At 45.0% G+C, this 140,097-nt stretch overlaps 5 protein-coding genes and 2 long non-coding RNA genes across 13 annotated transcripts; 3 read left to right on the forward strand and 4 right to left on the reverse strand.

Annotated features, from left to right (window-relative positions):
- The first annotated feature begins 7,516 nt into the window (after positions 1-7,516).
- Positions 7,517-19,790, forward strand: SH2D2A (SH2 domain containing 2A). Of its 4 annotated transcripts, none has more exons than XM_072114083.1 (8): positions 7,517-7,628; positions 13,064-13,191; positions 13,285-13,421; positions 15,059-15,148; positions 16,225-16,390; positions 17,156-17,332; positions 17,425-17,916; positions 19,381-19,790. In XM_072114083.1, the coding sequence occupies exons 1-8, from the start codon at positions 7,607-7,609 to the stop codon at positions 19,534-19,536; spliced, it is 1,368 nt and encodes a 455-aa protein (XP_071970184.1). In that variant the 5' UTR covers positions 7,517-7,606; the 3' UTR covers positions 19,537-19,790. The 4 variants fall into 4 exon arrangements, with proteins under 4 accessions (XP_071970184.1, XP_071970185.1, XP_071970187.1 ...); XM_072114084.1 differs by lacking the exon at positions 7,517-7,628 and adding an exon at positions 12,580-12,752 and having other exon boundaries at positions 19,381-19,787; XM_072114086.1 differs by lacking the exons at positions 7,517-7,628; positions 13,064-13,191 and adding an exon at positions 13,670-13,754 and having other exon boundaries at positions 13,301-13,421; positions 19,381-19,788.
- A 3,609-nt stretch (positions 19,791-23,399) lies between these two features.
- PRCC (proline rich mitotic checkpoint control factor) lies at positions 23,400-30,169 on the reverse strand. Of its 2 annotated transcripts, none has more exons than XM_072115060.1 (7): positions 29,001-30,169; positions 28,441-28,488; positions 26,589-27,167; positions 26,420-26,515; positions 25,716-25,859; positions 25,496-25,561; positions 23,400-24,297 (listed from the first exon to the last, which is right to left on the reverse strand). In XM_072115060.1, exons 1-7 carry the CDS (start codon positions 29,994-29,996, stop codon positions 24,211-24,213), a joined length of 2,016 nt encoding a protein of 671 aa, XP_071971161.1. In that variant the 5' UTR covers positions 29,997-30,169; the 3' UTR covers positions 23,400-24,210. The 2 variants fall into 2 exon arrangements, with proteins under 2 accessions (XP_071971161.1, XP_071971160.1); XM_072115059.1 differs by having other exon boundaries at positions 26,420-26,518; positions 29,001-30,167.
- A 9,949-nt stretch (positions 30,170-40,118) lies between these two features.
- Positions 40,119-51,356, forward strand: HDGF (heparin binding growth factor). The gene is made up of 7 exons (XM_072115061.1): positions 40,119-40,576; positions 47,201-47,277; positions 47,371-47,509; positions 47,620-47,679; positions 47,788-47,994; positions 48,575-48,777; positions 48,960-51,356. The coding sequence occupies exons 1-7, from the start codon at positions 40,490-40,492 to the stop codon at positions 48,961-48,963; spliced, it is 777 nt and encodes a 258-aa protein (XP_071971162.1). The 5' UTR covers positions 40,119-40,489; the 3' UTR covers positions 48,964-51,356.
- A 399-nt stretch (positions 51,357-51,755) lies between these two features.
- Positions 51,756-57,146, reverse strand: LOC140068694 (uncharacterized). The gene is made up of 2 exons (XR_011848523.1): positions 56,877-57,146; positions 51,756-51,897 (listed from the first exon to the last, which is right to left on the reverse strand). It is a non-coding gene; the product is annotated as an uncharacterized lncRNA (long non-coding RNA).
- Positions 57,147-61,914: 4,768 nt separating this feature from the next.
- LOC140069395 (uncharacterized) lies at positions 61,915-63,975 on the reverse strand. Its single transcript, XR_011848785.1, has 2 exons — positions 63,624-63,975; positions 61,915-62,136 (listed from the first exon to the last, which is right to left on the reverse strand). It is a non-coding gene; the product is annotated as an uncharacterized lncRNA (long non-coding RNA).
- Positions 63,976-66,083: 2,108 nt separating this feature from the next.
- Positions 66,084-74,036, forward strand: MRPL24 (mitochondrial ribosomal protein L24). 3 transcript variants are annotated; one of them, XM_072115063.1, is made up of 6 exons: positions 66,084-66,161; positions 67,340-67,527; positions 68,115-68,210; positions 70,437-70,540; positions 71,218-71,348; positions 73,659-74,036. In XM_072115063.1, the coding sequence occupies exons 2-6, from the start codon at positions 67,342-67,344 to the stop codon at positions 73,793-73,795; spliced, it is 654 nt and encodes a 217-aa protein (XP_071971164.1). In that variant the 5' UTR covers positions 66,084-66,161; positions 67,340-67,341; the 3' UTR covers positions 73,796-74,036. The 3 variants fall into 3 exon arrangements, with proteins under 3 accessions (XP_071971164.1, XP_071971165.1, XP_071971163.1); XM_072115064.1 differs by lacking the exon at positions 66,084-66,161 and adding an exon at positions 66,187-66,210; XM_072115062.1 differs by lacking the exon at positions 66,084-66,161 and adding an exon at positions 66,217-66,360.
- A 25,751-nt stretch (positions 74,037-99,787) lies between these two features.
- On the reverse strand, positions 99,788-108,002 carry LOC140069396 (uncharacterized). Its single transcript, XM_072115065.1, has 6 exons — positions 107,887-108,002; positions 107,387-107,713; positions 104,994-105,236; positions 104,317-104,463; positions 103,743-103,837; positions 99,788-100,268 (listed from the first exon to the last, which is right to left on the reverse strand). The coding sequence occupies exons 1-6, from the start codon at positions 107,906-107,908 to the stop codon at positions 100,077-100,079; spliced, it is 1,026 nt and encodes a 341-aa protein (XP_071971166.1). The 5' UTR covers positions 107,909-108,002; the 3' UTR covers positions 99,788-100,076.
- Between the last annotated feature and the right edge of the window lie 32,095 nt (positions 108,003-140,097).

Genomic DNA, 140,097 nt, shown 5'->3' on the forward strand with positions numbered 1-140,097 from the left:
TGTCATGGGCCCAGGCCTGTATGAATATTATGGCCCCTAAAAGTCTGGAATCACTTACTACATATGGTACTAGAATCAGCTTCTTGGAGAATGGAGGATGTGTCCCTTCTCCCTGCTTTCCATCTGTGGTGGAGCTTCAAAGGTCCTGAAATGGCTCTTGTGGACATGTATATTGGGAGCAGCAACAGAAGTATGAGGATTTCATGGGTGAAGGTGCTTGGTGGTTTGGATGGCCATGGGCCCCCTAGAAGGCTTGGGCCCCGGACTATGACTGCTGGCTGGATACAGTTTCCCACTGCATGTTACACCTCTGCTCATAACTATGCACTAAGTTTCAGGCTAATCACAAGCCAATTGTGATAGGAACGAGCCATATTCATTAAAGGGGTTGTCTTACAGCCACCCAAACACTCCACAATGGCTGTAGGAATAGATGGAAAGAGAAGCCAAGTTAGGGACCTCATGGTCTCGTCAGGAGGACATCTCACAGGGGCACCCATTTTAAGAACACAATGCCAACAGTCCTTGGTGCTCATCTGATCCTTCTTATAACAGGACATCAGATATGTCTTACTGACTACAAGATAAGATCGGATCTTGAGAACGGGGCTCAGCTGACCCTTGTCTCATGGTTTTCTACGACATCTGACTACAATTTCTTTATAGAGAACACTTGGCATGGCTTTATATAGAAGTCTATGGAGAAGGGAGGGGGAGATACATGTACAGATAGAGGCTTCTGGAGCTAAATGGAAGTTTCTATCTCACCCAAAAGTGCTTTATTCTCAATAATGGTCAGGATTTTCTATAGTTTCCTTTATGGCCCCATTCATGTGATAGAGATGAGACAAAGACGAGGCCACTGGAGCTAATAGTATGTTCACACTAGTACAGGCCAGCACATCACTCTAATTAGTGAGAGAGGAGAGACACAGGCACATACAGAAGCTGCTGGAGCTAATATTAAGTTTCTATCTCATCCCAAGTGCTTTAGGTCAGTACATCTCTATAATATCCTGTATGACACTACTGATGCTTTTGAGTACGAGAGGACAGACACAGACAGAGTGTGCTGGAGCTAGTATTTAGGTTCTTTCTCACCGCAAGAGCTTTATTCACATCAGTACAAGTCAGTAACTACTAAGGTCCTATCTGACCTTGCTAGAGGAGAAAAGTAGAGGTCGCTGCAAAAATAATAAGTTTCTTTCTCACCCCAAGTGCTTTATTCACATCACTGCAGGTCAGTACTTCCCTATAATGTGCTATATGACCCTACTGATGTTTCTGATTAAGAGGGTTAAGACACATACAGAGACCGCTGGAGCTAATATTTAGTTTCTTTCTCACCCCAATTGCTTTATTCACACCAGTACAGGTCAGTACTTCTCTATAATGTGTGATATGATGATGTTGATGCTTATGAGTGAGAGAGCACAGACACGGGTAATAATAATAATAATTCTTTATTTATATAGCGCACACAGATTACGCAGCGCTGCACAAGCATGTCAAATTGGTCCCTGTCCCCAAGGGGCTCACAATCTAAACAACCTAACAGTATATTTTGAAGTGTGGGAGGAAACCGGAGTACCCAGAGGAAACCCACGCAAACACGGAGAGAACATACAAACTCTTTGCAGATGTTGACCTGAGTGGGATTCGAACCCAGGACCCCAGTGCTGCAAGGCAGATGTGCTACTCACTCAGCCACCGTGCCGCCCGGTGCAGACAGAGGTTGCTGGAGCTAATATTAAGCTTCTGAAGTTATTTATAATGCCATATATGATACTGCTAATGCTTCTGAGTGATAAGAGAGATAATGAGGCCACTGCAGTAATAGTAAGTTTCTACTTCACCCCAAGTGCTTTATTCACATCAGTGCAGGTGTCAGGCTTCAGGGGTAGTGGACCGCCTGGACCACCACGGACGATGACACAAGCCGACACCTGGGACCAGAATCTAAGTGGTTTTCACCAGAGACCTGGTACCACCAGGCCGTTCCACAGGTGTGACGGCAGCAGCCAGGGCGAGGTACAGAGTCAGAAGGCTAGTTTGTGGTCGGGGACAAGCAGGAGGTTGAGGCAGACGGCAAAGGTTCAGGGTCAGAGCAGAGCAGAGCAGAGAAGAAGGTCAGGGCTGGCAGCGGAGGAGCGTAAACGGGAACAGATCCGGGTCAGAACAGGAGGTCAAAACACAGGAATATCGCAAAGGACAAAGCTTTCTCGATGGCATAGAGCATGAAGATCTGGCAGGGGATGCTGGGTAAAGCCGGCTTTTATCAAATTCCGGGAAGTGGCCAGCGCCAATCAGTGCTGCCCTTTAAATTTATGAGCTCTGGCGTGACGAGGACACGTGTGCTGGGAAGCCGTGGCGGGAGCAGAAGCGTGGAGAGGTGAGTGATGCCGGGGAGAGCGGGCACCAGGGAGAGGGGCAAGGGTGCGCCTGCGACCCGGGATGTAGGTCACAGGAGCACCCGTGACAGCAGGTCAGTATTTATTTATAATGTCATGTATGACCCTACTGATACCTCTGAGTAAGTAAGTTAATGAGTCAGGAAGCAGTTTCTCCTCTACATTCTGTGTGCATTGTATTGGAGACATCATAGCAGCTAGTCTCCGGTCACCAGCTCCAAGGCAACTAAGTATCAGAGCTATAGCCTGCAGTGTAAAGTATGGCGAGACAATGCAGGATACAATATGATGGCCACATATAGTGTTACTTGTCATATATTCATGGTAAGGTTTCTTGAAAGGTTGGATGTATATATGTCACGGTGACATTTGCCTCATGGTATCAGTTACTTGGATGTACTTTCGGAGGGGGTTATTATTTTGTCTGCTGGATTTGTTCTGCCTCCAGGTCCGGCCCTTGACCTCTTGTTCCTGGCTGCTTGTGTTTTGTAAGTTGTGTTTCTCTTGTTTTATTGAATTCCCTCCCTGTAACATGATCTGAGGTTATTTATGCTGCGCCTACACCGCTCAGTCCTGCAAACACAATCAAACTTCTGAAGCCGATAAGCCCGCAGCCATCGCGTCTAATCACAGCACATTATCCGGCCAGCGAGAAGTTTGATTCAATTTCGTCTTATTGACAGGAAGTGAATTTTCGACAACTGGTGTCATGTGTTACCGTGCAAAATCACAGCCAATGTTAGGCATTGTCCTTGGTTATCATACCGTTGTGTATGTTGTTAGTAGCAGCAGGACTGTGAAAATAGATCTCCACTGTAAACATGTCCTCACACTGCTGTGCTCTTAGCCCTCTTGCAAAGAACTGCTCCACAGTAACTGCTGTCCCTTTTAATGTTTATGCCTGCTATACTCACTCTATACTAACTGTGTAAATCTAAATCTAGCCACAGCTTCCACCTAGTAATGTCCACATGTAGATATGCATTCTTAGTTTCTTATGGAGCCTTTTAGTACCTCCCCCTTGTGGTGGCTACTTATAGAAAATCATTTTTAGTTTTGCTATAGGGGCTTTAATATCCTCCTCTTAGTGGTAGCTACATGTAGGAAAGTGTTTTAGCATTAATAGCTCCCCCTGGTGGTGGCTACATGCATTAAAGAATTCTTAGTTTCGCTATGGAACTCTTTAGGAGTGGCTATGTGTGAAGAGATATTCTTAGTTTTTTATTGGACCCTATAGTAGCTCCAGCCAGTGGCTACTACTAGAAAAGCATTTTAGTTTGGTTATCCCTAGTGGTGGATTCATGTAGAAAAGGATTTAGCATTTTCCAATGTGGCCCTATAATAGCTCCCCATAGTAGAAGCTACATACTTAGTTTCCCTATGTGCCCGATAGTATCTCCTCCTAGTATGGCTACATGTAGGAAAGCATTCTTAGTTTCTCCATGGGCCCTAAAAAAGTTCCCCTATTAGTGTTTTTTAGAAATAGACTTTTGGTTTTAGTTTTCAACAATAGCTCCAATAGTTGTAACTAGATGTAGAAAAAGTATTCTTAGTGTGGCCCTATAATAGCTCCCCCTTGTGTTGGACTCTTTGTTGGTCTTTATAGTAGCTCCCCCTAGTGGTGGCTATTTAAAGAAAATAATTGTTCATTTTGCTATAGGACTTTTAGTATCCTCCTCTTAGTGGTAGCTACATGTAGGAAAGCATTCTTTATTTTCCAATGGAAACCATTAAATAGCTCCACCTAGTGATGGGGAAAAAAGTAAAAAAAAAATCTTAGTATTGCTATTCTTTATATGACTCTATAGTAGCTCCCCTAGTGGTGACTACATGTAGAGCAGAATTTTAATTTTGCTGTGTTACACTATAGCAGTGATGGCGAACCTATGGCACTGGTGCCAGAGGTGGCACTCAGAGCCCTCTCTGTGGGCACTCAGGCCATCACCAGAGATGACTCCAGGTATCTTCTTGCAGTCCCAGACAGCGCAGGACTTGCTGTGCACAGAGCTATTTTAATGTGACAGCTGTACCTGGGACTATTTTCTGCTTTATTGGTGTCCTCAGGTGCTGGTATCAATGAAAACTGTGACAGAGAAGGGAGTATAAATCACAAATTACATTTTTGTGTTGGCACTTTGCGAAAAATAAGCTGATCTTTGTTGTAGTTTGGGCACTCGGTCTCTAAAAGGTTCGCCATCACTGCACTATAGTATCTCCTCGTAGTGGTGGCTACATCTAGTAAAACATTTTTTGTTTCTCTATTTAACCCTATAGTATCTCCCCCTAGTTATGACTACACGTATCAAAGCATTCTTTGTATCTCTAAGGGGCCCTATAATAACCCCAACCTCCTTTTGGTGGATTTATGTAGGAAATGATTTTTAGTTTGGCTATGCATTGCTATCAAAGTCCCTAGTAGTGGTAGATATATTTATATCTAAATATATCTAGAAAAGTATTAATAGTTTTGCTATGAGGCCCTTCAATAGCTCCCCCTAGTGATGGATTAACATAGAAAGAAATTCCCAGTTTTGTTATGGGTTCCCTAAGATTTCTTATATACATATAACTTTCAGGTCTAACTCATGGTAACTTATTTTTAGGAATTATAGGGGTGTACCTTAGGGTCCATATACCTACTTGGGACATCACCCTATGGGTGCTAAATACAGGGAAATTAAATTCTATTCTGTGGAGTGTTACAACAAATAGAACTTTTCTAGGAACAGAGCTACAATATTCAGGAGTCATGAGAACTTGTATGACTCAAGGCAACCATTAGAAAATGCTCCCCCTCGCCCATTATTACATTGCTATGTGCCCCCAGGCAGCGGTGATAGCTATGTCACCTGTCACTACCTGTCATTACCATCACCTGTACTGGCCGGATACAATACAGCTCCAGTATACACAGCACAGATGACCTACATCATATACAAAGCAACAGGAGGTGGATGAGGGCAATGCACACAGCAACGTACAAAACACACAGGGGACATAGACTTTCATAGGTGTATTGCAGGTGTATATCAGATGACCGGTGCAAGGTCCTGGGACCTGGGATCTATAATTATTGACCTAACCTTGTGATATGCCTTAAATTCATCTTGGAGAATCCTTGGAAAAGGGTCATCCTTTTAGCATTCACTGGATGGATATCCTGGGGGTGTTTCCCGCCACATTCATAAATTGGGACTTTTGTAGCAATAAATTGTTGAGTAAAAAATCAAGTATTTTTTTCTCTTTGAGCGCCATCTAGTGTCCAAATAGTAGACAGCATCCACCATCATTTGTTCTTATGTGTGCACCACTGGTTCTGGTCCAAATGCTGCATAGGGTTTGTCATAAAACATAGAAGATATTTCAGTCTTGGGCTATTTTAAGTTTCTTGGGTTCTACCAGGACATAGTCATCCATGATTGGCGCCTGAGAAGGAGATGATCCCTAACAGCGCCCAAATCTTGCTTAAAATTTGCTGTGGGGCATCTTGTATCAGTCCACTAGGGGGTTTTCATATTCCTAGGAAACCGCTTTTAAGCCAAACCCCTAGAACTTCCCCAAAGCTACAGAGAATTCCCTTTGAGCGGGGTTCACAAACCTCACTGTTCTCAGCCCAAAGCAGACTAAATTACCTAGAATTTTTCAAAAATCCTATCAAATGTATTTCTATTGACTACACTAATCTTTGTTTTGCACCTGATTATACACAGATTTTTAAGGCAGCAGTAAGTCATACGAGTAAGAGTGACATACGCTGGGACCGGGAAATATCCTCACAACAAGAAACCCGATAACAAGGAACAGCGCTGCAGAAAGGAGGAAACAGAATACAGGATTGCAGAGAACAATGTTTCCTGTAGAGGGAGCTCTTGTATTTCAGTCACCAAGATTGACTTTAAAGGGAACCTGTCAGCACTGAAGTCAAGTTCTCCCACCCCCTCTTCTTTTACCAGAACACCTCCGTCCTGTAGCTTCACAGGCTGTTACACTTTGCAGGAGCATTTTCCCCTCCAGTTGATTTTAGAAGGAAGGAGGCCATGGATAACAGATATAAGATGATTCCCATAGCCCTGGTGCCTGGATCTATGAGTAATGTCCCTGGTTTATCAGGATGGATTTTTATCGTAAATTTCCCTTAAAGTTTTAGTACTGATCTCGGACAACTCTTTTAACTGTAAATCTTGTTAACATGCTAAAGAGACACAAGAGTATTTCGGGTTTTCTAGACTTCATAAGAAGACGCCCAATGATGATAGATGTTACAATATGACCTTCCACCAGCAGGGGGCCTTATTTAAAGAGGAATTGTTACTGCTATTAACATGTCTATATTTCCCTGAATAATAATAATAATAATAACAATAATAATAATCTTTATTTATATGGCGCCATCAAATTCCGTAGCGGTTTACAAATAATAATGGTGTAATCTGCCTCCCTAATGTGCTATGGGAAGTGTGGATAAAGGCGCAGGTCAGTAATAAATTAACTAACACGCCCCTTTAAGTGCACATTTTAGTAAAGTGACAAAGTGCAACCACAACACACAAGTGGCACAAACACATAATAAATTAAGTATAAGCTCATAAAACGTTCTTTTTTAGTGCAAACTTAGACAAAAAACTGGCAAAGGCACCTTAATATATCAGGGCCAATATCTTCATATAAACCTGTGACGTTCCGCTCCTCTGTTATTCCTTCTAGAAATCAGCGAAATTTCTAATTGACCAATGGGAATTACCAGTAGGGGGGAGTAGCACTACACACCTCAGTGCTGTTGGGAGACACACCCCTTTGACTAAATAGAATGGAAACACTAATTTGGCAATGAAGTCATAGATTTCCAGGAGGAATAACTGAGGGACGATACAACACAAGGTCATAAAGAGACAACAGAATCGCCGCGTTGCTTCCATTTAGGGTAACATTACTTCTGTCTATGTAAAGACAGACGAATACGCTGCAAAAAACAGGAAGAATGGGGAGGGTTACACAATGTATGTGTTAAAAAAAATGTAGAAAAATACCAAAAAAATGAAGAAACTCAGAGATCGTATCATCCGTCAAATCTGCAAACCTCAGCGCAGTTTCCGTGACGTGAGAGATCGCCTTGTGTTGTGGCTTAGACGATATTTCCTGGCCCTAAGAGCAGCGCACCCTCTGCACACACACACACTGACTGTACAGGCACAGGGATGGCCTACGACTACCAGGAAGGTAAGTGCACACCTCAAATCCTAGCATCACACCCCACACTAATCCCAGGGTTTACCCCAAAATCCTCAAGTCATTTTTTCCCAAATGATGAAAATTGTAGTGGGACTTTCTGTCACGTAGAGATCTCCCATCACACAAGATGATCCCTACCCTGATGATCCCTACATTTCAGACCACTGGACGTTACAGAGGATTGTGCACAGTCATGCGATTGTAAAAAGAGGTGAAGTATTTGGGGTACTGAGAGAAGTAATTGCCCCCCATTCCGCTTCTTCCTCCAGCTCCAGGGACTACAGCCCCTGCACATAGGGGTCCACATATTATCCCTGTACTGTGACATCACTGTGTGTATTATCCATGTACTGTGACATCACTGTGTGTATTATCTCTGTACTGTGACATCACTGTGTGTATGATCCCAGTACTGTGACATCACTGTGTGTATTATCCCTGTACTGTGATATCACTGTGTGTATTATCCCTGTACTGTGACATCGCTGTATGTATTATCACTGTACTGTGACATCACTGTGTGTATTATCCCTGTACTGTGACATCACTGTGTATTATCCCTGTACTGTGACATCACTGTGTGTATTATCCCTGTACTGTGACATCACTGTGTGTATTATCTCTGTACTGTGACATCACTATGTGTATTATCCTGTACTGTGACATCACTGTGTGTATTATCCCTGTACTGTGACATCCCTGTGTATTATCCCTGTACTGTGACATCACTGTGTGTATTATCCCTGTACTGTGACATCACTGAGTGTATTATCCTGTACTGTGACATCACTGTGTGTATTATCCCTGTACTGTGACATCACTGTGTGTATTATCTCTGTACTGTGACATCACTGTGTTTAATATCCCTGTACTGTGACATCACTGTGTGTATTATCCCTGTACTGTGACATCACTGTGTGTATTATCCCTGTACTGTGACATCACTGTATGTATTATCTCTGTACTGTGACATCACTGTGTGTATTATCCCTGTACTGTGACATCACTGTGTGTATTATCCTTGTGCTGTGACATCACTGTGTGTATTATCTCTGTACTGTGACATCACTGTGTATTATCCCTGTACTGTGACATCACTGTGTGTAATATCCCTGTATTGTGACATCATTGTGTGTATTATTCCTGTACTGTGACATCACTGTGTGTATTATCCCTGTACTGTGACATCACTGTGTGTATTATCCCTGTACTGTGACATCACTGTGTGTATTATACCTGTACTGTGACATCACTGTGTATTATCCCTGTACTGTGACATCACTGTGTGTATTATCCCTGTACTGTGACATCACTGTGTGTATTATCCCTGTACTGTGACATCACTGTATGTATTATCTCTGTACTGTGACATCACTGTGTGTATTATCCCTGTACTGTGACATCACTGTGTGTATTATCTCTGTACTGTGACATCACTGTGTGTATTATACCTGTACTGTGACATCACTGTGTATTATCCCTGTACTGTGACATCACTGTGTGTATTATCCCTGTACTGTGACATCACTGTTTGTATTATCTCTGTACTGTGACATCACTGTGTGTATTATCTCTGTACTGTGACATCACTGTGTGTATTATACATGTACTGTGATATCACTGTGTGTATTATCCCTGTACTGTGACATCACTGTGTGTATTATCCCTGTACTGTGACATCACTGTGTGTATTATCCCTGTACTGTGACATCACTGTATGTATTATCTCTGTACTGTGACATCACTGTGTGTATTATCCCTGTACTGTGACATCACTGTGTGTATTATCTCTGTACTGTGACATCACTGTGTGTATTATACCTGTACTGTGACATCACTGTGTATTATCCCTGTACTGTGACATCACTGTGTGTATTATCCCTGTACTGTGACATCACTGTTTGTATTATCTCTGTACTGTGACATCACTGTGTGTATTATCTCTGTACTGTGACATCACTGTGTGTATTATACATGTACTGTGATATCACTGTGTGTATTATCCCTGTACTGTGACATCACTGTTTGTATTATCTCTGTACTGTGACATCACTGTGTGTATTATCCCTGTACTGTGACATCACTGTGTGTATTATCTCTGTACTGTGACATCACTGTGTGTATTATCCCTGTACTGTGACATCACTGTGTGTATTATCCCTGTACTGTGACATCACTGTGTGTATTATTCCTGTACTGTGACATCACTGTTTGTATTGAATAGTGTGCAGAAAGTATACAGTGTGCAGTGGGGGCCCATGGTTACATATTCGGTAGCTGCCCATGACACAAAGCTATGTAGAATCTCTGTTAATTAATCTCTGTCGTTAACCCCTTAAGAACGCACAATTTTCTCATATTTTGGGGGCTTTGTACAATAACAAAAACCATAGAAACTTTTTTTCATTCATATGCATATATATATATATATTTTCAACAGAAAACAAACAATGTATGTATGGATTCTTAGAAATAACTTATATAATAATAAAGGGTTTTTTTGGGCAAAAAAGTCTGTAAAATGCAAAAAAAAAATACCTCTATTACCTCTACCTGTTTTTGAAAACACATCCATTTTTTACCGGTTGTGTCAGTTTTTGCCAATCATCTTAATTAAGATAATTGGGAAAAACCGACAAAAACACATGACTAAAAAAGGGATAAAAACGGGTGCAAAATGCCACGTGTGACATCACCCTTAGGCTGCAACCACACATGGCATCTACATTGCGTTTTGAAACGGAATATAACAGCTGAGGAGTTAACGTAACGTTAACACAGTTGATAACCATGTGTTGCAAATACATGCATTAACGAGATGTTAATGCATATGTTAACCTTGTGTTTACACTCCATTTTGTAAACCCTAATGTTAACAGCAGTTTAATTAGGCAAATCTCCTCTTCTCAGCTGTTGCATTGTGTTTCAAAACGCAATGTAAACGCCACATGTGGTTGCGGACTAAGTGTTCACGCAGCCAGAGGACTTGTTTTATGCAGGATGGACATGTATTATTATTGTTAGGAAGATTTTTTTATTATTATTTATTTTTCATCTGAAGTTATAATCTGAAGGATTGCAGCAAGGCAATGTATGATAATATGGACAGGTGACAGGTTTGATGCAAGGACCCAGGTTTTTTAGAAGAATCTTTTATAGTCAGAGGTTTTATAATCTTCATATTAGATTTAGACTGGTTGTGGTTTGGTTTAGTGTAGGAGACAACACGCGTGACTGCAGCGACCCTGAAAAGTCGGGGGAAATTCAGTTTTTATTTCAATGCAAATTAGCTTCACGGTGCACTGGGGGCGGAGTCTCATCTGTTGGTGCACTCATTTTCTTCTCTATACTTCCTATTAGGGTGCGGTCACACGGTGCATTATTGGTGCTGCGTTGTTGTTTTTTTGGGGTTTTTTGCATTGGGCTGGCTTTAATCAATTTTTCTTCCTTTGTGGAAGAAAAACACAGCTGCTTACATTTCCAGCAATGAAGAAAACCAGGTTTAAAACAGCCAAACGCACGGTAAATGTGCAAAAGCGCACAAAGAACGGTCCAAGAATGTACCGTGTGACTGCACCCTAACTATAAGGGTCGTCAGTCATTGTATAATAGTGTGGTGCAAGAAGAAGAGGGTGCACCGGTAGGTGAGGCTCCGCCCCTGGAGCACTGGGTATAAGTAGAATTATCTCTAAAATGAAACATCAATGAAAAACAGGAAAGTGATATCTGAAAAGCTCTTAAAGCGGCCGAGCTGATGATGTTGAGTGAATTGGAAGCTGGTAGACTCCCTGTAAGAGTAATAATGATGTAATATTAGAAGCAAAGTCTTGGTGGCGGCAGTAGCTTCCGCAAAGAATCTCGGCCTAAAAATAAACCATTTTGGCCCCAAAAAACACAGTTTTGCAACCTAAATAGGACATCCTGTGCACTTCTATAGAGAGTGGAGATGACATATATATGATATGATCTGTTCCTATGATAATATTCTAATGAGCGAGGCTGGAGGAAGCTCAGACTGTTACCCCATGTATGTTCCATAACCAGGATGTATATTATTAACCAGTTTTCCACTGAACTACATGAACAACTGGGCCCGGGCCGCCCCGGTACCTCCAGATTTCCAGTGACACATACGTCAGATCTGACTTTACAGTCGTACAAGACTCTTCTATGCGGTCTCCCAGCTAACTCTCTAACTCCTCTCTGCTGTCCGGCTAATGCATCTGTCTCCTGGCTTCTCCTCTCACTCTCCTCTCTGCCAGTCTCTCCACTTTGTTAGACATTGTACAAAAAATTCAGTTTATAATACTAACCATGACCTACAAAACCCCCCACACTTAATCTTTGCTCCTCACAGGACCTTCAGCTTCACTCTATTACCATCCCCTTTTCTCACAACCGCATCCAGGACTTCTCCCGTGCTTCCCCCATACTCTGGAACTCTCTACCCAAATGTGTCAGACTGTCCCCCACTTTCCAAACCTTCAAACATAACCTAAAAACCCACCTGTTCAGGATCTACAACACACAATAACTGCTCTGCTCCCTCACCCCGTGTCTCCATCTTCCCTCCCATATAGATTGTGAGCCCTCACGGAAAGAGTTCTCCTTCAACTTGTCTCCTGGTCATTGTAGTCTTGTATTTGTACTTGTACTTGTTCTTGTCTTAAAGGAAATCTACCATTTTATTTTATGCATTATGAGCCAAACATACCATGTGAATACTGTAGCTACACTGATGCAGGCACATATCTTGTTCAATCCCTTAGCTGAGTAAACAATTATAACATTCAGGATTTTAGGAAAGCTGTATTACCTTCAGCCTGCACATTACAAACTGAGCTTCTTGAGGACTAATCAACCTGAGCTGGATGACTAATAAAACACAGAATCGGGGGGTTGGTGCAGTGATTGATTACTTCTGCCTGTCAGGGACAACACAGTGATTACTTCAGTCTCTTGAACGGTGCATACTTAATGTTAGAGAAGTGCAGAGAGCCAGCACAGAAGTGACAGAGCTTCATTATCATAATAGTTTTTTCCGCAAAACCACTCAGCACAGGAATTAAACAAAATATGTCTCTGCATCAGTGTAGCTATAGCATTCTCAAGGTATGTTTGATTCATAATGCATAAAAGCAAATGGTAGATTTCCTTTAATGTAATGTATGTGAACCCCTTACTGATTGTACAGCACCATAGAATTAATGGTGCTCCGCAATTATTAATAATAGTGTAGTGCAGGGGTGGATTACTATGGCCATAAACCTAAATGTCAGCTACATTTTTGTTCTGCAAATCACTATTATTCCCAACTTTTGCAGATGACAGACCACCACTGGTCCTGTGGAGGGGGTATACATTGTATTAGTGGGTAAACCCCTTTAAATCCTATAACATCTTTCATATTTCCTTTTTGATAGACTTCCCACAGATCCTTTTCAGTACTTTTAAACCGACTCCTCCAAACAACGATGAAGCCAGCAGCCACATGGCCCACCACCAAGAGGCCTTCCTGCCCACAGAGACAACTACAGAGCCCAAATACAAGGTTACAATCAAGTCTCTAAAATTCATGTGTTTTCCAAACTTGTCTGGTTACCCTAATATCATCCCACATATCTCTAAACATTCCTGTTTTTAGAATACTGAAGCTTCACCTAGAAACCCAGGCGTCAGCCTGAAAAACCAAACCTATGAATGGTTTGAAAGGACTCAGCGGAAGAAGATGCTGAAAAATGGCCACTTTGCAGACTGGTTCCACGGATTTGTGACACGCAAGTGAGTGTTATGTGCTGCCTTTATGATGGTTTTTAATGTATTTTTGTAGTAGTTTAGTATTTTGGGCCTACTTCACATCAAGAAGCCTTCTGCCCATAGCAACCAATCCCTGCGCAGCTTTCATTTGGTTTTTTGCTCTTAGAAAATAAAAGCTGTGGTGTGATTGGTTGCTATGGTCAATAAAAGAACATGGGGGCTAGGTCACATAATAGTATTTCACTCTTATTTTTTATGTCAAACTTTGTCAGGCTTCTGGACACGGACCTTGACCAAAATACTCTACATTCCCACCAGAACATAGAAAATGTCACTTCTCTTTTTGAAAAATTGGTGGTAAAATACAGTGTTATTTTTCCCTTAGATTTTCATAAAAACTATAATTTTAACCCTCTTTATTATGGTGTTTTCCTACAAATTTCCCGTCTATCCCAGAATCAGGAAAAAGCTAATATCTAGTGTTTCCTGCTACGTAACAGCCCACATCTGGGGTTCTCACAGTTATAGCTTGAGGCAGGAAAGGGTTAAAGTTGACCATGTTGAATACGTGTTAATTTCAGTCTTGCGTATTTGCGCAGGGGTGAGAGGGTGTAGCGCCGCTTTGTACACAGAATAGATATATTACACGCTCTTTAAAACTTTAACAGGATGTTGGGTTTTTTAGTAGCATCACCAGGGTTGTGATAAAATTGTAAAAAATACTTTTTCTGTGGCTTGTTGCACTGGTCCTTATACAATAGGATTAGCCTACTTACTGCTATAGATAAGTATCTGATCACTAGAGGTACAATCAGTGTCAGATTGGGGATCCTGGAGTCTATCACATAAGATGATTATGGGGGTCTGTGCTCTATCCAGTTTTGGGTTGTCTTTGGCAGGACATCTTGGGCCCATTATTGTGTTGTGTGACGGGGCAGTCCAGTCCTGGGAATGATTGCTGGAACCCCCAGATGACCAGGAGAACGGGGGTCTGTAATGTAATTGGAGCAGTGGTGCTCATGCTTGGCCCTTGATGAGACTAATGGAGCACCCAGGGATCTTTGTGGACCCCCTTCCTGATAATTCAATGGCAGTGGTGGCGAACCTATGGCACGGGTGCCAGAGGTGGCACTCAGAGCCCTTTCTGTGGGCATCAAGGCATTCACCCCAGCATAGAATTTGCTAGACATGACTCAAGCTTCATCCTATGGTCCAAGACAGCCCAGGACGTGCAATGATCAGCGCTATTTTAAAGCGACAACTCCTTGGCTGCCAAGACTATACGAGAAGCGAGAAAGTGTGGACAGAGATGGATTATCATTGGAGCTCCTGCTCTGGGTCTCCTGATTCTTCCTCTTCAGGGGACCCTGGAAGGAAGCTACAATCCAAATTTCTGCATCTTCTTTCTATTGTATTGGTGTCCTCAGGACAGCAATAAGATTGAAACCTGTGATACAGCAGGGATCAATAAGTTACTGCTTAAATTGTCATGTTGGCACTTTGCGACATAAAAGTAGGTTTTGGTTGTAGGTTGAGCACTCCGTCGCTAAAAGGTTCGCCATCACTGCCCTATAGCTTTATTAAGTCGCTTCATATAATTTTATTGTGAATGACATATGATACGACAGATTGTCACCCGTTATCCCTCCTGTCACACACAGCCGAGCTGAAGAAATACTGCACGATAAACCTGTGGGATGTTTTCTCATCCGTTTCTGTGAAAGTCGAGTCGGATTTGTCCTGTCCTACAGGTAAGATATTTGGCACAATAAGTCACTGTATACAGGTGTATGATCAGAATGCCAATGACTAAGGGTGCACCATCCATGAGGTGCGTTGAGCCTCTTGCCACAGACAGCACCCCCTGCAGAAAGATAGGAAGTTGTATTGGGGGCGCAATCCCCTGCTAATAGGAGGACCTGGGTGTGACCTCATGGGTGTGAGACAATGCCCTGATATATTACTTCTGGATAGGGCTGACGTGTTGCCATTTCATGGTTCGCCTCAGGCAGTAGAAAGTTTGTATACATCCCTGCCAATGACAAGTCCAGCTCTGCTATATCTTATACCAAATTTGATTTTTATCCCATGACAAAGCCCATACAATATCATGCAGCAACATGCACCACTGATATGCTCCCTCATTGGCTGCATCCCTTAAAGGGGAAATCTGCAATAAAAGCTGATTATTTACCAGTGAAATCTGCAAGGGATCCAATCTGTAAAACGGGTTGCTGCATTATGTTTTGATAAACTTTGCATCCATTAACCACTAGGTCTCTTTGCAGCTCAGTCACCCTACTGGGCTCTCTTTCATAGAGAGAGCTCTCTAGGTAACAACTCAGCTTTCCCAGGTTCAGATACACTAAAACTCTTGTTATCCAGGCTTCATTGTATAATATTATGCAACAGTACCACCCAGTGCTACAAATAGTTTTATTGTATGCACTATATTTATATGTATTCTGTTTTACTACCAAAGTGTTAATGTATTTCTTTATTTTAATGAGTCTTCCCCTGATGTAATGCAGTCTATTCATTGGCTAGCTCCCGAGAACCTTCCAGGAGCTGAGAGCTGGAGTTTATAAATATGGGCTCAGCTCTGTGGTTGTGGGTCTAGCTACTGAAATCAAAGACTACAGACATATTTCTGACAAATTGTTCTGCAAATGCAGCAGAGCTGACCAGGCTCCCAGGACACTGGGAGTTTGCTGACATGATATCCGCGTCTAGGCCACAACCAAGCCAGCCATCATTATACCCTATTAATTATTAATTAATAATTAATTTATTAACATGTTCCATATACTGTAATGTCTTATACCAGGGCCCCCGAGCGATGCCGCCACTTCATGCTCAACCAGCAAGAAGATGGACAGTATGTGATAGAAGGGGAGAATAGCGCCCACCCCAGTCTAAAAGATCTGGTCAGGCACTACTGTAGGTTTCCTGTGGAGCCCTATAAAGAGGTGCTGACAACAGCCTGCCCCACGGTATGTACTAGATGCTTTATTATTTATTTTTACTGATTCATACAAGGGACAGTTTGTATCTGTCTACATGGGAACTTCCTGTGGGCTACATTTCTGGCTGCAAGAGGGAGAAGGAGACTGACTGGGGGTTATACATATGATCCTAGATTTGTAGGAGACTGACTGGGGGTTATACAGAAGATGTTGGAGTTGTAGGTGACCGACCGGGGGTTATACAAAAGATGCTAGAGTTGTAGGAGAATGAGAATTTACTAGGACCTAAATTTACAACTACCAGAGGGCAAAGGACACTGACTAGATGTTATACTTACAGGAAAAGTAAACTTACGAGATGTTACTAGTCACTATATTTACCACTACCGGGGGGGAGGAGACTGACTAGAAAAACCCTACGGACTATTTTTACAGCTACCACTAAAGAGAAGGAGACTGACTAGATGTTATTTTTAGAGACTCCACAGAGAGAAGGAGTAAGACTAAGATTCTACTAAGGACTATATTTATAGCTCCAGGGGGAAGGAGACCAACCTGTGTTAATATTTAAAAATATAGGGGAAGACCAACTGTGGGTTATTTATATAAAGATACCAGGATGGAAGGGGCATGGGGTCTATAAATATATAGAGCAGCCAGATCGGGAAGTAGAATATAGTGAGGACTTTATTTACTAGAAGGGTAAGACTATTGACTGGGAAGTACCCAAAAGAACTATCCTCCCAGCTAGCTATACCAATGTATATATACAATGTTATTTATTATCTATAGAACCCTTTCAAACATAACGCCTCCAGCCTGGCACACCACAACCCATACCCTGCCACCACTGATGACCAGGTATATGCCAGTGTCAGTAAACAGCAACAAGCACCTCCAGATGGCACGCTTCTACTAGCCACCTCCCCTAAAGAAAGGAACCAGCATCTGTGTGAGGGGAAAGTACCGGTAAGATAATACTACTACATAGACATCCAGTACCTATAAGCTCCCTTATAGATATAGGGCCCCTTATAACCCTTAATGATCTCATTGCACAGGTGGAATATGCTTCACCATCATTCACCACAAAGAAGGTCCCAGCATGTCCTAGGAAAGTATCTATACCAGGTCCACCACACCTCGCAGAGGTGAAGAAGCCTTCATTAGATGATGAGAGCGATGTAGAAGATGTGTCTCCATCAGTATCACCTACTTACAGTCCTGTGGAGGAGATCCATACGTACTCAGAGCCAAGCCTATGGGAGCGACCAAGACTGGGGACCGCCAGTAACGTTAGTGAGCCCATAGCCTTCTACGCCGTAGGGCGGGGATCTTCTAAGGACACTATGGAGAACGTTTACAGCGAGGTGGACCTCAACTCCGTGACATCATGTCACCCCAGAGCCGCCATGAGCCGTCACGATGGACTCTCTACTCTGCCCACACCCAAAGCTGCGAAACACAAGGCCACGGCTTTCCATTCATCATTCCGCTCTCACAAGGCGCCGCCACAGGACGACCTCTGGAGGGGGCAGTTCTCACGGGTTAATGTAGGTATTTTGTAGGACAAGCTTCCCCTCTTTATTGAGAACTGGACCCCCATGATAAGGATTGCTGGGAGTCCCAGCTATCAGACCCTCAGTGATTATCTGCAGACTCAAGTTTTGTCACAAGGATTCTTGAAGGTCGGGTATTGATTTATAGGGAGTATATATTCAGTACAAGATATCCTTTAACGAAAGCTACCATCATACTCATAGAGTCAGGCACCGTTACTGTGGTAATCTTATATTTCTTATCCATGATCTCCTTCCTTCTCCTTCTAAAATCAACTCACATTATGCTAATGACCCTGAAGGGCTCTGGGGGTGTTAACAAAGCCCCTCCCATGCTGTAGCTTCATTGGCTGTAAAACTGTGCAGGAGCTCTTCCCCCTCCCACTGTGGCTGAGGGAGGAGGGAGTGCTGAGTGGGAAGGAGTGACAGTGTAGAGAGCCCTTCTGGATCGTTCAGATAATTTTAAAAATTGATTTTAAAAGGAAGAAAGCCATGAATAACAAATATAAGAAGATTACCACAGTCCCGGTGCCTGGATCTATGAGTAGTGTCCCTGGTTTATCATGATATATATTTTAGTAGATTTCCTTATATGGTAATATGTTGGGGTCCGGCAGCCGCACATCTGAGTGATTTTTAGCAGCTGATAAACAGAGAATGGAACAGGAAGCAGACAGCGCCATTCTCTGTGTAGTGGCTGAAGCGACTCACTGCAAGGCAGCTCCTAATTAAAAGATTTGGGATTTATCTGCAGTTACCAAGTCGAACCACTACACAGGGAATGGTGCTCTCTGCATCCTGTCCCACTCTCAGGTTTCTGTCTTTAGGACAGATACTCCTGCCACGCCAACCATTAGTGAGAACAGAACCCCCTGTTCTCCGTATTGTTGGGGGTCCCACAATCAAAGTTGACACATCCTCTTTAAAGACTCTATGGCCCCTCAACTAACTATACTGTCCCATAGTCTAAGGATAGGTTCATATTTTTGGCCTGGAAAACTTCTTTAGGCCACAACACGACCACACGGACAGTCAAAACATGGGAATCGCCAATGCAGCATTGCCGAAGGAGGGCAAGTCACATTATAGAAATACAGTCCCCTACTTAAGGACACCTGACTTACAGACGACCCCTAGTTAAAGACAGACCCCTTTGCCCCCTGTGATCTCTGGTGAAGCTCTCTGGATGTTACTATAGTCCCAGACTGCAATGATCAGCTGTAAGGTGTCTAATGAAGTTTTATTGATAATCCTTGGTCTAATTGCAGCTCTAATTGTCACTGGAGCAAAAAAAAAAAAAAATCTAAAAATCTTCAATTATAAAATATACAGTTTCGACTTGCATACAAATTCAACTTAAGAACAATCTTTCGGAACCTATCTTGTACGTATGGATACATACCACCTTGGTAGTACATATACAGTATATGACGGTAGCTATATTATATATATTTACAGGCGAAGCATCACGCTACCGTACAGCTAGACGAACCGATGTACGCAAAGGGCCACCCGAGTCCACCAGGTCTGGAAGAAGAGAACATCTACGAGAAAATTCCAGAAAACTGTGCACCCACACAGAAGAGCAAGCACCCAGGAAGAAGAGCCAGATGACACATTTACAATAGCAATAGGAAATGGGAGAAAAATCCACTTTTTGCTATTTTTGTATTATATTAATATTGTAGAGGAGGATTTTTTTTTTGTATCTTTTAGATTAAAAATACCCTATGGACTTTTATCTGCTATTCTTATGTGCCCAAAACAAACTACTTAAATCCTAAACTGTGACTTGCCGAAAAATGGGATCAACTTATAAAGATGATTAGACCCAATAAAATCTATGTTACATAAAATATCAGGCTTATAAAAAATATTCCTGTGCTTGATCCATTGTACAATAATAGCAGTTTATGGTGCCATTTACTTGCATATTATGGCGCCTCCCGGTGTTCAAAATGTAGAACGGTGTGCTCGTCCACCTAATATGAGCTGAGTGTTGGACGCACATGCTCAGTCACTCTCTCACAGGGAAGGGGCAGAACAAGTGGAGTATGGCTGAGAAGAGGGGGAGGAGACTGATTGTGGCCAAAGACACAGAAGTTGCCAGAAGGAGGAGTGGAAAGATTCTTGCATCTCAAACCAATTTGGTCCCCTCCCCCCACCACCATGGAAACCAAAAGTGACAATTTTTTATTTCATGGTAGAAACATTGTAAATTAGTTCAAAACTATCTTTTGGTACAAATATAAATAATTGTATAACCCCTCAAAGAGCAAGAAGCAGCAACTTTCTTGCATGCTGATAGTTGCCATGTATATACTGTATATATCATTTACATGTTTTTGCAGGTTAAAAGGAACGCTCCAATCAAAGATGATTCATTGGATAATACAAGGTGCAGGGCCTGAAGGGAGGAGCAGGACTCATTGTCACTGTATTCCTAGAACCCGGAGTCCTGCTCCTCCCTTCAGACCCCGCACAAGGTAGAATTCGACGAAGCAGTGACTGGAAGATTCCTTTAATCAGTTGTCAGATGATTTAACATGTCACCACCACTTGGGGTACACATGAATGACAGTGATTTAAACCCCTTTAAAATCAGCAACCCTATCGTCCACGGTACTTCTAAAGGAAAGTTTTTGCACGTAAGTTCCGTGACCCTCTGAAAATTCCAGTTGGGTGCAAAGCCCAATATTACCAGAATGTACCAGAGCAACACTGGGAGCAATATGTGCACACATGGCCAAAATTGTTGGTGCCCCTCGTTTAACAAGGGATTGGGTGGGGAGGGGGGGGGGGGTCGGGGGGGCCACAATGGTCACAGAAATAACTTGAATTTCACAAAAGTAAAAAATAAATTTCTATAAAATGTAGCTTAAAAATGGCTACATGAAGTTAGCTGAAACGTTGCTCTTTGTCCACATGTGAATAAAAGTGCTGCTTCTCTACTTGGATCTTCTGACTTTCTATAAAGATGAGCAAATGACAGGCAGACATTGCTTTCCTGCCAGGCTTCAGCAGAAGGTTTTACAAAAAATAAAATAATCCTCGACAGAAGTGATGGTTCCCCCGAAAAGAATATAAGGGACATGTTAAACCGCAGTGTGTCTACTAATTACTATCATGGGAGTCTACAGTCTTGTAATCGGTCAGTAGCCTGTATATAGCTCCTCCCCGCACTGTATACGGGGCTACTGCTCCTCCCCGCGCTGTATACGGGGCTACAGCTCCTCCCCGCGCTGTATACAGGGGCTACAGCTCCTCCCCGCGCTGTATACAGGGGCTACAGCTCCTCCCCGCGCTGTATACAGGGGCTACAGCTCCTCCCCGCGCTGTATACAGGGGCTACAGCTCCTCCCCGCGCTGTATACAGGGGCTACAGCTCCTCCCCGCGCTGTATACAGGGGCTACAGCTCCTCCCCGCGCTGTATACAGGGGCTACAGCTCCTCCCCGCGCTGTATACAGGGGCTACAGCTCCTCCCCGCGCTGTATACAGGGGCTACAGCTCCTCCCCGCGCTGTATACAGGGGCTACAGCTCCTCCCCGCGCTGTATACAGGGGCTACAGCTCCTCCCCGCGCTGTATACAGGGGCTACAGCTCCTCCCCGCGCTGTATACAGGGGCTACAGCTCCTCCCCGCGCTGTATACAGGGGCTACAGCTCCTCCCCGCGCTGTATACAGGGGCTACAGCTCCTCCCCGCGCTGTATACAGGGGCTACAGCTCCTCCCCGCGCTGTATACAGGGGCTACAGCTCCTCCCCGCGCTGTATACAGGGGCTACAGCTCCTCCCCGCGCTGTATACAGGGGCTACAGCTCCTCCCCGCGCTGTATACAGGGGCTACAGCTCCTCCCCGCGCTGTATACAGGGGCTACAGCTCCTCCCCGCGCTGTATACAGGGGCTACAGCTCCTCCCCGCGCTGTATACAGGGGCTACAGCTCCTCCCCGCGCTGTATACAGGGGCTACAGCTCCTCCCCGCGCTGTATACAGGGGCTACAGCTCCTCCCCGCGCTGTATACAGGGGCTACAGCTCCTCCCCGCGCTGTATACAGGGGCTACAGCTCCTCCCCGCGCTGTATACAGGGGCTACAGCTCCTCCCCGCGCTGTATACAGGGGCTACAGCTCCTCCCCGCGCTGTATACAGGGGCTACAGCTCCTCCCCGCGCTGTATACAGGGGCTACAGCTCCTCCCCGCGCTGTATACAGGGGCTACAGCTCCTCCCCGCGCTGTTTGGTGACACGGTATGTAGCACACTCGACATGGACCAGATGAAGAAAAGTAAACAGTAGTCTCAGGAGCTTAGAAGAAAAAAAAAAACCAAGCATGTCAAAGGTCAAGGTTTTAAGACTATCGCCAAGCAGCCCGATGTTCCTGTAACTACAGACTTTTTATTCAGAAATGTAAGTTGTATGGGACTGTAAGTGACGAATGGTGACTCAAAAAACAAAAAAAACAAACATTTGAGAGAGTTTAAAGATGAACTTCAAGCTCAAGGAACATCAGTGTCAGATTGCACCATCCGTTGTTGTTTGTGGACTTAATGGGAGACGACCAAGGAGGACACCATTGCTGAAAACAAATCATAAAAAAGCAAGACTGGAATTTGCAAAGCGACATGTTAACAAGACACAAAGGTTCTAAGAGAATGTCTAATGGACAGATGAGACTTAACTTTTTGGCAATGCACATCTGGCACAGGGGGTTTTGAATCTGTGTAGAGCACAATGAAATCTCAAGACTATGAAGCTATTCTAGAAAGACAATGTTCTGCCCAGTGTCAGAAATCTTGGGCTAAGGTCATGGGGTCTTGCAACAGGATAGTGATCCTAAACGCAACCGAAAACCCTCAAGAGGAAAACTTTGGACTATTCCGAAGTGTCTTCTATTAGTCCTGACCTATATCCTATTGGGATGTAATGAAACCCTTCACACCCCGGACAATACCTGCTGAAAGGGGCAGAAGTCTCACTGAGAGTTACAGAAATCAGGCGATTGCCTCAAAAGCTTCAGCAACAAAATAATATGTTAAGGGAAACCATCATTTTCTGTTTCATGAGGTTTTTTTTTTGGTTTTGTTTAATTCTCTTGAAGCATGGTTGAAAAAAAAATATCTGACTTTCAATTGATCATTTTCATAGAAATTTATTTTTTCTTTTGTCAGATTCAAGTCATTTGTGACCATTGTGGGTTCTTCTTTCATGAAACGAGGGGGAACAACAATTTTGTCCACTTTGTTTTTTACTAACCCAGTATTATGAAAAAACTCTTTTCCTAAATAATTTCCGCCTTTGATATTGCAGTCAGGACTCAATACAACACTGCCACCAGGTGGTGGGCCTCAGGTACTGCAAATGTATCACATTTCCCCAGCAAATTACTCTTTGCTCCTCACCTTTACCTATTGTTCTCGTCTGTGTGAGAATCTTTAAGTTGTGCTGTAAAGAACTTATTAATTAAATCAGGGACCACTTTGCAGTTTAGCACCTTTAAATTAACACTTTATTAGCAGAGTAATTATCCTAAGTAGATGTTGAAAACCACAAACTTTTTTTCCAGGCATTAAACCCTCTAAAATAGACAAAAGCTAAAGGGGGGAGGGATAAGGTATTAACTTGAAAATATATATATGTACAGTTTAGATTATTTACAAAAGTTCACATCACAAAATAGCATTGAGCTCTGTCGGCTGGTTCATGCCTGTCCAGGGGGGGTCTGTCGGTGGTCTCACCAGGGCAGGCAGGTCCGCAGCATCAGTCCATCAGGTGGTGTTACTTATAGCTAGAGAAGCACATTCAGAAAGGCAGAGGCGGCGCTATTATACGCCCCCCTTCCTCGCAGAACGTAATCCTTCACGATAGACATTGTAATCCGCACTGCATACATAATGTGGTGATACGAAAGGGCACGGCCAACAAGATTATCGAAAATTTAGGGGGGGTCCTCACTTTAAAGCCCCTCCCCCACCTAGCGCTCAAACCACATCTGTCCACAATAGAACTGAATGGGATATTTGTGGATGAAATTAAGACCGATTGTAAGAAATAATCTGGCTGGGGCCGTGTCCCCTCATTCCCTTGTATATAGGGAGACCCTTTCAGTGCCAGGCAGCTGCACAGCGGTCTGGCATTGCAGGAGTTAATCACATTACTACGGGTGGGATACTTGTCCATAGTCTTTAGTTTAAGCTCTAAGTCCGTCCACTTGGCAATGACTGGATTCTTATTTCTGGGAAGTTGAAAAAAATGGAATTTATTCTCCTGTAACGAGGGACGAGGAGGCATCAAAACCCGTATTTGGCTTGTGTCTGCCGCCGGCTCATCTTGTTCTCTGACCAGGTGTTCTTCAGCTCCAGCTCCCGCTCTTTAGCCTGCAAGAAACCCATTATTATATATATTGCAAGTTACAGGGGTTGTCAGAAGTTTTTCAACTTTACCCCTAACTAAAAGGTTAAACTGCTGGGCCCAGCGCTGACCATAAAGGAGGCCTGAATGTAGAAGCAGTCACTAACACGCTCTATATCCATGTACATAACTACTGGAGAGACCTGTGCTGTCCCATAGACATGAATATAGCACCCACTTCTACATTCATAAAGGGGACCCCTGCAACATTTCTATACACGCGACTATAACGGGAGATCCCATCATTCGTTTGAATGTCCGTGAGACTGGCGGCCGTACAGCAAATGATATGACAAGCCCTATCTATGGATCGACTGTTTCTTATGGACAGCGGAAGGGTGAAGAGCGATCAACCCCCTCCCTAAATGGAACTTACAGACACCTATGCGGTTAGAGGTTGGCGTCTGAGCAATCATAATCTCAACCCTTTAATAGTGTGGTACATCCAGGTCATCCAACCAGCAGATGGCACAGAATTTCCAGACATAATACCTTCACCTTAAAGGGCACCTACCACCCCGATTCTACCTATAAAGGTAGAAGGGGTGGTAGGTGGATGAATGGGATGTGAGGATAGCCCTTTTTTGGGCTAATCCTCACGTCCCGGGTGTCTTTTAGAAAACTTTATTGGAAGCATATGTAAATTTTTTTATGCAGCTACTGGGGCGTGGAGTAGCCGGACATGAGGCTACTAGTCGCAGCTACTCCACGCCCCAGTAGTTACTCCGCCTACCAGGTATTCTTCGGCGCGCAGGTACGCGCCCTCGTCCTAGTCCCCGGCGTTCTGTGCATGTGCAGAACGCAGGCTTTCAGCTGCGCGGCCGCGGCTCCGAGGCCAGAGCTGCGCACCGAAGATTAAATGGTAGGCGGAGTAACGTGGCTACTGGGGCGTGGAGTAGCCGCGACTAGTAGCCTCATGTCCGGCTACTCCACGCCCCAGTAGCCACATAAAAAAATTTACATATGCCTGCATTAAAGTTTTCTAAAAGACACCCGGGACGTGAGGATTAGCCCAAAAAAGGGCTATCCTCACGTCCCATTCATCCACCTACCACCCGTTCTACCTTTATAGGTAGAATCAGGGTGGTAGGTGCCCTTTAAGGAGACCTTATACATAGAGGTGTTATTCCTTATACACCATCACTATGCTCTGACAGGACTTACCTGGTGGATCAGGTAGGTGATCTGATGCTTCCGCCTCTGCTGTCCTGTCGGCTGTTCTCCTTTTTTCTAAAAAGTATAAGAAACACAAAATTCTTCGCTTAATAACCATCCAATTCTCAGATGAGTTCCCCTTTTTCTACCCGATCGGTGCCCCTTTAACACTGCAGCAGGCTCAGGGACCCCATCAACCTCTATAGAGGGTCTGCGCCCACATTGTTACCTTGCTGAAGGACTTCATGTTCTTCTCCTCTGTCAGGGCTTTGGTCAGCCATTGCTGGTTACCGCTCAGCTGGTCATCACCTTTGATTTCGACAAAATTAATTTCTTCCCGTCCCCGATTTCTCTTACCCTGGAGACGCTTAAACTGCAAGAAGATAATACAGTTAAGAAGAAATGTAGCAAATACAAATCATAGTCATAAACTACAAAGAAACTTAGTTACAAGAGAACCCGACACCTTATTTTACCTCATAAAACAACCAGCCTCCTCAGGTAGGGGATGAAATGTCCTTTCTAGAATAAACTTCTATTATGTGAAATATCATCTATTTATCTATAAACAAAAAATCTCCTCCAAAATCATGTGACAATGATCAGAGAAGAGTCATATTTTACATGAGATGAGTCAAGTTTCAAGGTTTCTTCAGATGTCTCGATTTCCTGTTCTATAGCACCAAATATGCTGTTGGTGTCTTATTAAAGATAAGAATCTTATCTTTGTCTAAGGCAAAATAAGACTCTGGTCTGCTCATCGACACATGACTTTGGAGAACTGTTGGTAAACGGGTGAGATTTCACATAAAAGAGGTGACTTTTGAAAGGACATTTCATCCTCCCGGGATGAGGGGGCTCCTAGTTCAATAGGGTAAAATTTGCTGACAGGTTCCCTTTAAAGGTTTGCCCACAGATAAATTAAGATCTTACAGCTTCATCATCCATGAAGGAGTCGCTGGGCGCACTGTCTCGCTGTGTAGAGGATGGCGGCTCCTGCTCCTGGTAATACCCGCTGCCGTAGTACCCCTGCTGTGGAGAGTAAGAATGAGTACCTACCATCACACTGCAGACCCCACAGTCCTCACATACCAACACCTACCGGATAGTAAGCGTCTCCCGAGGAGTCGGAATATTCTGGATACTGGTTGTACTGCTGGTCATTGTAGTCCTCCTCGGACATGGCTGACCACTGCTGACCGGATGCCTGACCAGCTGCAGTTTTGAACTCTAGCGGTGCATTTGCTGCGTCGTTCTCCAGCTCTATGGGGTCCACCGCAGGCGCCGGGGCCTCGTCAATGACAGTAGGCAGCGGGTAGGTGAAGGTTTCAGCCGCTGCAGGAGGTTCCTCGTTGCTTTCTGACAAGGAGAAGAAGTTGCCCTGCCGGAACTCCTCATCGCTGTCATCGTCCTCCTCCTGGGTGATCTGCTTGGTGACCTGCAGGGCGGCGTTCTTGGCTGCGGCTTTGATGGCAGATGGGGAAGGAGTGTGGGAGACCTCGGGCGCGACGGTGAGCTTGGGTTTAGACAATGGAGCGGTTTTCGGAGGCTTTGTGTCGATGGGAGCCTCAGACTTCTTCTTTGTGAAGCTGTAGGGGAGGAGCTGGCGCTTGGCTTCACCTCCGGGGGCATTTTTTGGTTGAGGGAGTAAAGATGATAAACCGAAGCCTTCCTTGGGGTTCTAGAAACCAGGCAGAAAAGCAGAGTATGAGCTGCACTCACATAAATGCATATAAGACTATGCATCCCAACCTGCACACACTACAGGCTGAGTATGCATGTGTTTATAATGGAGTAAAGTCATTATCAGAGACCGCCACCCCACCCCCCCCCGTCTCCCCTCCCGACCTTTTTGTTAATACTCTGACACTTCTTCGCATCCCTCTACCCACCCGCCTAGTCTCTTCTCCGCGCCCCTATACCCACCCGCCTATTCTCTTCTCCGCACCCCTCTACCCACCCGCCTAGTCTCTTCTCCACAGCCCTCTACCCACCCGCCTAGTCTCTTCTCCGCACCCCTCTACCCATCCGCCTAGTCTCTTCTCCGCGCCCCTCTACCCACCCGCCTAGTCTCTTCTCCACAGCCCTCTACCCATCCGCCTAGTCTCTTCTCCACAGCCCTCTACCCATCCGCCTAGTCTCTTCTCCACAGCCCTCTACCCACCCGCCTAGTCTCTTCTCCACAGCCCTCTACCCACCCGCCTAGTCTCTTCTCCGCACCCCTCTACCCACCCGCCTAGTCTCTTCTCCACAGCCCTCTACCCATCCGCCTAGTCTCTTCTCCACAGCCCTCTACCCACCGCCTAGTCTCTTCTCCACAGCCCTCTACCCACCCGCCTAGTCTCTTCTCCGCACCCCTCCACCCACCCGCCTAGTCTCTTCTCCGCGCCCCTCTATCCATCCGCCTAGTCTCTTCTCCGCGCCCCTCTACCCACCCGCCTAGTCTCTTCTCCGCGCCCCTCTACCCATCCGCCTAGTCTCTTCTCCGCGCCCCTCTACCCATCCGCCTAGTCTCTTCTCCACACCCCTCTACCCATCCGCCTAGTCTCTTCTCCACACCCCTCTACCCACCCGCCTAGTCTCTTCTCCACACCCCTCTACCCATCCGCCTAGTCTCTTCTCCACACTCCTGTAGCCTTTCTCTGCATCCCTCTATAATAACCCCCCTTGCCACTCAGTCTTCTCCACACACCTCTACCCCACCCTGCTTAAGTCTCTTCTCCGCACCACTCTAGCCCCCCACAGTATTTTCTCTGCACCCCTTCACCCAACCCCTGCTTAAGTCTCTTCTACGCTACCCCCTCCCCCCCTGCTTACTCTCTTCTCCTCACCCCTCTATCCTCCTCCGCCCCCTTGTCAGACTGTGACCTGTGCAGGAGACTTGCCGGGTGTCATATGATCCTGCATAACCTGATACACCCCCATCAGTTACTGGAGACGAATTACCAACTTACCGCAGCAGAAACCTTCTTCCTTCTTGGTTCATCTTCATCAGAATCTGACTGCAGGGGGAAACCAGAAATCAGTCAATAGATCTTCTCCTCACAGCACATGGGGTCTAACCTCTAGGACAGTGATGGCTAACCTATGGCACTGGTGCCAGAGGTGGCACCCAGAGCCCTTTCTGTGGGCACTCAGGCCATCACCAGACATGACTCCAGGTATCTTCCTGCAGTCCCAGACAGCCCAGGACTTGCTGTGCACAGAGGTATATTAAAGTGACAGCTGTACCTGGGACTGTTTTCTGCTTTATTGGTGCCCTCAGGGGCTGGTATCAATGAAAGCTGTGACAGAGAAGGGAGTATAAATCATGAATTACATTTCTGTGCTGGCACTTTGCGAAATATAAGTGGGTCTTTGTTGTAGTTTGGGCACTCGGTCTCTAAAAGGTTCGCCATCACTGCTCTAGGACCTCCGCCAAGAAGAGGGGCCCATGAGCACCCCACCATTTCTCCCTATGGGGCTCTCCTGTCAGTCCCATAGAGATAATGGTGCTGCTATAGTAGTTACTTACGTCTCCTTTGTGCAGCTCGGGGACGCTGATCTTCACAGGCTCTGACCTCTTCTTCGGCTTTGCATTCTCGTTTTCGGGCGGCGGGAGGTTGATCCCTTGGCCTTTGGGTGGAGGTAACGTCATGGAGGTGCTCTGCTGGGGCGGGGGAAGGTTCAGTCCTTGACCACTGATTGGTGGCGGCAGGTTGAGGCCTCCACCTACCTGCGGCGGGGGCAGGTTCATGGTGTGACCACCCATAGGTGGCGGAAGGTTGAGTCCATTACCAGACGGTGGCGGGAGGGTCATACCAAGTCTGCCAGAAGGGGGAGGCAAGTTTAAGCCAGAATTGTTCTGCGGGGGAGGTAGGTTCAAACCATGTGTGTTCTGGGGAGGGGGCAGGTGTAATCCAGACCCTCCTTGAGGAGGGGGCAAATTCAGTCTAGAGCTACTAGGGGGAGGAAGGTTCATAGCACCTGGGGGAGGGGGGACATTCATATTCGGACCAGCTTGAGGAGGCGGAAGGTTCATATTCAAACCCCCCTGGGGAGGGGGAAGGTTCATTCCATGACCCCCAAGAGGAGGAGGATGGTTCATTCCTGCTCCTCCATGAGGTGGGGGGAGGGCCATACCATGTCCACCTTGTGGGGGTGGCAGGTTCATACCTGGGGGAGGATAGTTGGTGTGACTGGGCCCCTGAGGGTTATATCCCAGGTTATACCCAGCATACCCCGGGCTGGCAGGATAACCGGGAGATCCAAACGGGGGCGGAGGCCCAAACCCGGGCGGGAAGCCGAGTCCGTACACCCCCGGGGGGCCGTAGTATCCCGGAGTGTGCTGCTCCTGCTCCCCCGCTGACTGGCGGCCATACGCGGCAGGATAGCCCGAGGCTTCGGCCTGTGTAGGGGGACCGTCCTTCCTAGGTAGGGGCAGGCTGGAGAGGACTCCCCCGGAAGACTCCGGCGCCATCTCCGACTCGGAGTCGCTGTCGTCACTGCTCGCATAGGCCACTAGAGACATGGCTGCTCTCCAGAGCCCTGCTCTCCTCCGGTGCTAGCTCCCCGCTCCTCAGCAGCAAGTTCCCCGCCGCCAGATTCACGCTAGACAGCTCACAGGCCGCCGAGCATGATGGCGGCCGCTACGACTACAACTCCCAAGAGCCATCGCGGCAAAACAAGCGGCGCATTCAGTGAGAAGGCGCCGCAATGCATCATGGGGGTTGTGGTACCTGGCAGGAGATTCTAGTAGGCGTAAGGAATCGGGAACTACAACTCCCAGAAGTCATTGCCCGCTTAGTCAATAACTAAGCTTTATAAATCGTCACCTCCATAATAATTTACTAATAAATAATAATAATAACATCAGGACAAATTACTCCCCTTACCTCCACATCTGTTTTCCATCATGATCAGGCCTTGTTTCATTTTTTTTTTTTAGTCAATGTCTTCTACAAGCTAAAACTTTTTTTCTTTTACCAAAGCCGTGTGGGGTTTTGTATTTTTAAGGACGAAATGTAGTTTTTAATAGCACAATCTTGGGTTTTATATATCCTACCGATGAACTTATATTAATCCTTTCTGTGCTGTATATTTAAAAAAAAAAAGTTTGCAAAGATATCATTGTTTTTTTCTAATAAAAATGTTCTGCTTCTATCGTCAGACCTAAATAACATAAAAACTTTGTTGTCTGGGTCAATTCACATTCTCTTTTTTAAATGACCTTTGAATAATGAAAGAAAAATAACTTTTAGAAACACTAGCTTACAAAGACCTGTAGATTTTATTTTTACACACTAGGGTTTCATAAAGTTTGGTGATTGATGATTAAAACTAATCTCAATTTGGGCTCTGTTTTTACTTAAAATTTTTTTTTTTTTTTTTACTTTTTTTGTTAAACAGGCGGTCCCTTACTGTAACCCATAGTTACAGACGACCCCTCTGACCTCTGACCTCTGGTGAAGCTCTCTGGATGCTTTACTATAGTCCCAGACTGCAATAATCAGCTGTAAAGTGTCTGTAATGAAGCTTTATTGATAATCCTTGGTCCCATTACAGCAAAAAATGTTTAAACCCCAATTGTCACTGGGGCCAAAAATTTTTTTGTCTGGATCTACAATTATAAAATATGCAGTTTCGACTTACATACAAATTCAACTTAAGAACAAACCTCCGGACCCTATCTTGTACGTAGACCGGGGACTGCCTGTATTGTTATAGTTTTGTAGCCTGGGTTGGTGTAGAGGAACAAAATGTGTGTGATTTTACTTCACTTCTGTGTGGGCCTAAATTAATGGGAGGGGGGTGTATTTTTTTTTATTTTTAAAGTTTTAAATTTCACAGCTTACTTTTATTTAGCGTTTTCCTACAATCGTGGCGATACCAACTTTGTACAGTTTTGTATGCTTTATAACTTTTGTAAAATAAAAAAAGGAAACACCCAAATCCTCTACTTTTGTGTTTTCTGAGGAAAAAAGTTTGAGTGAGGCGTCTTTTTTTTTCAGCAAAATGCTCAACTATATATTGGTACACTTTGGGGATACAAATGACCCTTGTGGTAAGTGTTTTACGGATCTCTCTGAATACTGTGACCTCTGGTGAAGCTCTCTGGATGTTACTATAGTCCCAGACTGTAATGATCAGCTGTAAGGTGTCTGTAATGAAGCTTTATAGATAATCCTTCTATTAAGAGCTTATACACCACCCCCTCAGCAACCATCAAACTACCCCACTCGATATCACCCCGCTTTCAGATTTATAATGGGACGAGGCAGGGATGCCCGCTGTTGTTCGTGTTATGCATAGAACCCCTGGCAGCGGCCATCCGAAGATCCACAGACATAAAGGGAATCATGGTGAGGGATAAGGAATTTAAATTATCACTTTTTGCGGATGATATCCTTCTTACCATCATGCAGCCGCATATCTCATTACCCGCCCTCCAGAGACTACTGAGAGAGTTTGGTAATTTATCGGGTTATAAAATTAACGTCAGCAAAACAGAGGCCCTCCCCATAAACATCCCGCAAGACCAGCTGAACACACTCCAGTCTAACTTTGACTTCCAGTGGCAGACCCGATCACTGAGATATTTAGGGGTACAGATTACCCCCCTCATATGGATCTCTGTACTCCCGAAACTTTCCTGCACTGTTTGACTCCTTAAAGCACCTAATGACACGATGGCATAAATTACCTATATCTTTCTTTGGTAGAGTAAATGCGGTCAAAATGACCATCCTCCCAAAACGTATATACTATTTCGAAACACTACCGGTCCCTGTCCCAGTGGGTGTGTTGAGGGCGCTCCAGGCCTCTGTGGTTCAGTTCATTTGGGCCCACAAAAGGCATAGACTGTCCCAAAAGATTTTAATGCAACCCAGAAAAAAGGTGGGCCTGGCGGTCCCAGACCTGCTCAAATATTACTGGGCAACGCAACTACGTCAAATTCTGGCGTGGTCAACACTCCTAGCTTACTCCAGATGGATGGAGATTGAGAAACTCTGGAGTGCCCCAATACACCCCAACGCCTTCCTCTGGGCAACACCGGGCAAACCACCTCCCTCCCCCTTACTGGGCCCCATGTCCCATACAAGGGTGGTCTGGTCAAGATGTACCCAAAAATTCCCGCTGTGCACTGCCCTCCAGTCTCACAGGAGCCATGACGAGACCCTGGCACACAGCAGGCCTGTTCCGCTTTGCGGATATAGCAGATTATAGCAATCGGGAACTATTGAGTTTTTCTTATCTGAGAAATAAATTCTCACTCCCCCTAACCGCCCACTACAGCTACCTACAGATCAAATCATACCTACTCTCCCTATACAACTCTCCCGCGGTATCACAGCCTACTCCATTTGAAATACTTTGCAAAGAAGGACCAGATACGAAGGGTCTTATTTCAGCTATATATGCTATATTGAGTGACCCTCATCCTGACACTCACCCCAGACATGACTATATGAGAAAGTGGGAGAGTTTTTTGAACAAGGATGTGCCGCCCTCGGTGTGGATGGTGATCTGGGAGAAAGCAGCCAAGTCATCGCAATGCACGCAGTTTAAGGAGAACCAATACAAAATATTAATGTGGTGGTATCACACCCCAGCTTTACTACACAGAATTTACCCTGCCGCCAGTGATGCATGCTGGAGATGTGGATCCCGAGGGGCAGATATTCCCCAAATTTTTTGGACATGCCCTAGGATTCAGAATTACTGGCAATCTGTAAGCTCCATCATAGGACGAGTATTAGGTGATGAGGTTCCCCTAGATCCTGGTACCTATCTCTTAAATATTACCCCCCCCGACTTTGGGCAAACACCGCTCAAAATTACTCTTACACCTCCGCACAGCGGCAAAATGTCTCATATCCTCGAAATGGAAACAAGCGACCTCCCCCTCCCGTACTGATTTTAGTGCCTGGGTCCTAGAGGTGCGTACCATGGAGCGCTTAACAGCCGTCCTAAATAACAAATTAGAGCATTTCGACTTAATATGGGCCCTATGGGATGACTTCTGGAGGAATAAGGATAACTAAGGGCACGTAACGTGTCATACACCCATTCATGCTGAGTATATGAGAACAACTAATGGTGCCTGCCATTCCCCCCCCCATCCCCCTCCTTTCCTTATGTGTCTCTCCCTTGTCTTGTCATTAGTACTGTTTTCAAGGGGAACCTTTGTACCCCCGAATTTATGTTGAATTATATGATGTTTAGGTTATAAAAAAAAGTTAATGGAAGACCACACCTTGAGCTTGTAACTGTGAATTAGAGAAATAATTGCTATCTCTACCGGTATATGCATTACTTGTTTTGATGATTGGTGTATTGTTAAGACTTAAAATCAATAAAAAGACAATTATAAATATAGATAATCCTTGGTCCCAAGACCGCACATAATTTTGAAAATCCAATTGTCACTGGGGCAAAAAAAATTGTCCGGAGTTACAATTATGAAATATACCTGTTCCGACTTGCATACAAATATCTTGTACGTAACCGGGGACTGCCTGTACATATGTGGCCTTGTTGAGGTGAAGGCCATAGATTGGTCATCCCACAGCTACCCCATAGAAATTTTAAATGACTACTTTCTGATCCTTTATCTCCAGGACATCTGTGTCTGGAGAAAGTTGGGAGGATTCCTCACAGACTACTTGTTCAGCTCCACCAAAATTGACGTCTGGAAGTTGGCGCATATCTGAATTGTATTCGCCAAATCCACTGCTTTCAACAGATTGGTCTGATAAGCTGATGTATATTGGGGGCTCCCAACCTCCCCATTGATGTGCTGATCCTTTTATCATCCGGGACATCAGACACAAGAAGAGGCCTCTTCCGGTTTATATAAAGGGTCAACTCTGCCAAGGAAATTGGGGGGGAGAGAGTTGATGGCCAAACTGGACGGCCGGCTTTAGTTGGGTTAATCTGTGGATTTGATTCGGAGACGGCTTCACCGCAGGAGATCCTTAGCAGTAATCTTGTAGGACAAAAGATAAGATAATCAGGGGATGTCACACCTTATCTACATGTCATCATTCTGCTTACTGGCAAATGCTCTGCTAAATCAGCAAATTGATAAACCCTTCATTTTGGAACCACTGGTAATTCAATAACCGAGTTAGTACACAAATTAGGGTCATGTCCAAGTCTAGATGCCAACTGGGACCAGAAGGGTCACCGATTCACCAATTCATGCAGCAGATTTACAGAAGTGGCTCCCCATTGGTTATACCCTGGACTAGAGCACTGTATTTCTACCCACTGGTTCTTTTGGACCGGTGTGGTGGACTACTGCTCAGGTATTCTACGCAATTGTGTAGGGTCTGGAGATCAGTGTGATGGCTGTGGGTTATGGCAAGACAACCTACACCAGTGATGGTGAACCTTTAGAGACCAAGTGCCCAAACTACGACCAAAATCCACTTATTTACTGTGAAGTGCCAAGGTGGCATTTTAATCAGAAACTTATTGCTACCTGTTCTTCCATATCTTTCAATCGTATCAGCCCCTGAGGCCACCAATACAGTTGAAAGAAAGAGGGTCTCTATGTAGAGGAAGATTGGTGGGTCCAGCAGGATGACCTCCAAAGATGACGCAGTTCTGTCAAAACCACCTCACTTTTCCTGCCGTTCCAAACAGCCAATGAAGTGTCGCTTTAAAATAGCGCTGAGAACATCATCTCATAAGTTGCCTGGGACTGCAAGAAGATTTGGTCCTGTTTGGTGAACTCTGTCCTGTGCTGATGGCCTGAGTGCCCACAGAAAGGGCTCTGAGTGCCACCTCTGGCACTCGTGCGATAGGTTTGCCACCACTGACCTACACATACTATTTTATGGAAATATTGTTAGAATCATGGAAAAACATAATTAAAGGGGTTGTCCACTTTCTGCAAATGATTGTTATGGTTTCTGTAAAGAAAAGTTATCCAATTTGCCAATATACTTTCTTTATCAATTCCTCATGGTTTCGGTTTTCTAGATCTCTGCTTGCTGTTCTTTTGTAGAATGTTTCCATGCTAACTTTCAGTGAATAGAAATCCGTCCATGGTGATGTGATGGACATACAGGTGCATGGGCCGTTATTATCACAGAGAGAAAAATGAGTTGTATGATACTAATGGCTCGTGCACCTGCTTCTCCATCACATCACTATGGACAGATGTCTATTCACTGGAGTAAACAGAGAAGCATTCTATAGAATTACAGCAAACAGAGATCTAGAAAACCGTGATGAACTGATACAGACAGTATATTGGAAAACTGTGTAACTTTTCATTACACAATTAGTATCGAATATTTGCTGAAAGTGGGCAGCCCCTTTAAGTCTGTGCTCAAATGTGAATACATAAGGAATAATAATTTAATAATAATTCATTATTTATATAGCGCACACAGATTACACAGCGCTACACAGAACTTGCTAAATCAGTCCCCAATGGGGCTCACAATCTGATCAACCTACCAGTATGTTTTGGAGTGTGGGAGGAAACCGGAGGATCCAGAGGAAACCCATGTTAAAACACTGGTTGTTGGCTAAGTCATCTTTAAAAGTCATCCATTATCATATCATATAACACCCCCATAATGATAATGGTAACAGTAATCTATTTGTTGTGAAATTCGAGAAAAATTTTAACAATTTGGGACAGCCCATATGATGGAAGCTTTTGAGAGGTTCATTGGCAATATCTGTGTTAATTAAATATGTATTTGAATGCACACCTGAAGCACACTGCCTCTTTGTGTAACATCATGGGAAAGCCTAAAGAAATCAGCCTAGGTGTAAGGAAGAGAATTGTGTACTTGTACAAGTCTGGTTTATCCTTGGGTGCAATTTACAGAAACCAGAAGGTGACTCGTTCACCTTTACAAACAATTATACGCAAGTACAAACTAAATGGGAATTATAAGCCATCATACTTAGGAAGGATACTGCTTCTGTGTTCCAGAGATGAATGTGCTTTGGTCCCAAAATGTGCAGATCAACCCCAGAACAAAAGCCAAAGACCTTGTGAAGATGCTGAAGGTGGTAAGTCATTATCCACAGTGACACAAGTCCTATATCGACATGAGCTGAAAGGCCATTCTGACAGGAAGAAGCCATTACTCCAAAATAAACAGAAAAGACAGATTAATGTTTGCAAATGTAACAGGAACAAAGCCCAAGTCCTGTGGTTCGCTGAAACTAAAATTTATCAGTTTGGCCATGATGACCGTTGTTACGTTTGGTGTAAAAAGGGAGAATCCTGAGAACATTATCCCATCTGTAAAACACAGGGGGTAGCATCATATTGTAGAGCAGTGGTTCTCAACCTATGGGTCGTGACCCCAGCGGGGGTCTAACGACCAAAACCGGGGGTCGCCTAAAGCCATCGGAGCCGCAATTTTATTGCGTTTTTACTGCAAATCGCATGGTTTGGGGTCACCTCAACATGAGGAACTGTAATGCAGGGTCACAGCATTAGAAAGGTTGAGAACCATTGTTGTAGAGGGACACGAGGGACAAAAAGAGATGCATCATGGGTAAAGAACATCTGAAGACATCAGCCAGGAAGGTTAAGCTTGGGCGCAAGTGCGTCTTCAAATGACCAGAAGCTACTGCCAAACTGGTTACAAAGTGGCTTGAGGATAATAAAGTCAATGTTTTGGAGTGGCCATTGTAAAACCCTCATCTCAATCCAACTGAAAATTTATGGCCTAAGCTGAAAAGGCTCAGTTACACCAGTTCTGGTGGGACCAAATTCCTACCAACTATTGTGAGAATCTCGTGGAAGCATTTCCAAAACGTTTGACCCAAGTCACACAGTTAAAGGGCAATGGTACCAAATACTAATTAAATTTATGGAAACTTTTGACTTTGCAGAGAGTAACAAAAATGCTTTTCTCATTATTCTGATATTTGGCAAATATAAATAATTATGGTAATCATAATTCACCTAAATTGGGAAAGGTGTACTCTGATTTCATGTCAGATAGGGAGAAAAGCAGATATTACTGACCAATGAAGCTTGTGACACTCGGAGTTTGCCATCGCCTTTGAGGCCAGTACCTGGTCATATCAATGATTTGCATGATAGTATAGAATGTTCTTTAAAGGACATCTACCCCCAGGATTGTAAAGATTGTGGGCGGAATTAGGGGCGGTGACTGTCGCATGACGCGCGGCAGTCACCTCCAAGCTATGGAGCGAGCAGGGCGGGGCACTGCTTTGAGAGCGGTCCGGTGTTTCTATTGTACTCCGCAGCGGTGTTTGTTAGCGTTATCGGAGGTTTTTCCGAAAACACTGTAATTGTAACACTGCTGCGTTTGTTTTAGCAGTAGGAGCTGCTTACTTTAGTAAGCTTCTCCCAGTGCCAAATTTCTGGGGGACAGGTCCTCTTTAAAGAAAAGTAGATCATGCAAAACTGGACACACACCAGCATGTAATTGTGCTTGGTTTACATTCCTTGTTCCTGATGGTAGATTTAATTCAACAAGAGAGTTTGTTTTACTTTACTGTAACCCACAACTGCTAAAGAGTATTTTGTAAAAAGTGTCATATTTTCGAGCAATAACACAGGACAGTTAATGTTCACTGGGAGTAGGAACACCCAGATGACGCCATTGACTACAATAGGGGTCTACCACCTTGAGGCCCCATTGCATTGGACGTTGAATGAAACTGAATGCGCTCCCATGGACATTATCGGTATATTCAATGTTAATGAAGATAATGTACAGCGCCATTTCTGGTTCTATATGTCGGATAAAACCTCCACCGCTGTTGTAATTAGAAGCCATTAGACATGATGCTCATACAGTATGTACATATAACCCAAAGTTTCTCTGTAAATTCCTCAGTAAAATCTACATCTATTTACATATATATAGGCGCACATCAGTGAACACAAGAAATCCTGTGCTGCACATTTGTATGTGAACATTGTAAATGAGATCTATTGTCCAAGCCCAGTGCGCCCCATTCACAAGGGCTGATGACAAAACACATGGCCAATATCATGCAGATTGTAGAGGAGTATATACACACAAACCCTATATACAGGTGTGCCATATTGTAACACTCAATTGTATCACATTCCCTGCTAGCAAGATCTATGTGGCCATTTTGAGGACTTGTATACCTGGCAGAGTTAATAGCTTCTATGTGAACAAAGATTATTTGCTCTATTTTTTCTCTGTACATATGACATTTATTGTAGTACTCTATGATGATTTCTGAAAAAGATGCCTCTGTATGTCCTAGAAGAAAAGTATGGTATATTAAGGTAGATTAGAGGTCCCAAGAATCTCTATGGCGCATGGAAACATAATATGGCAGTGTGCTCCAGGTTTTAATAGGCCCCTTGGCCACAGAGCCTCAGTAGGGCCCTTTACAATAAACTCAGGTGGCGGAATTGAAAATTCAGAAAATTAAACAGTCTCCTGTTCCCTACAAAGAGCCTCCCCATTAATTATTTTATATAAAGCCCCCACATAGGCTGCTGGGGACCGAGATTGGGCCATGTGGGCACCTCCAGCAGCTCTGGGCCCTGGCACTTGCCCAGGTATGCCGGGTGCAGTTGCCGGCGCTGGCTATGTGCATGTTCACACATCGCAGTTGTGCTGAGGTTATTGCATACTAGTTTACATCATGGAGTGCATCATGGAGTTTAAAGGAAACCTGTAATGCGTATTTGGGACACTAAACCACCCACAGATCCATATGGACTCGTGGTTTAGCGATCCTAATCACACTGTATGATTTTTTTAAGCGGACATTAACCCTCATCAATTTGGGACCCTAAACCACAGATTCATAAAAACCATAAGGACCTGTAGTTGGTTTATGTCCCGAATCTGTAATGCAACGTTCATATGTTGCACATGAGGCCGGGTTCACTTGTGGTAGTTATGTTGATTTTTGAAACGCGACGCAAAGACTGCGGTAGAAGGGATCACTCTGATCAGAGATCTTTTCCACCTAAATGCTTGTGATTGGGAAAGAGCGCACGTTTCCCGTTCCAAATCGCAAGTGTGCTCAACGAAACGCAACTGCGATCTGGACAAGGCCTTCCTCTGCAGCTTGTGTTTATTTTAACTGAACCCACGCAATAAGGTCTCGATGAATGTATCTTCAAGGATTTAAAAATGTGTTTCAAACGCAATTCCTGCGCATCATGTGAACGCAGCCTTATTTGACACAAATTTTCGCAGCTTTCTGACAGATTTTGACGTATATTCGGAGCAGTAACAGGAATACGTCTCAAGTTGCTTTTTTTCCCCATCAGCGTTCAATGCCACGGCTTATTTTTATTGATTTCGATAGAAAATTGTAATTTTGGTCTATACTTTCTTGTAGATAAAACCCTGTGTCCAATCCTAAATGCCAGTCATGTCATAGAAGTGCAATTATTTTTTTATTATTATTATTGATAATAGAAGAACCCTATTATAGGTTTTCTATGTTATATTATTATAATATATTATATATTTATATGTTATATTCTCTCATTATTTAATATTTTTTTTCTTCCTGTGACTACTTCATCTACTGCGCATGCTCGCTCTTTCAGCGCTGTACATGTTCTTTCGCGCCTTTCGGTCTCCGAGGCAACAATCCATCCCATCTGCGCTCTGACTGGCCGCCGGCGTTGTACGTCATGGAGAGGCGGGGACTGGCGCTTCCAATTCCTCCGGATTTTTTCAAAAGGGGCCAGGCGTGAGTAGTGGATTACCACACGGCAGAAGCAGGAGGAGGAGAGTGAGAGGGGAGGAGAGCGGAGGAGGGAGCAAATCAACGCCAGAGAGGAGAGATTCAAACACAAACAAGTGGATGGGCACCGGACACCGACTCGTCACCCGCCCCGCACTAGACTAGGCCGCAGCCTCCGCCGCGCTCTCCAGTGACTCGCCGCAGCCGCCCTTAGCGCTCCCTCCTCGGGCCTGCCCTGCGCTCTGGTCCGCCTCTTCTCTGGGTGTCTCCTGCGTTTCCCGCTCTTTCCCCTGACTCTACACCGAGGCCTGCGCTCTCGCCATGTCCCGCTCCAACCGACAGAAGGAGTACAAGTGCGGGGACCTGGTGTTCGCCAAGATGAAGGGCTACCCCCACTGGCCTGCCCGGGTGAGTGCCCCCTGTGCTGTTAGCTCCTCCCTGCTGGGACTTGTAGTGCAACTGCTGATATCTACACGGCCTGCAGCCCGTTCACACTACATAGTTGCGTTTTCTGCTGGAATTGCTGGTCTTATGCGTTTCTCCTGCTCCGTGTGTACAGGGACTTATGGTGGTCAGAACGAAATTGTACAATGCACGCTGATGGAGGATCACAACTCCCATCCTGTGCTGGCACTTTGGCTGTAGTTCTGTTCAATGCGTTTTTGCTTGTGTGTGTACAGGGCCGTATTGGATTGTCTAATACATGGTGCTGGAGGATCACTACTCCCATTCTGAGCTGTGGATTGTAGTTCCTTTTTTAGCTACAGAACTGTTCCATGCTTTCTAATGGCTGTGTGTGTACAGGGCCCTATGATTAGAATAGGATTGTATGATGCTGGGGTGATCACAACTCCCAGTGTAGTGTGTTGGTTATGCTAGGAGTTGTAGTTACTTTAGATTTGTTACATGCTTTTTCTTTTTTACATATACATGGCTGTATGATTAGGGTAAGATGTGTGTAATGCTGGAGGATCACAACTCCCAGGCTATGCTGGGAGTTGTAGTTTTCTACAGCTTTTCAATGTATTTTCTCCTGCTGTGTGTGTGTGTGTGTGTGTGTACAGGCCCTCTGATTAGTATTAGAATATTTAAAAGTGATGCTGGAGGATCACAACTCCCAGTCTGCAGACGGTTGTGCTATATATATCTGTTCCTTATAGTTTTTCCTGCTGTGTGCACAGGGTCCTACTATTAGTGTTTTCTCCTGAAATATAGATCTATCCCCATGGGGTTGTTTTAATGCATGATGGTATGGGGTCACAGCTCCCCAGTCTGCTGGGAGTAGTAGTTTGCAGCTAGTTGGTTGTGTAGACCTCATGTGTTGGAGGCTGCTGAGGAGCACATGTCTGGAGTACTGATAAGAGCTGGGACTGCAGGAGTCATGTTACACTCCTGTAAAGATGGATTCACTTTGTAGAACTTATTCACATGTGCAGGGAGTGATCAGGGTTTTTTTTTTTTTTTTTGTTACCCAAAACTTAGATTTGATTTTAAGTAAACCCCCTTGTATCACAATCCTGCAGATGTGACTGGACCCTTAGACTGAGGGTTGTAGTCCATCAGTGTGACCAATTAAATCCCTGCCTTCGTTTTACAAAGTTTTGAGAAACCCGGAGGCCTCTCAATATCCCTCTTACATTTCTGGTGTGATCAGAGTCGGCCTCGTTAACCTTTGTTGCAGAACTTGCACAGCCTTTCTCTTGGTTGTTCCATCCAGTAGTCTTAGCTGTGGCTGATACCTGAGAACAATAGTGTAGTGAGCGGCACAGGAAGTTTGGTGGGCCTGGTGTACACATGGTAATTGCAGTGTGACAATGGCGACTATTATGTAAGGACACCACACATGTGACTCCCCTGCAGCCACATGCAGGTAGTGGGGGGTCGGGGCTCTGTGCCTCTAGCTGAATACCCAGCATCTTCCTAGTATTGTGACTGGGATGAGCTCCGCTCCCTGGGATATCTGTACAGGATAAAATCCCCCTATGCTTAGAATATGGGGTAATGTGGTGTCTGACCTACACTACTCAAAAAAAATGGGGGGGAGGGGGGGGGGGGCTTTTTTCCTTAGACAGCAATAGATGCAGTAGTGAAGCTCTATTCATTCAATGGGATTGCTGGGGTAAACATTTGGCATGTTGAGTGCCTCCATAGCAAATGAATCGCGAATCCTTTTAGTGTTCAATGTGGCCCCATTTGTTATAGAAAATCTAAAATCAAAATCCATTATGATAAACCAGGGACACTTACTCATAGATCCATGCACCGCGACTGTGGTAATCAACTTTGTTCATAATTTCCTTCCTTAAAAAAACATCTAATTATGCTAATGAGCCTTTAGGGCTCCTGGGAGCCCCAGGGACCCTCTGTACTGCATCCTCACCGGCTGTTACAATGCAGTCATATGAAAAACTTTGGGCACCTCTATTTATCTTACACTTTTTTTAGTTATAGACTTTTGGGTTTTTGTAACCGCTATTTCCGTTTGATATTTCTAATGACTGATGGACACAGTAATATTTTAGCATTAAAATGCGTTTTTATTGTACTAACAAATCTTACAGCCAAACTTATGACTGTATCTGCCCTCCTCCACTGCTCCCTCTGCCTGAACGTCCTCTGAGGGCGCGTTCACACGTTGCGTTTTGACCTGCGTTTTCATTGCGTTTGAAACGCATATACAACAGCTGAGGAGAGGTGATTTGCCTAATTTCATCACTGTTAACGCATGCGTTAACAAAACGCATCGTAAACGCGATGTTAACGCATGCGTTAACAAAGCGTTAATGCATGCGTTTTGTTAACACATGCGTTAACATTGCGTTTACAAACGTAAACGGTAATGTAATTAGGCAAATTACCTCACATCAGCTGTTGTATATGCGTTCCAAACGCAATGAAAACGCAACGTGTGAACGCGCCCTGAAGGTGAAGCACTGAAGGGCTCTGGTAACGCCCCCAGAGCCTCTTGGCTTATTAGCATAATTTAAAAAGTTGATTTTAGAAGGAAGGAGGCCATGGATAACAACAAATATTAGATGACCACAGTCATGGTGCCTGGATCCATGAGTAAGTGCTCCTGGTTTGCCATGATGGATTTTGATAGATCTCATACATCTCCTCTATATGCAGGTGTAGCCCCAATGTGGCACCATCCCATAGGTCCTCCTGTGTTCTTGAGAATGGGGTCACTGAGTGGGGTGATAGAAAAATGGGATTTGGAGACCCTTACAAATACCGCTGATAAATCCAGTGCCATTACTTTTGGCTTTGCTATATGGATGAGTGCGGGCATCTAGTGTCCCGTCTTGTGATGTCTGGATGATTTACTTCTGTTTGCTCTCTTGTGTTTGCCCGTGACGCTGTTTTGCATACCCTCATGACGATTGGGCACAGGATTGGATTTCTGTATGGATTTATTTTGGGCAGCAGTGCATGCTGGGTAATCCATACTACTACTTTTGTACTCTGATAAGCAACTGGTAACAGTGTGGGCTGTTTACCCGCTCTCCTGCCAGATGTACTCTGCCCTAAATATCTCCGCAGCTTCATACTGGACTGTGGTTCTTATCTGCCGGCATAAACGCCTATCCCAGCATGCCCCAACACAGGGGAGGAAGATGTGCGCTGTAACACTGGGGTTAATTATCAGGACACACCCATACGACACAAGGCCACACCTCCTTGGCAGATGCATCCTAGGTCTATTATATGCAGCTTTGGAAAAGAAATTCCAAAACTATTTTCTTCCTCCTTATTGGTGCAGTGCAAGGTCTGTCCTGGGTGACTTTTTGGATTATTTTGAGCGTAGTAAAATGGGGCACTGCTTAGATTTGTAGCTGCACTTACAGGTTATGTGTTATATCCTTGTGGGCAGTGTAATATCTCACCCCAGTCTTCTACTCCACGCGTGGGTTGCGTATAATGGGATCCATATTGACATACAGCCCTTTTCACGTCATACAAATCCTCTAGCTCCAAGCTTGGACATATTGGGTCCACAATGATGGCGTCTGCTCCTCTGAGCTCATGCCAGGTAGTTGTACACCTGACTAAAAAGGGTTCTCCCTCCTATCGTATGATGATTATAGGTTATTATGATACACCCTGGCACAATAGTTAGGGCTTGTTTGCGTCTGACCACACACTAGGGGTATGTATCATGTACATTATGCTAGCAATGAGAGTCCTCCGTATAGAGGTGAAATGTGTCAGTCGTTTGATAGCTTGTCCAGCATTGCTATAGGGTGCAGTGCAGTCGTTCTCCACATTTGTCCTTGGCCCGGTGATGACAAAGTATCGCGCTTAGAGGGAGCAGGACCACCAGTCCAAGGTCTGAGCTCTTCTTCTTCACTTGCTCCTTCTCTTACCCTTTCTTCTCCTCTTCTCTCCGTCTTGACTTTCTCATCTTTCTCTTCGGCTCAGGCTCCGTCTGGTTGGGTCTTCCCAGTGATCGCAAGATTATGAGATCTGAGGGCCCCAGTCCTGTCTGTATATTTTGTGTGAAGCTGCTCTGTATTCCTATAGGATGTGTAATTTCCTTCACCTCACGGTCTCCTCCTGCTGCTGTAATCTTGTTACTGGTGGAGGATAAGCTAGACTGTAATGGTCGGGGGACACGTTCCTGGTCTGGCGGGGTTATGTTTTGTGTATGTAAAGACATTACAGGATTCCTAGGAATTTACAATGCGGCTTTGAGCCCCTGATGTATGTGCAGCCAGGCTGACAGCTCACTATGGTGCGTGTGCACTGTGTCAGAATAACATGTATTGAGCACAGTCATCCCGGATTATCTGCTCCTGGCTGCTCTTATATTGGCCGAGGTCCCAGCTCTGGGAGAGCAGACATGTCCTTATCCACTTGTAATAATAAGTATGAGCTCAGGGCTACAGGACGCATCCAGTCACTACTTCTACTGTACCTCGAGAGGACTATTTGCAGCGCTGGGCTATCGTTTTGGGACCCCCATGTTCTTGTGATTTGCGGCTGTCTTAGTTGCAGACTAAGCCATCACAAGACTGGTTATTCCAATGGGCTAGATGTATGGTGCAGCACTGCTACGTGTGAACCCTTTCAAACAGGAAGATTCTTCATGATTAGAGTTGAGTGGACCTGATGGTCAGGTTCTGCTACCTGGCCCGGACAAATTGCCAGATGTTCAGCCGTGGCTTCAATTTGCAGGATTGGGTGTTCATTGGGCAATATTTCCCTGTCATTCGGCCAAACCCGACTATCATGTCCGCTCGTCTCTAGTCATGACCAGCCGTAAACTCTGACCGCTCCCTGTAACGTCGTGCACTTATTGTCTGGTGCCTTGTAGGATTTTTTTTGTTTGACAGCAGCTACCAAGGAAACCCCATGGAGGCCTTTTTGACATCTTTGACCTAGTTTGTTTAGACACTTGAAATAAAAGGGATCTGCGTAGGGAGGAGGCCTCGTGTGAGCGGCTGCGGTGTCATGTTTGTCTTATACAGGAGCTGGAATCCCGAGCCCGTCTAATAACCCGCCATAAGACAGGGGAGGCTTCTTGAAACTGTATTCTCTTAGTACTGATCAGAGGTCATATCCTAGGGATGTACCTGGTCCCTCCGGGCTGAACCTGCCCTGTAGATTTGTAGTCTCTTGGCTCCGTAGAATAGAACAAGCCTCGGCAAGAGGATCATTTACCTTCCCGCCCGGGTGTACGTCGCCCTAGTTCCTCCATGCTCACTTTTTTTTTTTTTTTTTTTGCGCCCTTGAAAAGGTTAAATGTGCGATTGTGTATCTGGTTTAACCCTTTTGTGAAGAGGGACAGCAGCATCAAGGCCATAAAACCAGTCTGGGGTGTAACACGGAGTCTTCACGGCCAATTATCAGAGTTTGGTTTACACCCAGGTCTACCTGTATGTAGTACATGCGGTGATAATAACAGCTTTGCTTTTAATACTGCATTCACTCCCTGTTATAATAACTGCGATGCTTATGTTGCTCACCTCTGACCTCGTCCCTGACCCTAGGTCTGTATACAGGGGGCGAAGACAAGGGTGATGTGACATAGCATCTGCACCCAGCATCGCTGGGGCCTCCCTTGTGGCCGCTTGCAGTCTGGTTGCATAAGCGAGTGTGTGTGTGTATCCCTGGAGCTGATGTGTGGGAGGTCAGTGACTAGGTCAGGTGATATAATAATCTGTGCAGGCTTTCTTGCCCTTGCAGGGCCTGTGGGTTATGGCAGTGCACAGACCTGTATTTATATCCCAGGTGTATGTATATCTGCACGCTCACAGCCCTCAGCAGAGCAGGATTACAGCCAAGCAGCTTATTAACACCCTGCAACATGTCAACACTGGAGCCGCAGCCAGCGTGACTGTGCACTCCGGCCTGTGTGCAGCGTCTACACAGAAGGAAGCCGCAGCTTGTGTAACAGCACCGCCACCTCTACTTTCTGTCACAATGTGTCAGCGCCGGTCAGCAGCAGTGGCAGCGCCTGCTTTTTCTTTGTCCATTAACTAGATGAGGGCATATATTTGCTTTGTGGCCTATTAATATGTAGCCGTGGGTGTAGAGCGGCAAATGTGCCCTTGTACCCACGTGCGGCCGCGTCCTTGCACAATAAGGATTGTGTTCTGCTCTCCCCTCATGTCATTTACCATGTAGAGATTTAAAGGGATTTTTAACCTTCTCTATATTGGTGGCCTTTCCACTGTAACTGGAAGCACAGCGCCGTGTCTGGGTAGTAGTACAACTGTGGCACAACTATTGTCAGATTTAACCCATTATGTTCTGCAAACTGCTAGAAACCACCAGTTTTTAAAGGGGTTGTTGACATCCAGAAAATAATGGATATTGTTTTGTGTGATGAAAAGTTGTACAATTATCATTCTATAGGAAGCCTCATTGTTTACTTCCTGTGGATAAACAGCCGTGTGGTGTCACACAGGTGCACAACCTCGTTATATTGATATTATTACCTTAGTGGTCATTTAAAGTACTTGTAATACTGAATATACTTATTTTTCTCTTCGTGTCCTAACACTTTTGTGTCTCCATCCCCTCCAGATTGATGAAGTCCCAGAACCTGCTGCAAAATCCACTGCCAATAGGTACCAAGTCTTCTTCTTCGGGACCCATGAAACGTGAGTAGCGTGGGAGCAGGAACGTGGATGGCGTGTTAGAGTGGAGTTGTATAAAGCTTATATGTAACAATGTCCCTTTCCTCCATAATGTAGAGCTTACCTGGGTCCTAAAGACATCTTCCCCTATGAGGAGACCAAGGAGAAGTTTGGAAAAGCAAACAAGAGGAAAGGCTTTACTGAGGGATTGTGGGAAATTGAGAATAATCCCACAGTAAAAGCTTCGGGATATCAGGTACAGATGCAGTCCTGTTTCTGCCACTGCTATCGCATTGTTCACCATTCATTAAATTGTTTCATTAATACACATCCAACTTTTGTTATTCCCCCCCCCCTCCCCCTCAGCCCTCTCGGAAAAGAGGTTCAAAAGGCGCTGGACGAGGTGCTAATAAAGATGGAGAGAAGGTAGGGGCTCGTGTGTGATTTGTCTCATCTGGAGACGATAATAAAATTATCCCCCCACTAGACGTCAGTTCTTGTTCTCACATCATCCTGTCCTGTTTTTTTTATCAGGCGACACCAAAGAAAAGATCAGAAGCCGCTGCCGATGATGATGAAGAGGAGGAAGATGAGGATGAGGAAGCAAAGCCTGAGGGTGATGGAGATAAGAAAGGCAATGATGGCAGCAGTGATGAGGAGGGCAAGTTAGTAATCGATGAGCAATCTAAAGAGAAGGGAGAAAAGGCTGCAACCAAGCGGAAAGCAGAGGATGCTCCAGAGGTGGGTAACATCGGAGGCACCTGTGTGCGCTGTATATTTCAATGATTTGTGACCTGGGTGAGGGATTCTGGAACTGAAGAGCGTGATGACTATCTTAAAAATACATAATGTGCCACTCCTGCCCATAGGTTGTGTGTGGTATCGCAGCCCCACACAGTTGTACACCTTGGCCATTACCCAGAGAATGGAGCCATCTGCTCCGTGTCTTATCCCCGTTGGACTTCTATTAAAGGTTCTCTCCAGTGAGAGCTAATTCATTGTATAATACATGGTGCAGGGCCTGAGGACCATGACTCATTCATTCTATTGCTAGAACCTGAAGTCCTACTCCCTTCAGGCCCTGCACAAGGTATATGAATAATCTGTGACTGGAGTGTTCCTTTAAATAACCCATCAACATTAACTCCTACTACCTACCCTGCTTCTGCTCCAGTGGAGGCTTAGACTGATCCGCTCCACGTTTCCAATGTCCGATGTGTTCTTTCCTCGATTCTCAAAAGCTCCCCATGAAATATACACAATTGGCCTCAAAAAAGCATTGGCTGATTCCTTCCCTCTCCGTGTGTTCTTTTCTCCGCAGAGCTCTCCCAAAAGAGTCAAGTCAGATGAAGAGCAGGAAGATGACAAGTCCGAGAACAAGGAACCAGAAAAAGAAGAGGCCAAGCAGACGCCGGAGGCTAAAAAAGACGACAACAGCGAACCCGCCGCCACGGAGGAATCAAAAGCGGAGGAAAAGGCAGAAGAGAAATCGGTCGTAGAAGAAACCAGTAACAAGGAGGCAAGGTAAGAAATGTCGCTCATACTGAACCCCACAGGGGACTATGAAATAATCGTGCTGGACGCCTCCTATTACCACATTAGGTGAAGCCTGTACAGACTATGCCTGCTGGGAGGACAGTGTTATTGTGTGTTTGTTTATATAATGTGTGATAGAAAATTAATTTTATTTTTTTTTTTATTTCCAGCTAAAATGACTTTCCCTTTCCTGACTGGGCAGAATCCTGACGACCTTTTCCTAATGCGGGGCTTTAAAAAAAATACTTTTGGAAAGAGAGAGAAAAAAATTGGGGGAATGAACACTTTCATCTTCATTTATTTGGCTCAATCTGCAACCCAGAAATTGTCATTTTATATCAATCCATACGTTCAATACCAGATCAGAGGCGAAGTCCTTCCCTCATTCGGCGATGGCGGTCGTGCCTGGCACGCTGAGCCCCAGAGCGAGCGACATCCACAAGGCTCCTACTCTGTTGCCTCTGTTGAGCCTCCTGGTCTAAGGTTTTATTTTTTGTATTTGTTTTTTAACCCTTGCAATATTGTAAAGTTAACCTTTCTGTGTAGGGGCAGACGTGTCTTATTCTGCCCCCCCTGCTTACACTTGGTGTAAGCGCCCTATGTGTTGTGGGGTCTTCTGTGTTGTATCTTGCCCCCTGCAGTGGCCTCCGTCAGATGTCATTTTTATTTTTTCTGTTTTAATGGCTGCACCAAAGATGTTTTGCCCCCCTGCAGCTGTAGCTTGCTTCTGACAATTCATCTAGAGTTATAAATATTATATATACACAGGGTGGACCATACCACTATTTTATGCCCCCCCTCCCCATATTGTATAGAACATCGATCTGCAACCTATGGCTGTCCTGCTGTTGTTAAACTACAACTCCCAGCATGCCCTGACAGCCACAGGATGCAGATATAGTCTAGTAGAGGCTTTTATCCACCTTTGCTATGTTTTGTGTAGATCCCGCAGTGTATAAAGGTGAAGTTTTTACCTGTTATGTGCTTTTTTTAATTTCAATCTTTTAATCATGTGATCCTTTAAAACTGGATATGTTAATGTCGTGTATCAGCTTTTTATGTTTTTATTTCCGCCTCCATCCCATCTTGTAGTTTTTTGTTTTTTTTTTCTTTATCTTTGCTGCTGCAGAACATCGCAGACTAAAAGAGTAAAATCTGGACTTGTTTAGAATGTGTATACTGTGTGTGTCTGTGTATATATAAAGGAATGGTCCGCTGTAATATAATAAACACTAAATGGATAACGTGCCCCCACCTTAGGTTGTGTATAACGCCTGTTACTGTATAGGTACAGTAGCCTCCAGGCCCATTTATGAATGTTCTGGGTCGGTCATAGAGAAGGTGGGTCCCATATTTTTCCCCAACCTTCCTCACCAGAATGGGAGCAAGATTACTCAACAAAGTGAGTATAAAAGAGAGCAACTTCCTCATCTCAATACGAGTGCCAGGTATTACATCAGCCATCGCTGCTTTAACCTCTTCAGCAGAGCATTGCCTTTATTCTGTCCTGCAGATTATTACCCTCATGTTCAGCTCGTCACATCAATAATGGTTCTGAGTTGGGGTCTATATCTGGGGTGTAGAGTAGAAGTAAATAGGGCAGTGGTGTCCATATGGAAATCTCATGCAGTCTGCAAAGGTTGGAAAGTGTTTTCGGTGCAGTCCCACAGAAGGGGGACTATTAGTAGGTCGGGCACTGTCCATGCATAATATTAATGCAGCTTCTGTCCCCCTTGGTGACATGCACCATCCTGTGATAGTGTGATGCGTACACAAGACTTAAATTTGGAACCCGAGTGATGTGCAAGAAGTGGATAATGAGGTATCGGGTCGTCATGATGAGTAACTATGGCTCGGAAACTTGCTTTTTCAGCCTCCTGCTATAGTCAGATGTATGTGCAGGTTTATTGGGCGCCAAATCCTGCGCTCAATGGGACCTGTAGGTGCAGTTATATGACCACTGCAAGGCAGGACTCTGAAGGGCTGTATTCACAAAAACATGGCTTCATTTCTCCTCCCACATCTACATCAGTTCTTACCATCACCCTCCCCATCTGCACAATTTCTTCTCCTGCATCATCATCTCTCGCCCTTCTACGCATACAAACGGTTGCAGACCAAAATCGTACACATCACACGGCTTCTCGCATCATTAAATGGGAAAAGTAATTTTGTAGCGAATGTTTGTAATAAAAAAAAAAATTAAAAATTCAGCAGCCCAAAAAAAAAAAAAAAACTATAATATTTACCCGGAAGAGTCATTTCTAGTCATTTTCTAGGTAGTTTTCTATTGCCTCCCCCCCATTCTGGCCCACGTCACTTCCCTCCTTCCCCCTCTTCATCTTTGTTATGTGATGTAATCATTCAATTTGTAACATATGCAGAGAATTACTTTCCCTCAACTTTTTTTATTTTATTTTTTTTTTCCTCCTGATTTTCGCGGTTGTGATGAAAGAAATTGTTTAAAAAGAGAAAAAAAAGCTTTTCGTATAGTTCAACAAAACAAAAAAACCTGTAGACTGCAGATCTTTTGGAAAAACAGATTATTAAAAAATGAATAATAAAAAGTTTGTGTCATTGTCTTTTTAGTGTGTGTGTTTATTGTGTGAGCAGCGGGAGGTCACATGACTTGGCTCCCATGACTTTAATCCCATTAAAGGGGTTGTCTCACAACTTCCACCAGCGTGTCTCTAGTAATCTTATGTTTGTGATGCATAACTTTTACCCTCCTAAAATCAATATTTATAATTGGGCTAATAAGCCTGAAGGGCTCCTGGGGTGTTACCGGAGATCCTCCTTGCTGTAATAAGAATTATTTTTATTTATATAGCGCACACAGATTACGCAGCGCTGCACAGAGCTTTCCAAATTAGTTTCTGTCCCCAATGGGGCTCACAATCTAATCAACCTACCAGTAATTTTTTGGGGTGTGGGAGGAAACCGGAGGCAAACACAGAACATACATGTTTGTGTCATATGTCACTGTTTATTGTCCGGTATAACCTCGGATCCTGGATAGATGAAGGCCCCTCCGGATCCTGGTGAAGTTCGGATGACTAGATGATGCCTATCTGTGTCTCTGACAGTGGTAATAACAGAGGCGTCCACCTGCAATGGAGAAGATTGAGAACGTCACAAACACGTCCTGTATAGAAGAGATCAGCAGATACAGCCGACATCGGCTCAGACTCCTTCTCTGGTCTCCAATCCATTGCTTGATAAAGATTCATTGTGAATCGAAACGTCGCGCCTGGATAACTTGTGAATAAAGCCTTTTGGGATTTTACCCTGCGGTGCTGTGGCTTCCTCCATGAATAGTGACTGTTTTGGGTTTAAGCATCAGAACCTTCAGCTGCGAGCACCACCACTTAAAAAGTTGTAGGACACTACTTTGTTTTTCCAATTCATTGCAACACTACAATGTCCTGACCCAAACACATTTTGGTGCAGTTTAAGCTCCTAGATCCCATATGCAACATTACAAATATACTATAAATAAACTACGACCTGCAGCGATCAGCTACAATTGCTATGGAAACCTGTCCAAAAATTAGAATCCCTGCAGCTCCACCACAGGAGAAGTGAAGTATTACAGTATGTCCATTCATCTCAATGGATTGTCTGTATAAGGCCGCGGTCACACGTTTCGCTAGCTGTCCCTTCATAACACGACGCTACCGTACAGGGTGCCAGTCCTCAGCCCGAATGCACATGCGTTTCCCCCCGTGTGCTAGCGTCGCGTTATGAACGGACGGCTAGCGGAACGTGTGACCTCGGCCTAACACAAACTGGCGGAACGCTATTTAGGTACTTAATGCTCCAAACATTTTTTTCTATCCATAATAGAATCAACAATAGATAACACAAAGGCTGCTTGTTGGATGCTGGGTAAAAACAGGTCCCAACTTTAATTAACAATTCGTATTCTCAGAAAATTAAGGTACTGGTATCACTGTATCTCTCATCAAAGTGTCACAACTTCTACTTAAGATCTCTTGGATACACCCATTTACACTAATTGACTGTAATTTTCCCTGTTTCTCTCATTTTGACATCTCGTTTACATTTATTATCGCTCACCCAGCACCCATTCACTGGCGTCCCTGACGTTGCCTGGAGACGGGAGGCGCGCGTGCGCGGTCGGTCAGCCGCGTCAGCGGAAGTGACGCTGTGCCGCGGTAGGCTCCTCCCCGTTTCCGGTGACACGGATTCCGGCGCGGTCACGACACACACCGGCCGCCCATTTACTGCATCAGGCACAGGTATATAGGTTTGGGTACTTTGTCAGCAAGGCACCCCTGAGGAAGCCGTGATACGCAGCGGAACGCGTGGGGCGATCTATCCCGGGTCCACATCTCCACCTCACATCCCCCGGTAAATATTGCAGCCAAGACCGGCGTCTAGTGAGTTTGTTTCTGCATTTCAGCCATTCCAGCACAGAGGATTCACATGCACTTTTGTGCTCTTATCATCATACACCCTCGGGCTGGACTGTCTGACAGCCATTTTGCGCACATCTTTTCTGCCCACAGACGCATGCTCGGCTTATACTTTCATTGCTTTGGTGGGATGGTTTTGTGAGGCCCAGGTCTGGTTAAACCCGACATTATCAGGTGTCGGGCACCAGTGGATTTTGTATATATGGGTGCACTAGGGTGCATTCCCTTTTAAATGATTTTATGATAGTCTTGTCTTGTTGATGTTTGTCCTTTGTCCAAATATTTTCAATAAAGTCATTCTGTGTTCATTTGCTACTCTACACATGTTTTTTGCGCTTATTCTATGTTGTCCACTTTAGCATGTGTGTAGCCCATTGATTGGGTGTTATTTCACAGCACGGATCCCAATTCTGCATTTACACAACTTCTACTTAGACCACTGAATGCCCAGCTGGACTCCAAGCTGGCAAGTCAGGCAGCCGAGCACTCATCGTTTTATTCTCATCTGCCCCCAGTAGCTCATGAGCGTAAGCAGTTCTGAAACCCTCAGAAACAAGTAGTTTCCCCCGGTATGAATGACTAATACCACTGGTCCAGACGTGGACTTAATAATCTCCACCGCTTTAGGCAAGACCTGGAACCATTTGACCTGCAGAACATGTCTTCTTGTTGGAATCCCAAGTGAACCCGGCCAACAGGACGTCCCCTGCCCTGCCCAGAAAACATAAGCGACCAGACCGTAGGGTGAGGACGGAAGTCCCCCGACGCGCCTGAAAAACAAACACTTTACAAAAGCTCCAGTTGCATAAACCTGGTAAAACATGAAGAGCGCCAGCGACCGATACCCATAATACCTGAAATTGAAAACAGTTGAGGGGGGGACCGTCACCAAGGACCAAAAACTGACAACCTAGGAGAGAAAGAGTTAAGTAAGCCTGGGATAATGCCTCCCTCAGGACCTCCAATAACCTAACCCAAGTACCCCTCCCAAACACATCTGTCTTGGACCTGCGGGCCCTGATACGAACACACCCAGGGGCCTAACAAATGTCCCCACAAAGCAAATTCCCAGGCCTATTATAAGATGGGGGTGACTAACTCAGGGACTCGAAAAGCTCCAAAGAAAAGAGTAACCCCTCTGTAGGAGAGGAACAAACTGGGGAAGTCATGTGTAAACTGGAAGTCACAGGTCTACAAACCTCCCACGCCTTACCATATTGCTGCCAAGTGAAAGGAGCGAGAGACGACCTAACAATGGCCATCAGCCGTGGATCAGATCCCACAGGAACTGTGGGCAGGATTAGCCCTCCCTGGATGCTGTCGGGGGGTGCTGTTGGAACACCTAAAAATCAAAGCGAGAAAGAGGGTCGGCCAACAACACTAGACACCCCAGGAACACGGTGAGCACGAAAGGAAATGTTATACTCCAATCACCGGAGAACCAGGTGCAGTAATATAGACAACACTGGGAGGGAAGAAGACGTCAATTTATTGATACAAAAAACAACCCCCATGTTATCCGACCAGAAACAGATCTTCCGGTTAGAAAAAAGCACACCCCAATACTCAACTGCAGCCACAATCTGAAACAGCTCCAATAGTGTCAGGTTCCGCGTAAAGCTGGAGTCAGACCACACAGCGGGCCACGCTTCCGAACACCACCCAACCCCCAAAAAAACACCCAAACCTGCATTACCCACTGCACCAGTAAAAAGGAAGCGGGTGCACTCTGCCAACAAGTTCTCCCATTATAGGAGATCAGAAACTGACGCTAAACCTGCAAGTCCGCAAGGCATGAGGCCTATGGGCCCCTTTCATAGCGAGGGAAAAACAGCAAGTAAAAACCCGACCCATCAGCATCAACCAGCAGGCAAAAACCAACAAGCCCAGGAGAGACTGCATTTACCGAAGAGCTCTTGGGGAAGGACAAATGGTGAATGAGCCAAGACTTCTCCAGCTCTTTTTTCGGCACTACACCCAAGGGGGACACCTGCAAATTGGCATGGGGAAGGTGCTCAAAAGAAACCTCCTTGTCATGCAAGACCAGATGTTCCTGGGCGGATTGTAAGAAACGTACCCTACCTCCTAAAATGAAATGCCAGCCACCAGGCGCTGCCACTAGGCGCTGCCCCCATGCGACTTGTATGAAGAATATATCCCAAAAACATCCCGCATCAGCAAGTCACCCTGGGTTTTCTATACTGTAGGCGCGCTGTTGAGACAATGGGGCTTATTTACTAAGGGTCCCGCAGATTGCACTTTCGTCGGCTTTTAGAAATTTTGGAGATTTGCGCCGCTGGACCAGGTATTTAGAAGGGGATTGTGTTGCACGCGATCAGATTTTGGCGCAACAGAAATCAGGGAGGTGGGCCATCGAACGTTCCGACGGATTCGGACTGAGCGCGGGATTTAAGTTTCCAATTGTGTCGCAAGACAATGCACTTACATGCACCAGGAAGAAGAAGGTGAACTCGACAGATGCAGGAAATCGGGTGCACAATCTTCGTGGATCGCGGCAGGGTGCATTATCGTTGGACAATGCAAAAGACCGGGTAAGTAAAAGTGCCCCAATGTGTTCCCTATCCACAGTGTGTTGATCGACAGATAATAAAGACCAAATGTCAATGTATTTCTTAGCCCAAATCTACTCCCTGGTTTCGTTATCTAAGTGAGCACCAAGGGGGCTAACTCCGCAGTAGACAGAGTCCTTATGTATACCATACTGCGGAAGGAACTAGGCCAGATGCCCTGGATGACCTGCTGTGGTCCTGCTTTTTACGTGCCTGGCCTCGCCGAGGTGCCCGATGACCCACCAGAAGATGAGGACCGCCACCTAGACACCCTGGATCTCCTTGATCTCCTGGATGATCTGGATCGACCACTACACCTCGAATAAAACCTACGGGCCTCCCAGGAGGAGGAAGAGGAAGGCCCATGGACCAATGGTAAGGCTGGCTCTGAGGAAGGAGAAAAAACCCAGCTAATCCCGCACCTCCAGGGACAACCGGGGATAGACCGTGAGCAGTAGGCAGGGGTGGCACCACAGTATCAGGAAGCAAATCCTGCCCGATGGAATCCATGAGAGGAGCCTCAAGGGATTCAACGTGGAGGGAGGCTGGGAATGGGTAGAACCCACAGATTCCTGAGAAGGAGCTTGGTCCTCATCCGACAACATGGTCAAGCTAGCCGCTGCATCCGTTGGGCAGCTCGCACTAACAGTGTCAGACCAAGGAAAACAGAAGGAATTACAGCAGGTGTGTGCGACCTCACACTGTGCACACGCACCTACTCCCGGGGCCCTCGCTGGTGCATTGGTGAAGCTGGAGCAGGCTGGGCGGGACTTAAGCCTGCCGGCAGTCGGGACGGACGAGACGTCCGCTGGCTTGCCAAATATATTCTTAACCCTTTTTGTGATCCATTTACCCAAAACTGCCTCCGCCAGTTCAGGTGCACCTTCCCTAATCGTACAGTAGTACACCACAGGATATGATAAGTTCTTTAGAGCGGAGACGCTTTTCATAATAGCTCTCTGACTAAAAGATGGACATCGAACCCCTCTGCTACCATGGTGGTGGTGGATCAGAAGATCTTGTATTGGTGTGAACACATCCGTACAGCCTAATCCCATATTACAGTCACCTATAATACCTTTCTGGTTGGCTCCACATGCTCGGTGAGCGTGGACCCTCCGTCTAGGGTGAAGCTGCCTTCTTGGAGGACGAGTTCTTTCTGGGGCCATACTCTGGATGTCTTTGGTCTCTTGCAGTTGGGTTGGTGACTTCTCCACAATGTGGCTGTTGTGTGTCTCATATTCCGACATCCTCCTGAGCACCAACCCTCTGATGGTAACGTCTATGACGCTGCAGACTCCTCGCTTCTCCTGGAGTGTTCAGCCTCATTGTGACATCATTGTGACATCACTGCTAAAGATACAGTGGGCAAAGACATCAGCAGTGGGTTTCTTGGCCAATTTATAGGGTTTTTAATTTTATAATAACTTCCTCTGCATGATGATATAATTTTGGAGGGAAAAAAAATTGTATTGTCACCTTCCAGGCTCCGTAATTTTTTTTTGTCAATCTGTCTTATAATTTTTCTTTTTTTTCTTTGGGGGGGGGGGGGGGGGTTGAAAAGACCTGTAGTATTATTTTGTACACACTTGGGGATTTAGAAAGTTTTTTGTTCACAATTAATAACATTTTTTGTGTGATGGTTGATTAAAAATGTCTATTTGGGTATTGTTTTTCCTTTATTTTTTAAACATTTTTCGTTGCACAATATAATACTATTATAGTTTTGTAGCCTTGGTTGGTACGGATGTAAAGATATAACATGTCTGTGATTTTCCTTTTTTGTTTTAAAGGAGCAGAAGACATTTTTGGGGGCTTGTCCCCTTTCATAGCGAGGGACAAATGGCAAGTAAAAACCCGACCCATCAGCATCGACCAGCAGGCAAACACCAACAAGCCCAGGAGGGACTGCATTTGGAAAAGTGTGACACGATTCACGGAACACAAACTGTCCACCAGATCAACCAGGTGATTTAACTTGTCCTGTGGCAAATGTAAAACCATTGCCCCAGAATTAAGTTCAATGCCCAAAAAAGATATTACCGTAGATGGGCCTTTTCCACTGAAAGGGGGACACCAAAGCACCCTATGAAAACTCAAACGTAGACAAGAGGTGCGCCCACACAGAGCTACCCACAGGGCCAACAAACCAAAAAATGTCTAAGTAATGGGTAACGGAACGAAAACCAATTTCATAGAGCACTAGCCATTCAAGGCAGCAGCTGAAAAGTTCAAAATGCCTACAAGAAATGGAACAACCCATGGGCAGGCACTTATCATAGTAATAAAACCCAGCAACGCAGCAGCCCAAAAGGTGGTAACATTCCGAGTGGAAAGGGAGCAGTCGAAATGTGGACTCAATGTCAGATTTTGCCATTAATGCACCTTTTACTGAATAGCGCAAAAGAAAAACAGCCCAATACAACAAACATAGGATACCGACACCTCCTCGGAGGGAATGGCATCATTCACCGAAGAGCACTTGGGGAAGGACAAATGGTGAATGAGCCGGGACTTCTCCAGCTCTTTTTTCGGCACTACACCCAAGGAGGACACCCGCAAATTGGCATGGGGAAGGTGCTCAAAAGAAACCTTGTCATGCAAGACCAGATGTTCCTGGGCGGACCGTAAGTTATCCACAAAAGTACCCTACCTCCTAAAATGAAAAGGGATAAAAAAACCAGCACCAAAATCAGCATGCAACTGACCAGCTGCCTCCTGATTCTATCAGTAACGTGACGGAAAAACGCGATTCGGGCCCTTAGTAAATGACCCCCACTGTGTTTTAGGCGCAAAACCACCAGAATTGTGGCACAAGTGCGTTAATAAATACCCCCAAATGAGTTCCCTATACACAGTGTGTTGGTCGACAGACAATAAAGACCAAATGTCAATGTATTTCTTAGCCAAATCTCCCTGGTTTCATCATCTAAGTGAGCACCAAGTAGACGGAATCCTTATGTATACCATGCTGCGGAAGGAACTAAGCCTCGACACCCTGCATCTCCTTGATCTCCTGGATGATCTGGAACGACCACTACACCTTGAGTAAAAATCCACCTACGGGCCTCCTGGGAGGACGCAGAGGAAGGCCCATGGACCAATGGTAAGGCTGGCTCTGAGGAAGGAGAAAAAATCCAGCTAAACCCGCACCTCCAGGGATGACTGGGGATGGACCGTGAGCAAGAAGCAAATCCTGCCCTGATGGATTCCCTGAGGGGAATGTCATCACCAACGTGGAGGGAGGCTGGGAATGGGTAGAACAGATTCCTGAGAAGGAGCTTGGCCATCATCTGACGACATGGTTGAGCTAGCCGCTGCACCCATCATGGAGCTCACACTAACAGTGTCAGAGCAGGGAAAACAGCAGGAATTACAGCAGGTGTGTGCGACCTTGTACTGTGGAAACGCACCTACTGCCGGGGCCCTCGCCGGCACATCCATGGAGATGAGGCAGGATGGGCTCGGAAGAAGCCACGCAGGGCAAAACCCAGGGTTGGACGAGAACGTGTGCTGGTGTTTTTAATCCAAATAAATTTTGAGTGTTAAACTGTACTGGTTAAATTCTTCCAGAGATCCACCGCGACATACGGTGCAAACGGAAGAAGTCACAGGAGAAACGCAGGAGTGTTGGTCTGAATAGCGGTATATTCCTATCGGAGGATTCAGGAACTTGTGCTGGAGGAGTGTGAATCACTCTACTTGTGGAGTGACATATTGGAGAAATAAGGACACACAGAAGCGAGTCGGAACTCCGGTCAGAATTGATTTTCTAAATTAATAAAAATGTTTGTGTGATGGTTGATTAAAAAATGTCCATTTGGGTATTGTTTTTCCTTTATTTTTTGAGCGTTTTTCGTTGTACAATATAAAACTTTTATAGTTTTGTAACCTTGGTTGGTACGGATGTAAAGGTACAAAATGGAAGAAATTTGCTTACCGAAATTTCCATTTCCTTTAGTCCGTGAGGCAGCACGGGATTCTTCCCCTAGGTACAACTCAGAAGAGAACAGGTAACAAGCAGTAGTAGACAATTAAACAATTAGTGTCTTGGCTGACTCCCCCTATATAAGGCCGGAGCACACACACAACCCTTGTATGGTATATAGCAATAACGTTTCATCATTTATGGGCGGGGAAGTTGTGCTGCCTCACGGACTAAAAGAAATGGAAATTTCGGTAAGCAAATTTCCTCCTTCTTTTTCGTCCGTTCGGCAGCACACATATGGGACTCAGCAAGCAGTACTTATGGGGAGGGATCTTAGTCGCCTGCTGAAGCACCGCCTTGTGTAAGGCTGAAGCCTTCGGAGGCAGAGAAGTCCATCCTGCAGAGATTTATAGACGAGGATGGAGAGGACCACGTGTTACCTGCTCTCTTCTGAGTTGTACCTAGGGGAAGAATCCCATATGTGTGCTGTCGAACGGACGAAAAGAAAGTCTGTGATTTTACTTTTTTTTAAAAGAGCAGGAGACATTTTGTTTTTTTTAGACTTTATTTTTTAAATGTAAATTTTATTTTTGGTACATTTTTTTTGTTATATCACTTTGTCCCCTAAGAGGATACTGAAATGAGATTGTTTGAATTTTTATATAATGCACTGCATTACTTATGGCCTGCGATAAAGTAGGATGCGATGTCCTCGAAACCTCTTGTGACACTGCGCTGTAGAAAAGTGTTGCATCAGAAGAAGTACCTTTAATCACTGAAGTAGAATCACGACAGAGAGGTCATTAAGGGGTTAAAGGAAATCTTTCATCACCAGGAACATTACTCATAGATCCAGGCACCATGACTGTGGTAATCTTCTTATATGTGTTATCTATGGCCTCCTTCCTTCTAAAATCAACATGTACAATTATGCTAATGAGCCTAAAGAGTTCTGGGGATTGTTACTTTTATGCTCTGGGTTCACTTTGCATCCCCCTGTTCCATCAGTGCTTCCCACTCCCTCACACAGTGGGAGGGGGAAGTGCTCCTGCACCGTGTAACTTCTTGTGAAGCTGCAACACGGAGGGGCTCTGGTAACACCGCCCCACAGCCCTTTTGGCTCTTTAGCACACTTATAATGTTGATGTTAGAAGGAAGGAGGCCATGGATAACACATATAAATAGATTCCCACAGTCACAGTGTCTGGATCTATGAGTAATGTCCCTGGTTTATCAGGATGGATTTTGATGGTAGATCTCCTTAACAGATAGAAGGTGTGACCATATAAAGCTGCAGGCTGTTAGAATCTGTAAGGCTCCATTCACACAGCCGTATATATGGCCAATATACGTCCCCCATAGACGGCACACGTGCGGCACCGTACCGCTCCACACCCCGTTAAAAGATAAGACATGTCCTATCTTTTCTCGCCATACGTGCGCCATATATCCCTATGGAGAGGGGCGGGGGTGAGCAGCGCTCACCTCCTCCTCCTCTCCCCGTCGCGCCGTGTGCCCGTCGTGCTATGGTATGGTGGGCAACAGCTGTGTGAATGTAGCCTTAGGCTGTGAATTATGGATTTATATTCCAGGATTGTAGCTCTACTAGTGCACCAGGGGCATGTCCTTACACTGCTGTGCTCCAACTAATTGCTGTAGCAGGCATCAGTTTGAAAGCTATGGTAGCTATTCGGAGGGGCGGAGCTGTGGAGCAGTGCAATGCAGAGAGCTAAGAGCACAGCAGTGTTAGGACATTCCCCCAATGCAGTTGAAGAAGCTACATTCCTGGAATCCATTATTTTTACAGAAATGGGGGGTTTTTTAATCACTTTTATCATGATGAGGGTGGGGCCGTCCACCTCTGCAGGATTAGTCGTCTTTGCAGTAAAACAACTAGTGCAATCAATGACTGAAATATACGCCCTTTGACACCGTCATACAAAAACATTGGTCTGGATTCATGTTCCCCAATAAGTTCCGTCCTGCAATTAATAAGATGAAAGAAAATGGCTTCCACTAGGAAACACTTAATTGGCCCCATTAGTCAATCAGTGACAGAGACAGTTTTGGGAAAAATTCAGTGTTTTGAGTATAGTGATGGGGGGCAGGGTAGTAATAGTTAGTGGGCACCTTCTCACTCCTGTTTGGTTAATGTAAAGAATAATTAAAAAAATAAAGACACCGCAAATCACTGAGCGATTTTATTGATCTTATTCAATGCTGCATTGGTCCTAATGGAGGAAATTGCTGGCCACGAGGCTCTTCTTCAGTATTAGTGATCCTTACTAGGTCTAGGGGTGAGGGTGATGGGGGGATCTCCGCAGCAGCATGGTGATGGGGGGATCTCCGCAGCAGCATGTTTCCACCTATCCCTTCGTTTTATAGTGATAGTAGTAGCGCATTCGCCCACCTGAAAAGAGGAAAGAAGATTCATGAAGTTATTACACGTCTAGTGTGGGCACCATAACATATTGCTCTGTCACGCTATTCTGTCATGTTTGTCTCCAGCCCAAAGATGGAGACTCAAATGAATTACCTCATAACACCTCCCACACAACTTTGTGGGGCCCCTTTAGTCCCATACAGTAGTGGGATACAGGTAAACCGGACCACCTGTTAATATAGCAGTCGTGAAACCAGGGAGAAGCAGGATGAAGACCCACATCCTAAATATCCACCCCTTAGTGTTACTTGGTGCTGCCATCCACAACACACAAGAAGAGCCACAGTTTAGAATTAGGGGGTCCTCAAGACATAACTTTGGGTCCCCAAAATACCAAATCCACCCCTGCTCACATGTGGATAGTTATCATACGCAAGCTCTCATGTAGATTGTGGAGGTCCTGTCCCTCTGGGTCCTGTCTGGTGTAGATTTGACCTATTATCCAGAGACCATTTACTGTAGCAAATGCGCTGTAAAATCCCCTGCGTCAGTCCACTCCACCGCAGCTTGTGTCCCCCCTTCATGTCCTCTTGGAGGTAGCGTAAAGGGGATCATAATCGGCATTGCGATTATTTCAGGGCTTGTATGTCAGAAAACGGATGTGCTGTCCTGATAAATCTCCCACACAACTTTTATAGTTTTAATCACTTTTTTTGAACCAGATTTTATTATTATTTATTTTTTTTATTGTGCCTAAAAGCCAGGAGTGCATTTTGAAGGAAGGAGAAGTAAAGTTCTTCCTTTATATTCTTTTAAATTGACTCCTGCCTTCATTTTTCTAATGAAATGAGTTGTCTGCAAACATCCACGTAAGATTATGGGGGAGATGTATCATCAAGTTTCAACCAATCAGAGCTCAGCTTTAATTTTATAAACATCTGTGTTAAAATGAAAGCTGAGCTCTAATTGGTTGCCATGGGCAACTAGAACAGTTTGGCTCTAAGAGGCCTATGATAAATCTGCCCCTATGTGTGTATTGTTTTCTTATGTCATGTGATTATTATAGGTATGTTCACACTGAGTTTTTGAAAAGTAGATTAAAACCCACATAAAAGATGGATGATGGCACTGAGCATGTGCACAGTGTCATGTTTATACATAGAGATCAATGGGGTGATTAGAGATTAATGGGGTGATTTTTCACTCAGAAACATAAAAAACTTAAGGTGAACGACATAGCAACCAATCAGAGATCAGCTTTCTGTTTACCAGAGCTGATTTAAAAATAAAAACTGACCTCTGATTGGTTACTATGGACAACAAACACTGTTCTAATATTGTTTGAGGCCTAGTTTACCTCATCAATGGGCAGCCATGATTTATATTAGAGAACATGACCAGTAGGTGGACAGAGCGATGTGACCTACTCTCCTGCCTGGTCAGACATTATAACACCTATAGCAAAGGATCATGGGAGGCCTTTATAACATGATATAATGTATATTTGACATTACCGATGCGGCCGGCCTTGGTTCTCTTGTATGCAATGCGCCTTCTGTTACTACGGGGTGGGCGCTGTCTTACGTTACGGGATTGGCGTCTCCTCTGGGCCATGTTGGTAGTTGAAATTTCTTCTGTCTCAGGAATGACTGATATAGAAATATCAGGAGCTCAGCCACTTCTGGTTCTATGGTGATGTCATAATCCATAACATGGTGATGACATCACAGTCTTAAGATAAACAAGCCATTTGCGTCATTCAGGCCTCGGACAACTTTTTCAAGTCATTACATTTCTATAGAAAGTGCCTGATGGATGAGGATCCGGCCTTTGTGGCAATCCTATCTAAATTAGGCGGCGGTTGTGTATGAGTGCTACCAATTTTTTTGATTCTGTGAGAAACTGCTATACTTTAAGATGGGATCACAAGATACCTCACTATTGATTGATTGATGGTGGTCCCAAAACAATACATTTTCTTCTTCCTCATCACATCATGAGAGCCAGAACTCAAATTTTCTGTGGATGCAGCCATATGTGGGCTTGTCTTTTGCAGGACTATTTGTATTTCTGAACAGTCTGATTCTTGCAGTACATATAATTTAAAAAAAGAGGGAAACTTCTACCATTTTTATTTGGTTTGCATATTTTCCCCATTTGTCATGACAGGGGAGTCCTCCATCATTGACCCTGTATTATATGCGTAATTGTATCAGTAATCAGGAGCTAATAAATAATCAACGCTTCTAGGGTTTGAAAATCTTGGAGGCCCGAAAAATTGTAAAAAATTTAATAAATATGTACAAAAAAACCTTTGTCCTACGGCACACATAAATAAAAAAAAATCTGAAACACAGGAATTTATTATTACAGTTACAGCAATTTTCTGTCTTAAAAATGTATCACAAATGTCGCATCTGCCGAATTAGGCCAAATTTACGACTTTTTTTTGGCGACTTTTTTAAAAATCCACTTGGACAACTTACTTCAGATTTAGTCACAAATCCATTCCAGTCCCTTTCTAGCTTAGGATAAACTTAGGAACCATTTGCACCACATTTTTATATGACATTTTAGCAAAAAATTTGCACATTCGCTGCAAACAGAAGCAACTCATGTGCCTCAGTTATCAAGCTGCCTAAGACGCTATGATAAACTTGACGTGAAAAAGACATCCATTGAGCTTTTAAGGCTTCATTCACACAGCCATGTGCTTGCATTTATATAAACCCGAGCATTAGGGTCGGCTCTAGGTAGGCCCCTGGGTGACAGAGCCTCAGTAGGCCCCTTTGCAATGAACTCTTGTGATGGCATTAAAAATTCAGAAACTAAAACTGTCTCCTGTTCCCTAAAATATTTGTTAGTTTATCATATCAAACAGCCCCCACATTGTTATTAATATAAGCGACACCCTATGGATTCCAGCTTCCCTCACCCCCATTAACTCCTTATGTACAGCCTTATGTGGGCCCCTGGCACTTGCCCGGGTATGCCCACTGCTGGTGCTGGCCCTACCGGGCATACCATACGGTCGGGTTGGGAATGGAGAGGGAGTGAGCACTCCTCACCCCTCCACTCTCCATAGAAAGTTGAGCAGCTGCACCGAAAATAAGGCAAAATATAGCACATGTCCTATATTCTATATCAGGTCACGGTGCAGAGAGGTGTGCACACCGCAAATTGCCTGGCCAGATCACAGGCCCCCATACAGTCATGTGAATGGGGCCTTAGAAGGTCTAAAAAACTGGAGTAAGACCCTGCCTTATGATAAATTTGCCCCATTAAGTGAACTACAGATCCTTTATAAACATCCCATAAGGTGGCTGATGAAAAATGTCCAAATTGACCCTTATTCCCCATTTTGCTCCCATAGAAATTGTTCTATCCAAAATGATTTCAACGAAAACATCAGCTCATCCCTCAAAAAAGGAGACCGCACACAGCACCGTACAGCAAAGTATGAAAAAGTAATGTCCGTCAGAATAAGGTTTTTATTTCAAGTTTTTAAGGCTTTAAAACATAACAAACACTAAACATCTATTTTCATGAGCTTACTGACCCAAAGCATTAAAGGGCGATGTCATTTGGATCGCACAGTCCGATAAAAACAAAAAATACAAGCCCTCATACAGCTATGCAAAAATAGAAAGTTATTGATTTGGGAAAGGAGGGGAGAAGAAAAATGAAACGTATGGGGAAAAGCCTGCATTCAGGAGTGAATAGTAAAGCTTTGTTTTCCATTCAGAAAAAAATTCTCTGAATGGATGTGGTGTGAACATGACTAAACCCAGTTTCTCAGGTGTCAGTATGACATTGTGTAAATGAAACCATAAACCGCTGGTAATCATTACTCTTTGTTACTCAGATGTAATATACATAATATAATATATTAAACATTTTTTTCTCGCGCTATAAGAATCTCGTACATTGTATAGATGCTTTCAATAAAGTTTGCTCAAAGAGAAAAAAAAAACACATCGCCGGCGCTTTGTAAAACTACAACTCCCATGACGCTTTGCGGCACCGACGGGAATTGAAACACACAGTTAACGGTAATAAAACAGTAGGGGTTGCCGTATATGAGACGGTATTAGCAGAAAGGTGACAGATGAGTGGGATATTTGTAGATTTCTGTGCGGGGTGAAGCGGTCGGTGTCAGGGGTTAGAGGTCACGGGGACATGTGCCGGGGACGCTTCCTGCTGCCTGTGGAGGAGCTGCCTGATACTGTCTATGAGAAGGGAGCAGAGGAGGTGAGAGCCGGGGTTATGTTATCTGGGGATAGAGACCCTTATTGTCAAGGTCACTGCTCCATGGCGGCTGCAGTACAGAGGACATACAGTATATATAGAGCAGCCATGTATCCATATAATATCCATAGGAGATGCCACTAATGGGACATCTAGGACACCCTCTGATCAAAGGCGTATCCAAGGCCATGTCCCTGCACAGTGGCGCCCCCTCTGTCAGCTCTGCAGGGACTGGAATTGTAGCTTCATGCAAATGGATGTTGAGGGTTGTAGTTATAAAAATGTGCAGCTCCAAAACTATATTATAAAAATTGTACACAAAAAGCTGTGAATTGGTGTAAAGTATCAGGTCGTATTGGGTGTCATGGTGTGTGAATTAGGGGTGACGCAGCAGGAAGAACCCCTGCCTGGTGCATCTGCAAAACCTATAAAATATCTGACGTGTTTCTATCTAGGTCAGGATTTGGGAGCTGGTAGAAGCCCACTATAAGATTTACACTTAAAGGGGGCGTGTGTATTAGACATATGTATCTTAATTTTTTTTTACACTTATTCTTTGGCCACGGCCGGGGGACCCCTTTTATTCATTGGCCACGGCCGGGGGACCCCTTTTATTCATTGGCCACGGTCGGGGGACCCCTTTTATTCGTTGGCCACGGCCGGGGGACCCCTTTTATTCGTTGGCCACGGCCGGGGGACCCCTTTTATTCGTTGGCCACGGCCGGGGGACCCCTTTTATTCGTTGGCCACGGCCGGGGGGCCCCTTTTATTCGTTGGCCACGGCCGAGGGACCCCTTTTATTCGTTGGCCACGGCCGGGGGACCCCTTTTATTCGTTGGCCACGGCCGGGGGACCCCTTTTATTCGTTGGCCACGGCCGGGGGACCCCTTTTATTCGTTGGCCACCCCTTTTATTCGTTGGACCCCCTTTGTTCGTTGGCCGGGGTTTCGATCGCTTTAAATCTCAGTTTGTTGTTTTCCAGAAATGCGTCTCACCGCGCTCCTCGCTCTGCCTAATAAGGTGATCAAGTTACCCCGGGATTACCGGTTTGGCACCAGCCGACCCTCTACCGTGGCCGCACAGAAGAAGAACCCACCCGGGAAGAGGAGATCCAAAATCTTTGTGGAGCCCATCAGTAAGGATGAGTGGGCGTATTTCCGTGGTGATACAGTAAGTACAGGCAGGGGGTTTTCATGTTGGGAGGGCGGCTTATATCTGCTGCAGATCCTTCTATAAATCCATGCTGTTCCAGAAGTTGCTGCAGCTTTGTATGATCACCATGGGGCAATATCTGCAGCTCTAATGGTCTGCGTGGCAATATTTTATCTCGTAAACCTCTAAGGGAGCAGCTTTGGAAATGGTGGGGAGGGGGTCTCCAGTAAGGATCCCGAATTATAACAGCAGATTTCTGGTACTATAGAAAAGGAAGTGATGACGTCATGTACAACGTTACAGGGACCACTGAACTTTACATAATATCATCACCTCCAGTATAATGCGACCAAGGGGCGGCCACTGAACCAGAGGGGCCTCCAAAGAGGTAAGTTTTTTTTCTTCCTTTAAATGCCTCAAAGTTGTAGAACCCCTTTAAGACATCTGGGAGCAAATAGTGGAGAATGTCCCCTGCCCTCAGACAGTCATACAAGGGTAAAGGTAACTCTTCTGGGGTCTCTAGTCACCCCAATGACCTAAGAAGATTGAGCAATGTCTGCCGCTCTCACTGTACAATTACTACAAGTTTCCACTTTGTTTTGCAGGTTGAAGTCCTCTTTGGTAAAGACACAGGAAAACAAGGGAAGGTGTCACAGGTGATCAGAGCCCGCAACTGGGTGTTGGTGGAGAACCTGAACACGGTGAGGCATTGCGGGGGTTAATCTGATACACATGGAGGTGCATGCATATAAAACATGGCGTAATCCAACATGGTCCATGAATCTCTTCTAAATGCTAGTCCCACAGTCCTCTCCTGCCGCTCCGCTCTGTGTCCTCACTGCTCCCGGGTCCTCTCCTGCCGCTCCGCTCTGTGTCCTCACTGCTCCCGGGTCCTCTACTGCCGCTCCGCTCTGTGTCCTCACTGCTCCCGGGTCCTCTCCTGCCGCTCCGCTCTGTGTCCTCACTGCTCCCGGGTCCTCTCCTGCCGCTCCGCTCTGTGTCCTCACTGCTCCCGGGTCCTCTACTGCCGCTCCGCTCTGTGTCCTCACTGCTCCCGGGTCCTCTCCTGCCGCTCCGCTCTGTGTCCTCACTGCTCCCGGGTCCTCTCCTGCCGCTCCGCTCTGTGTCCTCACTGCTCCCAGGTCCTCTCCTGTCGCTCTGTGTCCTCACTGCTCCCAGGTCCTCTCCTGCCTCTCCGCTCTGTGTCCTCACTGCTCCTGTGTCCTCTCCTGCCGCTCCGCTCTGTGCCCTCACTGCTCCCGGGTCCTCTCCTGCTGCTCCGCTCTGTGCCCTCACTGCTCCCGGGTCCTCTCCTGCCGCTCCGCTCTGTCTCCTCACTGCTCCCGGGTCCTCTCCTGTCGCTCTGTGTCCTCACTGCTCCCAGGTCCTCTCCTGCCTCTCCGCTCTGTGTCCTCTCCTGCCTCTCCGCTCTGTGTCCTCACTGCCTCTCCGCTCTGTGTCCTCACTGCTCCTGTGTCCTCTTCTGCCGCTCCGCTCTGTGTCCTCACTGCTCCTGTGTCCTCTTCTGCCGCTCCGCTCTGTGTCCTCACTGCTCCCGGGTCCTCTCCTGCCGCTCTGCTCTGTGTCCTCACTGCTTCCAGGTATCTCCTGCCGCTCCGCTCTGTGTCCTCACTGCTCCTGGGTCCTCTCCTGCCGCTCCGCTCTGTGTCCTCACTGCTCCCGGGTCCTCTCCTGCCTCTCCGCTCTGTGTCCTCACTGCTCCTGTGTCCTCTCCTGCCGCTCCGCTCTGTGCCCTCACTGCTCCCGGGTCCTCTCCTGCTGCTCCGCTCTGTGTCCTCACTACTCCCGGGTCCTCTCCTGCCGCTCCGCTCTGTGCCCTCACTGCTCCCGGGTCCTCTCCTGCCGCTCCGCTCTGTGTCCTCACTGCTCCCGGGTCCTCTCCTGTCGCTCTGTGTCCTCACTGCTCCCAGGTCCTCTCCTGCCTCTCCGCTCTGTGTCCTCACTGCTCCTGTGTCCTCTCCTGCCTCTCCGCTCTGTGTCCTCACTGCTCCTGTGTCCTCTTCTGCCGCTCCGCTCTGTGTCCTCACTGCTCCTGTGTCCTCTTCTGCCGCTCCGCTCTGTGTCCTCACTGCTCCCGGGTCCTCTCCTGCCGCTCAGCTCTGTGTCCTCACTGCTCCTGTGTCCTCTCCTGCCGCTCCGCTCTGTGTCCTCACTGCTCCCGGGTCCTCTCCTGCCGCTCCGCTCTGTGTCCTCATTGCTCCCTAGTCCTCTCCTGCTGCTCTGTGTCCTCACTGCTCCCAGGTTCTCTCCTGCGGCTCTGCTCTGTGTCCTCACTGCTCCCGGGTCCTCTCCTGCTGAGCAGAGGAGAGAAGACGCTGCAGTGTGGTGTAGGGAGGAGAGGTGAAGGTGCCGTGTGGTGAGCAGAAGAGGATTTATTTATCTTTTTGTCTGCTCTGGTGTATCCAGTATTAGTTTTATGCAATGGGGGTCTTCAGTATTGTTTGTCTGCTCTGGGAGTCTGCTATGTGGTCTCCATTACTATTATTATCTGCTCTGGGGTCTCCAGTATTATTGTCTGAATGCTGTATTTGGTTTCTGGGGTGGTATTTATTGCTGTAAATGTAGTATGTATAATCTCTGGGGTGACATTTTGTGCTGTTCTGTGGTTATTGGTACATCTAGGGTGGTGGTCACTGATGTGGGCCGATAAAGTTGAGCAGTATGTGACAATATGGCCCTTCGACCAATAAATGTTGCTCACCCCTAGCCTAAATACTTCAGTCTGAAGTAGAAAAGACATTTAAGGGAAATTTTATAATTTTTATAATTTATTATATGTTTATGGAGTTGGCCAATATTATTACAGCTCCGACTCCACCAAAATAGGTACTGACTCTGCGGCCCTGCCATATCCTATAAACCAGTGCGCTCTTACATTTCACATATATTTGTTCTCTTATCCTTAGCATTTCCGCTATGTTGGGAGGTCTGGTGACTACAAAGGGACTTATGTGCCCAGTGAAGCTCCTCTCCTGGTCAACCAGGTGGCTCTTGTAGATCCTACAGACAGGTGAGACGCTTTAATAATGTGCTGCCTCCTATTCATGGCTCTTGTTATATCTGCTGTTGGACATAATCTGATGTATTTTTCCATCCTCCTTATTTTTTCCCCCCTCTGGTTTACTATCAATCTCGTGATGCCTCAGCACAGCATCACCTGACCATTTAGAGACAGAACCATCACTGCTGTCTGGGACTGCATCGTGATGATCCTCTGTCTATAGGCCCCTAAACAAATTAAGACAGGAAAATAGAGATGTGGACTTCTTATCTATAACTGTGTGACCGGAACCTAATTATTATTAGAAACTGTCACTGCCCAAGCTGATCATCCTCCACAGAACATCATTTACACTTCACACTTTTAGGCACAAGTCTCTAGTAGTGTTTAACCTCCCTTCATGACTACTCCATCTGCTTTTTTTTCTGCCTATTAATAGTTTCAATTATCAGAACCTCCATTTTCCATCTTACCTTGAGCTGCACCAATTTTCTGGAATGCGCTTAGCACATAGAATCAGATTAACACAAAATAAACAAAGATTGACATTGTTTGAAAGGAGCCCTCACCCCCATTGTACCTGGCTACAATAGGTCAGATATTGGGCACAATAGGGAAGACTCTCAATGGGGTGCTCTGTACATCATTGTATTGTCAGTGATTGTAGACTCTTTTCCGCTCTCTAGGAAGCCAACAGAGGTGGAATGGCGATACACAGAAGAGGGCGAGCGGGTGAGAGTGTCTTTACGCACCGGACGCATCATTCCTAAACCTGTCTTCCAGAGACGAGACGGGATCATCCCGGAGCAGTGGACAGGTGAGGACACAACACAAATCTCCTGTATACAGTGGGTACAGAAAGTATTCAGAACCCTTTACATTTTTCACTCTTTCATTTCAGCCAATTGGTAAGAAAGGAAAAAAAAAGTCATTAATGTAATCTCTGCCTCCATCTGGACAGAAAAAAAACAAAAATGTAGATATTTTTGCTAGTTTATTAAACAAGAAAATCTGAAATATCACATGGTCATGAGTTGCAGTTACAACTGCATCGCAATCAGTTTTGAGGTGGTTTTAGGTGCAGTTTTGTTAATGTAACAGATGAAAGACATTAAAGAGAACCCGTCATGCAAAATAACCCCCCATATCTAAATATATTTTCATAAACTGCCATTAGAGAGCATTGCCTCTATCCCTTCATTGTCCCTCTACATGCCTGTAACCCTAAGCAATGAGGTCCTAAAGCTGTATGCAAATGACCTGTGAAATGTCCAATGAGTCATTAGCATATTCAAGCTGTCCGGCTTATTCATGAGTGGGAGGCACAGCCACACCCCCAGTGCATGACTGACAGCCTGTATAATGGTGTGAGGCTGTATAATGATGTGATGGCTGCTCCATGTGCTTGCTGGTGGCCACACCCCGGCAGCCTGTGTGTGCATGTGTGTGTATAGGAGAGATACAACAGCTCCAGGCAGCTGTGTTATAGCAGAACATGTCAGATTCATGTGTAGCTGATGTCTGTGTCTCTCACCTGTGTATTAGGAGGATGCAGCATGTCAGCAGATGCAGCACACACACTAGCCATGCTTTACTATACATTACACACAGACATGAGCAGGGGGAGGAGAGGGGAGGGGTAACAGGGGTGACATCACTGCCTCTGACCATGTGACCAGCCTCATTTACATGATAAAGAATAGATGATTTTACAATGAATAATGTATGAAATAACTAGATAAAGGCTGGGATGGGATCCTTGTGAGCTGCTCCAACAGGTAGTAGTGGCAGGACAAGTGATACAGACCTGATGACAGGTGTCCTTTAACTGAACGGGTAAATTTGATTTTGAATGGGGAAACCTCTTCCATAAATGTCGTTCACCTGTTAAATTTTACATTTTTTAATTGCAACATATGACAGCACCCTGGTTCTACTACTTCATTGGAGTCCAGTTGTGTTTAATTAAACCGATTGGACTTTATTAGGAAAGACCTCACAGTACATGTCAGAGCACATGAGAGTCATAAGAACTGCCCGAGGAGCTCAAAGACAGAATTGTGGAAAGGCACAGGTCTGGCTAAGGTTACAAATGAAATTATGCAGCACTCAAGGTTTCTAAGAGCACAGTGACCTCCATAATCCTCAAATGGAAGTAGTTTGGGATTACCACAAGTCTTCCTCCAGCCAAACTAAGCAATCATGGGAGAAGAGTCTTGGTGAGAGAGAGAAAGAAAAACCCCAAGATCCCTGTGGCTTATCTCCAGAGATGCAGTAGGGAGATGTGAATCACTGCATCCTCCACCAGTCGGGGCTTTATGGCAGAGTCTGGAAGCCTCTCCTCAGCGCAAGACACATGAAAGCCACATACAGTGTGCAAAACACATAAAGGACTCCCAAACTATGGGAAATAACATTCTCTTGTCACCTGCCAAATAAAATCCCAGCAGTGACACATGGTGGAGGCAGCATCAGGCTATGGGGACACAGACTGGACCACTGGGTGCAATGGAAGGAAAGATGAATGTGGCCAAGTACAGAGATATCCTGGATGAAAACTTCTTCCAGTGATCTGGACCTCAGACTGGGCCGAACCTTCCAACAAGACAATGACCCTAAGCACAGAGCTAAAATAACACAGCAGAGGCTTCAGAACATCTCTGTGACCATTCCTAACTGGCCCAGCCAGAGACTTGAAAATGGCTTCCACCAACTTTCACCATCCAACCTGCGGAAACTGGAGGGGATCTGTAAGAGGATCTGAATAGTTATGGATATGTGATATTTCAGTTTTTCTTGTTTAATAAATTTGTAAAAATATCTACATTTCTGTTTTTTTCTGTTAAGATGGGGACAGAGTTCACATTAATGAGCAAAAAAAAAATAACCTTTTTTGATGTTGCCAATTGGCTGCAATGAAACAAAGAGTGAAAAATGTAAAGGGGTCCGAATACTTTGTGTACAGTAGTGTACGGAGTCTCCACTATAAATGATTGAGCCCATACAACTGTATGGACCAGTGTGTTGGAGTATGGCTCCTTGCAGTGTGTAGAATGGCCACATGTAATGGGGGGGGCGCTGTAGCAGGTTCCAGCTCTGAAGTCTTGTATCTGATTTCCTTCATTAGATGGTCCTAAGGACACGTCTGTAGACGATGCTGTGGAGAGAACCTACGTCCCATCTCTGAAGACCTTTCAGGAGGAGATCATGGAAGCCATGGGCATCGTAGAGGACAGACGACAGAGGAAATCCTTCTGGTATTAACGGGCACGGACTACAACCCTGATTCTCCAAGGACACAAACCTCCAGCCTCCTCTACTCATGTACATTGCTTCAATTTACCACACGCAGTGGGAGTGTCCACACTGACCATGACGTGTTTATTGTCCAGGACGATAATGAATATTCTGCCTCGTTGTGTTCTACAGGTCATGACTCCTCCTTCTTTTATAATTTGGTTACTGTATTATATTTCTTTATGACAATAAAATCCATTTCTAGTCATTTTTGTTTCCTGTGTATTTTCAGTTTGTCCTCCAATCACTGCTATGGGTGACTGTCCTATACCATGGCCCCCACATCATCACACCAGCAGGGGGCAGTGTGTCCTCCTATCACTACTAGGGGTGACTGTCCTATACCATGGCCCCCACATCATCACACCAGCAGGGGGCAGTGTGTCCTCCTATCACTACTAGGGGTGACTGTCCTATACCATGGCCCCCACATCATCACACCAGCAGGGGGCAGTGTGTCCTCCTATCACTACTAGGGGTGACTGTCCTATACCATGGCCCCCACATCATCACACCAGCAGGGGGCAGTGTGTCCTCCAATCACTACTAGGGGTGACTGTCCTATACCATGGTCCCCACATCATCACACCAGCAGGGGGCAGTGTGTCCTCCTATCACTACTAGGGGTGACTGTCCTATACCATGGCCCCCACATCATCACACCAGCAGGGGGCAGTGTATCCTCCTATCACTACTAGGGGTGACTGTCCTATACCATGGCCCCCACATCATCACTCCAGCAGGGGGCAGTGTGTCCTCCTATCACTACTAGGGGTGACTGTCCTATACCATGGCCCCCACATCATCACACCAGCAGGGGGCAGTGTGTCCTCCTATCACTTCTAGAGGTGACTGTCCTATACCATGGCCCCACATCATCACACCAGCAGGGGGCAGTGTATCCTCCTATCACTACTAGGGGTGACTGTCCTATACCATGGCCCCCACATCATCACACCAGCAGGGGGCAGTGTGTCCTCCTATCATTACTAGAGGTGACTGTCCTATACCATGGCCCCCACACCATCACACCAGCAGGGGGCAGTGTGTCCTCCTATCACTACTAGGGGTGACTGTCCTATACCATGGCCCCCACATCATCACACCAGCAGGGGGCAGTGTGTCCTCCTATCACTACTAGGGGTGACTGTCCTATACCATGGCCCCCACATCATCACACCAGCAGGGGGCAGTGTGTCCTCCTATCACTACTAGGGGTGACTGTCCTATACCATGGCCCCCACATCATCACACCAGCAGGGGGCAGTGTGTCCTCCTATCACTACTAGGGGTGACTGTCCTATACCATGGCCCCCACATCATCACACCAGCAGGGGGCAGTGTATCCTCCTATCACTACTAGGGGTGACTATCCTATACCATGGCCCCCACATCATCACACCAGCAGGGGGCAGTGTGTCCTCCTATCACTTCTAGGGGTGACTGTCCTATACCATGGCCCCCACATCATCACACCAGCAGGGGGCAGTGTATCCTCCTATCACTACTAGGGGTGACTATCCTATACCATGGCCCCCACATCATCACACCAGCAGGGGGCAGTGTATCCTCCTATCACTACTAGGGGTGACTATCCTATACCATGGCCCCCACATCATCACACCAGCAGGGGACAGTGTGTCCTCCTATCACTACTAGGGGTGACTGTCCTATACCATGGCCCCCACATCATCACACCAGCAGGGGACAGTGTGTCCTCCTATCACTACTAGGGGTGACTGTCCTATACCATGGCCCCCACATTATCACACCAGCAGGGGGCAGTGTCCTCCTATCACTACTAGGGGTGGATGTCTATCCTATACCATGGCCTACATAGCATCACACCAGCAGGGGGCAGTGTGTCCTCCTATCACTTAAATTTCATTGGGGTTTTTTTGTTTATTTTTATATTCTAGGTAACGGGTGCGGTGATTTTCTACCCTTAGAATTTTTAATTTTTGATTTTTTTTTATTACTTTTTTAAACATAAAATAAAATATATATATATACAGTATAATATACACTCACCGGCCACTTTATTAGGTACACCTGTCCAACTGCTCGTTAACACTTAATTTCTAATGAGCCAATCACATGGCGGCAACTCAGTGCATTTAGGCATGTAGACATGGTCAAGACAATCTCCTGCAGTTCAAACCGAGCATCAGTATGGGGAAGAAAGGTGATTTGTGGCCTTTGAACGTGGCATGGTTGTTGGTGCCAGAAGGGCTGGTCTGAGTATTTCAGAAACTGCTGATCTACTGGGATTTTCACGCACAACCATCTCTAGGGTTTACAGAGAATGGTCCGAAAAAGAAAAAACATCCAGTGAGCGGCAGTTCTGTGGGCGGAAATGCCTTGTTGATGCCAGAGGTCAGAGGAGAATGGGCAGACTGGTTCGAGCTGATAGAAAGGCAACAGTGACTCAAATCGCCACCCATTACAACCAAGGTAGGCAGAAGAGCATCTCTGAACGCACAGTACGTCCAACTTTGAGACAGATGGGCTACAGCAGCAGAAGACCACACCGGGTGCCACTCCTTTCAGCTAAGAACAGGAAACTGAGGCTACAATTTGCACAAGCTCATCGAAATTGGACAGTAGAAGATTGGAAAAACGTTGCCTGGTCTGATGAGTCTCGATTTCTGCTGCGACATTCGGATGGTAGGGTCAGAATTTGGCGTCAACAACATGAAAGCATGGATCCATCCTGCCTTGTATCAACGGTTCAGGCTGGTGGTGGTGGTGTCATGGTGTGGGGAATATTTTCTTGGCACTCTTTGGGCCCCTTGGTACAACGCCACAGCCTACCTGAGTATTGTTGCTGACCATGTCCATCCCTTTATGAGCACAATGTACCCAACATCTGATGGCTACTTTCAGCAGGATAATGCGCCATGTCATAAAGCTGGAATCATCTCAGACTGGTTTCTTGAACATGACAATGAGGTCACTGGACACAAATGGCCTCCACAATCACCAGATCTTAATCCAATAGAGCATCTTTGGGATGTGGTGGAACGGGAGATTCGCATCATGGATGTGCAGCCGACAAATCTGCGGCAACTGTGTGATGCCATCATGTCAATATGGACCAAAACCTCTGAGGAGCTTCCAGCACCTTGTTGTATCTATGCCACGAAGAATTGAGGCAGTTCTGAAGGCAAAAGGGGGTCCAACGCGTTACTAGCATGGTGTACCTAATAAAGTGGCCGGTGAGTGTATATATATGGTATAATATATATTTATATATATTTATATTTTAACTGTTTTTAAACCACTTGGGTACTTTAACCCTGGGGGTCTAAACGATCCTACCATGTACTGCCATATTACAGTGATGAGGGAAATGGCATTTTTGCTGATGATCTGGCACATTGTAACAGATTTTGTAATAAAACAAACATTGTAATAAATTTTAATATATGTAAACACCTGGAATCTTATATAGACTCTAGGCTGTCATGGCAACGCTCCCCGATGACATCACAGCCAAGATGGCAGCGCCCATGTGAAGGATTAACACCGGTGATTGGTGCCAGCACTAGTGTAAACACGCAATATGCAGCAACGTGGATATTTAGCATTTAGTTGTTGCGTTGTTTTTTTTTAGGCAGTTATAATGGTTTGATCATTTTTACACAGTTACCTGGCTTAAGTTTTTTTTATAGCATTTGTGCCAAGGTACATGTTCAAATGTATTTGATTATCCTTGGTTATTGAACTATATTTTATCTTTTTTTCCTTCAGGTGCCAGGTTAGAACGTGTGGTATCCGATTCCGTCTCTCCATTTAGCCAAGGTCGTGTTCTGGCACCTTGGTAGGTCTTAAAACCACAGTCATACAGAATCAGTGTTTCATAAACCACTTGTGACCCTGTGAATAGTCATTACACTGGTCTATTATGATGCCCTCATATGTGAGAAATCATGGAGATTATTCACCAGTGTAAATCACAAGAACAATTTGCAGTAAGACATAAAAAAGTCTATCACTGATCTTGAAAGAATTTGCCACTTTAAAAAAATATTAGGAAATGTAAGTGTTTCACATAGTGACATGTCCATGACAGATCCTTTTAGATCAAAGTGTCAGCAGGGCCGCATTTGCCATAAGATGAGATGAAAATCCCGCCTCAGGCGTCAGATGACAGAGCCCTGGGGTGGGGCGGCATAATTGTAGTTTGCAATGTGAGCAATTCAGGCAGCTGCACATATCACACACCAGAAGTACGGACCGTGTAGAGATATTGTGGTAAGTATTTATCCAACAGTATTTGATCGTAATATAGTAGTACAGTAGTAGTGTAAGACAATCCCATACACACGCTGCAGGAAAGAATCCACAGCTGGAACAGAGTTGCATTATCTGCAACTCTGCTCCTCTGTTGCAGCAAAATCGGGATAAAATCAATGGAATTTTCTGATGGTTGCGGAGTGACTATGGAATTGCTGCTGGATATGTAATACTTCGGCAGTCTTACCAAATTTCCCTTCATCTGATCCTGCATTGCAGCTCCTGGGGTTCCCCTTGACTGTGTAAGTAGTTAGGAGGCACGGCACTGCTTCACCAAATCCCAATAACCACAATAAAGACTGAGCTGATGTGATTTTTGCAGCTCGGGCAATTGGCTCACACACGGGACCATTGAAACCTACCCATTGTATGTCAAGCACTAAGGTCAAGTGACCACCGGGACAACTCAGGACAGAGTTCCTCCTCACTGTAATTATTTGTCTTTCACTGCACACATCTAATTCCTTGCTTGCTGGCTCTATTCCTGCTGCTGTATGTTTCTGCTAATCTCTCGCTACTTGGTTTTTGGCTTATATTATTCACTATTCTTTTGGATTGTGATTCCCCCCCAAAGTGCATAGAGCAGGTGACTCAGCTAGTGTACCGCCAGCTAATTAAAACAATTGTCAGAATTCAGGGATAGTGGACCCACTGAACCGCCGTGGATGATGACGTAAGCTGACACCCGGTTTTCACCAGAGCCCGACGCAAAGCGGGTTGGACTTGTTGTGGCATGGTACCACCAGGCCGCTCCGCCGGCACGAATTTGTCCGCGGTGGTGGCCAAGGCGAGGTTTAGAGTTGTGAGAAAGAATCGTGGTCGGACAGGCAGGAGGTCCAGACAGGCAGCACAGGATCAAGGTGAGAGGCAAAGTAAGAGATCAGGGCAGGCAGCAGAGGAACATGGTCAGGAACGGAACCAGGGTCACAACAGGAAATCTCAATACAAGCAAGGAGCATACAGGAAAGCTTTCTCAATTGCATGAGGCATAAATATCCAGCAGGGGGCAGAGGAATAGTCAGTCAATTTATTAGGGCAGGCAGCCAGCAGCACCAATTAGCAGTGCGCTGGCCCTTTTAATCTCACCGAGCCGGTGCACGTGTGCTCCAGACCACAGGAGACGCCACGACCAAGCTGCAGGGACACGGAGAGGCACACGGGTGTGCCTGTGACCCGAGACATGGGTCACAGGGACAACCATGACAGTACCCCCCCCCCCCCTTCGGCCTCACCCTCTTCTTGACCTGAAGGAACCTCAAAAGAAGATTACGGTCCAGAATGTTGTCCTCGGCCTCCCAAGACCTCTCCTCAGGCCCGAACCCCTTCCAGTCGACAATGAAGAATCGCTTAGCTCTCACTGTGTTCAAGTCCAGAACTTCTATTACCTGATTGGTGGAATCAGCCTCAGAAGCAAGAGGGGGAACTTGTCGGGAAAAGCGGTTCAGGATGACAGGCTTCAGAAGAGAGTCATGGAAGGAGGATGAAGAACAAGCTAGCAAGGCGAATAGCCGTCGGCAGACCTGGCAGAGGCACAAAGTGGGACGTCTTGGAGAACTGGTCTGTTACCACCCAGATGACAGTATTACCAGAGGAAGGCAGAAGATCAGTGATAAAGTCCAGCTGGTTTGAGACGAGATGGCTTGTTTCGGGCACAGGAAGTGCAGGAGCCCACAAAATCCTGCACATCCTTGACCAGTGGCCACCAGCTGAAAGGGGAAATGAGAACGACAGAGCAATGCACCCCAGGGTGCCCATCCACACAAGAGCAGTGTACCCAAGTTAATATCTTCTTCTTCCCGAAGAGCATGTCGGACGTAGGTCTTGCCAGGAGAAAGCTGCCAAGAGTCCCTGAAGCGCCAACAACCAGTCATTCAGGAGGAATGACATGTCAAGGAGCCAGTTCTTCCCCAATAACATCAGAGGCACGAGAAAGGGCATCAGCCTTGATTTTCTTTTCTACAGGACGGAAGTGAATCAAGAAATCAAAGCGAGAAAAGAAGAGTGACCAGCAAGCTTGTCGTGGGTTGAGGCGCTGAGCAGTCTGGTGGTATAGGAGGTTCTTGTGATCTGTATATGCGCAAACCGGATGGCGAGCTCCTTCCAGAAGGTAGCGCCACTCTTCCAGGGCAAGTTTTATGGCCAGTAGTTCTCGGACTCCTATGGAGCAATTTCTCTCTGCAGCAAAGAAGGTCTTAGAGAAGAACCCACAGGTGAGAGTTCGGCCTTTGGTCCCCTTCTAGGTAAGCATCACTCCAGCTCCCACTGAGGACATGTAAAGCTCCAGCTGGAATGGCTTCTCCGTATCAGGCTGTGTGAGAATAGGAGCAGAGGCAAAGGTGGATTTCAGCTTGGTGAACTCTTCTTCAGCCACCGGAGGCCAGAGTTTAGGATTAGCGTTTTTCTTTGTCAAAGCCACAATAGGAGAGACAAGAGAGGATAAATGGGGTATAAATTGCCGGTAACAATTAGAGAAGCCCAGGAATCTCTGTATAGCACAAAGTTCTACTGGCCGACCCCTGTCAAAGATGATATATCCGAGGAATGGAAGACTCTTCCGGTGGAACTGGCACTTCACGAGTTTGGCATATAGGTGATTGGCCCTTAGGCGTCAGAGAACTTGTCGTATGTGGACCTGATGAGTCTCCAGGTCAGAAGAGAACAACACAAGTGTACTCGAGTATAAGCCCAGTTTTTCAGCACAAAAAATGTGCTGAAAACCCAAACTCGGCTTATACTCGAGTAAAAAAAATATATATATTAAAACTCACCTTTCCGGCTTCCCCCGCTGCTGGCTATATACTGGGGCAGGTGGCTGCCTATATACTGGGGCAGGGGGATGGCTATATACTGGGGGATATGGGCTGTCAGGCTAAATACTGGGGGGCAGATGCAGGCTATATACTATTGGGCAGGGTTCGGCAGGGTTGGGGAGGCTGTGACCAATGCATTTCCCACCCTCGGCTTATACTTGAGTCAATCAGTTTTGCCAGGTTTTTGTGGTAAACTTAGGGCCTCGGGTTATACTTGGGTCGGCTTATACTCGAGTATATACGGTAAGTGAAGATGTCGTTGACGAATTCTTGAAATACCGCATGCACAGTCCAAAGGGCATGACCAGATAGTTATGTTATGTATTAACAATACTAGTTTTATGAGCCTTTAAGGCGGAATGGGGAAAAGTGTACCATCGCAATATTTGATTCCCCGCTGGACCCCCTTGACCATTATCGTAAGGCCCAAAATGGGATATCCAGGGGGATTAAAACAAGGGAACACTAACATCTAGCAAGAATAAAAGTGTATTGTATACCCAGATGTATTAAGATGTAATATGATGTGATCATTTGTTGTCATGAATGTAAGATGGCCCTCAGGCCATAACCCGGTATGTTTTTTCTCTCATCTGTCATGTTGTGAAATCCAATAAAAAGTATTTAAAAAAAAAAAAAAAAAAAAAAAAAGTGACCATCCCGAGTGTTAAAGGCAGTCTTCCACTCGTAACCCTCACGTATACGCATAAGATTATATTCCCCCCAGAAGGTTCAATTTAGTGAAGACCTTAGCTCCATGGAGGCGGTCAAAGAGTTCCGTTATCAGGGGTAGCGGGTTCTTAAACGTAACTTTATTAAGACCACGATAGTCAATGCAGCGACGGAGAGAATGTCTTTCTTGGCCACAAAGAAGAAGAAAAGAAAAGACCAACACCGGCAGGAGAAGAAGACTTGCAGATAACTCCCTTCTGTAAATTCTCCTTGATGTAGGCCGACATTTTGGGCACGGAGAGTGGGTAAACTCGACCACGCGGGGGTGATGTGCCTGGGAGCAGCTCTACAGGGCAGTGGTAGGGACGGTGTGGGGGCAGGCTCTCAGCTTGCTTCTCCGAGAAGACTTCAGCATAGTCCATATAAACAGCGAGAAGACCCACCAGAGGCTTGGATGAAAACCAGGATGACTTGGGGGAGAACGGATGGAGGGGCATGAGACAGTGAGACTGGTGAAGAACCTCCCCAGTCAGGAAAGGACAGGTGCGTGTTGCTGCAACCCTGAAAGGCCCAATAATACAAGGGAAGTGGAACGGGGAAGCACATAGAAGGACAGTCTCTCTTTATGTAATGCCCCAATTTGCAGGCAGAGGGGCTCGTGCAGTACCAAACCTGATCGCTCAGGATCTGCCCACTGACGGATGAGATAACTAGCGACTTCTCAAGACGGACCACAGGAAGGTTATGCTGGGAGAACAGGGCAGCATCCATGAAGTTTCCTGCATCATGGAAAGCAGAGTTCTGAGTACAACAGGTATGTTTAGACGTGGAGAAGCATTGCTCTCACCTAGGGACACTTCTCCCAAGAACACTAGGTGCTTGTGTTTTCCCAGACGCTGAGGACGAACTGGACAAGTCTAGAGAAATTCTCCGGGCTGGCACGATAAATGCAGAGGTTCTCCTGTCTTCGTCTGGAGCGCTAGCCGAGTTTATTCCACCTGCATGGGTACTTGGTAACGGACACATAGGACAGCAGAGGGGGCCTTTGGAAGACTGGAGCCAAAGAGGGTAGTGGTTAGACACTGGCTTGCACTAGTTCAGCTCGCTGTTCCTCCGAGCGTTCAGAGAAGCGGATGTCAATCCGGGTGGCTAGAGAGATCAGACCGCTCAGGGAAGACGGCAGGTCAGGGCGTCTTTGATCTGACCACACAGACCTTTTTTAAAGGTGGCGACCAAGGCCGCTTCATTCCAAGAGCGTGGAACTGCACTGCGTAGTCACCGACGGAAGAGTTCCCTTGGCGCAACTTTAGCAGGGCAATTTCAGAAGATAACGCCCGGGCTGGTTAACTGGTTAACCGTGTCGTTCCTGTCCCAGAGAGGGGTGGCAGGGACATAGCAGGGACAGGGATTTCGTGTTCAGGCAGAAGGTCAGGCAGGGACATAGCGGAAGGTCAGGGCAAGCGGCAAAGAATTGTGGTCAGGAACGTAGCTGGAGGTCGCAACGGAGAGTATACAGACAGCTTTGGAACCCCTTCTCAGAGGCATAAGAGAACAAAGATCCGGCAGGGGTGACAGGAGGAGGCAGGCCATTTATAGATCAGTGGATAGCCAGTGCCAATTAACCCTAGGATGCGGGGACGTGCACGCTGGAACACAGCTGCCGTTGCAGGACTGTGGGCAGGTAAATGAGTCCGCCGTGGCCGTACTGGGGCACAGGGAGGTACACGGGTGCGCCTGCGACCCGGGACATGGTTCGCAGGAGCACCCGTGACAATAGGTTACATTTTGTGTAGAATAATTCTGTATTTTGATCAGGTGGGGCATAAAGAGTTTAACCACATTGCTTATTGCTGGATGTCTGTACTGCACGTCATAGACCACTAGGGGGCGCTGAATGTATGAGAAATATGCAAAACTGCTTCCTTTACCTACAAAAAGTGCTGTAAAGAGTCACTGCTGAACTTCTCATGTATAAGGAGCATGTGCTGGGATCTTCTGTTTTATAATTTACTTTATTAACCAATTTTGGCTCCTATGGTTTTTTTTTTTCTTTTTACTTTTTTATTTTATTGGAAAAAAAAAATAGCTTTTTACAATAATGAGAATACAGATGCATAAATGGAACAATAGTATCATGTATCATAACAATAAAGTATATCTTTACCATTAATATCCGGACCTTAGTTATTGTTACCTTATTAATGCAACTATAGTCCTTAAGGTATACCAATTTACATTTTCGTATAATATGTTTTTCCTTTAACCCTTTTACCGCCACTCCCCCCTCCTATTCCCCCCTCCCCTTGGGAGAAAAAAAAAAGAGAAAAAGTTTCCCACACTGTGTTTCTATACCTATATTCACATGGAAGACTAACATCTTGACCAGATCTTTTCCCATTCATTCACCCTCCTACTACTAGAGAAATATATCTTTTCATATTCTCTGACTTTTCTAATTGCTATCTCCCATTGCTGTATTGAGAGCAAGACTGCATTTTTCCAACTTTTAGCTATAAGCTCCTTTGCAACTAAGGATAGTCTACATAATGTAATACAGGCAGGCCCCTACTTAAGGACACCCGACTTACAGATGACCCATAGTTACAGACGGACCCCTCTGCCCCCTGTGACCTCTCTGGATGTTACTATAGTCCCAGACTGCAATGATAAGCTGTAAGGTGTCTGTAATGAAGCTTTATTGATAATCCTTGGTCCAATTACAGCAAAAAATTTTGAAACTCCAATTGTCACTGGGGCAAAAAAAAAAAAATGTCTAGAACTACAATTATAACATATTCAGTTTCAACTTACATACAAATTCAACTTAAGAACAAACCTATGGACCCTATCTTGTACCTAACCCGGGGACTGCCTGTACTCTGATTACTTCTAAGGCCTTGATGTGTATCCTGATTTAACATATTAAGAATCATTACCTCAACTGTGCAGCCTACTGAGATATCTATTGGGGATTCCTTAAAACATCACAGGTAGTAGTGAAATCGCCTACGTGTTTCGAGCACGTCCGTGCTCTTAGTCATGGCATATACTTCATTACAACAGTAAAATATTTAAAACCATAAACCACCAATCACTGTGAAGGGGATGTGTGCACATACGTAGGAGGTGACGTCACCGGAGGTGTGAACTTCCTGCGGTGGTGCCGCACGTGTGAGCTTCCTAGATGTCAGCATAACACAAATAGGAAGAAATGAAGACTCACGTGACGAGTGACATCACCGGAGGTGTGAACCTCCTGCTGCGGCGTCACACGTATGTGATATCCCTAAATAACAACAAAATAACAAAATAGCAACATTTGTAAATGTACACGTTAATCAAAACCTGGGAGATATCCGTCACTGGTATAAAACGGAGAAAAGATATACTAATGTCACAGAATGTAATATTGTAGTGTCTGCCACGGAACATATAGGAGTGTATGGAGAGCAGAAAAAAGAAAGGTAAGTAAAAACAATGAATAATAAATGTTCTAATAGAGAAATGAGAGATCTGATCTCAAATTCAAACCTCCGGGAGCCCTGGTGCCCAACTTAAAGATCCAGAAAGCCTCTCGTTTCAAGAGGATTTTATGTCTGTCACCCCCTCTCTTGCCCTTATGTACTTTTTCAAGACCGAAAAAACGAAAAGGTGAGACATCCCCCGTATGACTAATGGCAAAATGCCTGGATGCTCCCGACATGTTACTTTCAATATTTTTGGAACAATCCCGGAGGTGTTCAGCAATTCGTGTTTTCAACTTCCTAGTGGTGCATCCTACATAGGACACATCACATGTTTCGCATCTGATAATATAGACTACAAATTTAGAGTCACAATTAATGAACGTTTTTATGTTGTAAGGTCTATCATCACTATTGAGTGTCAAAGATGTTATCTGTTTAGCATATGAGCATATATTACATCTTGTGGATCCACAACGGTGGAAGCCTTTCGTGCTCAGCCAAGTATTACTGTTGTTACTGTTGGCATAATTTTGGAAAAGGCTAGGAGATAATTTGGTGCCTAAGGTGGGGCCTTTCTTGGATACAAAATTGCAACCATTTTTGAGTATGGTATTAACCCTTTCACGACCCGTGACGTAATAGCACGTCACGGGTCGGCCGCGGGTGCATGGAGAGGGCTCACGCGCTGAGCCCTCTCCATAGCCGGTAAGTCTTTGCTGCATATTGCAGCAAAGGCTTACCGGTAACACCCGCGATCGGTGCTAGCACCGATCGCGGGTGTTTTCACCTCGATCGCCGCCGGCAATGCTGCCGGCGGCTTCAAAAGCATGGCGGCGCGTGGGCGATCCGTCACCATGGTAACCTCGGGTCTCGCGAAGACCCGAGGCTACTTCTGGTTAACCCATGCATTACAATGTGCTATCAGCACATTGTAATGTATGAGGAGTAAAATCCCCATATACTGCCGTACTGTAGTATGGCAGCATATCATAGGATCGTGCAGACACCCTAGGGTTAAAGTACCCTAGGGAGTCTGAAAAGTACTAAAAATAAAAATAAAAAAAAGTTAAAAAAAAAAAAATTATAATAAAAAACCCTAAAAACTCAAATCACCCCCCTTTCCCTAGAACTGATATAAATATAAATAAACAGTAAAAATCATAAACACATTAGGTATCGCCGCGTCCGAAAATGCCCGATCTATCAAAATATGATAACGGTTTTTCACTGCGTTTAATCCCGTAACGGAAAATCGCGCCCAAATTCGAAAATGGCACTTTTTTTGTCATTTAAAAAAATTAAAAAATTCTATAAAAAGTGATCACAAGGTCGTACAGTCCTAAAATTGATAACAATGTAAACGTCATCAAAATCCGCAAAAAACGACACCACCCACAGCTCAGTACACCAAAGTATAAAAAAGTTATTAGCGCCAGAAGATGGCAAAATCCCAAAAAAAATTTTTGTACAGGAGGTTTTAATTTTTTTAAATGTATGAAAACATTATAAAACCTATACAAATTTGGTATCCCCGTAATCGTACCGACCCAAAGAATAAAGCAGACATGTCATTTGGGGCGCACAGTGAAATCCGTAAGATCCAAGCCCACAAGAAGGCGGCACAAATGCGTTTTTTTACCAATTTCACTGCATTTGGAATTTTTTTCCCGCTTCCTAGTACACGGCAGGGAACATTCAATACCATCTCTATGAAGTGCAATTTGTTACGCAGAAAATAAGCCGTCACACAGCTCTGTACATGGAAAAATAAAAAAGTTATGGATTTTTGATCATGGGGAGTAAAAAATTAAAATGAAAAAACAAAAAAGGGCCAGGTCCTGAAAGGGTTAAGTCTGTCATCTTAACATAAAATAGATAAATTGTTTTTTAGAATATTTACAATATGGGGAAAATCCACACTATATTGGGTGGAGAAGGTGACTCTAGGGTTATGGGCCTTACGTGTGGTAGATCTGCTGTTACTATTTAAGAGACTCTGTCGATCCTTCGATGAGGCTATATTAAATGCCCTGTTAATGGACCATTGGGGATAGTCCCTAGCTAAAAGTCTCGCGCTCAAGGATTTAGCTTGTTTCAGAAAATCTTTCTCATCTGAACAGGCTCTTTTGAGTCTGATAAACTCCCCTACCGGTATGGCTTTTAGAGTGTGGACTGGATGATTGCTTTTAGCACTAAGTACCGCATTACCCGCTGTTGTTTTTCTGTACAAAGTTGTCTTAACCCTATGCTCAGAGGCACAGCCTATCAACATGAGGTCTAGAAAGGCCATTTCTTTTACATTCCAATCAAAGGTAAAACGGAGGTTGACATTGTAAAACCTCCGTTTTACCTTTGATTGGAATGTAAAAGAAATGGCCTTTCTAGACCTCATGTTGATAGGCTGTGCCTCTGAGCATAGGGTTAAGACAACTTTGTACAGAAAAACAACAGCGGGTAATGCGGTACTTAGTGCTAAAAGCAATCATCCAGTCCACACTCTAAAAGCCATACCGGTAGGGGAGTTTATCAGACTCAAAAGAGCCTGTTCAGATGAGAAAGATTTTCTGAAACAAGCTAAATCCTTGAGCGCGAGACTTTTAGCTAGGGACTATCCCCAATGGTCCATTAACAGGGCATTTAATATAGCCTCATCGAAGGATCGACAGAGTCTCTTAAATAGTAACAGCAGATCTACCACACGTAAGGTCCATAACCCTAGAGTCACCTTCTCCACCCAATATAGTGTGGATTTTCCCCATATTGTAAATATTCTAAAAAACAATTTATCTATTTTATGCCAAGATGACAGACTTAATACCATACTCAAAAATGGTTGCAATTTTGTATCCAAGAAAGGCCCCACCTTAGGCACCAAATTATCTCCTAGCCTTTTCCAAAATTATGCCAACAGTAACAACAGTAATACTTGGCTGAGCACGAAAGGCTTCCACCGTTGTGGATCCACAAGATGTAATATATGCTCATATGCTAAACAGATAACATCTTTGACACTCAATAGTGATGATAGACCTTACAACATAAAAACGTTCATTAATTGTGACTCTAAATTTGTAGTCTATATTATCAGATGCGAAACATGTGATGTGTCCTATGTAGGATGCACCACTAGGAAGTTGAAAACACGAATTGCTGAACACCTCCGGGATTGTTCCAAAAATATTGAAAGTAACATGTCGGGAGCATCCAGGCATTTTGCCATTAGTCATACGGGGGATGTCTCACCTTTTCGTTTTTTCGGTCTTGAAAAAGTACATAAGGGCAAGAGAGGGGGTGACAGACATAAAATCCTCTTGAAACGAGAGGCTTTCTGGATCTTTAAGTTGGGCACCAGGGCTCCCGGAGGTTTGAATTTGAGATCAGATCTCTCATTTCTCTATTAGAACATTTATTATTCATTGTTTTTACTTACCTTTCTTTTTTCTGCTCTCCATACACTCCTATATGTTCCGTGGCAGACACTACAATATTACATTCTGTGACATTAGTATATCTTTTCTCCGTTTTATACCAGTGACGGATATCTCCCAGGTTTTGATTAACGTGTACATTTACAAATGTTGCTATTTTGTTATTTTGTTGTTATTTAGGGATATCACATACGTGTGACGCCGCAGCAGGAGGTTCACACCTCCGGTGATGTCACTCGTCACGTGAGTCTTCATTTCTTCCTATTTTTGTTATGCTGACATCTAGGAAGCTCACACGTGCGGCACCACCGCAGGAAGTTCACACCTCCGGTGACGTCACCTCCTACGTATGTGCACACATCCCCTTCACAGTGATTGGTGGTTTATGGTTTTAAATATTTTACTGTTGTAATGAAGTATATGCCATGACTAAGAGCACGGACGTGCTCGAAACGCGTAGGCGATTTCACTACTACCTGTGATGTTTTAAGGAATCCCCAATAAAGCTTCAACATTTTATGAGGATGTGCCGCGTCTTCCCATCTTTTTGAAACTCAAGAATTTCGTTCGCAGTCCAAGCGGCTGAACGCGATGCACTCCCACACGTGCTAGCCATACGTGGTTGAATACAACTTCCCGATGTGAACCGTTCCAAAGAAGCGTGACGAGTGGGTGAGCTGCACACAAACTTTTTTACTATTTACTGAGATATCTAGCTTTTCTTCGATTTTTTGATGAACTTCTTCCCCCAAAAAATTTATTTTAGGGCAACTCCAGCACATGAAAATGAAATTAATCTACCGTTAATTTCTACCGATAACTTCCACTGTCATCCATGTTCCAAAATTCTTTTATGTGGGTATTAAACCATAGTGGTGTGTTTTCTATTGATCCTACTACTTTCCCAATTTTCCTAACCAATTTCCAGGTCTCATTAAGCATACGGCATGCTGGTGTTTTTCTCAGCAGACTTTGCCCTAGCTGTCCTGACTCTAATATTTCCATCCAATGGTCCAATCCCCTCACCTTACTCATAATCATCCTCATAGCTGCCATTTCCTTTCACCGACATAAGAAAGATATCCTAGCGGACAAAAAAAATATACTGTATATACTCGAGTATAAGCCGACCCGAGTATAAGCCGAGACCCCTAATTTTACCACCAAAAACTGGGAAAAACTATTGACTCGAGTATAAGCTGAGGGTGGGAAATGCATTGGTCACAGCCCCCCCCTCCAGGATATAGCCAGCCAGCTCCCAGTAGTATACAGCCTGCCAGCCTTTGTAGTATACAGCCATGAGTCCCCTGTAGTATACAGCTAGCCTGCCCCCAGTAGTATACAGCCAGCCTGCCCCTATGTAGTATACAGCTAGCCTGCCCCCAGTAGTATACAGCCAGCCTGCCCCTATGTAGTATACAGCCTGCCCCCATGTAGTATATAGCCTGCCAGTCCCCATGTAGTATACAGCTAGCCTGCCCTCAGTAGTATACAGCCTGCCAGCCCCCAGTAGTATACAGCCAGCCTGCCCCCAGTAGTATACAGCCTGCCAGCCCCAGTAGTATACAGCCAGCCTGCCCCCAGTAGTATACAGCCTGCCAGCCCCAGTAGTATACAGCCTGCCAGCCCCCAGAAGTATACATCCAGCCCCTAGTAGTATACAGCCTGCCAGCCCCCAGAAGTATACAGCCAGCCCCTAGTAGTATACAGCCAGCCCCTAGTAGTATACAGCCTGCCAGCCCCCAGAAGTATACAGCCAGCCCCTAGTAGTATACAGCCAGCCCCTAGTAGTATACAGGCTGCCCCCCCAGCACTTAAAAAAAAAAAACTTATATACTCACCCTCTGATGTCGGCACGGCTCCCGATGATGGCGCGTCCCGTCTTCTTTCTTCTCCGCGGCTCCTCTTATTTCTTCTCTCATGGACGCGGCCATGTTTTCTTCCAGCAGGCGCATACTATGACGCGGCCGCTGCTGACGTCATAGATGCACCGGCCAGGAAAAAAACATGGCCGCGTCCATGAGAGAAGAAAGAAGACGGGACGCGCAGTCATCGGGGAGCCGTGCCGACATTGGAGGGTGAGTATAGAAGTTTATTTTTTTTAAGTGGGTTATAGACTGGTGTATAAGCCGAGAGGACGTTTTTCAGCACATTTTTTGTGCTGAAAAACTTGGCTTATAAACGAGTATATACGGTAGTTTAAGTTGGGGATTGACAATCCCCCCCTCACAGTATCTCTTATACAAAAATTCCAGTTTAATTCTTACATGTTTCCTCCTCCAAATTAGTTCATTAATCAATCTCGGCTTATACTCGGGTCGGCTTATACTCGAGTATATTTTTTTTTTTTTTTTTGTCCGCTAGGATATCTTTCTTATGTCAGTGAATAATGCATAGTACTTATTAGTGTAATCATCCGTCTCAGCTTTTGGCCTATAGTGTTATTAGTGTCAATAATACATTTGGCAGCCCAGACAGTGGTTAGACATCCAACAACTATAATAATTGCAGCAGCCCAGTCAGATGTATTAACTGATGGCCAGGTAGAATAACGCTTATTAGTGTAGTCCTCAATCTCAGCCTTTGGCCTATGGTATAGTTAACCTGCAGTAAGATTTTTAACAGCACAAATGGTAGTTTCAACCTGCAGCGGCCAAAAAAAATAAAAAATATTTCATATGGGCTCCAAATCCGTTGTGTAACCAGAGATATTGTACACAATAATGCTACTTTTGGCAGGCCACCAGTATAGCTCATTCATCTTAAAATAAACTCCTCTCTGCACCGCAATTTAAATAGTGGCAGCTAGGAACGTCTCACCCGGGAGCTTGACTTCACAATTCTCTCTGAGCTCCTTGGTCAGTTCCTTAGACCTCATGATTCTCATGTGCTCCGACATGCAAGTCCAGTCAGTTTATTTATACACAGCTGGACTCCAATGAAGGAGTAGAACGATCTCAAGGAGGATCAGAAGGAAATGGACAGCATGTTGGTTCAATATGAGTGTCACAGAAAATCTACAATACAGTTTTTTTTCTCTCAAGATGGGAGCAGAGTGTACATTAGTGAGAAAAAAAGGCAGCAATGCAAGAGAGTGAAAAATTAAAATGGGTCTGGATACTTTTCATACCCATTGTAGCAAGAATCACATTACCGTACTTCAAATAGATGATTTTTTTTTCTTACAATTTTCTTTTGTAGATCACAAATTATACAATTTATAATGTTGTGTATTGGAGATGTATATACACCAATATCCACTAAAGAGATTGATGTTGCCTGAGTGTTGATGTATTTCCTTTGGACCAGGCTCATTTCCCTCACCCAGACAATACAGGCGGTCCCCTACTTAAGGACACCCCATAGTTAAAGACGGACCCCTCTGCCCACTGTGACCTCTGGTGAAGTCTCTGGATGTTACTATAGTCCCAGACTGCAATGATCAGCTGTAAGGTGTCTGTAATGAAGCTTTATTGATAATCCTTGGTCCAATTACAGCAAAAATTTTGAAACTCCAATTGTCACTGGGGCAAAAGAAAAAAATTTGTCTAGAACTTCAATTATAAAATATATAGATTCAACTTACATACAAATCCAACTTAACCCTTTCAGGACCTGGCCCTTTTTTGTTTTTTCATTTTCATTTTTTACTCCCCATGATCAAAAATCCATAACTTTTTTATTTTTCCATGTACAGAGCTGTGTGACGGCTTATTTTCTGCGTAACAAATTGCACTTCATAGAGATGGTATTGAATATTCCATGCCGTGTACTAGGAAGCGGGAAAAAAATTCCAAATGCAGTGAAATTGGTAAAAAAACGCATTTGTGCCGCCTTCTTGTGGGCTTGGATCTTACGGATTTCACTGTGCGCCTCAAATGACATGTCTACTTTATTCTTTGGGTCGGTACGATTAAGGGGATACCAAATTTGTATAGGTTTTATAATGTTTTCATACATTTAAAAAAATTAAAACCTCCTGTACAAAAATTTTTTTGGGGATTTTGCCATCTTCTGGCGCTAATAACTTTTTTATACTTTGGTGTACTAAGCTGTGGGTGGTGTCGTTTTTTGCGGATTTTGATGACGTTTACAATGTTATCAATTTTAGGACTGTACGACCTTGTGATCACTTTTTATAGAATTTTTAAATTTTTTTAAATGACAAAAAAAGTGCCATTTTCGAATTTGGGCGCGATTTTCCGTTACGGGATTAAACGCAGTGAAAAACCGTTATCATATTTTGATAGATCGGGCATTTTCAGACGCGGCGATACCTAATGTGTTTATGATTTTTACTGTTTATTTATATTTATATCAGTTCTAGGGAAAGGGGGGTGATTTGAGTTTTTAGGGTTTTTTATTATAATTTTTTTTTTTTTAACTTTTTTTTATTTTTATTTTTAGTACTTTTCAGACTCCCTAGGGTACTTTAACCCTAGGGGGTCTGCACGATCCTATCATATACTGCCATACTACAGTATGGCAGTATATGGGGATTTTACTCCTCATACATTACAATGTGCTGATAGCACATTGTAATGCATGGGTTAACCAGAAGTAGCCTCGGGTCTTCGCGAGACCCGAGGTTACCATGGCGACGGATCGCCGCTCCCCGATGACGTCACGGGGAGCGGCGATCCTCGAAAAGATGGCGGCGCCCACGCGCCGCCATGCTTTTGAAGCCGCCGGCAGCATTGCCGGCGGCGATCGAGGTGAAAACACCCGCGATCGGTGCTAGCACTGATCGCGGGTGTTACCGGTAAGCCTTTGCTGCAATATGCAGCAAAGACTTACCGGCTATGGAGAGGGCTCAGCGCGTGAGCCCTCTCCATGCACCCGCGGCCGACCCGTGACGTGCTATTACGTCACGGGTCGTGAAAGGGTTAAAGAGAACCCGTCATGCAAAATAACCCCCCTAAACTAAATATATTTACATAAACTGCCATTAGAGAGCATTGCCTCTATCCCTTCATTGTCCCTCTACATGCCTGTAATCCTAAGCAATGAGGTCCTAAAGCTGTATGCAAATGACCTGTGAAATGTACAATGAAGCATTAGCATATTCAAGCTGTCCACTCTATTCATGAGTGGGAGGTACAGCCACACCCCCAGTGCTTGACTGACAGCCTGTATAATGATGTGAGGCTGTATAATGGTGTGCTTCATGGTGCTGGCGCCCCCTGCAGCCTGTGTGTGCATGTGTGTGTGTATAGGAGAGATACAGCAGCTCCAGGCAGCCATGTTACAGCAGAACCTGTCAGATTCATGTGTAGCTGATGTCTGTGTCTCTCACCTGTATATTAGGAGGATGCAGCATGTCAGCAGATGCAGCACACACACTAGCCATGCTTTACTATATATTACACACAGACATGAGCAGGGGGAGGAGAGGGGAGGGGTAACAGGGGTGACATCACTGCCTCTGACCATGTGACCAGCCTCATTTACATGATAAAGAATAGATGATTTTATAATTATTAATGTATGAAATAACTAGATAAAGGCTGGGATGGGATCCTTGTGAGCTGCTCCAACAGGTAGAGGTGATAGGACAAGTGACACAGACCTGATGACAGGTGTCCTTTAAGAACAAACCTCCGGACCCTATCATGTATGTTACCCGGGGACTGCTTGTACTGGGCCTTGTGTAATGATTGACATAGTTTATAGAAAGAGGAATTGATGAAGCAGGTGCAACAGCAGTCAAAGCTCCGCCCCCAGTGCACTGAGAGGATAATTTGCACAGCAGTTATATCTGAAATTCAGAAATGTATTACCAGTCCTGTCATGGCTCGACCCCCTCAATCCCACCTGGAGTGTTTAGCTGGGGGCCGAAGATGGGCTTAAGTTTTTTGGGACATTTTTCGCCAGTGGTGAGGATTTCCTTACCATATCCTGCATGGTGCTCTACATCCACAGAAGATCTGTGCTTAGTTCTCCAAGATGTGTGGGACAACCTCCCTGCTGGGTTTCTATAAAAGAACTGTATAGGACAATCACACCAAATATTGATGTGATTTTGTGTAGTCATGTCACATATTATTAATTGATAAAAACTATTAAAAGTAAACTATTAAATGAAACTATTTAAAAGTATTTTTAAATTTGCAGCATTTTTTCACACCTGCCTAACACTTATGCACAGTGCTGTAGATAGATAACTTTATTGATCCCCGTGAGGGAAATTGCTTTGTACATAAGTCTTGCTGGTTACATGGTTACAAACATACAAATACACATGCATAGCACTGTCGTCTGCGCATGCGCAGAAGAGCAGGCCCGCGCCTGTTTCGGAGCAGTAACCGCGCAGGCGCGGGCCTGCTCTTCTGCGCATGCGCAGACGGCAGGATCGCCGGATGAGGGCGCGCAGCTATGCGGAGCTGCGCGCCGAAGATGGGTGAGTAGGAGGGGTAAAGTGGGTACCGGGGCGTGGAGTAGCCGCCTCATGTAATCTCATATGCGGCTACTCCACGCCCCAGTAGCCGCATAAGTAAATTTAAATATCTGTGGAATAAAAGTTACCAAAAAAGTGAGGGGACGTGAGGATTAGCCCTTAAAAGGGCTATCCTCACATCCCATTGATGCACCTACCACCCAATCTACCTTTATAGGTAGATTTGTGGTGGTAGGTTTCCTTTAAGCAACCACCTGGATACTAGTACAAGAATTGGAGTGTACGTGGGTCATCACTTTTGTTTATGTAGAGTTTTTGCCCTTCAGGAATCTATCGAGATACTTTTTTTTTTTTTTTTACAAAGCCCTTTTAAGAATTCCTGGTGCTCCATTGTCCTCCATGTTTTATTAGAGCAGCTGGGGATTATGTAACACTGAATAGGTATAATATTTTAAGGGTGTTTTGGCCCTAACCCTGGGAGCTGACTCTGAGTTGGTTGGGAGGGAGGTTTATTATATTTTATTTATTCTGGATTACATACAAGATTAGGGTCCATAGGTTTGTTCTTAAGTTGAATTTGTATGTAAGTGACAATTGGAGTTTCAAAATCTTTTGCTGTAATTGGACCAAGGATTATCAATAAAGCTTCATTACAGACACCTTACAGCTGATCATTGCAGTCTGGGGCTATAGTAACATCCAGAGACTTCCCCAGAGGTCACAGGGGTCCGTCTGTAACTACAGGTCGTCTGTAAGTCGGGTGTCCTTAAGTAGGGGACCGCCTGTACTGTATAGTAAGAACGCTACAGCACAAGCCTCAGTTAGGCCGTTTTTGAATGTTCACTAACGCCATGTATGACTCATCAGAATGTATTGTGTGTTTCTGTGTTGGGTTTTCTTTAAAAAAAAATAAAAATAAATGTCAGATAAAAAAAAAAACCCACGAAACTCTGAATAACTCACTGCCACACGGACACTTTGGTTTCTGTTTAGTTTATTAACTTAATAAAAGCACAGAAATATATTCAATGAAAATAATCTCGTCAGAGTCCAAAATTGTTTATTCAAAATGACAAAATAAATAATAATAATTTCTCTAGTCTTTAGTTTAAACATAACATAACTTTGTTTATAAGAATTATAGCAATTTATTGACAGAACACATTAGTATTGCAGTATATTACAATGAACAAGTAAAACAAGTCAAATGACCACTTGTTCAAAATGTGGAAAAATTGAAAAAAAAACAAACATTCTTGTGGGCTCAGTTTTTACGACTTTCACTCTGCGCTCCAAATAACACATCTACTTTATTCTTTGGTTCGGTACAATCGCGGTGATACCAATTTTTATGGTGTCATTTTTTTGTGAAATGAGCCGACGTTTTCATTGCTGCCATTTTGAGAACTATGCGACATTTTGATCACTTTTTATTACATTTTTTATGTCATGTAAAAAGGTTTAAAAGTCGCATTTCGGACATCGGGTGCAGCAGAGCCCATCTCTGTATGAAGAGGGCTCAGCCCGTGAGCCCTCTTTATACACTCTTCATAGCTCCGTGGCGGATATATCCGTCGCATAGCATGAAAAGGTTAAAAAAAATGTAATATATATATATATATAATAAATAAAAGTCCCATGCAGTAATCAAATAAAACACAACATATTGGGTATCACCACATCCGCAACAGCCGGTACAATAAAATAATCACTGACCCCGTACAGTGAATGCCATTAAAAAAAAAAAAACAAAAATTATGAAATTTTCACATCTGACCTCATAAAAAAAAATAAAAAAAGCTCTAAAACAGCTCTGTAAACAAAAAAAAATTAAAACATTTCTGGCCATTGTCACATGGCAATGCAAAAACAAGAAAATTTCTCACAAAATGAGTTCTATATTCTGCAAAACAAGTTACCATAAAAAAAAGCCATATAAATGGGGTATCCCCGTAATCGTGATGACCCGTAAAATAACAATAACCCATAAACAAAAATTAATGATTTTTTTTACCACCACCAAGAAAGAGTTAATAAAATCTGATTATTAGCTATTGAGCCCCCCCGTAAATTATGTACCTGAAAAGTGGATCTCATCCACAAAAACATAATCTCCCATATGTGCACATAACAAAAAAAAAAAAAAATTTATAGCCTGTACAATGTGACAATACAGATCTGCTCTGCATGGCGCCTCCTTCCCTTCTATGCCCGGCCGTGCGCCCGTACAGCAGTCACCACCACATATGGGGCAACCTCACACTCGGGAGACATTGGGTATCAGACTTTGTGGAGTTTTTCCATCATTTAATACTTTGTGACTGTTTAATTTTTTGGCAAAATTAATATATTGTCTAAAAAAAAAAAATTACAGCTCCATTTTGTTTTAACCCATATAAAACATCTAAAGGGTTAATGCTTCCCTTAAGGAGCTGCCCCATTTTTGTTTTTGCGTCTTTATTTTTCACTCCCCACCTTCAAAAATCTGTAACTTTTTTGTTTTTCCATGTAAAGAGCTGTGTGACGGCTTGTTTTCTATGTAACAAATTGCACTTCATAGTGACGGTATTTAATATTCCATGCCGTGTACTGGGAAGCGGGAAAAAAATTCTGAATGCAGTGAAAATGATGGAAAAAACACATTTGCGCCATTTCTTGTGGGCTTGGATTTTACAGCTTTCACCGTGCGCCCCAAATCACATGTCTACATTATTCTTTGGGTCAGTGTGATCACAGGGATATAAATTTGTATAGGTTTTATAATGTTTTCATATATGTACAAAAATTAAAACCTTCTGTACAAAAAAAATTCTTCATTTTGCCGTCTTCTGGCGCTAATAACTTTTTCATACTTTGGTGTATGGAGCTGTGAGTGGTGTCATTTTTTGCAATTTTTGATGACGTTTTCAATGCTTTTATTTTTATGACTGTGCGACCTTGATCAATTTTTATTGAATTTTTTATATTTTTCAAAATGGCAAAAAAAGTGCCATTTTCGGATGCGGCGATTCCTAATGTGTTTATGATTTTAACTGTTTCTTTATATTTATATGACTTCTAGGGAAAGGGGTGGGATTTAAATTTTTAGGCTTTTTAAATATAATTTTTTAAAAATCTTTTTATTTTATTATTTTTCAGACCCCCTAGGGTAATTTAACCCTAAGTTATCTGATTGATCCTATCATATACTACCATACTACAGTATGGCAGCATATGGGGATTCTGCACATCATCTATTACAATGTGCAATTCGCACATTGTAATAGATAGCCTAGAACATGACAGCCTCGGATCTTTGTGTTACCCGAGGCTGTCATGGCAATGGATCGCCGCTCCCCAATGACGTCAAGGGGAGAGGCGAACGGAGCCAAGATGGTGGCACCCATGCGCCGCCGGCTCGTTAATGCCGCCGGCAAATCAATGCTGTGGTGATCAAAAGGTGCAAGCACCGATCGTGGGTGTTAGCTTCATTGTGAAGCAAACACCCAGTGAGTATGAAGAGGGTACAGCCTGTGAGCCCACTTCATACTCCCCCCTACACAACTGGATGTACAGGTAAATCTTTTTGTGCTATGGGATTAAAGTTGATTTTTCACACATTGAGGGGTGCGGTTTCTAAAATGCCATAATTTACATGGGTTTTACTGCTATTTAGGCCTCTCCAAGTCACTTAAAACTGAGCAGGTGCCTCTAAATAAGGCTACATTCACACTGCCGTTGCCCCCGCCCCTCACCACAGGGATGTATGGCGCACGGCGCCGTAATATGGGAAAAGATAGGACATGTCCTATGTTTTTCCCGGGTACGGAGCAGTATGGTGCTGCACCGTACCGCTCCCGTAGGGCGCCGTGTGCCTATAGAAGTGTATGGGGGACGTATATCGGCCGTATATACGCCCCCCTTCTGGAAGTGTGAATATAGCCTAAGGGTTTTGCCAATTTTCATAAAAGTGAGAAAAATTGCACCCAAAATTCTAAACCTCCTAACAACCTAGAAAACAGTTAGGAAATGTTAGTTATAAAGTTACTTGGGTGCTTTGCCTGAAAAACAGAAAAAATTGAACTTTGAAAATAAATAATTTCATAACTAAACACAAAAGATATCATCAAAATGTTTCCATTACTTTGAAGTACAATCTAGTAATCCCCTGGATATCTTAAAAGTGTTACAAAGTTATAACCTCCTATAATGCCACAGGGCAAATTTTAAAAATCAGGCCTGGTCCTAAGGCCCTAAAATGGCATAGAACTGAAGGAGTTAATGTATGAAGCAGCAAACACCCGTGAACGCGGTCGGCACTGATCGCTAGTGTTAACCCTGTAACTACTGCCAGCAAATTTGATGGGGGCATTTAAATGGCAGCAGTGCGTCGCCATCGCCATTTTGGTCGCGATTGTTGCGCTCTGTGACGTCATAGGGGCCGATCGGTCGCTTAAAAAAAAAAAAATAATAACAAAAAAATTTCTAATCACTCCCCTTTTTCCATAGAACTGATAAAAATAAACAAACAAGAAAAATCATAAAAATGTTAGGAATTGACCCATCCCCAAAAACCTATAAACATTTCATATATCCGTGATCATAAAAGACACAAAGATAAAAGTGATGGTGTCATTTGGTGCGCACGGTAAAAGCCATAAAACCGGTCCACAAGATTTTTGCAGCTTCCCAGTACATGCAAAGGAATATTAAATATTGAGGGCGGGCAGAAAAAACAAAACAAAAAAAACGGCAGTGGCATTAATGGGTTAAAGTGCTTTGTCTTTATACATATAAATATTTCATCTGTAAATAGATGTCACCGCTGTCTCTGCATTATCTGTAGCTGCTCCGGTAGGGGATAAGTCCCAGAACATGAGGAGGGGATATAAGTGCAAGGACCCCCCCCCCCCCCCCGAGTTCCATGTGTGACCCCCGCTCTGTTCATTATAAAGGGACTGATGGAGCAATGTACTTACCCCCCATAGAGATGTATAGAGCGGAGGTCGTGCAGCCACACATTGTAGATTACATTGTGTCGCCACCACTGATTGTTCAATAATAAATTTATAATTATGTAAAAATTCTACATCCTTCTGCTATCTGCTCAGTAGTTGTACACATCTGTTCCCTGGGTTAGCCCCCCCCCCACAGTCTGATCAATAAGAACCTCCTATTCAGTCCCAATTCTCTGCCTTATAAGTGATAACCATTTCCCATAGCAGCGCCCCCAGTGGTCAGATCACGTTTCATTCCATTCCCATTTTTAATGAAAGTTTCCTCTTCTCCAGGGATAGAGACACCCACTGACTCGCACCCTACAGATGATCCATCTGCTGTAATTCTCGGCCCAGGCCCCGCTCCTCCGCCTTGTGCGTTACCGTTTATCTGTGTAAAGAATAGAGAACATATTGGACATCAGACAGGATAAGGACTAGGACTTATTCTTCCTTATGAAATATGCCCTCACCCTGATGGGGTTAATCTTTGGGTCTACAAGCAGTAAGAAGTAGGACCATCACTTGGAATTTTGGGGCCCCTGACTAACACCCCCCCCCTCACACTTTACTTCCCATCTTATACTATTATAGCGAGTACAGCACACCCAATTTGTTATAAATACTGTACCCCCTGAACTTATTACATACAACACCCCCTAATTCATTAATTAAGGGTGTGTTCATGTAACAAAGAGCAAAATGCATTAACACTATATATACAGGCAGTCCCCGGGTTACATACAAGATAGGTTCTGCAGGTTTGTTCTTAAGTTGAATTTGTATGTAAGTTGGAACTGTATATCTTATAATTATAACCCTAGTCAAAACTTTTTTGGTCTCTTTGACAATTGCATTTTAAAAATGTTGGGTTGTCATAAGAACCTGGAATAACACTAAAGCTTCATTACAGGCACCTGTGATAACTGTTACAGCTGATTATTGTAACCAAGGACTAAAGAGCAGTAAATTACCAACATCCAGGTCCGTTTGTAACTAGGGGTCGTCTGTAAGTCAGGTGTTTGTAAGTAGGGGATCGCCTGTATATACTGTATGTAGCTTCCGCACATACCCCCAGTAGATGGGTAGCTCAGCACACGCTGCCCATACCCCTAGTACAGCGATGGCGAACCTATGGCACGCGTGCCAGAGAGGGCACGCAGAGCCCTCACTGCTGGCACGCGCCCCATCCTCCTAACCACTGCCAGGTGCGGACAACCACTGTCCACACCTGGTTGTCATGGCTGTTAGCAGTATCGGAGCTGCGCTCCGATACTGCTAACAGCCATGACAGAGCAGGGTGCTGACACTTCCTGCTCTGTCACTACGATCACATCAGCGCACAGGACGGTAAGCGTCCCAGCGCTGGCAGCGAAATGATGTCATTACGCTGCCAGCGCTGGGCACCTTACTCCGTTTGCGCTGCAGTGATCAGCCGGAGGAACGAGGTGAGGTTTTTTTTTTTTTAACTCGCGCATCCACGGGGCATAGATCAGCAGGAGGCTGATTTCCTGCCCACTCCCGCCCCTCCCCTCCCCTAAGCAACCGGCCCGAAACTTACTGCGCCGCTACCACAAGCCCCTGCGCCCGAACCCCAGCCGCTATCGCACCCCTACCCCCCCGCCCAAACTCCGCCCACTACTGCAATTTGCCTGCACGAACTCCGGCCGCTCTCACTACCCCCCCCCCCCTCAACTCCGGTCACTGCCCTGCATCACCCCCTCCCCTGGAACTCATGCCTCATAACCCCATTGCCCCGAACTCCAGATGCTGCATTACCCCCCCCCCCCTGCCCTAACTCTGGTCGCCCACCCTCTGCCCATCTACCCTACTGACCCCCCGGAACAACAGACACCTGAACTTCTGCCTGCCAGCATGGCCGCCACCTTGGACAACCAAAGAGTAAGTAACATATGTATTTCTATGTATGTATTTATGTATATGCATATTATATTATATATTTATACCTGTGTGAGGGCTTATTTTTTGCGTAACATATTTTACTTCTCATTTATTATTCCATGTCGTGTACTGGGAAGCTGGATTTTAATACTTTCGCTGTGCGCTCCAAATCATTTGTCTCCTTTATTCTTTGGTTCGGTAAACTCACAGAAAATACCCGATTTGTAGGTTTTATTGTGTTTTAATACTTTTTCAAAAATTAAAACAGTATACGAAAAAGAAAATAGTTTCGCCATCTTGTGACGCTGATAACTTTAGTGCACGGAGCTGGGGAGGTTTGGGTTTTTTTGCTTTATGAGCCGTTGTTTTCATTGCTACCATTTTGAGGACTGCGTGACCTTTTGATAACTTTTTATTACTCTTTTATGTGATGTAAAATGGTGTAAAAGTGGCGTTTCAGTGTGTATAGGACTGCTGGAATCCGAGCTCAGACAGTCCTGTGTAAATTGATTCTAAACTAAACCGTCAGTTTTCAGGTTAAATTGCCGTACTGGCACTTTGCGATAAGTCATTAGGTTTTGGGTTGCAGTTTGGGCACTCGGTCTCTAAAAGGTTCGCCATCACTGCCCTAGTAGATGGGTAGCCCAGCACACGCTGCCCATACCCCCAGTAGATGGGTAGCCCAGCACACGCTGCCCATACCCCCAGTAGATGGGTAGCCCAGCACACGCTGCCCATTCCCCCAGTAGATGGGTAGCCCAGCACACGCTGCCCATTCCCCCAGTAGATGGGTAGCCCAGCACACGCTGCCCATTCCCCCAGTAGATGGGAAGCCCAGCACACGCTGCCCATTCCCCCAGTAAATGGGTAGCCCAGCACACGCTGCCCATTCCCCCAGTAAATGGGTAGCCCAGCACATGCTGCCCATTCCCCCAGTAAATGGGTAGCCCAGCACACGCCGCCCATACCCCCAGTAGATGGGTAGCCCAGCACATGCTGCCCATACTCCCAGTAGATGGGTAGCCCAGCACACGCTGCCCATACCCCCAGTAGATGGGTAGCCCAGCACACGCTGCCCATACCCCCAGTAGATGGGTAGCCCAGCACACGCTGCCCATACCCCCAGTAGATGGGTAGCCCAGCACACGCTGCCCATACCCCCAGTAGATGGGTAGCCCAGCACACGCTGCCCATACTCCCAGTAGATGGGTAGCCCAGCACACGCTGCCCATACCCCCAGTAGATGGGTAGCCCAGCACATGCTGCCCATACCCCCAGTAGATGGGTAGCCCAGCACACGCTGCCCATACCCCCAGTAGATGGGTAGCCCAGCACACGCTGCCCATAACCCCAGTAGATGGGTAGCCCAGCACACGCTGCCCATACCTCCAGTAGATGGGTAGCCCAGCACATGCTGCCCATACCCCCAGTAGATGGGTAGCCCAGCACACGCTGCCCATACCCCCAGTAGATGGGTAGCCCAGCACATGCTGCCCATACCCCCAGTAGATGGGTAGCCCAGCACACGCTGCCCATACCCCCAGTAGACGGGTAGCCCAGCACACGCTGCCCATACCCCCAGTAGATGGGTAGCCCAGCACATGCTGCCCATACCCCCAGTAGATGGGTAGCCCAGCACACGCTGCCCATACCCCCAGTAGATGGGTAGCCCAGCACACGCTGCCCATAACCCCAGTAGATGGGTAGCCCAGCACACGCTGCCCATACCTCCAGTAGATGGGTAGCCCAGCTGTGTGAGCCTTAGACGCACACAGCACTGATTAAGGGCCAGAAGTGGGACCAAGATTAACCTCATGATGGTGGCCACGGTCAGGAGTATGAAGAAGCTGCAGTGCCAAGATCTCCTCCTAGACTCCACCCCCCCCCCCCAAAATCGCCCCATTTAAGTAAATTGGATAGAAACATCACGAGAATCTAAAGTTTCTGGAGAATAAAAACTCACCACCATTAACACCACAATGATGGAAATCATCACGATCAGTACACCATACAATCCAAAATGTCCACGACTTTTCAATATGTATTCTTCAGGTTCTTCTGTAGAGAGAGAGAAAAGTTCCTGAACATCCCATTGTATGGATATGATAAGCAAAATGAGCAGATGTGAGGAGAACACAGGACAAAGCAACAACACAACGACACCTACAAGGACATCATACAGCAAGGGCTACAGACACCAAGTTACACATATACTCATCCCATACTACTCCTACCTTCCCATATATAGGGCTTGGGGGGGGGGGGGGGGGAGTTACAGGTATACGAGGTGCCCTCTAATCTCCCACTAAATACAACGTCATAAAATGACTTACATCCGCACTGAGGATCCGCAGCAGCAAAGAGAGAAGAATAAATCCCATTAGAGACAAGACACCAGGAAAGCGAGAAAGCAGGAAGTAACAGCTTCAGCGAGATGCACGTGATGTCACCTCTGTGGTTACATCCAGGCCTCCATATTCTCATATCTCACCACGAGACAAGGAAGGATGTGGAGGAACATCATGTGGTGCACTTACCTGATGGGGTCAGCACAAAGATATGAGTAACGTCTCTGCGGAGAAGAAGTGTGCCATAACCGGGCTGGACTCCTCCTTCATCCCAGATGACTTTGGTGATGTTCGGGGTCATTACACGACCCAAATAACCATCTTTATCATGGAGATCTAGAGAGGACACAGAGGGAGACATTATCATACACCAAATACCAATAGATACATAGTCAAAGGCTGGAAAACCGGTTGTATCATGGGAAGATGGGACCAGGACAAATACAAAGCAGTGACCAAGCAAAAAGACCAAGACTGGGAACCAGAAGAAGCCGGGACAAGAAGCTAACAGTATCACAGGTCAGAGGTCATGGATACCTGCAGGACACAGCTGAGACACTGGGATATGGTCACACGAACCAGAATTAGAACATGAAGACGGCTGCAGCACAGGAGTCCAAATACAGCAGCTAAAAATCAATACAGAATCCAAATGTAGAATTCGGCCGGAAGCTTGGGGAACAGATACAGGCCAGGATCTAGACACTTGGACCATGTTGACAAGAAACAAAATCCAGAGACACATGGCCCAGATCAGTTTATCCTAAATGATAGGAAATGAACGCTGGGGCGACCACCTATCATGATAGTGGCCCGGACTGACCCCAATAGTGACCCACACTGACCAGGTTAATCCTGGTTCTTACCTTTTACCACAGTGATGTCCTTCCTCTCCTCGCTGACTCTATTAGAGATGAGAACCGTGAACTTGGCAGTGACGTTGTACGGGACGGTGAGGGTCCGGTTATCCTCGCTCAGCCAGTGTCCATCAGGAAGGTCTCCTCCATCCATGGTCCAGGTGATGTCCTCCAGATCTCCAGCACAGACCACACGGAACGATATAGAGCTATTGGTGTCATTACGGGACAGCGAGTGGATCCGCACCTTATCTACAGGGAGGCAACACATTGATAGATGTGGAATAGATGTAGAAAACCCAGCACTGGGACATGTCTATATACTACAATACTATGACCGGATGTAATATAACAGCCCTAGACAGTCTGTATCATAACATGAACCGCAGAGATGCTCTGGTACAGTCAGCCATTGTTAACCCCTTATCACTAGTTTTCAGCTCAATGACCAGACTCGATTTTTCAAATCTGACATGTCTCAGGATAATTGGTTATAACTTCGGAATGCTTTAACATAGAATGTTTTCTTGTGACACTTTGTACTTCATGTTAGTTATAAAGTTTAAGTGATAAGTTTTGCGTTTCGTTCAGAAAAAAGTGAAAATTTTGCAAAAGTTTGTAAAAATTCTTCATTTTCCAAGTTTGAAATGTTCTGGTTTCCAGACAGGAAGTAAAACTACCCAAAAAGTTTGATAATTAACATTTACAGAATATCTGCTGTATGTTGGGATGATATTTTATGCTTCCGGTCATTTTTCTAGGATGTTATGAGGCGCAGAACTTTAGGTGCGATTTTTCTTATTTTCATGAAAATTGCCAAAACTCACATTTTGAGGGACAACTCAGCTTTCAAGTGACTTTGAGAGGCCTAAATAATAGTAAAACCCCATAAATTACCCCACTATAGAAACGTCACCCCTCAACGTATGTAAAACAACTTCTATTAAGTCTATTAACCCTTTAAGTGTTTCTAAATCGCAGGTCCATATTGTTTTAACCCATGTGAAACTATAGAATTTTTTTGGAAAGTACATTCATTTAGGCCAAACTGACAGTTTCAGAATAAATTAAATGATGAAACGCACTGCAACGCTTGATGCCCAATTCCTCACGAGTGTACTGATACCACATATGTGGTGGTAAACTGCTGTACGGGCGCACGGCCCAGTATAGAATGAATGGAGGCGCCATTCACAGCAGATTTGTATTGTCACATTGTACGACCTATAAATTTAATTTTTTTTTGGTAATGCAAACATATGAGGGCTTATTATTTACGGGATGAGATACAATGTATAGATAACTTATTTTGGGAGTCTAAAGCTTATTCATGAGATTTTATTAACTATTTCAAGGGGGACACAAACAAAATCATCAATTTTTATTTTGGATTGTTAGCATTACCCCCCCCCCCCCGCTCACTGTAACATAAAAATAATATTTTATCTTTATTCTCTGGCTCACTACGATTGCGGTGATACCTCATTTATATAGTTTTTCATAACTTTGCTCAATTTTCCTGAGCAAAACCAATATTGGAGAAGATCGCATTGTTTTTACTATTGACAACTTTTTAGGGCCATAACTTCTGTATTTTTCTGTTGTCAGACCTCGTTGAGGGCTTATTTTTTGAAAAAGAGTTGTTCTTTTCAGTCGTATCATATTAGTGAACGTAACTTATTTTGATCACCTTTTAGAACATTTTTTGTGATGGTGTTTGATGAAAAATTGTATATTACGGGAAGTTTTTCGAGTTTTTTTTTTACGTCGTTCACCGAGCGGGTTCAAGATTGATTTAGATTTATTATACAGATTGATACGGACGCAGTGATACCAAATATGTACGTGTTTTTGTGTTTTATATATGTTATTTGCATTTTATGTGTTACTGGGGAGATTCTGGGACTTTTAATTTTATTTATTTATTTATTTAATTATATTATAAAATGATTACATTTTTTTAAAATATTTTTTTACTTTTTTACATTTTCTACTTCTTGGCTTGAAGAAGCGATCATCCGATCGCTTGTTCAAGCCTTTACACTGCAATAGACTCCGATCCACACGGGACACGACCGCGGCGTGTAAGGGGTTAAACACCCGGGATCGGAGTTTTTTCGATCCCGGGTGTTAGTGCCGGGTCTGGGCTGTGAGATCACAGCCCGACACCGGCACCAGCGGTGTCCCGAAATCTTCTTCTGACGCGCCGCCGTAGAAAGGCGTACGCGTCAGAAGAAGTACCCTTAATGACCGCCATAAAAAGCCGATAGGGCGGTCATTAAGGGGTTAACGGAACTCAATCTACCATGAAGCTAGAAACCCCAGATTAACCACAAGTACTACTGCTTCCTCATGTGTATTACCACACCCAGGAGAGATTTATCAGATAGTTTCTCACTTACCCAGAACCTTAACATCGGCCTCGTACACGGTTTTCTTGTAGCCATTGGCATCAGAACGGACAATCTTATAATAACCGGCGTCCGACTTTGTCACGTTGTGAATGATAAAGGATCCTGCAGTCTCATTCACACTGGACCTTCCCTGAAACCTGTCCTGGATCCGGTCCTTGTCATTACAGTTGATGAAGGACGGCACAGAGTTATAATAGATCCTAGACACATGGTTGTAATCACATGGACCGAACCAGACGGTGACATCATCAGAAACCGCCACCAGGATTTCATGTCTTCTGGACCAGACACGTGCGGAGATGAGGAGTAGTAGTCCTGCAAGACAGAAAGTACCAAATCAGATTTATTGATTACCCCCGTTACCCCCCTCAGCAGAGTGACCCGTTACCCCCCTCAGTACAGCCCTGTACACACGCTGCGTCCTCAGTACAGCCCTGTACACACGCTGCGTCCTCAGTACAGCCCTATACACACGCTGCGTCCGCTACCTGTGAGTTTGAGGAGATGCATCCTGTATGTCAGGTCCGCGCTGCAGGTGAGGCGATGGTAAAGGCTTCTTATAGATGTATGGCAATGGCAGCCCGTCACCCTGTAGCTGATATACTCTGCTCAGCGCGTCTGCTGTCATTTGTCACCTGTCCCTCCCTCTGGCCCACCCTCTCCCCGAAAATACGGCCGAACCACCCTGCTAGAGGCCCCGCCCCGCCTCCTGGGACGTAACCATCTCCAGGGCCAATGAGGAGACCGCTGGACGCTGCTTCCAGGGGATATAAATGTGTGTAACGAGTGTATGATATGTATATAGGCAGGGGCGCACCTGCCATGAGGCGAGTTGAGAATCTCGCTCAGGCGGCGCGCCTCCTACTGGATTAAGGGGCGGCTTCGGGCTCACGCCCGGCACATGCTCCAACCCGCTCATCTCCCTGCCCGACGGCCGGTCCATTCCCCGCCCACCCCCCGGCACATGTACCTCTTTGCCGGCACTTCCCTGTGGCGTCCCACTGGGCTGCACATCCTCCGCCTGCCGGCACATCCCCCGCCCACCCCCCGGCACATGTACCTGCTCGCCAGCCGGCACTTCCCCATAATATCCCGCCTTCCGGCACATCCTCCGCTCGACCCCCAGCACATTACCGGCCGGTACTTCCCCATAATGTCCCGCCCATCACCCCGGCACATGTACCTGCTGGCCGGAACTTCTCTGTGACATCCTGCCTCCCAGCACATTCTCCACCCACCTATGGCACCTGTACCTTCAGGCCAGCACTTCTCTGTGACGTCCTGCCTCCCAGCACATCCTCAGCCCGCTGCCCTGCACTTTCCCGTGACATCACCCTCCCGCCAATTGGCACATGCATCTGCCCAACTGCCCTGCACAACCCCATAACTGCAGCCCCACCTGTCCTCCCTCTCCGCCCCCGCGCACTCCCCTCCGCTCCCGGCTCTGGCTGCAAACCCCCCCCCAACCCACCCAGCTCCGGTCCAGGCTCTGGTTCCAGGCTCCGGTCCCCGGCTCCGGTCCAGGCTCTGGTTCCAGGCTCCGGTCCCCGGCTCTGGTCCCCACGGCTCCGGTCGCCCGCCCCACCAACCGCCCACCCGTGCCGGAGGACAATGCCAGGACAATAGAAACAGAAAAAAGTAAGGTAACTTTTATGTATATGTATATATAAGTATGTATAGATGTGTATGTATATGTGTACATGTATGTATAAGTGAGTATGTATGTCATTATGTGTATATTTGTATGTATAGATGTGTGTGTAGTATAGATACATATATGTATGTATATTCTGAATATGGTGTGTGTATATTTGCTGTATGTATGTGCAGTATGTGTATATGCTGTTTATGCAGTTTGTATATGTATTTGCTGTATGTATACTCAGTATGTGTGTATATATATATATATATATATATATATATATGCTGTATGTTTATGCAGTATTGGTGATATTTATCGGGGTTTCTACACCATGTAAGTGGCGTAGAAGCCCTGAAATAATTGCAAATTTTACGCTGTATGCATTTTATACTACATGGCGGTACGCTGTATACTACATGGCGGTACTCTGTATGCTTTTCATACTACATGGGGGTTCGCTGTATGCTTTTTATACTACATGGCGGTACGCTGAATGCATTGTATACTACATGGCGGCACGCTGAATGCATTGTATACTACATGGCGGCACGCTGTATCTATTTTATACTACATGGCGGCACGCTGTATCTATTTTATACTACATGGCGGCACGCTGTATCTATTTTATACTACATGGCGGCACGCTGTATCTATTTTATACTACATGGCGGCACGCTGTATCTATTTTATACTACATGGCGGCACGCTGTATCTATTTTATACTACATGGCGGCACGCTGTATCTATTTTATACTACATGGCGGCACGCTGTATCTATTTTATACTACATGGCGGCACGCTGTATCTATTTTATACTACATGGCGGCACGCTGTATCTATTTTATACTACATGGCGGCACGCTGTATCTATTTTATACTACATGGCGGCACGCTGTATCTATTTTATACTACATGGCGGCACGCTGTATCTATTTTATACTACATGGCGGCACGCTGTATCTATTTTATACTACATGGCGGCACGCTGTATCTATTTTATACTACATGGCGGCACGCTGTATCTATTTTATACTACATGGCGGCACGCTGTATCTATTTTATACTACATGGCGGCACGCTGTATCTATTTTATACTACATGGCGGCACGCTGTATCTATTTTATACTACATGGCGGCACGCTGTCTATTTTCTACGCTGTATCTGATATATTACATATATGGGGGGGGGGCGTCTTTTTATGGCTCGCCTCAGGCAGCAGATAGGCTTGGTTCACCCCTGTATATAGGAGTGTACATGTATAAGTGTATGATGTGTGTTTCAATGTGTATATATGATTTTATACATTGTATGTATGATATATAATGTGTATATAAGTGTATAATCCATATATGAGTGTATACTGTGTATAAGGTATGTAGGAGTGTACACATGTCTATATATGAGCCTATGATTATATGTGTATACATGGTTTTATACATGAGTGCATTTATAAATGTGTGTGTGTGTATATATGAGTTTAAATGTATACAACTTATATTATAATGTACATTATTATATGCACATAATGTATATAACTGAGTATAAAAATGTAATTTTATCAGTGCATAACTGTACATGTATAAGGGTTATAAATCTGTGTATATGTACATAAACATGTATATAAAGTATCTGTATAAATATGCATATAAATAAAAAAAATATATCATGCATAAATCCCACATACTCTGCCAAAACCTTAAAATACATTTAAAGTCAAGTTTAATGGAGTTTTCCAGTTGCAGAATATTATCAGCCTCTGTGTAGTATACAGTGGGTTAGTAATGAGGATGTGACCTCTGCAGTTGCCCTTAAGCATAGCTACCAAAGTATGAAAAAGTCATTAGCGTCAGAAGATGGAAATTTTTTTTTTTTGGTTCACATTTGGTTTAATTTTGGAAAATGTATTAAACCGCAATAAAACCTGTATAAATTTGTTCGTACCGAACCAAAGAATGGGTGTTATTTGGAGCACAGAGTGAAAGTCATAAAAACTGAGCCCACAAGAAAATTTTCCCACATTTGGAATTTTTTTTCCTGCTTCCCACTACATGGCAGGGAATAATAAATAATATCACGGAAAAGTAAAATATTTTACGCACATAATAAGCCCTCACACAGCTCTGTACACTGAAAAATGAAAAAGTTATGGATTTTTGAAGGTGAAGAGCGAGAAATGAGAGAAAAAAAACCCTGCGTCCTTAATGGGTTAATGGTGACTCCATGACTCCTGCTGCTTGAATAATTACATGACTTGGGTCCCAGTAGCTTTTCTAAATAAGAATTCTCAAAAATAATCTTTGACAAATACATACTTGTTCTGTGTATAACAGGACCTGCAGCAGCTGCCATTAATCCGATAACTGAAACCCTGCTGACAGGTTCCCTTTAAGGTTATGCAGCACCATATTACGTAAAAAAGCAAATATCAATCAAAACATCAATACTTCTTTATTAAATAGTTCAGTAAAAGTGTATCCAACGGCACACAGCATAGATTCCCCTGTCACACTAGCGATCAAAGCGTTTCAGCCTTGCCGGCTTTAGTCATGATCAGTGGCGTAAGTAGAAGCTGATGGGCCCCAGTGCAAAGTCTATAATGTATGGTTTATAGTACTAGTCCTCTCATATAAGAAAGTGACAGCACAAGGGCCCCCTAAACCTATTGGGCCCAGGTGCGGCCGCAACCTCTGCACCCCTTCAAGTTACGTTCTTGGTCATGATCTGACTGGTCCTATCGTGCAGCCTACTATTGTGCAGGAGCCTAGATAGACAACGTTGGCAGTATTGCAATTTATATAGGTGTTGATTTTGTATTTACGCTTGGTGGAATAAGGCCGGTTCCACACTTGCGAGTGTGATGCGATGAATTCGCATCACACTCGCAACGCATGCTGCCGGGAACGCAAGGCCCCAACGCTGCACCGCGGGAGCGAACTGACATGCTGAATTCACTCCCGTGGTGCAGCGTTCGGGCCGTGCGTTCCCGGCAGCTTGCGTTGCGAGTGTGATGCGAGTTCATCGCATCACACTCGCAAGTGTGGAACGGGCCTTAGATGTAAACTCTTGGTCCTTTTTTATATAGGCACACGCCTTGCAAATATTGTGCCCGCAGCCATAGCTGCCTTTTACATGAAACCAAGTACCCTTATTTTTCTTATTCCCTTCACTACTCTTAAACAAGCTCGGGGATACTGATGGCCCCAAGGAAGTGCCCCTTCTGGAGACAAATCCAATACCCGACGACATTACCTGCAACTCCAGGTGGTGTAGTAAGATAGGTAAACTTCTTCTTCTAAAGCGTTTGACCTCATTATATTGTTTACTAAAGGTTGTGACAAAGGTAATGCGATTCTTCTTATTCCTTGTTTGATCCTTCTGTTTGTACATTCTTCTTCTATCTGTTAGTAAACTGTCCCTTGTGGTTTTATTAATCTTCCTTTCTGCTACATCAAGAGTATGTTCCTTATACCCCCTTTTTAATAATCTTTCCCTCAGATTTTTAATTACTTTCTCTTAGTCCTCCTTTTTAGCACTGTTCCTTTTAGCCCTTCCCATTTCCCCATGTGGAATATTACTAATAACATGTTTAGGGTGTCAGATGTGGCTAATAGGATGGAGTTGCCAGCAATTTCTTTCTTGTATGGGATGGTAATAACCTTATTGCATACGCCTTGTAGTCTGATATCTAGACACACTATTTCTGACCCTCTAAAATTATAGGTGAATTTAAGGTTCATGGAATTGTTATAATGGTTCATCATATTTACAAATTCTTGTTGTGTACTACCCCAAATCGACACCAAATCATCAATGAACCTTCCCATCCATTTGATGTGATTTCTGAAGGGGTTGGAAGGTGAAAAAACAAAGAGCTCTTCCCACTGTGTCATATAAATATTTGCAAGTGAGGGGGGCGCCCATGGGTGCCAAATTTCCCCCCTCACTTGCAAATATTTATATTCCCCCCTCACCTGCAAATAGTATGTATTATCAAAAATAAAAAAGTTATGATCCAGAAGAAACCGAGTTACTGTTATAATGTAATATTTTAGTTCTGGGCTGTATGTACTATGCATATTAACCAAAAATTAGAAAGGTGAGGTTTATTCACCCAATGTGAGTGCTGCCTCACCTTTCTATTTTTTGGTTGCTGTCTGCTTACCTCGAGTCCGGCCAGCGGAGGCTTGCACCCACATCAGGACTTCAGTCCCTCTCTTCAAAGTGCTGCTCTACTTTTTAGTTTTACTATACATACTAAGGTGTCGTTCAAAAAAATATATGGCCATGTCATGTGGAATTGATGGATACAACGCTACTACATCGCTTGTAGCTAAGCTTAAATTTTCATTCCCCTCTACTTTCTCCAAAATTTATATACAAAAGCCTATGGTACCCCTCAAAAAGAGGGGAAAAGATATGAGGCAAAAAAGGGTACTGGCATGGTTAAAAAAGACAAAATTTTATTAGATGTATAGTTAAAATACATAGCCATATTTAAACGTCTGGGGGTGCGAAGACGAAGGCTCATTAGGAGCCGAAACGCGCGTCGGGGCGGCGGTCATCCCCGGACACTTCGCACTACCAATTACCCACACGGTAAGGACTGATGTTGCTGTTCCACTCTACGTAGTCTATACAAGGCATTAGCGTTGCTATGCCATTACCAATGCACTTGCATCTTTTTCATTTTGCTTACCCTCAGTCTCTAAACATGATTCCATTCAATTTGGCTTACCTTTGGTTTAAGTGCTGTGTCCGGGTATGACTGCTTTTTCTGCTGTATTGTCACCTTATAACCCTGTTATCTTGTAACTTTTCTATCTAATATGTTTAAATATGGCTATGTATTTTAACTATACATCTAATAAAATTTTGTCTTTTTTAACCATGCCAGTACCCTTTTTTGCCTCATATCTTTTCCCCTCTTTTTGAGGGGTACCATAGGCTTTTGTATATGTTTTTTACATATGGGGCACCGAACAATTGGTGTAAAGACGTGTACAGCTTCTATAACAAGAGTATAGATATTCCTGTACAATTTCTGTTTTCATTCCTTTGTTGTAAATTTCTCCAAAATTTGCAAAAGATGCTTTGTATTCCTTAGGTAACTGGGTGTAATACTGGCTAATGGCTGTAAATATGCATCCAACCATTCCTCCAAACGCTCCTCCAAGCTCCCTATACCTGCCACGATAGGTCGCGCGGGGGGGGGGGGGTGTGTTTTTATGAACCATAGGTAACGAATGAAATATCGGTGTGGTGGGATAGTCAACATATAGTTATTCATTCATTTAGCACCCCCATGTCTAGGTCTTTTTATACCATGTCCTGGAATTTATCCAGTGCAGTCGTACGTGCACTGGATTTTTCAAGTCTAAAAATGTATTAAACAAGTGAAAATTTTCACTTGGGACAAAGACTAGACCTTTCTCTAATAGATTCATTTGAGTATCTGTAAAGTTATAGCTAGACAGGTTTAAGGGGTTATGCCACGAAACAATTTACTACGAAAAGCTGTCAAAGAGGTTAAAATATTTCAAAAATCTATTTGTAATGGTTACCTGGAAGTAAAGATACCTTTCTATGTGTTATTATGATGCTTGTTCAGCCTCTACTCTGTTCCACACAGAAGCAGATGTGGGAGGGGCCAGGCACATGCACAGCACTGACAGCTGTAGTTATTGCACAACTCAGTGCTACAGAGCGCTCAGCCTTCAGTCTCCTTCCACCTGCTGTGCTCAAATAGTCCCTGCGTTTACTGATCCCCAGCACAGCAGGAATCTGCTACTGGTGCTGTGTGTCACCTACCAAAGCCCTGACACTGCTGCCTCTCCTTTTAATGATTGTCAATATATACTTGAATAAGAAAAAATATATATACATGTACACCTATATATTCAATAAAATATTCTGAAACTTTCATATCAGCCTCATTTATAAAAACTATAACACAGTCTATGTTGTTCATAGCAATCAGTCACAGCTCAGCTATAATGTTTTCACAGCCGTATAAATATATAAGGCTCAGTATAATGTGTGTGTATATACCGTATATACTCGAGCATAAGCCGAGCTACCTCATTTTAACACAAAAACAGGCAGAACCTGCTGACTCAAGTATAAGCCTGGGGTGGGAAATGCATTGGTCACAGCAACCACACAGTATATATACAGCCAGTACATGCCCCCCAGTATATACCCAGCCTCTACCCTCTAGTATATAGAAAGCACCTGCCCCTTGTATACAGCCAATATCCCCCTGCCCCCAGTATATAGCCACCAACCTCCAAGTATATAGCCAGCCAGTCCCTAGCATATAGCAAGTGCCTGCCCCCTCGTGTATATAGCAAGTGCCTGCCCCCTCGTGTATATAGCAAGTGCCTGCCCCCTCGTGTATAGCAAGTGCCCGCCCCCTCGTGTATAGCAAGTGCCTGCCCCCTCGTGTATATATCAAGTGCCTGCCCCCTCGTGTATAGCAAGTGCCTGCCCCCTCGTGTATAGCAAGTGCCTGCCCCCTCGTGTATATAGCAAGTGCCTGCCCCCTCGTGTATATAGCAAGTGCCTGCACCCTCGTGTATAGCAAGTGCCTGCCCCCTCGTGTATAGCAAGTGCCTGCCCCCTCGTGTATATAGCAAGTGCCTGCCCCTCCTGTATATAGCAAGTGCCTGCCCCCTCGTGTATATAGCAAGTGCCTGCCCCCTCGTATAGAGCAAGTGCCTGCCCCCTCGTGTATATAGCAAGTGCCTGCCCCCTCGTGTATAGCAAGTGCCTGCCCCCTCGTGTATAGCAAGTGCCCGCCCCCTCGTGTATAGCAAGTGCCTGCCCCCTCGTGTATATATCAAGTGCCTGCCCCCTCGTGTATAGCAAGTGCCTGCCCCCTCGTGTATATAGCAAGTGCCTGCACCCTCGTGTATAGCAAGTGCCTGCCCCCTCGTGTATAGCAAGTGCCTGCCCCCTCGTGTATATAGCAAGTGCTTGTCTCCTCGTGTATATAGCAAGTGCCTGCCCCTCCTGTATATAGCAAGTGCCTGCCCCCTCGTGTATATAGCAAGTGCCTGCCCCCTCGTGTATAGCAAGTGCCTGCCCCTCCTGTATATAGCAAGTGCCTGCCCCTCCTGTATATAGCAAGTGCCTGCCCCCTCGTGTATATAGCAAGTGCCTGCCCCCTCGTGTATATAGCAAGTGCCTGCCTCCTCGTATATAGAAAGTGCCTGCCCCCTCGTATAGAGCAAGTGCCTGCCTCCTCGTATATAGAAAGTGCCTGCCCCCTCGTGTATATAGCAAGTGCCTGCACCCTCGTGTATAGCAAGTGCCTGCACCCTCGTGTATAGCAAGTGCCTGCACCCTCGTGTATATAGCAAGTGCCTGCCCCCTTGTGTATATAGCAAGTGCCTGCCCCTCCTGTATATAGCAAGTGCCTGCCCCCTCGTGTATAGCAAGTGCCTGCCCCCTTGTGTATATAGCAAGTGCCTGCCCCCTCTTGTATAGCAAGTGCCTGCCCCCTCGTGTATAGCAAGTGCCTGCCCCCTCGTGTATAGCAAGTGCCTGCCCCCTCGTGTATAGCAAGTGCCTGCCCCCTCGTGTATAGCAAGTGCCTGCCCCCTTGTGTATATAGCAAGTGCCTGCCCCCTCTTGTATAGCAAGTGCCTGCCCCCTCGTGTATAGCAAGTGCCTGCCCCCTCGTGTATAGCAAGTGCCTGCCTCCTCGTGTATAGCAAGTGCTTGTCTCCTCGTGTATAGCAAGTGCCTGCCTCCTCGTATAGAGCAAGTGCCTGACTCCTCGTATAGAGCAAGTGCCTGCCTCCTCGTATAGAGCAAGTGCCTGCCTCCTCGTATAGAGCAAGTGCCTGCCTCCTCGTATATAGAAAGTGCCTGCCTCCTCGTATATAGAAAGTGCCTGCCTCCTCGTATATAGAAAGTGCCTGCCTCCTCGTATATAGAAAGTGCCTGCCTCCTCGTATAGAGCAAGTGCCTGCCTCCTCGTATAGAGCAAGTGCCTGCCTCCTCGTATAGAGCAAGTGCCTGTCTCCTCGTATATAGCCAGTGCCTGCCCCCTCGTGTATATAGCCAGTGCCTGCCCCCTCATGTATATAGCCAGTGCCTGCCCCCTTGTGTATATAGAAAGTGCCTGCCCCCTCGTGTATATAGCCAGTGCCTGCCTCCTCGTGTATAGCAAGTGCCTGCCCCCTCGTGTATATAGAAAGTGCCTGCCCCCTCGTGTATATAGCCAGTGCCTGCCCCCTCGTGTATATAGCCAGTGCCTGCCCCCTCGTGTATATAGCCAGTGCCTGCCCCCTCGTGTATATAGCCAGTGCCTGCCCCCTCGTGTATATAGCCAGTGCCTGCCCCCTCGTGTATATAGCCAGTGCCTGCCCCCTCGTGTATATAGCCAGTGCCTGCCCCCTCGTGTATAGAAGTGCCAGCCCCTTTCAGTATATAGCCTGTCAGCCCCTTTCAGTATATAGCCTGTGAGCCCCTTTCAGTATATAGCCTGCCAGTCCCTTTCAGAATATAGCCTGCCAGCCCCTTTCAGTATAAAGCCTGTCAGCCCCCTGTAGTATGTAGCCTGTCAGCCCCTTTCAGTATATAGCCTGTCAGCCCCCTGTAGCATATGGCCAGCCCTGTAGTATATAGCCAGCCCCTTTTAGTATATAGCCTGCCAGCCCTTTTCAGTATATAGCCTGCCAGCCCCTTTCAGTCTATAGCCTGCCAGCCCCTTTCAGTCTATAGCCTGCCAGCCCCCTGTAGTATATAGCCTGCCAGCCCCCTGTAGTATATAGTCTGCCAGCCCCTGTAGTATATAGCCTGCCAGCCCACTGTAGTATATAGCCTGCCAGCCCCCTGTAGAATATAGCCTGCCAGCCCCCTGTCGCCGGTAAAAAAAAAACTGACTACTGCAGGAAGCTGTCACGGACCTGGTGCCGGCACACGTGAAGGCAAAAGAGGCGTGGCCACGGAGCTGTCCGGGCCATTGGAATGGTGAGTAGTCAGGGTTTTTTTTGTATACCCGAGTATAAGCCGAATGTGGAATTTTAAGTACAAAAATTGTGCAGAAAAAAAATCGCTTATACTCGAGTGTAAACAGTATGTCCAAACAGAGAGACAGCTTAAAGCTGCAGCGTTATTTTTGGAGGATGAGTCGGAACCATTGCCGTCAGCTGAACTCAATTCATGTGTTAAAGAAACAGCTTGAAAAGGAGATGAGAACCTGGTTGGATGCAGAAACACTAGAAAATTATGCTGAAATTATGCAGTCCCTAGAGCAGTGATGGCGAACCTTTTTGCGGCCGAGTGCCCAAACTGCAACCCCAAAACCCCCTTTTTTGTTGCGAGGTGTCAAAAAAAATTTAAAAGCAGTAACTTATTGCTCCTTGTTCAACAACTTTCAATCATATTTACCTCCTGAGGACACCAACACAGTAGAAAGATGGAAAATTTTCATAATTGTAGCTTCTTTCCAGTTTCCCTCTGTACACAGAGAATTGTGGGTCCAGCAGGAGGTCCTTCAGAGATAATTTGTCCCTGTCTATTCAGTCTCCCTCTTCCTACAGTCCCAAGTAGCGAAGTCAGTATCAAACTATGACTGGAAGCAGCATCTTTTAAGTTGCTTGGAACTGCAGGAAGATTCTTTGAGTCCTGTCTGATGTCCTGGGGTGATGGCCCGGGTACCAACAGAAAGGGCTCTGAGTGCCACCTCTGGCACCCGTGCCACAGGTTCACCACCACTACCCTAGAGGATTGCACATAAAAAAAGTTCCCCAAAACTATCTACTCTGATGACTTCCTAAAGGTATGGAACAACATCCTGTCTGATTGCTCCCTGAAACTGAATGGTTACTATTAGAACAGGTGTCTGTGATACGACCCCTAGTTACAGACAGCCTCTGGATATTGGTAATTTACTGTACTTTAGCCCTAGGCTACAATAATCAGCTGTAATAGTTATCACAGGAGTCTGCAATGCAGATTTATTGTTAATCCTGGTTCTTATGACAACCCAAAAGTTTTAAAATCCAATTGTCACAAAGACCAAAAAAAATCTGGCTGGGGTTACAATTATAAAATATACAGTTCCGAGTTGCATACAAATTCAACTTAAGAACAAACCTGCAGAACCTATCTTGTACGTAACCAGGGGACTGCCTGTATAACTAAACAGAAGTTATTACAGCACGAGGATTGATAAGATGGAAGCATTGCAGCCACACGGGCTCAATGAATTATGTAGTTTTAATGTGTTTTTGTAATAGGGTTATTTGTTTGTAAGAGAAGTTTATGGAAATGTATTTTTATAGAATTGTATTCTATAAGCTCACCTGTGCTTCAATCATGCATTCATGAGGAACGAGGCGTGACCTCCGAAAAGTCACACGGTATGTGGAGCCCTCGGTGAAACAGCCTGCTATTGTGTCTGGTATGGCGCTTTAATATGAATGGACTTGTGGACTAAGAGGAGTACCCCAAAGTTTTTGCCATGTTTTGCTGATCGCAAGATGAAAATGTTTTATGAAAAAAAAATATTTTGTATAAAATTAAAGTATTTACCTGCAGATAGCAGAGAAAATGTGATGCATTGAGTTAGTGGAACGAATCCCATCTACAGCCACCCCATACATGCCCCCCTTCCTTCCAGGACATCCCATCGCTCTCCCCACATCCCGACGAACAGATCTCCTCAACAATAAGCATCCGACACCCCAGGGCCCGCCATCACGCTTATTGGCTACCAGAAACTTCCATGGAGACCTGGCAGTGTGCTGAATGTGCCCTGCGTCCTATGTACGGCAGCGGAGACGGACAGGGGAAGTGTTGGACAGTCTCAGTGATGTAGGAGGCACAGCACTATTACCTGTTTAGTGCCTTGCACACAGAGAATGCCCCGGCCAGTGGTGCCGCTCACTTTACATTACAGAGGCCAGGCAGATTTATATGGGGGAACGGGCTCCCCCTCCCGGTATATAGTGAGTATAGTACAAATACCTGTGCAATAGAGATGCATTCCTGTCCTCTCCGATGCCTCTTGCTGTACTAGAAAGTTGTGTAGAATTACTCTGATTCTTAAATGATCAATAGCTCCGCCCAGCTCCGCCTTCCTTAGAAACATGCAGGACAACAACTACTGGGTTTCCAGTGACCTTTGATTTAAGGCAACTATTATTCTGGTTCCACACTTGCGAGTGTGATGCGATGAACTCGCATCACACTCGCAGCGCATGCTGCCGGGAACGCACGGCCCGAACGCTGCACCGCGGGAGTGAACTGACATGCTGAGTTCACTCCCGCGGTGCAGCGTTCGGGCCGTGCGTTCCCGGCAGCATGCGTTGCGAGTGTGATGCGAGTTCATCGCATCACACTCGCAAGTGTGGAACGGGCCTTAATTACACTGTAGTTGTCATTCCATGAAATACGGCTATACATCACTGCTGGATATGGAGTTCCTTACAAAGTACTGATCTATGGTGTAAGAAGTTCCTGCTACTTTACTAAAGAGCAGCACCAGCAGTGCACACATGATTACAGCCTCTATATATCAGTGTGTAAGGGTGCACTCATGTGTCTATATGGTCAGTACAGCATAGTGTATATTGTTCGTAGTGTAACATTATGGTCATACAGAGAACCCCAGTAATGAAATGTTTGTAAAAGGTAGAAATTCCAATTAAAGTGCGTTCCTTTTCACCACCAAGTAAAAGTAGTTAAACTTTGCTGTGCCCATATATAGAGGATAGGAGTAGTAGTACTGTGCTGTGTACATATATACAGGATAGGAGTAGTAGTACTGTGCTGTGCCCATATATACAGGATAGGAGTAGTAGTACTGTGCTGTGTACATATATACAGGATAGGAGTAGTAGTGCTGTGCTGTGTCCATATAAACAGGATAGGAGTAGTAGTACTGTGCTGTGCCCATATATACAGGATAGGAGTAGTAGTGCTGTGCTGTGCCCATATATACAGGATAGGAGTAGTAGTGCTGTGCTGTGCCCATATATTCAGGATAGGAGTAGTAGTACTGTGCTGTGCCCATATATACAGGATAGGAGAAGTAGTACTGTGCTCTGCCCCTATATACAGGGTAGGGGTAGTAGTGCTGTGCTGTGTCCATATATACAGGATAGGAGTAGTAGTACTGTGCTGTGCCCATATATACAGGATAGGAGTAGTAGTGCTGTGCCCATATATACAGGATAGGAGTAGTAGTACTGTGCTGTGCCCATATATACAGGATAGGAGTAGTAGTACTGTGCTGTGCCCATATATACAGGATAGGAGTAGTAGTACTGTGCTGTGCCCATATATACAGGATAGGAGTAGCAGTACTGTGCTGTGTCCATATATACAGGATAGGAGTAGTAGTACTGTGCTGTGCCCATATATACAGGATAGGAGTAGTAGTACTGTGCTGTGCCCATATATACAGGATAGGAGTAGCAGTACTGTGCTGTGTCCATATATACAGGATAGGAGTAGTAGTACTGTGCTGTGCCCATATATACAGGATAGGAGTAGTAGTACTGTGCTGTGCCCATATATACAGGATAGGATTAGTAGTACTGTGCTGTGCCCATATATACAGGATAGGAGTAGTAGTACTGTGCTGTGTCCATATATACAGGATAGGAGTAGTAGTACTGTGCTGTGCCCATATATACAGGATAGGAGTAGTAGTACTGTGCTGTGCCCATATATACAGGATAGGAGTAGTAGTACTGTGCTGTGCCCATATATACAGGATAGGAGTAGTAGTGCTGTGCTGTGCCTATATATACAGGAAAGGAGTATTAGTACTGTGCTGTGCCTATATATACAGGATAGGAGTAGTAGTACTGTGCTGTGTACATATATACAGGATAGGAGTAGTAGTGCTGTGCTGTGCCTATATATACAGGATAGGAGTAGTAGTACTGTGCTGTGTACATATATACAGGATAGGAGTAGTAGTACTGTGCTGTGCCCATATATACAGGATAGGAGAAGTAGTGCTGTGCCTATATATACAGGATAGGAGTAGTAGTACTGTGCTGTGTCCATATATAAAGGATAGGAGTAGTAGTACTGTGCTGTGCCCATATATACAGGATAGGAGTAGTAGTACTGTACTGTGTCCATATATACAGTATAGGAGTAGTAGTACTGTGCTGTGCCCATATATACAGGATAGGAGTAGTAGTGCTGTGCCTATATATACAGGATAGGAGTAGTAGTGCTGTGCTGTGCCTATATATACACGATAGGAGTAGTAGTACTGTGCTGTGTACATATATACAGGATAGGAGTAGTAGTGCTGTGCCCACATGTTTGTAAAAGGTAGAAATTCCAATTAAAGTGCGTTCCTTTTCACCACCATGTAAAAGTAGTAAAACTTTGCTGTACCCATATATAGAGGATAAGAGTAGTAGTACTGTGCTGTGCCCTTATATACAGGGCACCGCGTGTGAATGGACCCTTACACTGAGCCTGAGGCAGACTGTAATATAAAAGCATTATATTGAAAATATATTGCAATACATTTGTTCCAAAATGTCTGTTCTAAAGAGAAAAATCTAAAAATAGCGCCCAAATGTCCGAATTTTTTTCCGCCATTTTGCAACACATAAATATGTACATAAAAATTCAGCAGAAGGTTGTACAGTCCCCAAAATGGATATGCCAGTTCCCCCTGGGCAGATATATTGGGGCCATAATATCCTGCAGCTGCTGAGTGGTTTCTATGGCCTCACTCAGTTGCCTCCATTACTTGCCATAAAGCCGCGAGCACAGGCTCAAAGCAAAGCTAATATGTATCATAATATTTTGAAAGGAAAGTAAAATGGTCGTCGAAATCACAAACAAATCCATTTAAATGTCCACATTTTCTAGATATCAGGTTGCAGCTGAAACCACTGAAATCACTGAAACCATTTTTTTGGCAAAAATTTCATGACTTAATGACATAAGGAAAAGTAGCAAAAAATTATTTTTATGTTGTACATAGAAATGTGATTTTTGTATTTTCCGCTGTTGTTTTAGTCCTGTACCAGTAGTTATTGGCTACTGAGTGGAGAAACCTTCTATCCTTCCGATCCGCCATCAGGGGGCGCCATTGGTCTTCTCAATAACTGAAGCAGTTCAGGGCGTTGTAAGTTTTTTTTTTTTTTTTACTAATCGTAATTAGTTTTTGTTACAAATATGTATATTTTTCTCCAATACAGGGCGGCGAGGTCCTTCCCTCCCTGCAGCAAAAGCAACAAAAATCACCTATTTTCTATGTACACAACACAACTGCCTCCGTCATGTCTTCTTAAGGATCTGTCATGGCTGCTGTGCTAGTAGTTGTGTCAGTAAGTGACAATTATTTGTATTCCCACTTTGGGGTGGAAAAGCAGGAAGGAAGGAAAATAAACAAAGGGCGAGTTACCAAAAGAAAAAAAATTGGTGAAATATTTGCATTGCGCTCTTAGCGAGTGGCTTATTTGTTCAATTGCTCCAAATTTATCAAAAAAATGTGTAACACAGGCAATTTTTTGAAACCTTTCCCGCCACCCGCTATTCTATAGGTATTTTAAAAACAAAGCGAAAATAAATCTTATGTTTAAAAAAAAAAAAAAAAAAGTTACATTTTTTAAAATTATTTGAAAAATGTTCACATATTTAAAAAGAAAAGTGGCATTGTCTCCAGATGCAAAAAAAAAAATTTGTTACAAAGTTTATAAAGTTTGTAACGTTCCTTTAGGTACATGAGAGAATACTAAGAGAGTCATTCTGTAAATGGATACAATTATTAGTAGGGGGTAGGGGGGGGGGGCTAGAAAAGGGGAGGGGAAGGAGATATTCTGTCAGCTATGAAGCTCCGAGTGGAGGGGGAAGTATAGGAGGGAGGGGGGGGGGGGGACACGGATTGGGCGGTTGTGAGTACAAGTTGCTTCTCTTACCTTGTTTATCTTGGGATTTTCCAGAAACCACATGATTTCTCGTAAGTGACTCTCACCAGAGCTGCAACTGAAATGTTGGACTGTAAATGTGTTCGTGCAGTTCTACCCTGCCCTGCAAGCTCCACCCCCAGCCACATCGTCACTCCATGCTTTTCGCAAGTATCCGCCCTATACATGGCCATTTCAGAGGATTTGTATGTAGGTTTCTTATCCCTGAACTAGTGATCATGGAGTAACCGCTCTTATGTCCTCCATATACATAGACCCCCCCCCCCCCTTTATCTCTCTAGACCACTGGTCACACCTGGATCTTAATGCTGCTACTCTTTTATATGGTTCCTCGTGTTGTGGTGACCCCAACCGTAAATATATTTTTGTTGCGACCTTATAACTGTAATTTTGTTACTGTTATGAATTGTAATCATAGTCACAGGAATGCCCACCACAAAGTAGCCAGCAGTCACAGAGATACCCAGCAGTAGCCTACAGTCACAACAATGAAGCACAGAGTAGCCTACAGTCATATGCCCCTCAGTAACCAGCAGTCACAAGGATGCCCCCCACACCGTAGCCTGTGGTCACAGAGATGCCCCCCACAGAGTAGCCAGCAGTCAGAGAGATGCTCTGCAGTAGCCTACAGTGACAACAAAGTATCCAGCAGGCACCGGAATTACCAACAGAGTAGCCAACAGGCACAGGAATGCCCAACAGAATAGACAGTAGTCACATGGATGCTGCACAAAGTAATCACAGGTATCGTTGGGGCGAAAATAAAATATAACTTTTAATTAATATTCTTAAAAAGAAAAATTCCTCCAACATATGCAGCAGTGTGTGCAGGGAAAGTATGCCGCACTGTCACAAGTGATTAATATATGGATAAGTAAAAAGGACCTATTCAAGCTCAGAGAGCGCACTCTGTGTTGTTAACAGTTGCAAGTTAGCTCAATGGCCGGTGGGCAGGTACATCTGGAACATATGGGAGATATGTCCATATCCCTTCATCTATTCTGTGTGCGATAAGGCAGCTACAGAGAATAATTCCTGCTCCTACAAAGTCCTAAGGTGCTACAAAATCTATTGTCCTAATTTCTCATCTCTCCACCTCTACGCGTTTCGCCCCTGATAATGGGGCTCGTCAGGAGAACCGTAGAGGATGAGATTCCATGGAACGAGTGCTATATTCTACATTCATTCCGGACACAAACATAAGACAGATGCCGCTGGCGTCCTGATGGTGGGCGCCAGCGTATAGGCTACCTCTATTACACGCTGGCGCCCACCATCAGGACGCCAGCGGCATCTGTCTTATGTTTGTGTCCGGAATGAATGTAGAATATAGCACTCGTTCCATGGAATCTCATCTCATCTCATTCCAAGTAATCAGTAGTCACAGGAATTCCCCTCAGTAGCCAGAAGTCACAGGGAGGTCCCACAGAGTAGGCAGCAGTCACAGTGGTGTCCCACAGTTGCCAGCAGTCACAGTGGTGTCCCACAGTTGCCAGCAGTCACAGTGGTGTCCCACAGTTGCCAGCAGTCACAGTGGTGTACCACAGTAGCCAGCAGTCACAGGGGTGTCCGACAGTAGCCAGCAGTCACAGGGGTGTCCGACAGTAGCCGGCAGTCACAGGGGTGTCCGACAGTAGCCGGCAGTCACAGGGGTGTCCGACAGTAGCCGGCAGTCACAGGGGTGTCCGACAGTAGCCGGCAGTCACAGGGGTGTCCGACAGTAGCCGGCAGTCACAGGGGTGTCCGACAGTAGCCGGCAGTCACAGGGGTGTCCGACAGTAGCCGGCAGTCACAGGGGTGTCCGACAGTAGCCGGCAGTCACAGGGGTGTCCGACAGTAGCCGGCAGTCACAGGGGTGTCCGACAGTAGCCGGCAGTCACAGGGGTGTCCGACAGTAGCCGGCAGTCACAGGGGTGTCCGACAGTAGCCGGCAGTCACAGGGGTGTCCGACAGTAGCCGGCAGTCACAGGGGTGTCCGACAGTAGCCGGCAGTCACAGGGGTGTCCGACAGTAGCCGGCAGTCACAGGGGTGTCCGACAGTAGCCGGCAGTCACAGGGGTGTCCGACAGTAGCCGGCAGTCACAGGGGTGTCCCACAGTAGCCGGCAGTCACAGGGGTGTCCCACAGTAGCCGGCAGTCACAGGGGTGTCCCACAGTAGCCGGCAGTCACAGGGGTGTCCCACAGTAGCCGGCAGTCACAGTGGTGTCCCACAGTAGCCGGCAGTCACAGTGGTGTCCCACAGTAGCCGGCAGTCACAGTGGTGTCCCACAGTAGCCGGCAGTCACAGTGGTGTCCCACAGTAGCCGGCAGTCACAGTGGTGTCCCACAGTAGCCAGCAGTCACAGGGTTCCCCACAGTAGCCAGCAGTCACAGGGGTTCCCCACACTAGCCAGCATTCACAGGGGTGCCCCACAGTAGCCAGCAGTCACAGGGAGTGCCCCAGAGAGTAGCAGACATTTGTCTGAAGAAGAGGGAACATTCTGCGAAACGTCACAAGGTTTGTGCATCAAGTGTCTCGGAGAGCCATGAAGATACAAGGGCTTATTTACTAAGGGTCCGAATCGCACATTTTCAACGGGTTTCCCGAATATTTCCGATTTGCACTGAATTGCCCCGGGATTTTGGCGCACACGATCGGATCGTGCTGCATCGGCGCCGGCTTTCATGCGACAGAAATGTGTGTGTGTGGCCATTGTGTCGCAAGATCAGCACTCACATGCATCGGGACTAAGACGGTGAACTCCGGCGGACCTTAGCGCAGCAGCGACACCTGGTGGATATCGGCGCATGGACCTTAGTGAATCCCGACAGAACCGAATTCTAGTCGGAGAACGCGCCGCCCCTTAATGCGACTGGACCGGGTAAGTAAATGTGCCCCAATGTGTGGACTATTATCTTGTATTATAATGTATGTCAGCAGCACATTTATATGAAGGTCTGGGGGTTCTATTTGTACATTGTAAGTACAAGAACCTCCTGGTGATGCTTTCACATGTAGTGAACTTTCAGATTTTTTGCTTCAGTGATCCACAGTATGTGATAAGAGCAGAGCTGTAATGTGTTATTCACCCTTCCCCCTCCATAACTACCGGGGAGGTGCAGGAGCAGCACAGGACACTCCCAGAGTCTCAGAGTCAGTCGTCATGTCCAGGGTTGTGCTAAATATATGAATCAGCTATAATCAGCTTTCATTCTCTCCCTATCCTATGCTGAAACATGACTTCGGTGAGAGACAGTCCTGACTCCCAGCATCAGATGACTATAGATGACCGTGATGCAGGGATTCAGGATCCCCACACAACGTTTGGTATGAGATATATGGCCGACATGAGGTCTCTATTTCATCGTAGTCTGAATACAACCGGACATGTGTGGTCCATGTGGTGGACACTGACCCAGGGCATGCGGGGAATTTAATAAGCCAAAAAAATTCGTAAGTGGAGAGTTTTTAAAAATTGTCCCTCATCAATTTATAATAAAAACCATGATAAAGTGAGGGATGAGGCAGTGAGCGCTGTGATGGCCTATGAGGACGGTAGTGGCTGTAGGTGTAAGTGTTTTCTGTGTGTTGTTCTCCATAAACTTCTTAACAGAAGTCAAAAAACTTTTCTTCTTCAGTTTGTTGCATGAACATCCTTCTCCTACAGCACAAAGGTCACTCCCTACACAGCACAAAGGTCACTCCCTACACAGCACAAAGGTCACTCCTTACAGTACAAAACACATTGGGCACAGAGCCAAATGTTCATTGCTTCTTGACGTTGACTTTCAGTTCCTCCATTTTAGAGCCATCGAAGGTCCTGTTAGGGTTTTAGTATAAATTTGTCAGGAGCCGACACACGTGTATGAGGATTTCAGGTCTGGAGGCGCCTCTCTTATTTAACTCCATAGTATGAAACTTGATGAATGGTTTGGGTTGCCCGGGGTGCCCTAGGAGCACCCCAATAATATAATCCACTACTGGACCCTAGACAAGGCAACATAATAATACAGACCCCAGACCACATGATAAGTAAAATACAGACCACATTTTAGAGAATTAAATAAAATACATCCAGAGAAGACAATAAATAACACAGAAGACCCCAGAGCATAGAATTGATAATTATCCAGACCAAGGACCACACAATGAATATTCAAGCAGACCCTAGGTCAGACAATTAGTAATAGTGCAAACTCCAGTCAAGAAAATTATAATTCACTCCCCAAAGTAAATGAGGGCTGCACAAAGTAAACAGTAGTCACAGGAATGCCCCTCAGTAGCCAGCAGTCACAGGGGTGCCCCACAGTAGCCAGCAGTCACAGGGAGTGCCCCAGAGAGTAGCAGACTTTTGTCTGAAGATGACGTCTCGGTGAGCCATGAAGATACAGTGTGGACTATTATCTTATAATGTACGTCAGCAGCACATTTATATAAAGTTCTGGGGTTCTATTTGTACATTGTAAGTACAAGAACCTCCTGGTGATGCTTTCACATGTCGTGAACTTTCTGATTTTTTGCTTCAGTGTTCCGCAGTATGTGATAAGAGCAGAGCTGTAATGTGTTATTCACCCTTCCCCCTCCATAACTACCGGGGAGGTGCAGGAGCAGCACAGGACACTCCCAGAGTCCCAGAGTCAGTCGTCATGTCCAGGGTTGTGCTAAATATATGAAGTGTTTGTTAGTCTGATCCAAAGAAGTGAAACCCGGCTCCCAGCGCCAAACTCTATAATCAGCTTTCAGTCCCTTCCGGACTTTATCCTGTGCTGAAACATGACTTTGGTGAGAGACAGTCCTGACTCCCAGCATCAGATGACTATAGATGACCGTGATGCAGGGATTTAGGATCCCCACACAACGTTTGGTATGAGATATATGGCCGACATGGGGTCTCTATTTCATGGTAGTCTGAATACAACCTGACGTGTGTGGTCCATGTGGTGGACACTGACCCAGGGCATGCGGGGCATTTAATAAGCCAAAAAAATTCGTAAGTGGAGAGTTTTTTAAAATTGTCCCTCATCAATTTATAATAAAAACCATGATAAAGTGAGGGATGAGGCAGTGAGCGCTGTGATGGCCTATGAGGACGGTAGTGGCTGTAGGTGTAAGTGTTTTCTGTGTGTTGTTCTCCATAAACTTCTTAACAGAAGTCAAAAAACTTTTCTTCTTCAGTTTGTTGCATGAACATCCTTCTCCTACAGCACAAAGGTCACTCCCTACACAGCACAGACGTCACTCCCTACACAGCACAAAGGTCACCCCTTACAGTACAAAACACATTGGGCACGGAGCCAAATGTTCATTGCTATTCTACGATTTCCAGTGCTCAGTCTGGAGTCTACAACTACACAGCAGCTCTTATGCTTCTTTCTGTTTTCTGGGACGAAGCTAAACCCATAGAGAGGTGTCCTCTCCGCCCCATCCAATAGTATATATGAGACTATTTTTTTAGTAAGTGGGTTCTCCATGCATTGTCTTGCATCAATGCTGACATCAGGCATGGAGAGAAACATTTTAAGCATCAAGTCCTTGTCACGGGTGCTCCGGGTCGCGTGCTAACCCGTTGGTTCTCCATGTGCCCCGTTCCCCCGCGGCAACCACTTACCTGTCCCCGCTCCTGTCTCTGTTTCCTTGGCTGTGCGAGCGCATCCCCGACTATCCCCTAGGGGGCGCGTGTGATGGCTCCAGAAGATTTAAAGGACCAGCGTGCTTTTAATTGGCGCTGGCCATTTCCCAGAATACCATTTAAGCCTGCCTCTCCCTGCACACCCTGCTGGACCTTTGTGCCTCATGGCCTTAGAGAAAGCTTTCCTGATGCCCTGTGCGATTATCCTGATTTTCCATTGTGACCTCTGTTCCGTTCCTGACCTCGTTCCCGTGCTGCCCGTCCTGACCTTCTGCTACGTCCCCGACTCTGATCCTGTGCTGCCTGTCTTGACCTCCTGCCTATTCCCGACCACGAACCTGCCTCCCGTCTCTACCTCGCCTCGGCTGGCACCGCAGATAAAGTCGCACCTGTGGAACGACCTAGTGGTTCCACGCCGCAGCAAGTCCAACACGCTTTGCGGTGGGCTCTGGTAAAAACCGGGTGCCACTTAGACTCCGATCCCAGGTGTCTGCTTACGTCATCGTCCTTGGTGGTCCAGTTTGTCCACTACCCCTGGAGCCTGACAGTCCTTCTTTGTAGCAGTTAACTGTGCCCCTAACGCTGCCCCCATCTTTCTGCAGGCCGTGCTGCCTGAGGCAAGAGGCTCAACTCGCATCATGGCTGATGGACCACTGTCTGTTGTATGTTCTTATCAGAAGGCTCTACACATCAGTTCTGTCTGTGCATGAAACACATAAAAATTCCAAATCCACAGTCGTAGTAAATGAGTCAATTTAGTCCAGGACTGATGTTAAAGAATTTCACAGTCATAGATTCAACTTCAAGGGGCTCACCTGTAACCACTACTATAGAACTAAAATAACACCATGGGTCCTGGCTACACTTACTGCCTACATATAGAAGCAGAACCAAGCTTCTTCCTGACGTTGGCTTTCAGTTCCTCCATTTTAGAGCCATCGAAGGTCCTGTTAGGGCTTTAGTATAAATTTTTCTGGAGCCGACACATGTGTATGAGGATTTGAGGTCTATTGCAGTGGTCAAGGGACCCCCTTGCAGCCCATACAGTAAAAAGGTTCTGAAAGTTTATAAAACTTATCAACACCTTAGTGTATGGATCCTTCAAAGTTACATGGAGAGATCTACATGGATTTATTATACCCATCTGATCCCACAATATTCATTGGAAATCAAAATTAGAGAACAATGTGTGATCATTTTACTTTTTCAGAAATCATGTAAATCTACATTGATAAAAATGTGATGGATTTTTGTAAGGCAGCCGTGCTTTCTGATCCAGCTTTGCCTCTAGCAGCATGGAGAGTACAAAGTAGCAGGTCTACAAACAAGATACGCTCTAGATCCCAGGGGAGGGGGTGACATAGCAGTGCTGACTGTGTTTCATTGATTAGATGAGGCAGCAAAGCTGAGTGTGTTATTGTGTCTTGTATTTATCTCTCATCTCTGATCTCTCTTTCTATGTGTCAGATACTAGTACCATGTTCAGAAACTAAATGAAAGTGTATATAAACCCTGTACCCTGATAATCTAAGCACATTGTCAGCACACAGCATCTCATAGCACTAGAGGAATCACAAAGTGTCTGCTTAGAGAGTCCCCGATCACACTCAGGAATCTTACCATCTGACCATCACTGAGTGATAGGAGCAAACAGCAATAAAACTGAGTAATTGCAGTAAGGGGTCAAAAATGATCTTTATTATTTTACAGGGGATTATTAACATTTGAGAACTTTCTTTCATCGGAAAACCCCTTTAAAGGTCATCTACCACCAGAATGAAGGCTTGTAAATCAAGCACACTGACATACTGGTGTGTGACCCCTCTTGCAGGATCTGCTCTTCTTTAAGATTATTATGCCCTGTTTTTTTTTTTTTACAAAAATAGGCTTTAAAATGTATGCAAATGTAGCCTTGAGCCCCTTAGGCTCATTTGCATAATTTTAAAACTTTTTTTTTTTAAACAGAGCATAAGAAGCTAAAAGAAGAGTGGATCCTGCCAGAGGGAGCACACACCAGTATGTCAGTGTGCTGGGTGTACAATCCCTGATTCTGTTGGTAGATGCCCTTTAAAGGTTTTGCTTCGCATTGGATCTCCTCCCCTCTTTGTCTTTTAAGTTATTCTCGTTGTCACTGGTCGGGTCTGGGGCTTCATCCTCATATTGTCGGGCCCAGTTTGCAGCATGTTTTTGGCTTGTGTATAGGTTCTAATGCCCAAATCAGCTACTAGTAGGTTTGTTAGATCCCCATTGTGCATATTCCATCGTGTTCAGTTTTAGCGCACAGACTGAGTTTCATGAAACGAGCCTTTGTAATATTGTACTATGGTAAATGAGAGGACTTGAATTCTTCCCCTCCCCCTATGTACATACACTACAGCGCACATCTATAACCTGTTCTGCAGAACATTGGAGGACGGCCAAGAACCACCCTCTACTTTTATTGTTTAGTAATGTGTTTACTTTACTTTTGTCTCCTGGTGTAGGAGACACCAGGTCAGGTCTAGATTATTACATTTCCACGGTGCAGAGTTTACATCTATTTCTATGGTATCATCCAGTACAAAGAAAGTACTTGCTCATCCTAAATGTGGCCTTGGGGTCACCATATAAAATTTTTCTGGGTTCCCTTTCCATCCACCACTAAAAAATAGACCATGGTAGCATAAAAATTGGGTTGTCTTTTGATAGACCTTTTGAGGTCTTGTTTTGGTTAGATCCTGGGCCCAACAGAGGATCCTCTAGGGCAGTGATGGCAAACCTTTTAGATGCTGAGTGCCCAAACTACAACCAAAACCCACGTATTTTTTTTGCAACGTGCCAATGTGACAATTAAATCAGTAACTTATTACTCCCTGCTCTGTCACATGTTTGTATTGTATAGGCACCTGTGGACACCAATACAGTAGAAAGAAGGGGAAGAATTTTGGATTATCATTGTAGCTTCCTTCTAGGGTTCTGGGCTGCCTGGGACTGCAAGAGGCCTTGAGTCCTGTTTGGCGAACTCTGCGCTGGGGTGATGGCCTGGGTGCCCAGAGAGAGGACTCTGAGTGCCACCTCTGGCACCCGTGCCATAGGTTCGCCACCACTGCTCTAGGGTGTCCAGTCTGACTCTGTTTAGAGGAGTTTCTGGGCATTATGTGAATTATCAGCTCTCTAGTCTCTGTCTTTGAGTTTGCTGTTGTCTCAAAGCTGCTGAGAGGAGACTTTGCTCCTGTAAATCAGTGCTGCCCCTCGCTTCTGCCTAGAACTTCTATATGATCAGACACCTCAGTGAGTTTCTGTCCTCTTGTGAACAAGATGGAATTCAAGGGAGCTTTTTAGCAGGTAAAGCAGATTAGGGGAAGAAGGATTAGGAGAAGTAATTAGAAAAGAAAGCACTTTACTCAGGTGTCTTATAGTCACTACTCATTTTTGTAAAGTTTTTTTAAACTTTAGTAATTATTCATTGTTGGACGAATATAACACGATTTTCCAGCCAATCACTGGCCTCAGCAGTCAACGGCAAAGAACTAGGGGCCAGTGATTGGCTGGCTAAAGATTTGTAAAAGGCACTATTATACTTCACGACGATTATTATTCTACAGGTGAAACATGTTAAAGTGTAACTGTAAAGTTACTGACAAAAAAATACTTTAAGCACAGCTGGAGAGAGACTTTGACAACTATTCGAACATGCTTTATAAAAACACAGTGCAGCACACTTCCATACCACAGGAGCTAACTCCACAGTCCGCGACCGATCCAACAAGTCCCACTTTAAACAATAAAAAAGGAGTATAAAAAACCTTGACCGGAGCTCCCAATGATTCCAATACGGCTGCCGTTCAAAACTCCCTCAAAGATCCCCAACCATACTCTACCGATGAGGAAAGCCTGGCAACAAGATGTAGGCCACTATTCAGAACGTCCCCAAGGTGCAGCCCTCTCCTCAAACTCACCCAACCGTGCGGCAGCAAAAACTAAAAGAGAAATAGGCACCAAATCGCATAGCACGTTCCTAAAACCTTGGATTCTATTCTCAAAAGTTATACTCACAAGAGTATGTTTAAAATGCGCATAAAACAGTATACAAAACGGGACGCCAGCTCCACTCGCTCGCCCGACCCTGGGTTTCGCCGTTCTCAGCTTCTTCCACGCCCCGGAAGAAGCTGAGAACGGCGAAACCCAGTTTTTGCTGCCGCACGGTTGGGTGAGTTTGAGGAGAGGGCTGCACCTTGGGGACGTTCTGAATAGTGGCCTACATCTTGTTGCCAGGCTTTCCTCATCGGTAGAGTATGGTTGGGGATCTTTGAGGGAGTTTTGAACGGCAGCCGTATTGGAATCATTGGGAGCTCCGGTCAAGGTTTTTTATACTCCTTTTTTATTATTTGAACATGCTGCTGGCTTCTTCCTAGCCTGAGATATATCTGACATCATTTCTTATTAAATCAGATTCGGCTATTCCTGAAGTGGGTGGGCTCTTCCTGGATGTGACATCAGCTCAGGGCACTGAAGCCAGAACAGGACAGCATGTTTGTAATTGGACAACCCGTAACATGTGATGAGTCATATGCTTGTGACATCAATTAAGGTCCTTCTGCCTCTCCCAACAAGCCTCCTCTCATCTCTAGCTGTTCTATACAGTTTCCCATGGTTGCAATAAAGCTTGGCAAATGGAGATTAGCCTGGGGGGCAAGGTAAAACCTCTTCTAGCAGCTAAACACCTGTAGATGGCTAATTAGAATAAGTTAGAGAATAGCTTATTATTGCTCATTGCATAAAAAATGGTAACATTTCATTAACACCTTAATGTAGAAACCTATTTTGGCCTTCAGGACAGAGCAGTTTTAGATTATTCCATGCTCGACTTCCAGAAAACATTAACTTTTTATTTTTCAACTACATACATATGTGGGCTTGTTTTTTGCAGTAAAAGTTATATTCTTTAATGGCTCAATCTTTAGGGTAACAATTGCATAATGATAAAAATGTATTAATGTATATACTCATGTATAAGCCAAGTTTTTTAGCACAAAAAATGTGCTGAAAAACTCCACCTCAGCTTATACACGAGTGAATAAAAAAAAACACATACTCACCTTCCAATGCTCCGCACGGCTCCTCTTCTTTCTCCTTTACTGGTAACAGAGCGGGCAGAGACACGTCCACGCCGTAGTGTGCGCCTGCGGCCTGCTCTGTTACCAGTGAAGAAGAGAAAGAAGAGGAGCTGCGCGGAGCATTGGAAGGTGAGTATGTTAGTTTATTTTTTATACAATAAGGGCAGGGTATTTCACTGTCTGAAGGGGCTGCAGGGCATTTCACTACTGGGGGAGACCGTGTCCAAAGCTGCAGAGTGAGGCCTAGCGCATGGCAGTGGTTGCAGTGCTTGGTATCAGGAGCAGAGGCCTCATCCACAGCCTGGCAGCTCTCCAGCAGTTGGTGTGTGCAAGAAAATGGAGGTAGAGGCTGAAAGAGTAGGTTTCTCCCTATGACAACCCTGATGTATAGATAGGGAACCCTGGTGATGGAGGATGGGGGTGGCCTTGGTGGTATACAGCCGGATCCAGGGATCCAGGCACGTTGGTGAAGAATATCTTACAGTTCTTTATTGAAACAGGCAACGGCCTTAACAGAGCAAAACTTCAGCTGGATGGAGGTAGCTGGTTGGAGTTCTGGTCCTCAGGAAGGTGTGCACGCAGCCCGGTGAATAGCTTGAGGCTGGGCTGGTAGGGATGGAACAGAGTCCAGATTATGGAGCTCTGCTTCGGGCATAGTCTCCTGAATGGCCAAGGTGTCATGGAGATGGCCTGAGACAACTCTGCTTCCTGGTCTGACTTCCTGGGCAAGACTGACCTCTGGAACTTTCCACTTGAGAAAGACCCTGTGCTCCTAACATGGAGAGGGACACTTTCACAACACCTTCCTACCCAATGCAGGGTGGTTGTGCACACAGATGCCTGTTGGGGAACATTGTACACATAGAGGCCTTTGGGTGTACTCAGAGGCCTGTGGAGGAACACTGTACACACCTGAGGGCTATAGTGGGATATCATGCTTACAAAGAGGTCTGTGTTGGGAGATTATACATACATAGAGGCCTGTGGTTAGACATTACATGCAGATTTCATATGTCAGTGGTGTCCTGCATGTAGCTGGGAGTTTTTCTGTTAAGGGGCTTAAAGGACATCTACAACCAGGATGAAGGACTGTAAACCAAGCACACTGACATACTGGTGTGTGCCCCTTCTCTTCTTTAAGCATCTTATGCACTTGTTTTTAAGAAAAAAATTATGCAAATGAGCCTGAAAGCCTCCAGATCTGACATGCTTTCATTAATGGTCCAATGGCAGAACTTATAGGGCATCCTTGATTGCCATATTGAATGAATCTGCTAGGATGGGGGGCATCTTGGATTGGTAGTTTTACTGTACTCTGAGTTCAATTTCAAGTTTTCAGTAATGGAAACATTGGACAGCTGTCTGTGTCCCTAGATAGAGGGGATTAATCCATGACTATTGCACTTTTTGTCAGACGGTTTTCTGATTGTATCCGTGTTCACTCTCAATAATCTGATAACCCTCTGTGCCTGCTGCGTGGTTGGGTTATGCACGTTTCTCTCAATGCATTTATCCAGTGTTGAGATGATTGTAGGGTCCATAGTTTATAGTAATAGTCTTCTCATATGGGAAAGTGAGACCATAAGGGCCCCCTAAACCTCTAGGCCCCGGGTGTGACCGCAACCTCTGCACCCCATCAAGTTACGCCCCTGGTGAACACATCCATTGTGAAATCACAGTTTATGAGAGTCAGAAGACTTGTGGCCGATCCTACCACACACTCCGCTTACAAGAAATGGCGAAGTGATTTCGCCCTAGAGGTTACCAGGGCCGGCGCTATGGGTAGGCAAATGTGGCAATTGCCCAGGGCCCCCTGAAAGTGGAGAATCTCTTCTTTCAAATGAATCTTGAATTTTGTTTCTAGGTGCCAGGGATCCAGAGATATTCAGGTTTAAAGTGAGAATATCAGGTGCCATTTTATATATAAAAATCACTCCCGGCGGCCGTTTAACAGTTAATAGCTCCGTTTTCCTAAAACTTAGAAACACAAATTTAGATTCATATAAAAGAAGAGATTCTCTTCTTTCATAGGAAAAAAGAAGTGAGGTTCTATGTGTCACAGAGCCAGAGATACAGCCCCCTGAAATTAACCCCCCAATCCAGATTCTTAGCCATCAGGCTGCGGGAGCATTTGCTGGACACAGGAGCTGCTGCACCTCACAGATAATGGGAATATTCACTTTATATGTTACTACATTCTGAGAAGGAATAATATCAACTAATATTCATGTTATTAACGCTTCTCTGTGCAGAACTATCTAAGAACACACTTTCTCTCTTATTCCCTTCTATTTTGTGATAGTTATTTTTTGTTGGGAAAATTGACTGATACGATGAACATTCAATCCTCTTCGCCTAATGTGACTACACCACGACCAGAACATGTCCATAAAGTTATATGTAACACCAAAAACACACACGTCCTGGAATAAAGTTTTTATTTCCCACTATCCTCCATTACTTACACCCATGTTATGACGTTCTCTCTCATGCTTATGAAGCGCGGAGGGTTCTGTTATTGCGCGGATAATACAATGGCGCACATCTAAATGTGACTTTATTATCTGATTAGCTTGGGTTATTGATATATAGTTATTTATTTGGGTCACCATTGTGTAAGGGATTGTACAATGATAGATCTGTGTGACGCTCAGTGCAATTTTCTGCAATAATAGTTTGGTGTCTCCTGTGGATGTAACGTTCCCTTTGCTGCATATTTTGGTGAATATCCACATGTGGGGTCTGTATGATCTCCTCACATCTTACTGTTTTAGGAAAGTAGATTTTCTTCATATAAGTATTCTGGATTTGTACATATTTTAGAGGGAATTTTGAATGTTAATTGCCAAATGCATCGCCTGGTTGTCTGCTTTCAAAATTCTATAGGTTTTATGGTGCCTTTACTTTTTATTCTGTTTTATTGATATATTTTGCAGGTTGTGACTGTCTAAAAATTTCTAGCTGAAAAGCAGATCTCTAGTTATTACAGTGTTAATGATATTATGTGGATTTATTTATGTGAACGTATCAATATGGGAAATTTGTGAACTCTACAAATGTCCATCTATTACATTTAGGAGTTGTGAAGGTAAATATTTTATGTTTGGATCAAATTTTTTGCCATCAGTCAAATTTTAAGTATTTTTTATAAAATGTTTCAGTTTGAATCAAAATTGCGCCTATGTCTATAAACTGTTTAATGCAATTTTGAAAATGGGGCAAGTGTCTGCTTTCAGAAAATATCGGTCCCTCTCGCCAATGGGCCTCACAGTTTAATCAACCTACCAGTCATTTTTTGGAGTAACCGGAGGACACGGAGTAAACCCACGCAGACACAGAGATAAATACAAAATCTTTGCAGATGTTGACCAGCGCTGCAAGGCTGTAGTGCTAACCACTGAGCCACCATGCTGCCCATCAATCTTCCTATGATCTATCTCCTGTAAAATTCTCCAAAATTACAGTATGTTTTATCATACTAAAGGGAGCCTCTTGCTGATTGTGACTGGTCATAAAATAGTTTTATTTTGGGGCCCCACTTTTAGTTTTGCCCAGGGCCCCACTTTGTCTAGAACCGGCCCTGGAGGTTACCCAGAGAGAGTCGTACAACAGGCACTTTAGGTACCATCATCTAACCCAAAAACCTCACCAGAAAACAGGTGCCCTTTGTACACACTTTTCAACCCACTGCCCATAGATTTCATAAGAAGCCATTAGTTCATCCTCAACTTTTCCCGAGATCGAGGGATTTCCGAAACCCCATCCTCACTTGTAGAGGCCCCCCTTAGGGTGATGCCACACGTGGCGCTTTGAACTCATTTTTGGTCCGTTTTAAAGCAGTCCATTAAAAATTGCATGCGTTTTTGACCGGTTTGACCAATTATCTTAATTAAAACTTGTCAAAAATGCATGCATTTTTTAACGGACTGCTTAAAACGGACCAAAAACGGGTTCAAAGCGCCACGTGTGGCATCACCCTAAGACTTTACATAATACTCGGGGTCAGGGCTGCACGTCCAGAACAAGAGACATAACGCAACACAACTGAGGTTCCAGGTGATTGCACATGTTCCTCACCCCACCCCAGGAAGAAACAAAATAAAAGGCAGTGCTTGAACCACACGGTTGGCTTACTCTGTGATATTTAAGCTATTTCTGATTTTTTTCTACTTTACACATGCTTCCTCATATGTTGGTGATACACCCAGGACCATACTTTGACAGTTTTTGTAGACTAGTGATTGTTGCTATGTACTAATTATTGCCAAGTATTTCACATAGAACTAATATCTGATGTCTTAACTGTATACGTCATTGCTCTTATATTCGCTAGTTCTGCCTATTTTCCTTTCCAGAGCCGCTAGTAGATTCTGCTGTTGTCCCATTGGGCAAGATTTAAAACCTAGTCCTATAATATGACCTGACCTGTTGCAGGCTATAACATATTATACCTTCCATACAAACATAAATCTGTTGTTCTACAATTTTTCAAGCTATTATACATATTGGGGGTCATTACTAAGGGCCCGATTTGCGTTTTCCCGACGTGTTACCCGAATATTTCCGATTTGCGCCGATTTTCCCTGTATTGCCCCGAGATTTTGGCGCACGCGATCGGATTTTGGCGCATCGGCGCCGGCATGCACGCAACGGAAATCGTGGGGCGTGGCCGTGTGAAAACCTGACGGATTCGGAAAAATCACCGCATTTTTTAAAAAAAAGTGTCGCGGGACTCGCGCTTACCTTTATCAGGAGTAGGCTGGTGAATTTCAGGGCATTCCGGCGGACCTCGGGGAACTTCAGCTTAGCTGGTGGATGTCGGAGGAACTACCTTAGTGAATCGCCGGAAGACCCGAATCCACCGCAGAGAACGCGCCACTGGATCGCGATTGGTCCGGGTAAGTAAATCTGCCCCAATGTTCTTTACTCTTACACACACATTTATACACTCTTACATAGATATATACACACATATAGAGCATATACACATCACATAAACACACACATACAGTGCAATATATAGACACACAACATATACCGCATTTTTCGGACTATAAGGCGCACAAAAAATCCTTTGATTTTCTCAGAAATCAAAGGTGCGCCTTATAGTCCAGTGCGCCTTATATATGAACCGTACTTACAGACAACAGCTGCCTTGAACTGTGCACTGGTCTGCCACCTGCTGGTCATTCATCCTTATAATCAGGTGCGCCTTATAATCCGGTGCGCCTTATATATGTACCTAGATGTTTTAGCAGGCATTTATTGATGGTGCGCCTTATACTCTGGTGCGCCTTATAGTCCGAAAAATACGGTATACACACATATAGAGCATATACACTTCTCATAAACACACACATACAGGGCTATATACAGACATACAGTATATATACACCATATACACATACATATACAGCATGTATACATCA

This window comes from Engystomops pustulosus, chromosome 7 (genome assembly GCF_040894005.1).
Source record: "Engystomops pustulosus chromosome 7, aEngPut4.maternal, whole genome shotgun sequence".
NCBI classification, from domain to species: Eukaryota; Metazoa; Chordata; class Amphibia; order Anura; family Leptodactylidae; genus Engystomops; species Engystomops pustulosus.

Excerpts from the sequence above, each read along its gene's own strand:
- PRCC (XM_072115059.1), bottom strand. The coding sequence starts at position 29,996 with ATGTCTCTAGTGGCCTATGCGAGCAGTGACGACAGCGACTCCGAGTCG. Across the intron at positions 28,489-29,000 it reads CCGAGCTGCACAAAGGAGAC|TCAGATTCTGATGAAGATGA; the intron begins GTAAGTAACTAC and ends TTCCCCCTGCAG. Across the intron at positions 24,298-25,495 it reads TCACCTACCTGATCCACCAG|GCTAAAGAGCGGGAGCTGGA; the intron begins GTAAGTCCTGTC and ends GGTTTCTTGCAG.
- SH2D2A (XM_072114083.1), top strand. The coding sequence starts at position 7,607 with ATGGCCTACGACTACCAGGAAG. Across the intron at positions 7,629-13,063 it reads GGCCTACGACTACCAGGAAG|ACTTCCCACAGATCCTTTTC; the intron begins GTAAGTGCACAC and ends CCTTTTTGATAG. Across the intron at positions 13,422-15,058 it reads CACGGATTTGTGACACGCAA|CCGAGCTGAAGAAATACTGC; the intron begins GTGAGTGTTATG and ends TGTCACACACAG.
- HDGF (XM_072115061.1), top strand. The coding sequence starts at position 40,490 with ATGTCCCGCTCCAACCGACAGAAGGAGTACAAGTGCGGGGACCTGGTG. Across the intron at positions 47,680-47,787 it reads CTAATAAAGATGGAGAGAAG|GCGACACCAAAGAAAAGATC; the intron begins GTAGGGGCTCGT and ends TTTTTTTATCAG. Across the intron at positions 47,995-48,574 it reads AAGCAGAGGATGCTCCAGAG|AGCTCTCCCAAAAGAGTCAA; the intron begins GTGGGTAACATC and ends TTTTCTCCGCAG.
- MRPL24 (XM_072115063.1), top strand. The coding sequence starts at position 67,342 with ATGCGTCTCACCGCGCTCCTCGCTCTGCCTAATAAGGTGATCAAGTTA. Across the intron at positions 68,211-70,436 it reads TGGTGGAGAACCTGAACACG|CATTTCCGCTATGTTGGGAG; the intron begins GTGAGGCATTGC and ends TCTTATCCTTAG. Across the intron at positions 70,541-71,217 it reads CTTGTAGATCCTACAGACAG|GAAGCCAACAGAGGTGGAAT; the intron begins GTGAGACGCTTT and ends TCCGCTCTCTAG.
- LOC140069396 (XM_072115065.1), bottom strand. The coding sequence starts at position 107,908 with ATGCATCTCCTCAAACTCACAG. Across the intron at positions 104,464-104,993 it reads GGACATCACTGTGGTAAAAG|ATCTCCATGATAAAGATGGT; the intron begins GTAAGAACCAGG and ends TGTCCTCTCTAG. Across the intron at positions 100,269-103,742 it reads TCATTGTGGTGTTAATGGTG|ATAAACGGTAACGCACAAGG; the intron begins GTGAGTTTTTAT and ends TTCTTTACACAG.